This window comes from Phodopus roborovskii, unplaced genomic scaffold (assembly GCF_943737965.1).
Source record: "Phodopus roborovskii unplaced genomic scaffold, PHOROB, whole genome shotgun sequence".
In the NCBI taxonomy this organism is placed as follows: domain Eukaryota; kingdom Metazoa; phylum Chordata; class Mammalia; order Rodentia; family Cricetidae; genus Phodopus; species Phodopus roborovskii.
Window position 1 is genome coordinate 984,069 of NW_026126409.1, and position 120,125 is coordinate 1,104,193.

At 41.0% G+C, this 120,125-nt stretch overlaps 1 protein-coding gene across 1 annotated transcript; it reads left to right on the top strand.

The window, feature by feature from the left end:
- Window positions 1-23,165: 23,165 nt before the first annotated feature.
- Window positions 23,166-112,902, top strand: Csgalnact1 (chondroitin sulfate N-acetylgalactosaminyltransferase 1). Its single transcript, XM_051181927.1, has 7 exons — window positions 23,166-23,897; window positions 72,840-73,056; window positions 83,232-83,333; window positions 97,027-97,205; window positions 97,983-98,077; window positions 108,218-108,299; window positions 111,049-112,902. The coding sequence occupies exons 1-7, from the start codon at window positions 23,264-23,266 to the stop codon at window positions 111,336-111,338; spliced, it is 1,599 nt and encodes a 532-aa protein (XP_051037884.1). The 5' UTR covers window positions 23,166-23,263; the 3' UTR covers window positions 111,339-112,902.
- The last annotated feature ends 7,223 nt before the right edge of the window (window positions 112,903-120,125 follow it).

Genomic DNA, 120,125 nt, shown 5'->3' on the forward strand with positions numbered 1-120,125 from the left:
TAAAATGCATCCTCAGTGTTAGTTTTTAAAACATATATTTTTATTTTAAATTAAGTCTATGAGTATGTAGAGTATGTGCACATGAGTTCAGATGTGTATAGATCCAGAGGCATCAATTTTCCCTGGATCTGGATATACAGATGATTCTGAGTCACTGAACATGGTGAGTCCATAGTGCCAAGACTAAACTCAGGTCCTCTACAAGAGCAGCATGTGCTTTTAACTGCTGGGATACCTCTCCAGCCATTTCAGTGTTCTTTTTATTTTAAGTTTAGACATTTTAAAAGAAGGCCAAATGTTAACATCTGTGCACCTAGCACAATTACATGTCAGTGGTGGCAATAAAGGATATAGAAAACTTGGGAAGAATACATTTTGGTAGAAGGGTTAAGATTTCCCTTTCGTGCCCTCATAGTTTTACATGTCATATATATATATATATATATATATATATATATATATATATAATATTATATTTATTTGCATGTCTTTTGAAGAAGTTTTACCTAAGCTTTACTTGTCATGTATCTAGTTTGTTTCCCCAATTAGAGTGTATCATCTTCCTACAGAACAGTTTCTTTAAGAACTTCTTCCAGAGTCCTAAGGCTGGAAGAGTAATGCTTAGTAAATTGTAGACACTCAACAAATTGAAGCCAAGCATGAGTCGGCTGTGCATGTACCAAATGAAGAGGATCCACTACTCCTTCCCCAAGATGATCTAGTGTATTAGGAGGATAGAAAATGCAGGAAAGTATGTGTTCAGGAGAGTGCTCTCTCAACCTGAGGTGACACTGGGTTCATTTCCCAGAAGCACAAACAGCAGAAACAATAGCAACAAAAATATATGATATGAGCCATGAAGAAGATAATAATAAAGGACTTGATGAAAAATCAGGATATAAATAGAGTAATAGAGTAAATTTTCATAAACAAATTAGTATTTAAGATTTAGAAGCAGGGATGTTAAAAGGCAAAATTTACAACATGATTATAGTATTTGCTATTAAAGTACCATGTATGACTGCCAAGGAGCCCATTTTCGATCAGATATAGTCTATAGAAATGGAGCATCTATGTGAACACTCTCCTGGGGTTCAGATGGTCCTGATGATAGACATGCTAGGTTACACCTTACTCCCTATGTCGTCTTCGTGGGGTCTTAGATGGAGCACATTGCCTCAGGTTCCAGCTAATGCCTGGATATGGTAAGAAATAGGACTAGAAGGTGAGGAGAAGGCCAAGTTGGAAGAATGTTGAGGTCAGCATGTGACTTATTTTGTGAATAATTGAAGTTCTATCATAATAAAACTAATGCAGTTGTGGAGGAGAATCTGAAGGCCAGCTCTTCTGCAGTCCTTGAAACATAAAGGGGAGATGTGTTTAAGGAGATAAGAAAGAGAATGCAAGGCAGATAACAAACTTTTGTAATGCGGGAGGGTATATGTTCTCGTTCGTAGCAATCTTCAATTGTTTTTATTGATTCTCAAGTAGGGTGGATTTGGACAGCGTAAAGCAGACATGATTGGTTCAACAAGAGTGTGTAATAGTAATTCAACTGTAAACATTCTATATTTCTAAAAGCTGGAAAAAAACAGTGAAACAGTATCCCAAATGACCTATGCCTTCTCAGAAGCCTAACATAACAAACACACAGTCTTGATACAGTGTGATGTCTGCACCATCTTTCCCAAAATGGAAAAGAACAACTCAGCAAGATTGGAAAGGTGGGAGATTCAGAGGGATACTGCCTTCTGCCTATGTCCAGAAGCCCGTGCATTCAGAAGGAAGGGAAGAATGAGTAAGAAGAAACCTTGATCGATCATGGAGTTCATGATAGGTCTCTGACTGGCATAACAGTGGGAGGGTCTGTCTGGAGGGAAGGCAGTAGATTGCAGTAAATGCACAGAAAGAATAGGATCAGTGATCTGCTCCATGCATGAGAGGCATAAAGGCCACACTAGATTTGCATGTGGAAAATAAAAGTTCTTTCTTTTTCAAGGAAGCCCTAGCTGACCTACCGTATGATTTTGCCTTGGCTAGACTGTGAAGAGGGGGACAGATAAAGCTGCATTCTCAATGTGCATAAGACCCTACCTTCATTTCCTTTGTACTGAGAGGCAGAGAGCATAAAAAGGTGGTGCTGACCCATGTCATTTATTTGGTAAGTGGTGAGTGACAAGACCACGACATAAGAGTAGATTGGTTTATAGGTTTTGACATTATCTTTCCAAATGACAGAATGTAAGTGCATCCACTCAAAGTGGTCCCAGCTATTGCTGAACTGAGCTTTCCACCTCCTGCCAGGGAGGTTTCTTTACCCATCCACGAGACAGCTGATTAGCATAGAAAAATGCATGTCCTTTCCATTTGGTCCAGATTTGCTTTCTAAATTAGGTACAGAAGGAGTGAAAATTCTAGCAGATGGATTAATTAGCTAATTGTTTTACAATAATCTAGAAGGCATGTGCTTTGGAGTTTAAGTTTTCCCAACTGTAAAATAAAGATGCTAGCTACTTGCCTCCTGTACTGGAATGTCACTGCAAGGTGCTTAAAGCTCTCTGAAATCAGTCCAGGGGCTTTATTCCTTTAATTTATCATTAGAGTTTTCTGCAATAGAACATGGCAGCTTTATCATTACCAATAATTTGGGGTCTTAGGCATTCAGACTCAAGTTTGGGGCTTACAAAATAGCTGGTATCTGTTGTGTGGTTTGGGTTCTTCTGGGGAATGGAAGAAAACATAGCCGAGGCTTCTCAGCCTCCTCTATACCTTTCAGGCTGCAGTGAAATGTTGTTGAGCAGAACTGGCCCCATTGCTCATTGCATGTGACTCCTTTCTTGTCACCAATCCTTTTCTCATTAGAATATCTTTGAAGTGTGATGTGAAGTCTTGCCAACCTTGTGGGTAATTGATTTTTTTCTTCAGCTTTGCTTTTTGGAATTAAGAATTTAGCACCTCAGTTATAGCAGTATTTATTTATCCTCATTTATAATTTATAAATGCAGAGAGCAAATTCTAAGTACAAACACTGCTGCTTATCTACAATAATGAGTGTAAATGCTCATAGACACCATGAAATGAGATGAATCTATAGTTATGGAAGGGTTAGTGAACAGCCATCATTTCCCTTGTGATCTCTTATCCATTCTTATTCTTGATAATTACTAGTAAATGATAAAAGGGTCACAAAAATGATTGATTAGATGTTAAGAGTGCAAACCTTTTGTTTGTGTGTACATGTGCATTTTTCTGTATGAATGCAGATGTGCATGTACAGGTGAAAGGAAATTTGAGAATGATCCTTGCTTTTTGCTTTATTTGAGGTATGGCCCCATGTCCTATACTGCTGTGGGTACCAGCCTAGTTGCCTGCTAGCTTCTGAGCATTTCCCACTTTCCTTCCATTTCTTACCTTAGGAGTATCAGGAACACAGATACCCACTACTTCATCTTGCTTGATGTAGACTCTGGAATCTGAACTCAGGTCTCTAACAGTTGCACAGCAAGTGATTTGCCTACAGAATCTTGTTCCCTGCCTAGACTTTGACTTTAAAGTCAAAAGAAACAGAAGGTGACAGACAGATCACTTTCTGGATTTAGCCTCTATGCAGCTGCCACCAGTTTTGAGCAGGACTTGGGGAGCTCTAGGGAAAGTTGTCCAGCAAGAACCACCTGTACCAGTGTGGCAGAATCCACCAGCTACATAGTTTTCTGCACCTCCATTGCCCCTACCCCCACTTCACACACACATTCCTCTCCTTGGAGCTAAACTACTTTAAAGCACTTCTTAAGTTCACTTTCTCCAGTTCCTTCGCACATTCTTTAGCTTCCTCCAATATCTTCCATGCGCATTCTCAGCCACATTAGACAGTTCTTTCTATTGCATCCATTCTGTAAGTGTATTGTTACAATTTTCATTCTTAATGTTTTTATTAATAAATGCAACACCATAGATTCACCCCTATGCTTATAAAATAAAATCTTAATAACAACTGTTCATTTCCCTGGCCTCCTACTTCTCTCCACACAGAACAAGGGATTATTACCTGTAGCAAAGGTTAGGTTAACACACAAAATGGAGGTTCACAAAGTTCATGGTTAAGGAATCTGTTGCTTAGATTTGGGCTTTGGTGGGGAAAAGCCCAAAGGGGAGATTTTTCTCTAGGTTTAAAATAGGATTATTTCTTTCAATAAATCTTATCTATGAGGGAGCTAGGTGGCTAAGTTAAGAAGTAGCAGGAAAATAGTTTCAGCTGAAAGGTATTTGGTAATTGTCTATGTACAATTGTTTTTGTCTATGTACAAACAAAGTTATAAGATGACCTTATTTTATCCCTTTTAATCATGTCCTCAGAGCAACCTTGCTGAAGGTTTATATTTACGGTGATGGTTTATATCAAATAGTAGGAGAGGGTGTCCCTGTGGTGAATGTCAGGGCAACTTATAAATGACAAGTGTGGCTCCCCCCCCACCAACCCTTCTTTTTAGATTTGAAGAAGCTGAGAGGGTGTGTCTAGGCACAGGGTGTTGAAATACCATCTAATATAGAGAACATGATTCTGGTAAGGGGCAAAGTGGGCTTCCTAATGTGTTTCGTGTTACTGTAACAAAACTACTGCACAGAGAAAGCCGGCTTACTTGATTTTCTATTCTTATTTGAAAGTCCAATGAGTGTGGTGCCATGAGGACTCCCCTTGCTCTATCACAAAGAAGACAGCTTCACCCTGCAGATCTGCATGCAAGAAACAGAAAGGGAAGAGGCAAAAGACAGGGAGAAGGGGACGGAAGGAGAAATTACACAGTGAAAGAAGGAGCAAGGGACCAAAGAGGGTCCAGGCTCATGTTTTATTGCTACCACCCCCACACAGTGTGTGTGTGTGTGTGTGTGTGTGTGTGTGTGTGTGTGTGTGTGTGTGTGTGCGCGCACACACACTTCTTTGTAACTCTATCTCACTCTGTCATCTCTCGCTTTGGAAATAACTAAATTCTAGGGGGACAATGTTAATTTCTTTCTATGGTATGCCCCTGTGACCTTATATAGAAGTTCCCCCTAAATGCTTAGCACAGGAGTCCCAATTAGCACATGAGCCTGTGGGAAGCATACTCAAACCAGCACAGAACACAAGTGCTGACCCCCAAAACTGGCAGAGTTCCCCATCCAGTCATGGATAGCATCACTACCAGTGTTTTGGTAAAACTACTCCAAGTTAAGGCAACATAGAATCACTCTGGAAATTCCTCTTGATTTGCTTTGCCACTTATCTCCTTTCCTTGCCATGGCATTGAAGTTCTACAGCTGAGGAATCTCACTTACCCATCACTTTCTAGCAGCCCGTGGACCCTTCCAACATCATCTTTTGGCTAGTTTCAACATGCCATTGACCCTTGATCCCTCTCCAGCCTTGACTTCTCTGATGTGCTCCTTCTTCTCTGCCTAGATATCTCTAGGTACTTCAGCTTGACTCATCAACTTATCCATATTCTGAATTTAATGTTTCTGGTACCAATTCCCTGATGGCACTGTGCTGGATCAGCGGCACATGTCACTTAGACATGATGTTGCTTCATGTCTCCATAACACCACCATTCATAATCCGGTCATTCTGTCTGTCAGAGAGGTCCCTTTTCCCTTTCTGCTTCTGCATAAAATCTTGCACAGAGCTTTCTCCAAGTCTTCTGGAGAAGATGGACTGTACCTTCTGTGTAACCCCATTAGCCCATTTGTTCCTCTGTTATCACAGCAGCCTCAATTGTTTACTTATCCTTCACTTCTAGCACCAAACTTTAAACTCTCAAGTTCAGCAACCTTATCCCAGTATGCTTCATGTACTGAAACCAGTGTCTCCAGCATAAATACATAACATACATATACCACACACACACACACACACACACACACACACACACACACACACACACACACACACATCTCACCTCTTAATGAGACCTGGCCTTAAGTGGGTCATTAGTCAATGCTAGTTAAACATCTTGATGTCTAAGGATCTCTCTCTTCTCTCTGTGTGTGAGTGTATGTATGCATGTTTGCATGTGCACTATGACATGTGTACAGCGGCCAGAGGACAACTTTTGGGAGTTGGTTGTCTCTTTCTATCACATGGGTCCCAGGATCTAACCCGGGTTGTCAGACATCAGTGACAAGCAAGCACCTTTACCTGGCGAGTCATCTAGCTGGCTTTATCTAAGGATTTCTGCTAGAATTTTCCTAGTCCTAAAATAACCAGGAATTTGATCTTTTAATAAAAATATTAAGCCAAGTATGTTGTATGTTTGCATTTTGCTTTACTAAGAAAATACATTTTTTCAAAAGTATTGAGACTGATGTTAGGTGAGCCGAGCTGTGCTTTTCCTCATAAATTATATATTTTCAGAAAGTTGGTTTTTATTTTGGCCATGACTTTTAATGACTTCAGCAATATCTTTCTCAGTGAAACACACATTTTTTCCATTTTACCTATAAATTTCATCTACAAATCATGGCTTTTCTACCCCTCCTTGAATTTAAGGAAATGTCAGACTCTGAGATGGGAACCAGGACTCCTGCTTTCCAGCCCTGTGCTATTTTCTCTACACCTAGCTGGATTTTGTGAAGGAGATGAGTCTGGATGAAGTATAGTACAAGGTGAGATCTGGCCATGCTTGGTTTACAGAGTAGGGCAGATGTTTCTATCCTGCTCTTCTTCTTTGTATTTATTTATTTTGAGACAGGGTTTCTCTGTGTAGTCCTGGATGTTCTGTAACTCACTATGTAGACTAGTCTGGCCTCTAACTCTGACTTCTAAGTGCTGGGTTTAAAGGTGTGTGCCACCATGCTCAGCTTACACTATACTTTCAAAAGACCTTTATTTAGAAATAATTATATATTAATTGGACACTGGACAGTGAAAAGGTCCTTCCTTTTCATGCCTCATTTGACTTTCCTGTTCCTATGAATATGATAAATGAAATAGAATGATAAAACCACACACTAAATGCCTCCTGTCACCTTCTTAAATTTGACCTTGTAGGTAGCTCTGTTAGATGCAAACACCAGAACTGTTTGATGGGCACTGACAGTGTTCCTCAGCAAGCAAAAGAGGAGGCAGGTAGAGTCAATGTGGACTTCTGGGCAGGGGAACAGCTAGTCAGTCTAAAGAGGAAGCAAGGCATAGGCAGAGAATATATAAGGGTAATTGTCAGGAGTAGGCAGCTGGGAGAGGAAGACAGAGTGTTGATCTGAGAACAGATCATTGTTTGCAATGTATGTAAATAAGGACCCCCTCAGTCCCTCTGATTATCAGCTTTCATGTTTTTCTCAAGCTGGGGGTCCTTTGAAATGTCTGCAGATTTGTGGTGTCAGTCACAGTGAAGACAACAGCTGGGGTGGCACTTGAACTCTGGAAAGCTTTTTGCATGGTTGTTTAAGGAAACCTAGCAAACTTCTCATAGCATTATCACTAAGATTGGGTGCTCAGGAAGAGTCCTTTGCCTGGCAAGTAAGTTAGACAAAGTACATAGTCTCTGTACTGAAGGTGTAACCCTGTTTTATTGAAACACTAGTGTGAAGATACAGAAGTCTGTGAACAGTGTGCAACCCGGAGGCCTAGGAAGTGATCTGCTGTGTTGTTTCTAGATGAACAAGGCCTTGTCATGGCACAGGCTGTGTTTCATGGTGGGGGAAATCTCTTTGTGTTCTTTTACAGAACCTTCCATTTGGTTCCTGACATGGGTTTCTGGGCTGTCTGTCAAAGTCACACTCCCATAGGATGTTACTTATGTTAGTCATATCACTGAGTCAGAACAAAGGAAGTAAACATGTAAGGGACTTCAGTGACACCTTGGTTAGTCCTTTCTGGCTAAGGGAGCATCTAAAACTCTTGATCTCATTGTAAAGCTCTTAATGGAGATTAAATGATGTTCATTAAAATCTGAAGCCTTCTCGGAATCACTACTCTACAGGATAACTGCCCTTATATCAGTCTTGAGACCCATTAAGTTGCTTCTAGGGAGAAAATGTCTCACCTTTTCTTTCTACAGAGAAGAAGCTCATATTAAAAAATAATAAAGTGGAAGGGACTGCACCAAGCCCAGTGTATTTTCAACATTCCCTGAGGGCATATAAAAAAGGTTTGATAGCTAAGAGACAAGTCAAACCAGGAAAAAACAGAGGAAAAAATGATCTGGTCAATAAGATGGTGGATTTTTAGATTTCCCTGTGTTTTATTAAGAATTGAATGACAATGGAAGATAGATGTACAGCACCTTAGGTCCCCATGTCTATCTAATCAAAATGAGCACTTTAATAAAACCCATGGAAACTCCTCTGATCTTTTAGTTCAACATGGCCCTTTTTACACAGTAAGCATTTGGTACGTATTTGGTAGTCAGTTGGACGTGGCTTGTTTACTATCACATAACCTGGATTTGAGAAAAGATACTTCATAGTGACACCGCTGCACTACCTTACATATGCTCTGTATAGGAATCCCACATGCTTGGGCTGGGGGGATAGCTCTTGCCTTGCAAGCATAAGGATCTAAGTTTGATCCCCAAACTTTTATTTTAAAAAAGCCATGCATAGCATCATGCACTTGTAATTCTAGCACAGGGGAGTTGGGGAGGGGTTGATCTTTAGGTCTCTCTGGACTATTTGGTAGATTCTAGGCCAGTGAGAGACTTTGTCTCAGAAAACACCCTAGGAATTATGACCAAGACTGTCTCTACACATGTACAATTGTGTAAACACACACATGCATTTACATTTACATGCATGTGTGTGTGTGCACATGCACTCTCACACACACAATCCTGCATAGAATCTTTCTTGTAAGTGGGGTGGGGGTTACTGAGCATGTGGAGGCTTCAAAGGCCTGTCTCTTGCTTTCCACAGCTTCCTGCTACATGGTTAGTCACTCCAGCATGGGATAGAATGTTTCATTATTTTGTTCCTTGGAGATTATTCCAATGCAGTTCTAATTTCAGCAATCATTGCAGTTTCATGTGTCTAATCAAAGGACCATATTCCAATTTTATTTTTCATATAGAAGCATTTTATGCTCACCCTGAGAAGAAGCTTTTCAGTAAGACCCATTACAAGAGGGTGTCATGCTGTCAAAAGAAGAGGTCAAAGCATCCTTTCCTTTCCTGCACACATCTAAATGCTTAGTGCTTAGTTGGGAATGCTTAAGGTTGTTCTGAACCCTGGGAATATGTGCAGTAGCAGTAGCTGAAGTCAGAACATGGGTGAATCAATCATGCCAGCTGACCAGCTGACAAATTGCAGCACAGAAGTACTCTGGAAACTTTGAGATCTCACCCAAGTATTATGTGTGAGTCTACTGCTCCTGCTGGATAGCGGTCAGTGGACTCATGCCTAGGCTTCTGATGAGTCCTCGGGTACAGAGAAACTTGCCTGATGCTTTGATGCTTACAGCCACATGCCTACAGCCATAACATATATTGTTCTGATGTCCACTGTGCCCACCTCCATGCCAGGCACCTTCATGTCCATGGTTGTTTTCATCTCCCAGGTGCCATTCTGTTCAAATAGGAATATGAGGGGAACTTTTAGATTAACTCTTTACCTTCCCTCTGTCTTTCTCCCTGAAACTCCCTAAGACTCCCTTTGATCTTTAACCAAAAGAAAATTTCCTGCCCTCTCCTTTCCTCTTCCTTTTACTGTTCTCCTTCCCTTCCATTCCTTCCATTTTCTCTTTTAAAAATGAACTAGGGTTGGGGAAGCTAAGGTTATGACTTACACTTCTCCATCAGTAGGATGTTAACTTCAGGGTCCTGGATGATGATAAACTTTGGAGATGCTCATGTCCCTTTTATAAAATGGCATCATATTTTACATCTAATAAATATCTTCCATTATATTTTAAATAATTTCTAGATCATTCATATTCATAATACCTAGTACAATGTGTTATTTAAATAGTTTTTCTAGATTAGGGACTAAGAATAAGTAAAAGTAATATGTACATGTTCAAAACAAGCATAAGTTTTAAAGAATATTTTCAGTCTATTGTTTGAATCCACAGTCAAGGAACCAGTGAATAGAGAAGGTGAAATGTTTAATTTAGATTCTAAGGTGCAATTTAGAGGTCAGGGACAGGGTCTTGAGTTTGGGGTTCCGGTGGCCATTGTGCTTTTACCCAGCTCTGTCACTTTACACAATCTTCATTCTGATGACATGCTGTTCTGATCTCTCTCTTACACTGTTTGACCAAGTTTGTTCCCACTGATGGAAAATCAAATTTGTTTTAATGGCTAGGACAAGTACTTAGCATGCACTATCTTAGTTTTCAACACAAAACCTCTTCTGGGAAGGCCATGTTGTATTGGGAGACAAAGGCTGAAAGAAACCAAATGAGGTAGGTCTCATGAGGCCTGACCCCAGGAAGCCTGCTCAACCACTGAACTGTATCCCAATATAAAGGATATCAAAGATATGCAAGTACTTAGCAAACCACAGATTGACATAGGAAGTTTTGTTTAGAGTCAGGAATTGGAAAAGCAGGTGCTTACCTAGACAGATAGTTTGAAGAATGAGGGCAGAAATCTCTTGCCTAAGCCCTGGTCTCTGTCCAGTACAGGATCAACATTTCTAAAACAACCCTGGTCTCCCTTCTGTGTCTTCAGATTTATGTGCTGTTGTTTTAAATAGAGTCCCATCTCTTAAATCACAAACCAGACCCCAGGTGCCATTCTTGGGGGATACTCCCTCTCTGTCACCTCATGTAACAAGTCTCCTAGTCTTGTGGAAGGTGTCTATGGTGACCTGAAAGAGTATGTACCCCACAAGCTCATGTATTTTAACACTTGCTCCCCAGTTGGTGGTGCTGTTTGGGGAGACATAGGAGGCAAAGCCTCATTGAAGGAAGAACCATGTCACCGGGGCAGGGTTGGAAAGTTTAAGACTCTGCCCTACTCCCACTTTGTTGTTTCTGCTCCATGCTTATAGTAAAGGATGTGAGCCCTCAGCTCCTGTACCAGCCTGCCATGCCTGCTGTGTTTGTTGCCATGTCTTCTTGCCATAACTGATTCTTACCCCTCTGCGACCATAAACCTGAATAAACTCTTTCTCCTATTTATTTATTCATGGCAGAAGTATAAAAGTAACTAATACAGTATTCAAGAAATACCTCCTGAACCTCCATCTCCCCTCTTCTTTGGTCCTATTGCCTTGACTCAAATCTTTACTTATCAGTAATGGTGTAATGATCACAGATACGTTATTCCTAATGCCAGTCTATAATTTATTCTCATACTGTCCACGTGCAAAAAGTCAATTCTAATCCTGTTGAGGTTAAAAATTAAGATGCTAACAAATTGCCTCCTGTGAGGTTAGATTCCCACCACAGTATAAAAGTCCTTTGCTATAAACCTTTCACACTGCATCCCTATTGCCCGTTATACTCCATCTCTTTCTTGATTGGTCATCCTGCCTTCTAGGCCATCTTTCATAGCCAGGAAGGTGAAGCTGGCAATAAGTGCATCCTGTGTCCAAAGGTCAATGCAGAGAGAACACATTTGGGAAATGCTGAATAGTATTGAGTTAGAAAGCAAATATATATTAAATTCATGCTTTATGCAATCTCTTTGGGCATGCAAACAATAACTTCTATTTCTGAAAGCTGTTTACAACCACAATACTCTGAAATGTTTTTAGCTAATATCATAATTATTGCTCTCTGAGGGTTTAGTAACAGGTCTTGAGTGTGAGACACTGAAGGCAGCATAGGCAATACCAGGAAAGACACTTGGGTTGGGTGGGTTGGAACCATGACATTAATAAACATTGTCTACAATATTAAATTTTATGAAAGAAGAGTGTAAGATGCATTTATTTGTTGTTAGGCTTCCAATATTTTCTACTACTTATTTATTTATTTTACTTTTTTTGTTTTTCAAAACAGGGTTTCTCTATGTAGCCCTGGCTGTCCTGGAACTGCTCTGTAGATCAGGCTGACCTCAAACTCAGAAATCTACGAACTTCTGCCTTTCAAATTCTGGGATTAAAGGCATGTACCACCACTGCCCAGCATTATTTTTCTACATTTTGACTCTGTTTCCATTCTCAGCGATATGGTACAAAGAGAGGTGGCTTTGTTGGAATCATTTTATGAGTTTCTAAAATAATTCTGCAAGATGTACACTTTCTCTACTCCTCTTATATAACCACCACCTTCCCAAAAGAAAGTCCCTCCTTTGTGTGCTGATGACTACCTTGTAAAAAGGGAAGGGAGAAGTTGGAGAAGTTAGGTTATTTATTTTGTCTTGACTAACAGTAATGGTTTCATTCTTAACCTTCACTTAGCTAACACAACTTTTCCAAGTCTCCATGTGGGTGGGTATGACCTTCTTCATCTTGGGGTGCTTCCTGTTGGTTTTCTTTGGGGTGTGGAAATAGGGACCAAAGAGCTAACTGATGTCATATGGGGAATGGGATGCTAGATGCTACCCCTAGAAAAGAAACACACATGACTCTTAGGTGGCCACAGAAGAGACCACTTTTTCAGGTTGTCACACCAAGCAGAGTGTCCTTCCCAAGGGCTCCCAAGATGGAGGTTGGAAATGGAAAATGTTCCATATACTCACCTTTAAGCCAAAGCATAAGCCCTACCCAACTCTGATATCAGCTGGTTGTCTGTTCTCTTGGGAGACTGTCCTTTCTCTAGATGTTCTGGATTTTTTTTGTTCTTCTTTCTTTCCCTTCTTTGGAATACAACACACACACACACACACACACACACACACACACACACACACACACACCACACGCACGCACGCACGCACACATGCACACATGCACACACACACAATGTTCCCACATTACTCTTTTTTGTAATTCTGTATATGCTAAGTTGTTCTCTCTGCTCTCTACAGTGTAAACCAACTGCAGAAAGACTTTGTAATATTTTAGACTCAGAAGGCCTTCCATCCTTATGAGGAATGTGGCTGCCAGTTTTGTGTCATTGTAATAGATGCCTGAGATCATCACCTCATTGACTAAGTTGATTTTAGTCAACAGTTTTACACATATCAGTTTATGTGTGATTGTTCCTTTGCTTTGGGGCTGTGCTGAGGCAGCATAGCATGTCAAGACCACATGGTGGAATAAAACCACTAATCTCATGGCTAGGATGCAGAACAAAGAGAAGAACATGTCAGGGCTTCACTATTTCCTTCCAGAATGTGACTTCCTGTCTCTGAAGTCATCCCACTAGGCCCTTCCTCTTAAAGGTTCTATTTCCTCCCAATAGTGCCAAACCAAGATACTAACACCAGCTTTGGTAAGGAATCTGAGAACCGAGATATGAACATACAGGCTTTGTGAAGGAAGTCAAATCCCTTACCTAAATATGTCTCTTGGCCATGGAGAATGATGATCAGTGGCTTGTCATTGAGGGTGTCACAATGTGTAGTGAAGCTCCAGGTAAAGCAAGAGGCTCAACTTTTTACCAACTATCCTATCCAAAGCCTTTTCTGAGATTCCCAAAGAGAGCCCTGGGTAACTTTCTTTGTCTCTGAGCCAGCTTGTTTCTCTTTATCTTTAAAGCAGTGTTTTCTATAGTTTTCTTTGTTCTAGGAGATATGAGGCCCTTGGTCAACACTGGGCCTTCCCTTCTCTCTGCTGACAAGACATTTTTTTTTCTGGAAGGCAAGAGCTCCATTTTGCTTCTTTCTATGTTGTTTTTCACTTAATGAAATAGACAATATTTGCCCAGAGCCTGCAGACCTGTGCAGCACAGCATGGCATGATTCACACTGACCTCACCTTGTAGCTGATACTTAGCACTCAGCAGCTCTACCTGCAATTTGTGTATTGCCATTGTGTTTATTGTGTAGCTTCGAGCATTGCTTAGCCTCTAAGCATTGTTCACTTTTAATTAGTCCCCTCCTTGTTAATTACCAATGTGATTTTCTCTGGATATTGTGTTGCATGATCTCAAGACTGCCTCATATCTCCCCCAGTACCAACCAGGCTTAGGCTGTAAGAAGGATGCTAAAATGCCATTATGGCGCATGACCATGGCCATGGCTTGATTCTTAAGAGGAAAGATAGAATATAGTGCATAGCATATGAACACTCCTATTACTGCCAGCCACCATGCTCACTGATCTAGAGATGTTTACTTTGAAAAGAAGAATCTTCTCAGTTGATTAAAGACTTCACTTGCCAGGGCACCTTTTAATTAAGATGTCTTAAACTTGATATGCATGTATAATCTTCCTTTGCTCAGGAACACTTGAATGCTGCAGACATCATGTCCTGGGTCCAATCATGGAACAACAATAACAAAAAAGGCTCACACTGATATGCCTTAATATACAGTGTTAGGAGTGTGATTTTGATAGCCAGTGACAAAAATGGAAATGTGAGTCACAGCTGACTAGGAAGCAAAGAGTTTAAGCTAGAGAAACATCTCTTCTCTCGTTTGAGTTGCTATCTATGCTTGTAAATGGAAAGTTTCACCACAGTTCAGAAACTAGGAAAATGAAGTGCATTGGGTCTACAGTGAAGGTGTGTCAGCAAGCAGTTTGGATTATTAAGGCTGTTGAACAGTATAGTCTAGTGGGTACAAGCTGAGGCTGAGAGTCAGCTGGAGCTGTGATTGGCTACTGTCCCAGGCTGTGTACCTTGAACAAGTCACTTCATCCCTATAAGCCTCCATTCTCTTATCGTTAATTGGGATAATAAGACTTACCTCATAGGATTAAATGAGATAATGTTTGTAAAGTGCTTAGTCTGACATCTGGCCCAAAGTAAGTGCTCACTAAGTGGTCACAATTATGAGAACTGGGAGGGTGTAGGAAACCTTGCTTTAAGGGTTCTTTATTTCAGTGCCAGGATGGCTCTTCACGGCACTGAGGAGGAAGTAAATGAGGCAGACCCCTCTGCCAGGGTTCACAGCTGACTCAGCATGCAACTCCAACTGAGACATTGCACTGCTGGGAAACAGGTCCTGTTATTCTGCCTTTGCACCTTATTGACTCCATATCTGCAGCCTGCGCCAACTGACTTCATCAAAGCTCCCTGAAGCCAGAGTGAAGGTACAATGGGTAGGAAGGAAGACACTTGCATAGAGAGAACCCCTTCTAGCAAGTTTTCTCTACCAAGATCCACCAGTAAGTGAAAAATCAAAAGCAAAGAGGGAGACAAGTTCAAGGGCTAGAAGTATTTCGTGTCTTTGCAGTGTGTGCCATCATCATGATTAATCTCTATACTTTCATTTTCTGATTAGCCATCCTCAATTTATTTTTCCACATTTCTCTTGTTCTGCAGCTATTAATGAAGAAGTGATATAGGATAATTATTTAATGAAATGGGCTTACAGAGGAGGAACTGGAGGGAACCTCCAAGTTTGGGAGTCTGTGATAGAGAAGTAAGCAGTGAGGCGGTCCCACTGGGCTATGTGTCTGCTGAGAATCAGTTCTCAGGGACTAGGCACAGGGAAATCTCACAGGGCAGACCCTTGAGACATCTTATAGCTGAGTCCTGGTCCTGTCAGTTAGGAGGGAAGATGAATGAGCTCCTGGTGTTGGTCTAGGTGTGTGGCCTAGCCACAGATGTTGGAACTCCTAGAAGGAGATAGTGGAGTCCATAGCAAGAACATCGCCCTGAACCTAAGGTCCCCTGTAGAGAGATGGAGCAAAGCAGAGCCTGTAATTCTATGCATTACCTCTCTATACATAACAAACCTGAAGAGCTTGGGAGTAGTTGCTTAGCTTGGTGATGTGGTTTTGTCTCTCATGGGGTTGTCATGAAGTTGTCATTTCCTAATTTGACTACGGCTTCAGAATCCTTATCTATCCCCACTGGCTGGCCCGTCTCAGTTCCACACTGGGTATTGCCTGGCTTTCAGTTTATCACCTCATACTCTGTTCCAAAGAGTCTCCTGAATAGAAGAAAGGAAGAATAAATGAAGAGAGAGAAAAGAAGGGAGGGAGGGGGAAGAAGGGGGAGAGGGAGGGGGAGAAAGAGAAAGAGAATATGAGAGAGTGAATACAGAAGTAGAAGCTGCAGTCTGTTCACACGTGATAAAACAAATTCCACACCACGTTTTTAACCCCATTTTTCTGGTTGTTCACATCAAAACCCAAGTACACCTGGGACAAACCAGATAGTGGTAGGAATACCAGGGTGCAACATTCTAGAAAGGCCATTTTGGAAGATGTCTGGCACAGTCCACATACATGAATTGAAGTGAGGCTCTGAAGTGAAGGGGACTCATGTCTAAGCACAGCTGACAATGTTAGATTATATCCATTTTGGAGAGCATCTGCAAACTCTGAATAAGGATAGGAACCCTTTCATAGTATCCTTTCCATGCTTTCCCAGGATGTTGTGTTTATCCGTATCCACGAGATGTGATTTGGTGTATAGTCTAATGGAGCCTCATTTGCTTCTTTGTACTCAAAGAGCTTGCTGTGTGCTCCAGAGAGGAGCGATTGGTATGGTGGTGTTAGGGCTTTGGCCCACTATTTCCTGATTCAGCAGACACTGCCTGTTTCTTTCCTCCATGTCTTGGCATGCCTGCACATGGGATGGAGAGGTCTTGTTGAATTTATTGCATCTCCTTGAATAGGTTCTTTTATCACTCACAAGGCCTGTCATTATTCACACTGCCTCACCTGATCTTTCTATGAAGCTACCATCTTTTCTGTGTGCTGTGACAGCATTTTATCCACAGGGTTTGTCCAGCAGTCCTTTGTGATTTGTGAGCTTCTTGTAGACACAAATAGACTTTTACAGGTGTTCTGCATGGTACACGGCCTTCATGACCAAAAAGTCTACTGAGAAGGAAATGTCAGGACCTTTCCTGATAGCAATGCCAGTCCTGAGTACAGAAATTCTAATATTCACTGCATCTCTGGGGCAACTTGTAGGCTCTGGTTGGTTTCATCTCCTGGGAGGTGAATGGTAGCAGTACCCATGGGCACTGGCATATTTTAACAGATAATAATCATTTCTATCATTTTCCTCCCATTTTTATTAATTTTTATTTATCCGCTTAGGACTATTCTCAACCTGATATAATAGCAGATCGGAACGTGGAGCTGATATTTTCCATCTGTTTTAATGACATCTGTCTGTTTGGGGCTCAAATTACAGATCTTTACAAAGACACCAGTTCCTGCAAATGCTTCTAAACTGGCTGAAGATGGAATTTGTATTTAATCACTTGTTCTCTCTTCCTTCCTCTCTCTCTGTCCTGTGTGTGTGTGTGTGTGTGTGTGTGTGTGTGTGTGTGTGTGGGTGGGTGGGTGAGAGAGAGAGAGAGAGAGAGAGAGAAGAGAAGAGAAGAGAGAGAGAGAGAGAGAGAGAGAGAGAGCGCTCATGCACATGCATCTGCATCTGAATCTGTTTAGTCAGAGAACTAGCAACCTTGAATGTCAGGAGCCATCCATCTACTTTTTTGATATAAGGTCCCTTGCTTGGACCAGAGATGCACAAATTAGGTTAGGCTGGTTGGCCAGCAAGTTCCAGAGATCTGCCTGTTTATGCCTCCCCAGTGCTACCTCCAAACGTTTTTACTTTGAGGGCTGGGAATCAGACTCAAGTCTTCATGTCTGTACAGAAGGCACTTTCCCAACTGAACCATCTACCCAGCCTGTCACCTGTTATTTTATTGGGGATGGGCTGTCTGTGTTCATATATAGAGATAATCCTAGTTGAAGGAACTAAAACCAATGTTGTTGGGTCACTGCTGTGCCCACTAGAGAACTAGGAAGTCCCCCAGATATTCCTTGGTCTCGGTGGGTTGTCAGGACTTTTGTCTAACTTCTATTTGGCATCTGAAGAAATTCAATCCATTGCTACATTCCTTGGTATAGGCCCATCATGCCCTTCAGAAAGTCTGTCTTCAAAACTTAGGAAGAGCTGCCAATTCCTTAAGCAGCCCCTAGCCATGAATTGCAGTTATAAATCACTCAGGGTTATTCTAATGGGAGGGGATAGAGTCTCATCCTCACTGAGAATACTGAGTGTGAGAGCTCTGGTCCTACTCAACAGGCTCTCGCACTTCACAGGAGACTATGGAGAAGCCCTCCCTCAAACAGTTCCACTCTCAGAGCTCATAAGAATAGCAATGAAACTCATCAGAGTGCCATTGTGCTCTGTGTCTCCTTCAACCCAGTTGGTAAATACAGTGGCAAGATGTGGCACATCTCAGAGTCATCCATAAAGGCTAGCCAGGAATGGGAAAGCACTGGGTAAAACCATCAGTGAGAATGCGGATATAAAATTGTAAGTGGCAAGAAGCCTGATGAATACAAGGATTTCTGATGATTGTAAAACCCAAGTACCCACTTCTTTTCACCCAAGCATCCCAAGTCAGTTAATGATAGGGTTGTCTTCTTCCTCCACCTCCTCTCCCTGTCCCATTTCATGAGAGATTTAGTGGGACTGAAAATCCGAGTTCCTCGTCTAAGTATTTTAAACAATAGCACAGTATGACTGTGATCTCATAAGGCTATATTTTTACTGTCACCTTGAATGTATAGTAGTCCCTGGTAATTACATGGTACTTTCTATCTGCAAGACAGTAAACACTTTATGCACATTAAATCTAATTCTCCAACTCCTCTGCCAAGACCAGAGATTGTGTTGAATCTCCACAGCTCCACTGGTTCACCCGTGTTTTACTGGTGTGTCTTTTCTGAAGGCAGAAATGCTGGTAAAGTGACCCCCCACTCAAGCATGACACAATGTAGGGTTAAGTAAAATGTCTGGGCTTTCCACAGAAGCAAGAGCATGAAGGATTGGTGTTTCATGACTGCAGCAGTCAAATACCTGTCTATAGGCCTCTGTACCATCACTAGTTACTATGTTTGATTACGGATTAGATTCCTAGGAACATTAGAAAATGTTTTGTCTGTTAAAGGATGCAGAATGTTGTTTCTGATGCATTGTCTGTTCCCAATATTTTACAAAGAAAAAAATAATGCCGACTTTTTGGCAGCAATTTTTGGCATCCTATTTTTTCTTCCTAAATGTCTGCTCTTCATTCTGTAGTCTGTTCATTGCTGAGAATTTCCTTTGCTGTGAAGAAGTTTCTAATTTCATGTAGTAATAGTTGTCAATTCTTGAGGCTATTTTTTTTTTGTGCTTTTGGGATTCTATCCAGAAAGGTTTTGCCCATACCTGTGTTTTGTTTTCTATGTTTATTTCTAGTTATCTCAGAATTTCTGGTTTCAATTTAATTTCATTTAATGTCTACTTTGAATTGATTTGTACAGGGTGAGAGGTACTGTTATAATTTCTTTCTTCCTCATGTCAATATCTGTTTTGCCAGCACCATGTATTAAATAAGATGGCTGCTTCTAGTGATGTTTGTGACAATTTTTGTCAAAAATTTGCAGTCCATAGTTGTGAGTGGTTATTTCTGAGTTCAATTCATGTTCCATGTCCTGCATGACTATGCCTATGCCAGCACCCTGTTGTGTTTATCACATGTTTCAATAACTCAGGCACCATTATTTTTGCATAGGATTGGTCAGGCACCTGTGTTCTCTGTATTCCTGTATGAAGTTTAGGATCCCCTAACTTCCAGGGTTGACAGAAGGAGCCTTTACCCACTGAGTCATCTCACTGCCAACCCCAATCCTTGTAATCAAAGCACTTATGGGTATAATTGATAGCCTATAGTTTTAATTTTCTGCTAACCTTTGTTGTTGTTGTTTGAGACAGGGTCTCTCTACATAGCCCTGGCTGTCCTGGAACTCACTGTAGACAAGGCTGAACTCAAACACAGAGATCTGCCTGCTTCTGCCTACAGAGTGCTAGGATTAAAGGAATTCACCACCACAGCCCTAGTTTTAATTTTCTTAACCATAGTCTTATTGCATTGCCTTGGTTAAAGCAGCATGATGACTTCAATCCATTATGCAAATGTAACATTTATTTCATTAAAATTTGTTAACATGATGGTATCTCTTAAGTTACTACAGCACAATAAATTGTGTTGAATGTTCTGTTTCTTTGTTTTTGATTTTTTATTTTGTCTGTAATGACAACGTATTTAAAATAAAAGTCTTTAAAATGGCAGACTAATATGATAACATGTCCTCATTGACAATTTACTACTTGGCTACAATGAGCTAGTCTGAGAGATTTCATTAAAAACAGCAAGGTGCCTGAGCATCAAAACCAAGATGGTTTTAATCACAGAATTATAGTAATTATACAAATCCTGAGATTTTCATCAGACATAAAAGGCTTCCAAGGGCAAGCATGCACTTTAAACCTTGTACTAATAATTATGTATTGTTCTAAATGATAGTTGAAAGACTCCCTGGGGCCAGAGAAATTCTAGAGAATATATCAGAGACAAAACATTATATATTAAACTTTTACACAAAGTGGAGCAATAAACAATTTTGGTGGTGTGGGGACATTAGTAAGAGGCTTGTCTCCTGGGCAGTGCAAGAGGGCTTTCTCTGTATGAACATCAAATGCACCAAGTGCATGATACATTCAGGATGGGCCAGTGAGCCTGGATCATCACCATATCCTGAGTCAGAGAATGGCAGTGGAATCTCTTTGTACCAGAGGATCTGTAGTTGCAATTTCTTCTCATAAAGACTGGGGCACAATATTAAGAAAAGAAGTAATTATTAGACCAGATTCTAGACTGCTGAGGTTGAGCACAAATATTGTAAAAAGCAATTTCACCATATAGGTATTATTTAAAATGTCATTTTCATAAAATGGCAGAGTGCAGATCCTCCTTGACTTTAAGATACCTTGTATGTAAAAATACCAGGAAGGGTCTATGAAAATATTCCTAAACAAAAATATTTATTTGATCCTTTTTATTGGTTTATTGATTAATTTATGGCTATAATGACTAGGATGGTCTAAATCAAACTATTGTGTCAAGGGTGCTGTCTGTGGTAGAGGAGGGAGGAAGAGTAGCCTTTGGGACATGGAGACTTGAGTCTGGCTTGCTCCTCCTTTATTACAAGGATTGAATGTTGGGGTGTGGTCATTCTAAGATCTACTGATGACTAAGCAAGACACATAAGTCCTCGTATAAGCCAGAAGAGTCAGCATCTCATCTCTTCTCTCCTAACCCATCCCTTTCTGTGGTAGAGTCCTCTTTGCCACTTGCAGGTGTTATTAGAGATTTGGCGAGATCTTTGTCACAGATTCCTTTGACTGTGTTACCATCAGCACTTTGTACTTCTGTATTTAAACTTCTGGATACTTCTTTACTTATTCAGAAAGCTCAGCATCTATTCTGATGGCCCTTAGGCCTGCTCCAGAGGACAGCTAGCATACAGGTATCCACATGTGGCTACTAGCCAGCACTGGTGGAGAAATCTGCTACCAGTGAGTTCAGTGACATCGAAGTTTTGCTTTGGAGCACTCCAGTATGTATCTCCATGAAGAATTACAATATACTGAAAAACAGAGATGAGTCAATACATCAGTCTCCATTCTCAGCAGAAGTACTGTTTGTATTTAGCAATGATTCCTACCCAATCTTTTTAGGTTCCCTTTGATGCACTTTGTGTTATGATTTACAGATACACTTATACTTAAGTATCTGCTGTAAACAATTTCCATAAATCTTGTTGTAGGAGTGGGGAGCCAATTGACTATTGATTGTCATAGTGAATGGGACTTCAGAGTCTTACGCAGTGAATTGCAATTTCATGGAACTGAATGTGGGGTTCATGAGAAATTCAGCAACTGTAAGATTTCTAGACATGCAGAGAGAAAAATGACTTTGAAATCAAATGCCCAGTGAATCTAAGTGTTTCTAGCAGTACTGACCCAAGCTGCACTGGAACACTTCATGGAAGCCTTGATTCTTAAGACAAAACACGTGCACTTTGCACTGCACATACTGTTACACCAAAAAACAACAGTGAATACCCAAAACATCTCAGCCCAGAATTATGTTATGAACTGCAGTGTATTTATTGAATATGCAAAATTTTCCACTCTTGTCGATATATGTTGGCTTGATTGTAGTAAACAAAGTATTTTTCCTTCTGCTGTTCCTCAGAATGTAAGTATGAAATTGGTGTATCTTGGATTTGATTTTGTTGAAATATTTGGATTAAATATATTCTATATGAGTTTTCCACTAGGTTTTCATAAATAAAGGCTAAACAAATGTTGACTTTGGATCAGGACAGCATTTTCAGCAAATTTCTGAAAAAGCTTTAAACAGGCTTCTACTGGTTTTCATTATACATTTATGCAAAGCGCTTTACTTAGCATCAGTGATTATAGAACCAGTTCTACAAAATGATGAACATGAGTCTTCCATCCTGTAGTACCAAATATTCCACCAAGTTGAATTATGTACACTAATCACATGGAACTCATTAATATGCTCATCTGCGATGAAATCTCACTTATGATCTGATACAGCTTGCCAGAAGATCAGAATGCAAAGCCAGCCACAGCCACAGAAGCTAGGCAGTGGTGGCACAAACCTTTAATCCCAGGACTCAGGAGACAAAGGCAGATGGATCTCTGTGAGTTCAAAGCCACCCAGGACAACACGAGAGTGAATCAGTCTAAAAGAGAACTAGAGCTCACACCTTTAACCCCAGCTCTAGAGAGGTATATAAAAATAGTAGTAGGGCATTCAGAATTTACATGGCAATTAGTCTCCAGTCACATTGAGGACAGGATACCCCTTCCAGCCTTGGCAGAGGTAAGAGCTTTCTGGTGGCTTGGATGTTGTGCTTCTCTGATCTTCAGTGTCTTTATTAGATCATAAACAATATATCACCACACACATCTGCTTATTCTTCAATAAATGTGGCAATTATATTTATGTAAAAGAATCACTTTAAAAGAAATGTATGTTTTGTGGTGACTAAATATTTGACTTGTGTGCTCATTTTAAATATTTATGTGCTTTGGATCAAGTGAAACTTTCTCAGAAAGGGATCCTGTATGTAAAATGTTAAAGACTGAATAAAACACTAAGGGTACCTGTCCTTTGTGTCTTCTCAGGTTCCCCCTCATCCTTGGCATGTCAGGAGGACAACGATGGGAACAAATGAGGTTCCATTTGACTGATTGTTTCTGCCTGGAAGATCTTCTCTTGGAAACAGGAGAGTGGTCTTGTGTCATGGTTGACATCTAAAGGCAGGCCACATTCTAGAAGGAAATGGATATAATTGGTCCAGGGAGCTTCAGAGGCACTGTGATCTAACCAGGAAAGCCCTTGTATGGGGCCTTTCTGGCTTCCTGGGATGCTGCACGTGCTGGACACATGGCCTGCACCTGAATGAGAATGGTCCGCCGTGGGCTGCTGGGGTGGATTTCTCGGGTAGTGATTGTGCTGGTACTGCTTTGCTGTGCCATCTCTGTCCTCTACATGTTAGCTTGCACCCCAAAAGGCGACCAGGAGCAAAAGGGACTGCCCTGGGCCAATGGCCCCACAGGCAAAGATGGCTACCAAGCGGTGCTGCAAGAGCGTGAAGAACAGCATCGCAACTACGTGAACAGCCTTAAGCGGCAGATCGCACAGCTCAAGGATGAACTGCAGGCACGCAGTGAACAGCTCCGCAGCGGGCTGGACCAGGCCAGCGATGCCACTGGTCTGCGCTCAGGCTGGGACCCTGCGCCAAAAGCCCAGGCCGATCTGCTGGCCTTCCTGCGTGGGCAGGTGGACAAGGCTGAGGTACATGCGGGTGTCAAACTGGCCACAGAATACGCTGCCGTGCCTTTTGATAGCTTCACCCTGCAAAAAGTGTATCAGCTGGAGACTGGCCTGACTCGCCACCCTGAGGAGAAGCCTGTGAGGAAAGACAAGCGAGATGAGCTGGTGGAAGCCATCGAATTTGCTCTGGAGAGTCTGAACAGCCCTGAGGAAAGCAGCCCACACCAGCGTCCTTACACAGCTGCAGACTTCATAGAAGGTTGGCATGCATGTATTTTGAGGGTGTGGGACAGGGATTGAAGTGTTTTGTGAGGGAGATACCAAAGGTGTGTTGTAGTTTCTTTTATCAGAAGCACTTGCTTCCCCTCACTTTCTCTTGGAAACTACCATAAATACAGTTTAGTTGCTCTGTCTTAGTCAGTAAAGGGCTTGCCTGGAAAGTGTGAAAACTTGGGAGTTCAGATTCTCCACACCAAGATAGGCAGCTCACAGTTTTAGTAAAAGACATTGTAGAAGGAAATCAGTTGGTGAACAACTGAGAAGACACCCATTGTCATCCTCTGGTTTCCACATACAAGCTCATGTGTGCACATCCACTCGCCCCCACAAAAGAAAAGAGTTAAAAGAGACCTAAATAGAATATATAAGTAATTTCATTGTGCCCTTTACCATAGACAATTCTAGTAATTGGATTGGGCTGTAAGACCCAGAAGAAAGCACAGAGCAAGGCATTTACAAGTGCCAGACCCTGTTGGAAGCATGTTTTGTGTACATTTTGTGTTCAGTAGGACCCTGTTATGGGACAAGGAAAAGGAAGTACTTACTTACTAAGGGAAAGGCTGGTACTACAGACATAGCCAGGACTTGCACCCACGACTGAGCCTTGAGTGTACATCCTTAACCAGTGTCACGTATAGATTGCCATCACTAATGGAAGTGAGAGGAGATGTTCACTTCTTTCATGGGCACAAGGCAGTCTGGGCCTGATTGTGTTTGTGTCTGATTCTTTAGGAGACACTCTTCTTGTCTACTTTCTGGGAAGACTCATTGGTATCATCTTAATTGATACATTATTACTGGTTCAGGAACATCTACTAATCTGGAACAAGCTTTTGAAAGATAAAATCTTCAACATGGCCAGAAATACACCTGTGTCTTTTTAGTTGTTACCTTTTCTATTTGGAAACTATGCCATTGCCTCCAGGAAAGACTGTTTCTCTTCAGTCAAAAATTCTCCCAGGCAGGGATGAGAGCTAAAATATTCAAGTGTTTGCACTGAAAGCATAAGGACCTGCCTTCATTTGCCTAGGACTCCACCCTACCACTACATGCAAAGCCAAGTGTGGTGGTGCACACTTGTAATCCCAGTTCTAGGGAGGTGGACACAGACACATCACTGGTGCTCACTAGCCAGCTAGCCAGGAATACCTGGCAAGCTCCAGACCAGTGACAGACCCTGTCCTCTACATGAACACACCTATACATATTAGCCACATATGCACCTACATATGCAAGCTACACACACATGCTTACCTATGCACACATGCATATGTGTGCCCGTGTGTGTGTGTATGCACACACATACAATCCTCTGCTATTTCTTTTGCCCCTTTATGCACTTGACTACCTTGAGATTTTTTTTAACTTTATATCTGAGCCATAAATTCATGAACTTTTAATATAGAATAATTTTTCACACACTTAGAAGCAGGTAAAGAAATCACTTACATGATCAGTCATCTGGTGAGATGATTTTTGTAATTCATGTACTTAGATACAACAAAGACAGCACATCTCTAGCCACTAGCTAGTGTAAAAATAAACACATGATGAGCATTCAGTAAGAGTTCAGGCTAGGATGAGACAGCATCACATTTGATGGTGCTTTGTAGTTTATGAGGTTTATGTATTATTTTACTAGCTGACCCTTGAGGGATATCATTAAACATCATTTTAAAGAAACCACTACTATGCTATGCTCCCGTGAGTATGCTATGGATTGCTGCCCATATACAAAGCAATTTGAAAAGAACTTGATTACAAATCAATGCCTGCAGCTTGGAAAGTTTACCCTTTTGATTTTTAATCTGCCTTCATTTTTGAAATCTCCATCTGCTTGCTTTTCATTATCTGGTCTTGGTATATAAGGCCAGTCCTTCTCAGGCAGCAGAGATACCAACCTGGGTTTGTTTGCTCTGAGATCTGACTGACTGACTGTTAAAGACGCTGTCACCCAAGCTGCCTGGTGTTGGTTCTATGTATAAAACACTGCTGATAGTCCTAGGGAAACCAAGTCACAGGTAGCTTCTGAATTTGGTGTAAGTCTAGACAATTATTCTCATGTGCTGAACACAAAACACTCTTATTTGTGTGTGACTAATAGGTATAAACAGCTCAGGTTATTTGATTTTTAAATTGTTATCCATAGCAAAGCAATATGGGGGCCATCTTCTATGATCATAGAGGCATTTGGGAAGAGTCTAAAGTCAGAAGAAGATGCAGGAAGCAGAATTTAAGTTCAACATAAGAAGCAAATTGAAAACAAGGTTGCCTCAAGATTGAGTGCAATTCTTATTACTATGGAATCAGCTGGAAGACTGTTGCCAATTGTGATTCTTGCTGCAGAGAGTGGTTGGATTGGATTATACTCCATCCTCTCAGTCTTGGCTCACTTGTCTCTCATCTACACCTATTCAAAGTGAAAAAAGCAAATGGAAAAAGTCCATTTGAGATCTGTTTTCTACAATGAGTTTGAGCAGGAATAAAGACTTTGCTAGGAGTAATATATTTTTAAAAAAATATTTGCATTTCTAAACATAATTGGAGAGAAAGTGATTTTGTCTGATGTATGAGATTTTGGTGGTTCAAAGTTGGAGTCATTTTGCAAAAATCCATGGGAAATTAAGTTAAACAGTAGTGTTCTGTGTGCTCAGGAGATTCTAAACGAAGTCAGTAAATCTGCCTGGCACTGAACTAGCAGGCAAGGATGGGTTGCCTGTGGGTTTACTAGTTCCTTCTCCTGTCGCTATTACCAGACACTTTAGGAAGAAGCATGGTGGGAGGCAGGTCCATGATGCAGGTAGATACCCCTCATCTCACATTTTAGTGGAACAGGAAGCAAGAAGCAAACAGAAGTAGGCTGGAGGCGTGACTCCTCAAGGCCCTCCTCCAGTTACCCACTTCTTCCCCCTGGACTAAAGGTTCCACAATCTTCCAGAGACAGCACCACTCAGTGGAGACTAAGTGTTCAGACATTTGAGGCCAGGATACACTTAATATTCATATCAACAAATTATTTAAAGAAATAATAAAATCCTATGTGGTGGAATGCTTCCAGGTAACCATGGTATAAAACTTAAGATGAGGCAGGTGACATGAGCTCTGTGTGACTTACAACAAGATCCTTAGGCTCCTTGAGAAATGTCTTGGCCTCTGTCAATAAGAAACTTGCTGTGCATGTTTGCCTAGGCTCTTCCTAGACTCAGGTGGAAGAGTGCTCCCGCATCCACTTGTTGGGTGACCAAAGGCAAGTCACTAACCCTACAAAGTGAGAAATTGAGAACAAACACTCACGACATCTGGTGTTACTGTGATAACTCTGTCCTTCTACAGAGCTTGCAGAAGGAGACTATCACACATCTGCCTACATATTTAATATCTATAGGATTTTTTATTTGTCTCTAAAATCTAAGAGGAACAATACTTATCTCTGTTTAGGGTTTCTCACAGGCACTGAGTTTTGTGCCTGTTGGATTGTCATTCAATAGCATTAACATTTTGCAGTCATTTGGGAAGAGAAGTGGATATCAGGCTTAATCAAGCTACTGCACTGGAATATCTAACTGTTCATCTCCTCATTTCTTTACATTTTATTACTTATTCCTTCAGAGGAAGATAGACACAATGGCATGCCATTGTCATTTGTCTTTGATTTCATGTTTCTTTAAGAGAGTAGCAAATGTGTTGGCATCATTCCACAAAGCAATTTATCTTTCTAAATCTTCTGCAACCCTAGCTGGGCAGTGATGGCACATACATTTAATCTAGCACTCAGCACTTAGGAGGCAGAGGCAGGGGCAGGGGAATCTCTATGTGTTCAAGGCCAGCCTGTTCTACAGAGTGAGGACAGGGAGAGCTGAGAAACCCTATCTCGAAAAACCAAAAAAAAAAAAAAAAAAAAAAAAAAAAAAAACAAACAAAAACAAAAACAAAAACAAAAACAAAAAACTTCTGCAATTCAAATACATGACAGTGGGACCCTACATGAGCATTTAGTGTCTGTTGTCATGGTAGGGTTATTCTATCACTTGCCTGCTGCTACTGCAGGGTTAGTGGCATGGAGAGAGAGTTCAAATGACTCAAATTGGGGGTGTGACTTAGTCAAACTCTAACCCATCAGAAAGACTTTTAAGGTGCTGTGGTTTGAATTCACCCCTCCAAAAATTTAGGTGTTGACAGTGTGTCAGTCTTGGATGTTTGGGCACTGAAGGACTAAAGGCTCAGGAATGTGATTGAGGTCTTTACAAAAGAGGATTTTTGCATCATTCTGTAGCTGCCCTTCCACCTTCACCATATGGGACACAGCATTCCTCCACAGAGGATGCAGGATCCACAGATAATGAACCTGCAGCAGAGTGGTCCTGAGTTTACAGGAGTCCAACACTGTGAAGACAAATTATCTTGCTTCAGGTTTTTTTTTTTTTTTTTTTTTTTTTTTTTTGTAGCAATGAAACTGACTGTGAGAGTGGTACCCTGGTGTATGTATGTATGTATGTATGTATGTATGTATGTATGTATGTATGTTTGGAGGTTACTATATAACTTTGTAGCAGGTTGTTCAGTCAGTCCTGACCTGCCCATTACAATCAAGACTTCAGGGAGCTATTGAGTTCTAGAGATCCATTGATTGTTTGTCACAATGTGACTTCTAGGGGACACTTTGCTCAAGCTTGCCTTGTCAAATCAAATTTAACTCTAGGTCTGTATTTTAGCAACCTACTGGTAAGTTATATGCCAGGGATGACACTAGGCAGAAAAGAAGCTCCTCCCTCAGCATTCATACCAGAGACATGCTTCTTGTTAACCACTTGGTGTTGAGTCAGAAATACACAACACATTGGAACAAATTGCTCTACATCTGGGGATCCAGCAGCAGAATCAGGAAATAGTGGGGATTCTGCACCCTGGGTGACCTTTGACTCATTTTTATGGTATGGCGGTACATGGGGGGGAACTGTGGTGAACATGAAAGCAAAGTGTATAAGGTCTTGGGGTATACTCCAGAGTCCTAAGCCAGTGTCTACAGGAAATTGAAGGCATAGGCCTTCTGATATTGTTCTGTTGGATCGGCTGCACTGGTCTGTTCTTAAGTCATGAGCCAGCCTATGAGGGATCAGGTTCCTCTCTTCCTCACTTACATACTCCCCTCTACTGCTCTTCAATCTCATTTGTTTGCTGATGCTTTAATTTCCTGTACAAGGGATAAATGACTCTGGAATTAGAGATAAGAGGCTTAAGTGCAGGTAAATGATTCAGAACTACACACGGTGCAACAATTCCTCCTGTGCTGATGTCAAAAGGAAAGTAGCTATGGTTATCTTTCCAGTGGGCAGGAATCCATATACAGGGCTCATGCTAGAATAATACACTGCTGTGGCCCAAGTGTTTGATACCCTACCTTTTTATTTTGTTTTGAGATTTACAACTATGTGGCTGATCCTACCTCTCACATTGGGAAAGTAGGGAGGGATAGTAAAGAAGGAAGGGCACTGGTATCAAGACAATCAACTCTGTGGTTCTAACATGTTGGCAGAGGGTCAGTTCCATTGGCCTTTGGGAAAGTGGAAAGCATGCAACCTGTGTAAGACATGCATTTTGTTATAAGGTTGAGAAACTGGTGAGAATGTGATTTTGTAATTGGCAATTTTATTATCCTTATTTGAGGTAAGTTAGTTCCCGTTGAGACTTTCAAAGTAGTGAGCTTTCACTGTTCTTGACTTACCTTCTACCTTAACAATATGTTTTGAGAGACTGTAGGGTGTGGCTCAGTGCAGGAGCACTTTCTTATTATAGGTTCTAACCCTGTTAAACAGAAAACAAGAAAATAGGAAGAGAAGGGAGAGGGGGGAGGTCATGAGGAAAGTAGAAGAGACTGAGGGAGGAGAAGGGCGGGAAGGAGGAAAGGGAAAGAGAGGGAGGAAAGGAAGGAAAAGAGGAGAAAAAAGAGGGAATGGAAAGGGAATAAAGGCAAATAAAAGAGAGGAAGGGACACAAGGGCAGACAGGAGAAGGCTCAGAAGAGGGAGGGAGGAAAGAAAAGAGAGAGAAGAAGAGAGGGAAAGAGGGAGGAAGAGGAATGAATAATCTAAAAGGGAATTTGTGATACTCCAGGAGAACCAAGATGGAAGAACTAGGCTTTGACAGGAGAACTCCATGGAGGACAAGGGAATGGGGCATGGCACAGGTTGGAAGGACATGTGGGCTATGACAGTTAGGGAACAGACAAAGAGCACCTTCATACACATGTGTAGCTAGAGGTGTTCTAGGCCTGCTGCTCACTCCTCAGCCTTCTAAGCCATGCATGTTGCTTCTGGGAAAAGAGTCATTTTGAACCTGGCTCTGGCTTTTTTTAGTTAGGGAATAGATGGGCCCTCACCCCGAGGCTTCATCAACATACATGTATGGAATGCCCCCTCTGTGTACAGTGTCTCAGCTGTTTGAGAACTAATGAAAGATAAATCCAGTTGTCAAGCTTAAAGCCCTGATAAATTGTTTATGCAGAGAAATAAAACTCTGAATGAGGGAGACTTGAGTGGAAGGAACTGACCCTTAGTGGCTCGAGCTTTAGAGCCAGTAGCAGAAAGCAGATGAGAGGTCAAGGGGGAGGTTGAAGGTGGTGGGGCTTCAAGGACAAGAATGGACACTGGGGGAGGTAGCTGAGAATGGAATGAGATAGTCCTGGAAGACAGATTGCCTTGAACATGGGGTTAAGTCAGTGATAGGAAGGGATGCCATCATCACCAGGGAGTAGGCCCAAAGATCGTAGCTCCGTGAAACTGAGGATGGGGCACAGAGATGCTTTAAATTTGCAAGAGGCTCTTGAGCCCCGCATAGCCTCCTCCTCACTGTTTCTACAGGCTTCTAGTGTTCCAATAACTGCAGCATCCTGAGGTCCCCTATAACCTGTGATGGTGATAGCTGTGGCTTATTCCAGCTGATTGCATGTTTGAGCACATTCTGACATCATGTAAGCACAATCTCATGTAAATTTCTCTTTCCCCATGACTCAAGGCTCTCAATATCTTCATTTAGCCCAGGAGGAATCTGAAATTGGAAATGGTTAAGAGCCCTAAGGTTGCACAGCTGGTGAGCAACACCACCACCATTTCACAGCATGAGAATTCTGCTGGCTCTGCTCGGAAGGTGGCGGGCTAAATATACTAAACAGCCTTGGAATGTCAGGCAATCTTTCTTAAAAACAGGTGCAGGACTTAAAAACATACTGTAACTTATAAAAACATCCTTTGGAGCTCATATTGTTCAAACGCAAAGGAAAAATATATTGGGGAGACAAACAGAAAGAGACAGAATAAAATTATGCTGAAGACAAAGTCTTTAACTTTGTGGTGCTTTTTTATTGTTGCTGTTTTGTTTGTTTGTTTGTTTAATCCAGGTTGGTTTCATGTGGCCCATAGAGTTGAGAATGACCTTTAACTCTTCATCTTGTAGATTCTACTTCCCACTTTCAGGGATAACAATTCATTAATTTATCTGAACGAAGATGTAGAGCCATCATAATCTATTTTCCATGGCTATAACAGAATACCACAGATTGGGTAATTGTAAAAATAGCAGGAAAATGTTAGTATAAACAGTAAAAAGTTGTTAAATTACTAGAGTTCAGGAAGTCCAAATCAAAAGAAAATGTATCCAAACTTATTATATCAGGAATGCACTTGGAAGGTAGGGCTATGAATCCATTCTCTGCTTGATTGTCTCTTAAAGATGTCATCCCCTAATATTGTTACAGTGGGAGATTTCAGGTCATTTTTGGGGGGGACAGTGAAACCACAGAAGGGTTATAGGAGCTGGTGACATGAAGAACCTTATTTGAAATGCTGGGACTCTGTCTCTGTCTCTCTGTCTCTCTGTCTCTCTCTCTCTCTCTCTCTCTCTCTCTCTCTCTCTCTCTCTGACTGCAGAGTGATGGAAAACTGAAGCAGAGAAGATACCAAGTCAGAACACCTCATAGGTGTCTCCTTCAGAGCTATGTGGCTTGCTACTCAGGTCCTCAAGGACATAGTGGCGGTTTACATTGCTGTCATAGTCTCCAAAGCCTACTTTACATCTACTTGACATCTGAGGTGATTTCCAATGTGGACAGCCCTGGGGGGGGTGGTCTCTCCTATTCTCCCTTTGCAGTTTGCATCCTGCAAGGTCTGATAGCCACTTCAGCCCCAAATAAACACATAGATGCTATAGTAACTATAAAACTGTTGGCCGATAGCCAGGGCTTCTTGCTGGCTAGCTCTATCTTAATTATTAACCCATAATTACTAATTTATATATTTCTATATGGCCTTATCTTACCAGAGAATGTTTGGTGCATTCTATCTTCCTGGTCTCTACATGGTCTCTCCTCCTCACAGCCTCTCTCTCTGCCTCTTCCCCCAAGATTCTCCTAATCTCTGTCTCCTAGTCCTGCCTATCTTCCTGCTTCTATTGGCATCATCAACCAGTAAGAGAAACATATTTACAGGACATTCCCCATCAATAAGTCCATGCACCAAGGTACTCTGTCTATCCAACAATTTATACTATTTCCTCTTTGAAATAGTTTCCGAGCCTTCTTGCTGGAAGTATTTCCTCATTCTTTCCAAAGGAGCATCTCAGAAGGGAGGTCATTGCTCAAGTTTCTCCAGCTAGTTTATCAGTCCATTGCTCACATTCAACTGACTGCTGACACTTGCTGACTGCTTTTAGAAACAGTAATTGAAAAGCTAGATTTCTCTGTTCACGGATTGCAAAGTGTCACAACAATCCTTTTATTCTGTATTATCCTTTTTGAAGTTCTGCTAAGTGAGACTTTGAGAAGTGTAATTTCCCAAGGTCCTGTTGCTGGGGAGCAGAGGACCCTTGCCTCCTGGTCCTTTTAGTCTTTAGTGGATGTGATCTATATCTCAATCAGCTTTCATCTCTTCTATTCTATAGAATACACTGCACACAGCCCTTAAAAAAGAAACTCTTTGGAAGACATTCTTACAAAAATCTGAGGTTATACACAATGCTCACATTTGGCAATTTGCTATGCCCTTACAGTTTTACTGTAAGTTAGCAATTTGGATGGGAAGATGTTTTCCATAGTAGTGGCCACTATGAATAGGTTTGAACCACAAATCTGAAAATACAAACTCAAATACTGAGAGCTCAGGATACTTGGGCATGGAAACGTAGCTTTCTTAGTAAATGGATTCATTTTTTCTGTATTAAGCTTTGCTAGTTCTTTCTTGATATAGAATAGAATCTAATAATTGAGGTACTTTTAAAAGACTTTAGTTTGAAACCATTTTAGAACTGTAGAGGAATTGCAAATATAGTATGAGAATCCACCATGGCACAGTCATCCAGACTGAGAAAGTAGCCTTACCCAAGAATTTGATCTCTGTACTTTCAAGAACTCCCAACCAACCAAATCTGAAAATATTTATATGGAAAATTCCAGAAAAACAAGATTCATCAGTTTTAAATTCATTCCATTATAGTATGATATTATAATCGGCTGTGCTATTATCTCTTTCTGTGAGTAATTTAAATATTAATGTTTATCATAAATGAACATGTATATGTAGGGGGAAATCAGTGTGCAGAGTTCTGTAGCTCTCAGGATTCATGGACAATGGGGAGTAGTACAATGCTATTTATCACATTAAAACTTTGTTTTGTTTTCATGTCTCACACTAGATGGCTCTGAACTTCTTCAGTCCACACTTGATGGCTATCACTCATTTTGTGGAAATCTGTACCAGTACTTTGGCAAACAATTCTTTACCTGTCTTCTGTCTTTCAGGAATATTGGTGGTGGATATGTGACACCACTTGATCATTCCTGCATGCTCTGTTTCCATTACCTTCTTACTCTGGGTTTCAGTTTAAGTGTTTTTTATTGACCTATCTCCTTGATGAGTCAGCCTGTGAGAGCATCACTTAATATGTTGATGCATTTTATTTCTGTTATTTATATTTGATTCTTATCATTGCCAACTCTCTGCTGAAGCAGCCTGAGAGGCTATACATGTCCACTATCTCTGGTGGAGCTTTAAACTGGTCAAGCTCATCTTTAAATTCCCTGGTACATGGATCTTCTGTCTGTAGCATGCCTGGGTCCTGTTCTGACTGATGGTTCTTTGTAGAGGGTTGATTAGATTTTTTTCCCTTGATTTTCTGATAACTCAATTTTTGCCCCAAACCAGACATCTTGTATACATAGTAGAAGCTAACATAACTGAAAATGGCTCTCCCCCTCCCCGTGGCCTTTAGTTTACTGTGGGTTGGGGGAGATAAAGTCATCTACATGTTCCTCAACATAGGAAATGTAATATCTAATAAATCCATTTTATTTTTCTTTTTTTAATTTTTTATTATTATTTTACATATTGATCTCAGTTCCCCCTCTCTCCCTCCCTCTTTCCTTCTCTCCCACCCTCCTATGCCCCCCAACCACCCTCCCATCCCATCCCCCCACTCCACATGTAGGGTGATGCCCTCCAGGAGGGGTCATCTAAATCTGTCATTTGGAGTAGGGACTAGGACTTCTCTCCTGTCCCTAGGTTAAGGGAGTATCCCTCCATGGGGGATGTGCCCCCAAAGTCCTTTTGTGCACCAGGAATACATCCTGGCTCCACTGCCTGAGGTCTCTTAGACTGCCCAGGCCTTCTAACTGAGACCCATGTTCAGGGGGTTTAAGTCAGTCCCATGCTGGATTCCCAGCTATCAGTCCGGGGGCCCATTAGCTCCTCCTTGTTCAGGTCAGCTGTCTCTATGTGTTTCTGTCTTGTCCTTCCTCTGTGCATCTGAATTCCAGTTTGGCTCAGAGTTTAGCTGTGGGTGTCTGCTTCTGTTTCCAGCAGCTACTAGGTGAGGGCTCTATGATGGTGGATAAGTTAATCATCAATCTCATTATCAGGGAAGGGCATTTATGGTAGCCTTTCCACTGTTGATCCAATTGTTAGTTGGGGTCAGTCTTGAAGGTCTCTTGACATTTCTCTAGAGTCAGTTTTCTCTTCAAACCTATAATGTCTCCCTCATTTATTATCTCTCTCTCTCTCTCTCTCTCTCTCTCTCTCTCTCTCTCTCTCTTCTCTCTCTCCTATTCCTCCCCAGACTCAATCTTCCTAGTCCCACATACTTTCCTCTCCTCCCCTTCTCTTTCTCCTACTTCCTTCTTCACTCACTGGCCCCCCACTCCCCATGTGCTCTGGAGATCTTGTCCCTTCCCCCTTCTGTGCGAGGCATTATATGAATCTCTTAGAATCCTCCTTGTATCCTAGTTCCTCTGGTGGTGTGAATTATAGGCTGGTGATCCTTTGCTCTATGTCTAAAATCAATATATGAGTGAGTACATACCACGTTCCTCTTTTTGTGACTGGGTTACCTCACTCAGGATGTTTTCTTCAAGTTACATCCATTTGCCTGTGAATTTCAAGATTCCATTGTATTTTTCCTCAGAGTAGTATTCCATTGTGTAGATGTGCCACATCTTCTTTATCCATTCTTCAGTTGAGGGGCATCTAGGTTGCTTCCAGGTTCTTGCTATTACAAATAATGCTGCTCTGAACATAGTTGAGCACATGTCTTTGTTGCATGGATGTGGATAATTTGCTGGGTGCTGTGGTAGACTGATTCCCATTTTCCTGAGGAACCACCATACTGATCCCCAAAATGACTGTACAAGTTTGCACTCCCACCAGCAGTGGAGGAGGGTTCCCCTTTCTCCACATCCTCTCCAGCATTGGTGTTTCTTATTTTCACCATTCTGGCAGGAGTAAGATGTTTTCTCAGAGTTGTTTTGATTTGCATTTCCCTGATGGCTAAGGATGTTGAACACTTTCTTTAGTGTCTTTCAGCCCTTTTTATTTCCTCGATTGAGAGTTCTTTATTCAGTTCTGTACCCCATTTTTAAATAGGGTTATTTGGTGTTTTGTTGACTAGTTTCTTGAGTTCTTTATATATTTTGGAGACAAGCCTTCTGTCAGACGTAGGATTGGTGAAGATCTTTTCTCAGTCTGTGGGCTGCCGTTTGGTCTTGTCAACTATGTCCTTTGCCTTACAGAATCTTCTCAGTTTGAGTTCTCATTTATTAATTGTCGATCTCAGTGTATGTGCTACTGGTGTTATGTTCAGGAAGAAGTCTCCTGTAGCAATTTCTTTAAGGGTACCCTCCACTTTCTTTTCTAAGAGGTTCAGTGTGGCTGGATTTATGTTGAGGTCTTTGATCCATTTGGACTTGAGTTTTGTGCTTGGCTATAGACATGGGTCTATCTGAAGTCTTCTACACACCATCATCCAGCACCATTTGTTGAAATGTGCCAGCACCATTTGTTGAAAATACTTTTAGCTGTTTTGTTGAAAATCAGGTGTTAGTAGGTGTGTGAGTTAATATCAGAATTTTGATCGCATTCCATTGGTCTACCTGTCTATTTTTGTGCCAATACCAGGCTGTTTTCAGACTACAGCTCTGTAGTAGAGCTTAAAGTCAAAATGTTCCAGTGCTATTCTACTGTGACTTGTTTCTTGAAGCTTGTTAGCTTTGCTTTACAGGGCAGTGTAGAGTTATGGAATGGGATGCTAAAGTTTGATTAACTCTCAATCTCAGGCAAGAACCATGATACTGGAATATGTGACATTCTCTGATCTTACCCAAAGAGGAAGACTCCCCAAGGAAAGAGAATATATGGTACAGTTTCCACTCAAGTAAGGCTCCTTCTTTATCTAGGAAAGAGACAAGGATCCAGACTTCCTTGTCTTTCCCACATGGCAGCTTCCCCTCACCATGTCACATGGTGTGGCCTCAGAAGGTTCCTTTTGGTCACTTCTGTGAATAGTCAATGAGAGTCCAGGAGAAAAAGCATTGAAAGGTAGATGTTTCCCCAAGAAACAAACAAAATAAAATACCCCTCCCCCGAAGAGTCCTCACTGGACCATCATCATTTTGCTCTTTCCATTCTGTGGGTGTTTCATGTCCCAACGGCAAACTGAGTGCCAGTTCTTTGTTCTTTGAGGTTAACTTTCCATTAAATACTTCTTTTTTATTTCTTGTGTTTAAAGTTATTCTGGCTGTTTTTACTATAAGAAACACTTCTACTTTATCAAATTTTGCATGGGAACAGAAATGTGAAACTCCCTCTTTAAATAACAATTTAAAGCTTATCAATTACTTTATTGCCCTGTATTGTGCAACAAATCAATCGTCTGATCTCACACCTCACATCTTGGTCTCCACCATTGTACACAGTTCTCCAGTTTATAAGAAATATGTCTCATTTATTTCACCCACAAGTTTTGTTGTTATGATCATTAACTGGGAATCTGGAAGAGTACTAATTGGTGTTAATAATAAAACTGTAGAGTGGGCTATGATGGTGTGAAAGCTGAAGGATCAGAGAAGCACAGTGGCCAGCCACTAGCGATCTTTCCTTCTTTCTTTCTTTCTTTCTTTCTTTCTTTCTTTCTTTCTTTAATATTTTTTCTTATTTTATATATCAACCCCAGTTCCCTCTCCATTCTACCCTCCTATGCCCCCCACCTCCATTCCACCCCCCATCCACTCCCCAGCGAGAGTGAGGCCTTCCATGAGAGATCATCAATATCTGTCAAGACATTTGGGGTAGAGCCTAGGCCCTCCCCTGTTTCTCTAGGCTAAGGGAGTATCCCTCCATTGGGAATGGACTCCCATAGTCCATTTGTGCACTAGGGATACATGCTGGTTCCATTGCCAGAGGTCCTGTAGACTGCCCAGCCCTCCTAGCTGATACCCATGTTCAGGGGCCTGGTTTGGACCTATGTTGGTTCCCAGGCTGTCAGACTGGGGTCCATGTGTTCCCACCTGCTCAGGTCAGCTGTTTCTGTGGGTTTTTCTAGTGTGGTCTTGACCCTTTTGTTAATCACTCCTCCATCTCTGAAACTGGATTCCAGGGTTTTGGCTCAGTGCTTAGATGTGCATCTCTGCTTCTGCCTCCATCAGCTACTGAATAAATGCTCTAGGATGGCATTTAAGTAGTCATCATTTCCATTACAGGGGAAGGATGTTTAAGGTATCCTCTCCACTATTTCTTAGATTCCTATTTGGGGTCATCCTTGTGGATCTCTGTACAGTTCCCTAGTACGAGATTTCTCTCTAAACCTATAATGGCTCTCTCTATTGATGTGTTTCTTTTCTAGTTTTCATCTATTCATCTTCACCATTCAATCTTCCTGATCTCTCATGTTCTCCTTCCTCTCCTTTTCTGCCTTCTTCTTTCTCTTACATCCCTCAGGCCATTCTATTGGAGCAGAGAGGAGATGGGATGGGGTAGAGTTCCCTTTGGAGGAGATGACATGCTCTAAATTTAGGTTGTGATGGCTATAGAACTGTGAATGCACTGAAATAACTGACTTATTTTAATATACTTAAAATGGTAAATTGCTTGGCATTATATCTCAATGAACTGATTAAAATTAAAAAGTATAATCTCTATCCTCAAACAAAAAGTAAAAAGACTGATGTTACACTATTAATTTAAAAGTTTTTAAAATAGTAAGGTGACTAAAGGGCTCCTGAGTAGAGACAATAGGAAGAAGCTAAGCTAAGTAAGTTCTAGACAAGTTTTCTTTAGGTTACATGATGTTCTGGTATTTTTCACAGAACATTTTCAATATGATTTAATGAAGAATCTAATAAACATACTTACGTGAAAAGTTTTTTTTTTAAAAAAAAAAGAGAGAGAACTTAAGGCAACTATAATATCTGTTGATGCCATGTTTTTTTGTCATTTACATATTTTCTAACACAAATCCTTTTATAAGACATTAATGTGATCAGGGGTTGTGGGGCATTGGCTAAAAGAAGGTAAATTCAAATATTATTTTTACTATATATAAGAAAAAAATTCAGTAGAAAAAATTTGAGAAATCTATGCTTACATTGTTGTGATAGTACTCAGTTCACTACCACAAAGATTAATTTCCAACTTGGAAATAATTTTCCTAATATGCTATCACTAGTTGGAGCCTAAATAGTCTGGCATAATAACCAAAATTGCATATACCCCTAGTTGGCTGCTGTCTGTTGGCACTGAGGTTCAAGTGCTGGGCTGGCAAGATGGGCCAGCTATAAGACTCAGCTGAGCCTCTGATGATATTGAAATGTACAATTCCATCACCATGAACACCACTAGAACAAAACTCATGGAGATGAAAGTACTATGCCTCATATAGTCAAGGCTTGACAGCATTTGGTAGGGTATCCCAGCAGGGTAGATGGAACAGATTTTAATACTGAAACAGGGGGAGAGGCTGGAAGCTGAAACTACAGATAGCTGATGTGATGTGATCTACAACAGGAACAGTGTGCTGGAACCTAAAGATAAAAAGGAATTCACTACTCTGGGATGATTATTTATTCAGCAAATATCCACTGAATCCCACAACATACCTGAAATAGCCCAAAGACCTCAAGGGCTGTGTGCCCTTGACCCTGGATAAGCACTCACTTATAAGGAGCCTTCATGGTTCTTATGTAGTTAGTAACTCCCTAACTAAATGCTGTATAGTTCTAGATGTTTTCTGAGAGAGTCCCAGCAGCTATCAATGGTCCTTTAAGGTTAGTATAAGCACGGAATTCAAGTTCAAAGTTTGAGTCTCTTTAAATTTTGAACATTTATGATCAATGAGTAGAGTTTATAAGCAATGCAGAGTGTACTTTAGCTTCCCTTCCATGTTTGATGAAACCATTAATCTCGGTAACCTCCACCCAAAAACTATGATGTATGGAATTCATGATTACTTGGCCTAGTATAAAATATGAGTAACATAAAAGTATGCTTTAGTGCCCTTTAACTACGAGCCAAAAGTTCTTAGAACCAGTCATATCCTTTTCACACTGTTGGACAACACAGAAAGGCTGAGAATAGAATAGAAAAAGACTTTGCTTTTATTAAATATGCACATAAATATGAGTTATTACTTAAGCTCAGACAAATATCAACAAAGATAAATGAGTGAAAATAGGAACTGATAGATGCATTGGCCTTTGGTTTATGAGAGAGAGAGAGAGAGAGAGAGAGAGAGATTTAATTTTTCCTACCAGAGAAGAGAGAAAAATGAAAGAACCAATTCAAATTAGGCATTAAACAGCCACAATATAGAAAGTGAACAAATATAAATAAATAATGATATTGTGAAGATGGATGAATGAAAATGTATATTTAATAATGATAGTATAAATTGGTACAACCATTATGTGAGGTGATTTTTTTAATCAAGAACCTTTAAAATGTTCAAACATTTTACTAGTGTTTCATTCCTAAAAATGTATTCTGAAGAATATACATGAATATTTATGTCAAGACTATTCATCATGAGGCTGGAGAGATGGTTCAACAGTTAATAGCAAACACTCTCAGAAAGATTCAGAATTCAGATCCCAACACCCATGCTGGGCAGTCCCCTACTACCTGTAACTCTAGTTCCAGGGGTATATGATGTCACTGAGTTCCATAGGCACTTGCAGCTATACAAATCCCCCCACACACTCTTACCTATGCATACATACACACACACACACATACACACACACACCACACACGTACACACATGCACATAAGTGTATGTGCACATATGTAGAGTGCTCATCATAATTAGAAACAATCCTGGTATCTAGCAAGAAGAGACTGATGAAGTTATGCAGCAGTAGTAGACAGAAGCATAGTGTAGTTTTAAGTAACATAAAGGAAAGCCTTATTATGAGAAAAACTATCATTTTAATAATGAAAAGTAGAAAACATAACTATTAAGGAGAAAATTAAGAGGACGAAACTACTGTATTTGAATACTTTTTCTTTTAATTTTATATGTGTTAGAATGTTAATACTGTGTTTGCCAGACATTCCATTTTGAGCAACTGTTGTTTTTCCGATTTCTGATAAGCTGTGAAAATGCTCAAATTATATTGGTTGACTCGTAAAATACTTATTTCATATTTAATTATTTTAATTTTATATGTGTGTGTGTGTGTGTGTGTGTGTGTGTGTGTTGCCAAAGGAGGCCAGAGGAGTTCATCAGACATATTGGAACTATAGATCCAAGTGGTTATGAGTCATTACGTGGTACTGGAAACCAAACCTAGGTCCTCTGGAAGAGCAGCAAGTGATCTTAACTGCTGAGCCATCTGTAGTGAGATATCCACCCTGCCCACACTTGTAGTGCTGACCATGCACAAAAGGCCAAAAAGAATATTTGACTCCCTAAACAGGACAAATGGTATAGTTAGAACAGAAAATATCACAAGGAGTTCTGTCCTGGGCTTCCCCATTGTCCACTCCATCTGGAGAAACCAGAGAGCAGAAAACAAAATTACAGGTCACCCGCTTTTACAAGGAGACAGTCTGAAGAAATGAAGTTCTTTACATGAAAGTGACCACCACCTTTGTCCTTGTTGTGCCCAGAACTTCATTTCTGCTAGCCTCTCAAGTGCAAGTCAACCATACAACTCTGACGAGTCAGGTCTACCAGATGTTCCTACAAGTATGGTGGGTTAACTGAAGTAGTAGCTCTGCTTCCCTTGCATCTTACAGTGCTTTCTCACAAACAAAAGACCCATTAAACACCTCTTCTTCCAGCCCTTCAAAAGCAAAAACTAAATAAGCTAAAAGATCCTCTGTCAATAACAATAATTTTTTTTTCTCTGAAGTTTATTTTTCTGTAGTCTCTCTTTTCCTTCCTTCTCAGAAATATGTGTCCCAGTCAGTTTGTGGAAACCAGAGTGAGCTGTGATGCCTGCCTGTCCTGTGCTGACTCCCATCTCCAGTCCATTCTGTACTTTGCAATATATTTAGAATGCCTCAATTCATAGCATGTCCCATGCTGTTTCAAGGGGGCAGGGAAGTCAGATGGATGAGAAGAACCATTGATCAGGACTGCTCTCTGAACATGGTTGGCTCTTATTCTCAGCTCCCAGAATATTTTGAGGACATCAAGAGAACAGCAGCAAGTCCATGTGGTAATTACTTTAAACAGGCAAATTGGTCATTTTATGAACTTGAAGTGGAAATTTTCTTGTTGGTGCCACTCTAGAAAAGACATTTTGGTTAGAACTATGTGTGCAAAAATGACATGATAGTTGATAGATCAGTTGATCAATAATTTACTAAAAATGTCTTTGCAAGGGAGAGGATTTTTGTTTGTTTTAAATTTGAAATTAGCTTATAAATAACCAAAATTGAAATTTGAAAACACTAGCCTATCATTAATAGTACTTGAAAATATGTTATTTTGACTAGAAAAAGAGAAAGAAAAACTTAATAGTACAATAATGTAAAGTGGCACACTCTGTGTTCAATGTATTTGTGCCCTGTCTTTGTGGATTACGTTTTCTGGATATTTTGATGGGCTAAGACAGAGAACCATTTCTCACACTACTGAGTCTAAGGTGAAGCAAAGTGTCTGGTGATACATCAGTTAGTGTTAAATGAATACAGGAACTCACAGATAGGTAAGGCTATTTGATCATGCTCATCCTGCAAAACCTTTTACTTCTGTAGCTCCATGAATTTTGATTTGACTCTTCATAGGGAAATTTATTTGATTGGTGGCTAATGTTTCTATTTATATAGCAATCCCAATTATCTCACTTGGTTCACTATTTTTCCTCTCTTCTATGGATACCTGACAACACTTCCCACTGTAGGTGCACACTGCTCTTTGTTATGAACCCTTCTTAGGTGTTTTGGTGTCCCCTTCTCTATTCCCACTTTCTTCTTGCAGGAGGAACATCTTCAGCAATGGAGGCTCTTGTTTCCTCCTTGACTTCTTTTCACATCATCATAACTGCATATAAATCATCTCTAACAATCTCCAGTCGTCACTTGTGAACTGGAAAATTTTATTAGATGACACTCTCCAGCTGCTGCCTCTTCTTTGAGTGTGATTGAGAGTCAGGCTGCTTAGATTTAAACTCCAGCCGAATGTTTCAACTGTCACATATCCAGGGCAGTTGGCTTACTTTACTTCTCAGTTTATCTACAAAATTGAAATCATTACTATCAAACTCATGAGATTATTGTAAGCAATATATTTTAAGCTACTCATATATATATATATATATATATGCAGTATATACTGCTTTTATAACAATTCACAACAGATACTATCAATTATTGTTACTGTTTTGTAACTCATTGGCTTTGGGAGAAATCATTTTTATAGCATCAGAAATTCTTGATACTCTTTCTTGGGTCTTTAGGAAAGTTCATCCTTTGAAGGAAAAGTATTCACACACTGCAGGATTATTGTTGATTTTTCTCTAAGATACCATTAATTAGCAGTCAGTTCATTTTCCTTTCTAGACTTATCTTCAAAAATACCATTTAATGCAAATAAAACTAAACATTTTCATGGAGAAAGTTAGAATTCTTATTTAACCTATGTTAATGTCAAGGTTACCAACAGCTGTATTGAAAAGTATAGTATATAAAATCACATGTTTTTCTCAGCCATGTTTATTGTGGCTTTATTCATAATAACTAGAAACTGGAAATAGCCTAGATGTCCCTCAAGAGAATGAATTTAAAAAAAGTAGTACATTTACACAATGGGGTATTACTCAGTTGTTAAAAACTGACAACCTAATATGAGCAGGCAAATGAAAATGTTTAACTAGAAAAATATTATCCTGAGTAGGGTAACTTGAACCCATAATGATAAATATATATATTTACTTATAAGCAGATATTAGCTGTTAAGTAAATGATAACCAAGCCATAATCCACAGACCCTGAGAGGTTAAGTAAAGAGGAGCGAGCTGGGGGATGCAGGGATCTCCGTGCAGGGGGAATCAGCATAGACTTATGGGTAGACTTAAGTGAGGGAAGCAGGTGAGGGAAGATGGGGTGTACAAAGAGAGTGAGGGGGAAAGATGGCTGGAATTGAGAACACTTGGAGGTTTTGTATGGAAACCTAGTGCAATGGAAACTTCCTGGAATGTATGAAGGTGATCCTAATAAGGACTCCTAGTAATGGGGGATATGGAGTTCTAAATGACCATCTCTGGTCCCAGGTGAGACTTCTAAATTACACAAAAAAGAATCGTGTTTTTTTTTTTTTTTTTTAATAGCATATGTGTTTAGATGAAAGGCTGTCTCTTGGGAAGGCTATGAATGTACGGTACATGTCGATATTCACTAACATTTATTTGAGCATTTCACAAAATACGTGTTTCTGCTTTCTATGCTCATTAACTGAGCTGCTGATGCCATTCTAGAAAGCTAAAGCTTCCTCCAATAAAGAGCTCAGTGTTGCCATGGTCGCCAGGGTATTTTCTAATTAAAATTCACACTGTGGGGATGGGTGGCTTACAAAGATACTCCACTGCTTGTGAAGAATGCTATTATTCTGAGAAGTATTTTGAAGACCAGAAATGTCCAAAGCCCCTAAACTATAGCACAGGAGATTTATTTAGACTATAGCATCTTACCTGTTGGAATTTATCAACAGCTAGCCTTTCGAATCCTGATCATTTTTCTTTCCTGGAACTTGACTCATTATTCATATTGACTTTCCACTCATCCTGCTAATTGCTATTTCTGTAGCCCAGAGTTCTGTTGTTTTGTTCTTCTAAGTGGGGACTCCACCATGATTCTCCCCTTCCATGGCTTTCCCCTGCTTATGTCTAGGAACCTGTCTGTCGTGGACTGGCTGTCCAGGAACTTCAGATCTGAACAAGACAAGCTGTGAAAGACACTTGTCCTTTGACTTCCAGATACCAGTTACAGCTAGGCAAGGAAATGTTCTCATGTGGGATGCTGGTTAGAATGAAATAGTTTGACTTTTCAAAGCAGTGCTGTGTAGCAGAGTATTAACATGATAGATGAGTCTCTGGCATAGAGTCTGAGCAAATGTTAAAGCAAAAGCTTTTAGGAATAAGATTTAAGCTCTTTAGAGTTGTCAGTAAGAGAAAAAAAGTGAGGTAATTCTTCAAAAAGGAAGCGGTGTATTAAAGTACAGGTTGGCACCTGAATGCTATTTGACTCTCTTCCCCCAAACTAATGGGTAAAGGATTTCTCTTCACCTGTGCCTACTAAGAGGTGTCGTAGTAAATCCTGCTTTCTTCCCATGAGGTTTTGAAGTAGTGGATAGCATTCTTAGTTACCATTTCTTCAACTATTGTACCCAGTGCATGTCAGCTGCCTCTCCTAGCATTGAGGAATCCAGCGTGAACCCCTACAAATCCAGGCTTATGAAGTATTGTAGTGGCAACTTGTTCTGCTAGTGGTCTTGAGGTGGTGACACCTTAGGGTATGTCTTCAGTGTATATAGGCATGACCCCTTATAAGGAAGAGGAGGGGCTGGCTCAAGCTCTGTTGGTTTGTTGTCCATAGCATCCTAAAGGGCAGAGGCTGTATCTCCAGGAACAGAAGACTAAGGCAATTATTCACCATCATTGTGTGAATTCTCCTCTAATAAATCATTTATATGAGTATTGGTGGACTCCTATAAACCCACCTTAATTATGGGAGACTTATTTTTGACTCGTGGACTCAGGAATTTTCCAGTCTATTATGGCAGAGAAGGCATGATGGCAGAAGTAGTTAGATATCCTTAGGAGCAAGAGGGAGCTGGTCACAAGGAAACTGTAGGACCAGAATGGCCCCATGGCAGTTCCATTTCCTGGCACCTGACACAGGAACAAAAAGTGGAACCAGAACCAGAGGCAGGTATAGCCTCTGAAGTCCTATCTTTAATGGCATTCATCAGTTAGGACCCTTACGCCAAAGCCTTCATAACCTCAGATACAGTTAACACCAGCTGGGAGACAACTGCTCCTCCTCCTCCTTCTCCTCCTCCTCTTCCTCCTTCTTCTTCTGTTCATTTCTTTAAAAAAAAATCTAGAATAGAAACAATCTTATTTTACATATAAATCCCAGTTCCTTCTCTTTCCCCTTCTACTCTGCACCCCACCAGCCCCCATCCCATCCCCTTTCTTCTCCCCAGGGAGGGTGAGGCCTTCCATGGGGAATCATCAAAGTCTGAGTCAATCTTAATGCCTTGTGGGTAGTGTTCCAGATTCAAGTCATGAAGTGGAGGAGGGAAATAAATATAAATGAAGAAGACTATTCACATAACCTTAGAAGAGGTGATTCTCTTTGTAGGAAAAATGTAAAGGCATTTGAAGAGACATGGGTTACTGGGAAGGGTATTACATTCTTCAATGAGACAAAGAGGCTTAATGTTATTGAGACACTAATGTCTGAGCAGGAAATTGAAGAGCGTGGGTGTTCATGTGTTCATGTATCAGCAGGAAAAAGATTTCTAGATGGGAGGAATGAGGACTGCACAAGCCTGCTATAATTGATGAAAGCATGATATTCCAGTGTGGTCAAGGAGGGTCTGATGGGGAGAAAAAGAGAAAATGGAGTCAGAGAAGTAGAAACATGTCATGTGGTCCATAAGATCAGAAAAGGAACTACAGCTTCCCCCCCCCCCCAGTAAGATAGAAAGGCACCAGCTGGTGTTAGGAAAAGCACAGTATATTAGTAAGGAGTCTCTACAGAAACAGAACTTATAGAATGAAATACATATATTTTTCTAATATTCATTCATATATGTATCAATCAATATATCAATTCATATATACCTATATATCATTCGTGTGTGTGTGTGTGTGTGTGTGTGTGTGTGTGTGTGTGTGATATTGGAATGGCTTACAGGCTGTGTAAGGTCCAGATAGTGCAACAACAGCTGTCTACCAAGGGAAGGTCCAAGAATCCAGTCATTGTTCAGTCCACTAGGCTGGATGTCTCAGCTGGTCTTCAGGATATGCTGGAATCCCAAAGAAGAAGTCTTTAATGCCAGTGAAGGAATGGACTTGCCAGTGAAACTGAGAGCACGCAGGCAATGAGAGCAAGCTTCCTTCTCCCATGGCCTTTATATAGGTTGCCAGCAGCAGGTCTAGCCCAGATTAAAGGTTGAACTTCCCACCTCAAAGATTCAGATTAGAAGTGAGTCTTCTCACTTCGCATGACTGATCTAAGAAAACATCCCTTACAGGAGTACCCATCCATTTGGGTTTTGGTTTACTCTAGATGTAATCCAGTTGACAACCCAAGAATAGCCATCACAGGTAGCATGACCTGACTTACGGTTTGAAAACATTATTGACTGCTGTACTGAGAATAGATTGTACAGAGGTGAGGCAGCAGCAAGGACACCATTAAGTGACTTGGTGAGTTGCTGGGCAGCAAGAGAGAGTGCTCAAGACCATGCTAACATCAGAAGAGGTAGTTAGAAGTGCTCAGTTTCTGGTCCCATTCTGCAGTGAGAACTAATGTGGTTTGCTAATAGATTGACAGGAAAAAAGGGTGAAATGATAAATACAGTGTTTATGCCAACTAGCACCATGACATGAGTGAACTGCTATTGACAGAGGAAGGAAGAGTGAGTTTGTGCATGTGTCATATGAAAACATGTGCATATTACCTAAACCATGTTCTAGAATAGTAAGTCCTGTGTGACTAAGGTGGTCATTTCTAATTGCATTAGTTTGCCTGAACTACTGTAACAATGCATCATAGATCAATTGGCATAAACAGAAATCTACATCTTCACACTTGCATGCTGCATAAGTCCAAGATCATGATGCCATCGGCCACCTTCTTGCTATGGCCTTCATGGATTCCTTCCTCTGAAAGTGAACACTTTTGAATCTCTCTGTGTTCAGCATATTTTTCTTTTAGAAACAACAACCAGACTAGATTTGAACCCATTTTAGGAAGATCATCAAACCTACCCTTGCAGGATATAGGATGAAATGACACCCAGGGAAAGAGATTCTGAGCTGAGTTATAAAGAGTGAATGGGAACTGACAACTGAAAGGAGAACAGTGGATTGGGAAAGAGTGCACATGTTGATCAGAGCTCTGAGCTTGGGGTTAAGATGTGTTCAGATGAGGTTGTTGGTGTTATTGAAAGAAATCAAGCAGTAAGTGTCTTGTGCTCCTTTCTCTCTCTCACTCACACAAACACACACACACATACATACACACACACACACACTCTCTTCCCTTCCCCCCTCTTTCAGTGTGGTGTGTGTGTGTGTGTGTGTGTGTGTGTGTGCATGCACGCACGCACTCACGCATGCACACTCCACAGGGGGATATACAAGTTTAGAGTCTGCAAACAACTCATATATTGTTGTGTACTTAGGGCTATATATCATGCTATCAAGCTACTATAGAATATAGATGAAAGAAAGACCCATCTGCTCCTGAGATCATTTTGAAACCTCAAAATATATTTCCAAAGTTACTATGAGGTATTGTATTACAACATCTCCACAAATTTTAGCTTCCTGCCTAAAATGGTGAAGACACAGACTTATTTTTCTTTGAATTGCTTTGGGGATGTCAGTGTTTAGGGATGCAATACATTGTATACTTATACCAGCACTCCTCCATACTCTACTAATGTGCTTGCCATTCAAGATACAGAAATAATAATATTAGCTATGAAATTTTAGCTCCCAGAGTGTGTGCTTGTCTCTTTCCTCTTTGTTGTTCTGAGGCTTCCGTATGCATGTCCTGTAATGTGATTTTGGAGTTTTTGATAGAGACGTTGACAAGTATAGTTAACTAGAGCCTTATGACCACCCCTGCCATACACACAATGACATAACCAACCATAATGTCAAAATTGTCTATAAGTATTCTTTTGTGAGCCTGCTAGATTTCTATTCCTTTGCCAAGATGTAAGATATAGAAAAGACTTGAAAATAAGATTCAATCTTTTCTATAGTTGGTAAAACAAAACATACATGAAGAGTTAAAAAAAAAATAGGACAGATATGAACCAAGTTGTTGTTGGTGGGGACAGATACCTAGAGCAGGAGGCCAAATGGTCACCAGGTATTCAGGAGATAAAAGAAGCCCGTTGGGTTGGACACACTAGCCAGTAAAGTTATGCAAGAGTAAAATATGATTGGAAAGAGTGTGCTTTCATTAACCATACAGAGGAACCGATATCCTTATAAGAATATTAGTGTGGTATTGCAGCAATGGGAGCGTTTTAGTAATTTGTGCAGGTAATGTCCTGACACAAATGTCCTAAGGACAAGGTCTACAGCCCTCTTTTATGTAGAAGTGTGAGGGTGGACTGCATGAAAAGTTGCTGTATGAAAATTTTAGAGTGATCATTCATTGGGATTACAGATCCCTGTGTTTCCTCCCATGATGTCTCTGTCAGTCCTAACTGCAAAGAATTCATTACTGAGGTAAGCTTGGTGGGATGTCAAACTGGAAGAGAAAGATACTCCTGTTTTTGTTTTTTGTTATTTTATTTGTTTGCTTGTTTAGAAGGTTGTTGTTTTGTTGCTGTTTTTGAGATAAGGTTTCTCTGTGTGGATTTGGAGCCTCTCCTGGCACTCACTTTGTAGACCAGGCTGGCCTCAAACTCATGGAGAGCCTGCCTCTGCTGGGTGACACTCCTGTTTTTTAAGAACACAATTTATATCTTCAGTTCAAAACATTCCTTATCTCCGAACCTCAGGGAATCTGACTTTCCCAAGATGCCCCAACAGCTGAGCACTGGGCTCTGATTTTTGTAATGCACACTAATATATTCATATTCTGAATTTAGGTATGGAGGCAAATGAAATACTTATGACTGAATTCATTTATAATCTGAACCTAAAAAAATAAGTATACTGTGTTGTGAGAGATGTTCTTTCAGAGCTGTGGCTCTACTAAAGAGTATCTGTCTTCCTGCTGTTTATGGTTTGCTTGGCTCTTTTATTTTTTCAGCATAATATTTGATTTCAACATAATTTTGATTCTTTGGGAATTTTATATCCTGCACTCTGGTCACACTTCCCAGTCCACCTATGCTTGTGACCCCCCTCAAAAGACTAATTTGTGATTATATATGTATGTATGTATGTATGTATGTATGTATGTATGTATGTATGTATACACACACACACACACACTCACTCACTGAATTATGATCAAATTCTCAGTGGCTTGCCCTTTAAATAGAACTGAGTCCTTCTCCTTCTGCACCCCCTCTAGAACCCATCACTTATGGAGAGCTACACTTCAGCATCCTTATCACACTTTTTATTGCCTGTTTTTTTTTTTTTTTTTTTTTTTTTTTTTTTACAGTGAGGGGTGATATTCTTTTCTAAAGACAGGCAATCAATCATGTTCATCACAGAGGAGGTCCTTACCTGACAAGCCTTAATTCTGGATAGTTGCCAGAATAGAGCAATAATTCTTACACACTTTTGGTAGCACTGAAATTTTTTATAAGTCTCCAATATTATCATCAAGACATATTAAATCCCTGAAAGAGACTAAGGTAGAATTAATGAGAACAATGAAGTGCTTTCCTTGGTTTATGGTGTAATAATGGGAGGAAAATGTTACCATGGAAAGCTGAGGAGATGGCTCATCAGTAAGGTCTTTGCCATGTATATACATGGGGACCTGAGTCTATAACACCTACATAAGAAGCCAGCTGCTATGATGTGAGCCTGTAATCCCATTGCTGAGTAGGCAGATGAAGAGGATCCCTGGGACTTGGTGACTGACAATCTAGCTGAATTAATGGGCTCCCATTTCCATGGGAGATTCTACATAAAAAACAAAAAAGAAAAATAAAAGCAATCGAGGAAGACACCAGATGTTGATCTCTGGACCACACACACACACACACACACACACACTTATATGTGGACACATGCACGTTGAGCTATAATAGTATTATTGATGCTTTCAAAGGCATCAGGATCTTGAGATTGGTGATAAACTCCTCCCCCCAAGGGTGGCACATTGAGAAAAGTGGTTTTCATTATTATTAAATATTTATACTTGAAAGACTTCTCCCATGGTCTCCAGAATGCTGGTCTTTGCTTTGAAAGAGTCAACAATTTGATACAGTTCAACATTTGTGTACGTATATATGTATGTGTGTATTTTGGTTTTTTTTTTGTTGTTGTTTGTGTATGTATTTTTGTTTTGTTGTTTGTTTTTGGTTTGTGTATGTATGCTTGTTTTGTTGTTTGTTGTTTTTTGTGTGTGTTTGTTTTATTTTGTTTTTGTTTGTTGTTATTGGTTTGTGTGTGTGTGTTTTGCTTTTGCTTGTTGTTGCTCTTGTTGGTGTGTGTGTTTGTGTGTAGCCCAGAGATCAGTATCTGATATGCTCAATTGTTCTCATCCTGGTTTTTTTAGACATAATCGCTCATGGAAATTGGAGCATACCAGTTCAACTAGACTGTCAGTTTATGCAAGGAAGGAATGGATAGTGAACTGCTTTGTTTGGGCTTATTTTAGTCCTGTGGCTTTTGAAGTGTCTCTGTGTTACAGATAGCTGTAAAGATTTTAAACACCAATCCCTACCCCACAGCTTGCTCGCATTTCCATCTCCTCACATCTTAACAACCTATGTTCTATAACAGCTGTCCTTCATAAGACCATCTACAGGTTTTAACTTTGCATTCTGCCACCTAATCATTCATTCACTAGACAGCTATGATTGCTCACTGTTTCCTATATATGTTTATCTCATAGAAATCTCCACAACCAAACATTAATAATCTAAAATGACGAGGTCTTTATGTACAAGGGAAGCCAGCACTTTGACTACATAGGAGTAGTAGCTGCAAAAGGCACCAGGGGGCCTTTTTAGGAAAACAATGAAGGCAAAATCTGGAAGTGCTTCTAGATATTACTGCTGTTCATGCCTGTTTTGTCTGAACGTTAGCTTTCAAAGGACAAACGCCTCTGTCACATTAAGCCTTGGAAACATTAACACTACTTTACCAATGGAATTTATGGTAATAGAGCAACTCAATGGTAGAGAAAGGGAAATTATTTTTGTCATCGGTTAACTCCTAGATTTGATTTGAAAAGTAACGTGTTTATTGGCCAAGTACACTGAGACTGTCTGGGAATGCCTTTAGCTACATATGGAAGTCACAAAGTGGTGCCTTCCAAACCTGGCTGCACATTACAGTCTCCTGGGGAGCATAAGCCATACTACAAAGTAATAAAATCAGAATCTGTGGGAGAAGGGTCAGGATCTCAGTGTTTTTAAAGCTCCCAGGTGATCATACTAGCCAGCCACAGGTGTGAACTGACATTTGAAAGAAATCACCATATTGAAAGCTGGTTGGATCTTTCAGCTAATCATACCCAAGCCTGTAAGTGTGGGATTCAGCATTCTTTGTTGGATGTCATGAAACATGGTCACCATCTCTGCTAAACAAGCACAAGGTTTCAGTCCATTTTGGGGAGAACTGATTCTTTCTTCCCACAGCCTAAAATAATATCCTGATACTTATTGAGGGCTTGAGATAGTTCATGTGTTGCTGGAGGTGCAACATACGCATCTCAGACCTCACACTGTCCCTACCACAAAGTAGTTATATTAGGAGTAGGTTAATGCCAGAAATGAAATCACAGAGATAAAGAAAGCTTATGTCTTTCCCAAGATTATTTAACTAGAAGTTAAATGCAGCACCATATATTCTCTGAGAGTTCCTGTTTCATGACTTTCCCATGGGGGGAGAGAGAGAGAGAGAGAGAGAGAGAGAGAGAGAGAGAGAGAGAGAGAGAGAGAGAGAGAGAGAGAGAGAGAGGATCGTCTGGACTCTGGATTGAAATGGACAGTTCTCTATGGTGTTCAGGCATGCCTTCAGAGTACTTCAGTACGTAATAGATCTACATGTTGACTGTCAGAAAATGACTTAAAATCAATTGCTTTAAAATAGTAATTCTTTGCAGATGGCCTGTGGTACTCTCTTATGTTAGCCTTGTGTAGTAATTTCATTATTCAATTTTGTATATTAAAAATTTTAAGAGCACTTTTTTGGCCTGGGGATTAAAATATGTTATTTAACTTAATGTTTGTAAAAAAAAAAAAAAAGCCTTATCTTTCTTTCATTGTTTAAAAGATCTGTTTTTATTTTATATATATGGATATTGTGCATGCATGTATGTCTGCATCACATGCATGAGATGCCTGAGGAGGCCAGAAGAGGGTGTCAGATTCCACTGGGACTGGAGTTGCAGAGTTGTGGGTGCTCACGTGGGTGCTAAGAGTAAAACCCAGGTCCTTTGCAAGAGCAGCTGGGGCTCTTAACCACTGAGCCATCTCTCTAGCCCATCTTGGCTTTCTATTTCAGGTTTCTGTTATGATTCCATTACAATCACAAAATACATTGTTTGTACTTTGATTCTTTTAAAACTGTGGTTTGTTCTGTGGCCCCAGTTATGTTTCTAAGAGTGCTCAAAGATGTGTTTTGTGCTTTTGGGGTGGCATATTCTCCAACTGTTGATTAGACCTTGTTTGTTGATTGGGGTGTTCACATCTTCAGTGTTCTTCCTTACATGTCCAATGTGTCTGTCCAGGGTGATTGAAATCAATCCCCAGCTATAATTGTATGTCTCTATATACTTTTGCCTCTTAGTTTTGTGTATTTTGAGTCTTGATTGTAGAATGCATTCATATTTAACATATGTCTTCCTGAAATGATATTTTCTTCATTTTGTAACATGTGTTTTGGCTTTGTCTCTTTGTTCTAAACTTTATAAAAATATTGTTTTCTGGTATTTCTTTCTTCATCACTTTTCCCCCACTAACATGCCTGTGTTACTAAATTTAAAGTAAATTCCTTATGAACATCGTGTTATCACAATGTTTCATCTTTTAATTCACTGTGCTTGTGTGTTTGTGTTTCTGTGTTTGTGTATGCCTGTGCATGTGTAGGCATATATGTTTGTACAGATTTGCATGTCATGTGTGCAGTGGCTGTGGAGGCCACAGCTAACCTTGCTTGCTGTTCTTCAAGTACTGCCCATATTTTGTTTTTGTTTTTTTTTTTTTGTTTGTTTGTTTGTTTGTTTTTTTGAGACAGGATCTCTCACTGGCTTGGAACTTGTCAAGTATGTTAATGTCCAGGCTGGCTCCCAGAAATTCTTTATTTTACCAGTGTTGTGATTACAAGGTCTTCTGACTCCAGCTTATTCATATGGGTTCTGGAGATTTGATTCTGTTCCTCATGATTGCATTGCAAGCCATTAGTAGACTCAGCTCTATCCCTAACCCCTTTCCTTTTAATGGGTATATATGAGTACATCTTGAGATAATTTCTGGTATATTATAATTTGTTTCCTGGCTTAACTAGCTATAGAATGGATGTACATTTTCACTAATAAGCTATGTTCTCTAACAAACTTTTGGCATGTAAGCTTGTTATGCTCAGAACTAATTTCATTCACAAACCAAGGGATTAAAATATATAAATACCTATCACTGACCAAGGAGCTGTCTTTGTTGTTGACAGTGTAGACAAAATACAAGATTACCATCATCTACTTGAAAATGTTTCTAGGGTAAATTAATTGTGGCTATGCATAACTGTCAGGGATTTTGGTGACTCAGCCAAATAGATATTCTTATTTTACATATCAATCACAGTTCCCTCTCCCCGCTCCCTCCCATGCCCCCATCCCCATTCCCATCCCATTCCCACCCAGCCCCACTCCACAGGGAGGGTAATGCCTTTAAAGAGGGATCAACAAAATCTGTCAAGTAATTTGGAGTAGGGACTAGGCCCTTCCTCCAGCCTCTGGGTAGGAGGAATATCCCCCCATGGGGATGTACTCCCAAAGTCCTTTTGTGCGCCAGGGATACATCCTGGTTCCACTGTCAGAGATTCCTTATAGGTCTTCTCTTATAATGGAGATCCATGTTCAGAGGGTCTGAGTTGGTCCAATGCTGGTTTCCCAGCTATCAGTCTGGGTGTCCATGAGCTCCCCCTTGCTCATGAAAGTCAGCAGTCTTTGTGGGTTTCTGTTGCCTGGTCTTCACCCATTTTCTTATTATTCTTCCCTCTATGCAACAGGATTCCAGCAGTTTAGCTCAATGTTTGCTGAGGGGTATCTACTTCTATTGCCATCAGTTACTAGATGAGGGCTCTATGATGGTGGATAAGTTAGTTGTCAATCTCATTACCAGGGAAGGGCATTTAAGGTAGCCTCTCCACTGTTGTTCAGATTGTTAGTTGGGGTCATCCTTGTAAGTCTCTGGACATTTCTCTAGAGTCAGTTTTCTCTTCAAACCTGTAATGGCTTCCTCTATTACGGTATCTCTTCTTTTTGCTCTCCTGTATTCTTCCTCTGACTCACTCTTCCTGATCTCATATGTTCTCCTCTCCTCCCCTTCCCTTTCTCTTAACCCCCCCACCCACTCCCAATATGCTCAGGAGATCTTGTTCCTTTCCCTTCTGTGAGGGACCTTGTATGAATCTCTTAGGTTCCTCCTTATACACTAGTTTCTCTTTCAGTGTGAATTATAGGCTGGTGATACTTTGTTCAATGTCTAAAATCCATGTATGTGTGAGTACATACCATGTTCCTCTTTTTATGACTGGGTTACCTCACTCAGGATGGTTTCTCCAAGTTCCATCCATTTGCCTGTGAATTTCAAGATTCCAATGGTTCCCCCCACCCCGCTGAGTAGTATTTCATTGTGTAGATGTACCACATCTTCTTTATCCATTCTTCAGTTGAGGGGCATCTAGGTTGCTTCCAGGTTCTTGGTATTACAAATACGGCTGTTATGAACGTAGTTGAACAGGTGTATTTGTTGCATGGATGTGGATCATTTGGGTATATGCCTAAGAGGGGATTGCTGGGTCCTGTGGTAGACTGATTCCCATTTTCCTGAGGAACCACCATACTGATCTCCAAAATGGTTGTACAAGTTTGCACTCACACCAGCAGTGGAGGAGTGTTCCCCTTTCTCCACATCCTCTCCAGCAGAAGCTGTCATTGGTGTTTTTAATTTTAGCCATTCTGGCAGGAGTAAGATGGTATCTCAGAGTTGTTTTTGCATTTCCCTGATAGCTACGGATGTTGAACACTTTCTTAAGTGTCTTTTGAACCATTTTGAATTCCTCTATTGAGATTTCTCTATTCAGTACTACACCCCACTTTTTAATAGGGTTATTTGGTATTTTGTTGACTAGTTTCTTGAGTTCTTTGTATATTTTGGAGATCAGCCCTCTGTCAGATGTGGGATCAGTGAAGTTTTTTTCCCAGTCTCTGGGCTGCCATTTGATATTTTCCACTGTGTCCTTTGCTTTACAGAAGCTTCTAAGTTTAAGGAGGTCCCATTTATTAATTGTCGATCTCAGTGTCTGTGCTACGGGTGTTATGTTCAGGATGCAGTCTCCTGTAGCAATTTGTTCAAGGGTATCTTCCACTTTCTCTTCTAAGAGGTTCAGTGTGGCTGGGTTTATGTTGATGTCTTTGATCCATTTGGACTTGAGTTTTGTACATGGACATGGATCTATCTTCAGTCTTCTACTCACCATCATCCAGTTGTGCCAGCACCATTTGTTGAAGATGCTTTCCTCCTTCCATTGTATAATTTTAGCTGTTTTGTCAAAAATCAGGCATTCAGAGGTGTGTGGGTTAATATGAGGATTTTTAATTCGAATCCATTGGTCTACCCGTCTATTTTTGTGTCAATATCAATACGTTCTCAGGACTATAGTTGGGGATGGTGATACCTCCAGAAGTTCCTTTATTGAATAGTGTTGTTTTAGTTATTCTGGATCTTTTGTTTTTCCATATAAAGTTGAGTATTATCCTTTCAAATTAGTGAAGAATTGTACTGGGGTTTTGATGTGGATTCCTTCCAGACTAATGTGGTTTGATTAAGCCAGACCACCTGAAACAGAGTACCAGGTGATCCTACATTCAAAACAGCTGGACAAAGCAGCTTTACAAACTACAGCCAGGATTTCTGAATCTTCGAATCCCCCATGACAGTGCCCCTTACCAGCAGGAAGTAGTTTGGAAAGAACAACACCCAAATTCCCAAATATTGTCTATAAACGTTTGTTTTCAATTAAATGGACTTGGTTATATAAAATAAATAAATAAAATAATAATAATAATAATAATTATATAAATGAGCAGGCTACACAAGTTTCAGTAGACAAGCCAAGAGGCAGCACCCTCCACGGCCTCTGCATCAGCTCCTGCCTCCAAGATCTTGCTCTGTTTGAGTTCCTGTCCTGACTTCCTTCGATAAGGAAAAGTGATGTAAACCAAATAAACTCTTCCCCCTCCCCACAAAAAAATGAAATAGTAGCTAGTCAGTAATTCTTTTAACAAACCTTTAGAAATACTCTATTTTAAAAAAACTATTTTACAACATGGAGATGCTTTTGTGTATATGCCTACATACAAATATTAACACTGATATGGCTTGTAGGGGAAATCACTATTTAGTGGAATTGACTTCATAGGTCACATGGTGGTAATCATTTCCAGACAGCTTTAATTGTCCTGTCTCATTTAGAAAGCCTAATATGCATTGCCAAGGGAAGTGAATGGATTATAATACCACTTAGCTTTCCTACAAAAAAAAAAAAAAATCCTTGTACATTTTGTCACAGAACTTGATTGTTTTACCTATTTTACATTTTACTATAATGGCTTCTGCATTGCTACATTTTGCTTTCAGCTATTTGAATGGCAGAGATTTGGGTATAAATATAATTGTGAGGGATGTATTTTCCCCCAATAACAATGTAGGCTAAAATAACCTCCTACAGAGGAGCAGGGTCCATTAGAGTAGAATGAATCAGAACAAAGAGGTGAGGTTCACATTGACCCAGGAAGGAGAAACAATGCATTTTAACTTTTTGGAATGCTACTCTAACATCTGACCACATTAACAACAGGATAGGCTTTTTGCATTGTTTACCTGACATATAAAATGACTCTATAAACGTGGATGTTCTATGAATATATATCATGGGATGAGTGGAGAGGTTAAAAACTAATTGGTTGATGTCCAGAAGAATATGTATGTTTTAAGTCATAAATGATGGATTTTGACTGAATAATGACTAGTATCCCTGAAGCAAAAGATAGATCTTCAGTCAATGAGTAAGACTGTATGGGAAGAAAAATACAAGCTGTTTAATACTAATATTAATGCTTTAATAAACACTTGTCATCAGCGTTCCATTCCCTTTAGATTTAGAATATTAAAAAAAAAGAGAGAGAGATTTGTTCATGTGTTCATGTCTTACTTTTTTTGTTTTTGTTTTTGTTTTTTGTGCTGGTTTTTTTTTTCTTCCTTAGTCTTTTATTTCTTCCAATTTTTTGTTTTTAATTCCATTTCTTTAAGGGATTTTCTCATATCATCTTTGAGGGCCTCTATCTTTTTTTTTTTTTTTTTTGAAGTTATTTTTAAGTCGTTCTCTTCTGCTTCATCTGCTTCAGCGTGTGCACATCTAGTTGGCATAGAGTCCCTAGATTCTGGTGGTGTCATACTGGTCTTTCTGTTGTTGGGTGTTTTCTTATATTGCTATCTTCCCATCACCTTTTCCAGTGGGTGCAGGTAGAATCTCTGTTCTCTACCATGCTCTCCCTGTGGGTATAAGTGGGTCAGGTGTTTGATGCCTGTAACTCTGGATGATCCATGCTTTCTTGGAGGTCTCTCCTCCAGCAGAGGGCAGGTGATGGGGTCCAAAGATCTGGTGAGTGGGGCCTCAAGGTGGTCCCTCATGGATAGGCAGGTCCAGTGTGCTCAGAACAGACCTAGGAAGGTCCAAAGGATTTACAACATTTTATTCTGAGGAAAGTGAAAGTCCTGCTGAGGCACTCCCACTGTCCAGCTCCTTGTAGAGGGCTAGTGGTCTCATGTTCTGTGTAGTAGATTATGAGTGTCTATCAATAAAATGGAGTGTGCAATGCCTTATGATGCTGGTGTAACATTAGAGCTTCCATTTTCAGGTATAATGATATATGGTAGTTCTGAGCATGTTTACCTGTGGCAAGTTTGCCAGGCAATATAATAAAAGCAAAACTTCTATCCACCAGGCACTCATTCTCTAGCAATAATGGCTACATTGCACACTGTACCAGAATTTAATGTCTTAATATCACCATTCTGTGGGACAAGGAATTCTGAAAAGACAGATGAAGATGGCATGCCTCTGCCTCAGCTTTCTAGAAAGCTGGGACAGGATTTGACACCTGGGCCTAAAATCATCTGAACCATTGTTTACTCCCAAGTCTTGCACCTGGACTGTGGGGACACAAGGATCAGGAGTGTCCTCATATATAGTTTGTCCATGTCTCATGACTTTATGGTATCCTTAAGCTATTGAAACCTGCTCCATAGCATTCTGGGACCCAAGAGAAATCTGTCCAGAAAAGAAGGTGGACATTCATTCTCCTCCCTGCCCAAAACACAGTCAATTCTCAGGAAAGAAAGAAAAAAGAATCTTTTCTGAGATCACATTGTCTGAGAATCTGGAGGTCATGACTCATTGAAGGGAAAAAAATACTAGGAAATATACTTACTACCCAAATATTATCAAAGCTATGGGTTCACTTAAGTTTGAGAAAAAAATCATTTTATTAAATTAGCATCTGAAAACTGAAGCTGTGTTATGCTGGCATCTTGTGGAATTGATTTCATTCTCAGTTCACTGTGTTCTCATGTCATGTGCTGCAGAGATTTGATAGAGGTAATGACAGTCAGACCCCACACTCGCAACAGTCTTCTGGCTTGTGGTCATGTCATGAGTACTGAAAGTTGTTTCATTTCTGTGCTGCACAGATGGGGAAACTTGGGCTTGGGGATAAATTTTGCCCAAAGTCATAGCACAAGGAAATGTTGAAATTTAAAAATCAAGCATCTCTTTGCCCCATGGCAGCATGGCTCTGTAGAACTTTCCCTGGCTTTGTCACCATCTGACTTGCCACCACACAGGTTAACATGTAAAATGTAGCTTGGCATCCTGAGTAGATGTTCAATAAGAATAACCCCTTTGGGGTGAGAAAACTTCCATTTACCAGTATTTAGTATTTTAAATTGTTCCCGGCTATGCTTTTTACTCCAAAGAAAAGATCATTTTTACTTTGTTCTTGTTTTTTTATATTGTTCCATTGAATCAGTGTGTGTGTGTGTGTGTGTGTGTGTGTGTGTGTGTGTAGGGGTAGGGCACAGAGTTCTACATCTGGATCATCAGGCAGCAGGAAGAGAGGTGACACTGTACTTGTCTGAAACCTCAAAGTCCACCCCTAGTGACATACTTCCTGCAATGAGGCCATTATCTCCTAATCTTTCCAACTAGTGCCATTCCCTGTTGGTTAAACATTTAGATATATGAGCCCATGGAGACCATTCTTATTCAAACTACCTCTGTATTTTTAGCAACTTATATTGTTATAGATTATATTTCAGTTATAATAATTATAAAAAATAAATGAGTAAAATACCTAAAGCAATCTCAAATATGATGGGAGATGTCATTCTGTAAATATGTTTCTCTTATTGATTAATGAATAAAGCACTGTTGGCCAATAGGAAAGCAAGATAGGTGGGACTAAGAGACTAGGAGGAAAGAGGAAGTAGTTGGGAGGAGATCCAAGATGGAGGATGGAGAGAGAAGAATGCCAGCTCCTCTCTCTCCAGTAAGAGGAGACCATGTGGAAATACTTAGATTAATAGAAATGGGTTAATATTTAAGACAGAGCTAGCCAATAAGAAACTAGTAACTGGCCTACAGAATTATATCTAATATAATGTCTCTGTGTATTATCTGGGGCTGGCATGGCAGTGGGCCCCAGACCAGCAAGGAAAAAACCTTACTCATAACACAAATAAAGCCTATAATCCTATGGTAGCAAATGGTGAGGCCCCCTCTGTAATCTTCACAAGGTTTTCTGTGACCTGGAATCTCCCAGGTCTTTCAATTCCATATCTTACTGTATAAGAAATACTTATTCTTATACATTCCATTTCTTGTCTTCCTGGACTTCTATGGTTTCCTGAATGTTCAATATGCTTCTTTACTCTCATATTTTCTGGTCATCCCATGTCAAGTTTGTTTTGTTTTGTGTTTTGTTTTTCTTTTAAATTTGGGTTTGTGGTAGTGGTTAGCAAGGGCAGAGGGCAAATATGAGGGGATGGGGAGATGAGTGGGATCAGAATGCATGATGTGAAACCCATAAAGGATCAACTAAAATAAAAAGAAAAGTCAATAAATAACAGGAAGGACAAATAGGTAAACAATGGCAACTTTAAAAAATATCAGCAATTGGGTTCTGCCTTCAAGACCGTTTCATACCAGTGCAGCAAGCTGACATGCTTTTTTCTGAAGTCTCAGACTATGTGACTAAAAGCAATTACATGTTCAATGACTAATGGCACAAATCGGAATAACACAGTAATAATAGCAATGACACCCTGCCAGTGCTAATACTGCTGAGTTCTGCTTACTCATCAGATATGCATATTTTACATATATCCATTTGATCTTCACAGTGTCTCTTAGAAAAACGAAACACTACTATTAACCACATTTGAAAGACAAGTAAATACTGCTGTCAAGGAACCAATTTTCAAGGGTCAGTTTTAGAACTGGCTTTGTGATACATGTTACAGAGTTGGTTAGCTTTTCAAAGCATCATAATTTTCTGTTTTCTCAAAAGCCAGTATCAATGAGAAAAAAATAGATATTAAAAATCATCATTTTTATGATAAAGTTGATCTACTTGGAAGAGCTGAGCCATATCATCGCTCTTAAATTCACGATGGTATATCCATCCATCTGTGAACACATCGTGGATAACCGTGATTAAGTTAGGTATTTAAATGCTTCAAAGATCTCTATTTACCTACCTATAACAAGGAAGGATCATAAGGGGGAAAGGGGAGGGTGAAGACCAGCATCCAGGGACAGGAACAGCAGGAAAGAAGAAACAGAGAGGGGGGAAGAATAAGAGAGGGATGGGAGAGGGATGGGAGGTAGGCAGGGCCCTTTTAAAAGGGAACATATTGAATAGGTGCAGGTAGTGCTCGTAGTGGTGTATCCTGTCAGAACAACAAGGGCAGGTCAGTAAAATGCATAAATACTAACAACATGCATCTGCTATTTGGTAGCAAATTGGACAGAAATGAATAGACAAAGTCAGTGGTGGGCCACAGACAACAGCTTGGCCACACACACATCTCTTGGGCTCTGACCCTTGAATTCCTGCTCCTGCCAGCTCCCATCTGAACTTTTCTGCTTTTTCATAGCATTCTGAGTAGATGGTTGTGCTTCCTGTTTTGAGACAAAGTCTTGGCAGCTGTTCAGAAGCAAACCTTGCGAACGGCAGCTCTGGCTTCCCTTCCATGCTCGTTTGGTCTGGAATCTCTAAAGAGCTCTCCACTAGCTTCACTGGCCTCTCACAACCAGATTACTCCAACTTCTTTAGTCTAGGTGCACCTCCATAATTTCTGTTCACTGATTTCTTAAAATGAGGTCAGAGAAAGAACTGCCATTTCTTCCTAAAAAACTGAAATTCTCAAAAAATGAGAATTGAAGGAAAACAACAACAACAAAAAAGTGTTCTTAGACCTTGGGCAGCTTGTTTTGTTGTCTGGGCCTAGAAAACTTAATCATTGAGGTAGAAATGTTCAGTTCCCGGTGTGGCTACATCTCCCACCCTTGTCTCTCCTGGAACGGGTTAAATTTAAACTCTCAGCCATCTTAACATCTTCAAACTGATTCTCCCTCCATTCCTTCCTTTAATATGTCTGACTGTGGTCAGTTTCCTACTGCCTGTCCTTCCTGCAGGTACACTTAGAGCCTTTCTTGGGCCTCCCTGCTCCCTCTGCAGCCCAGGCTCCACTCTGTTCCGTAACCACTTGCTCTACTGACTGTGTATGACTGTGCCTCCATCCCTGCCTCATGCAACCCTAAGCACTATATGGGTGCTTTCTCTGCCAGCTGGTTTTCTGCTACTGGAAAATAATCCCCAATGGAGCTGGGGAGGTGTCTCAATGGATAAGAGCATATATACTTCAAGCAAAAAGACCAGAGTTTGAATGCCAAGTACCCACATAAAAAGCTTGGCAAGGCTCTTATGCATGTAATCCCAGCATTTGAAGGCATAAACAGGTGGATCTTGGGAGCTTGATAGATAGCCAGACTGTACAAAATTGTGATTTTCTGGTACAGTAAGAGATACAGTCTCCAGGAAACAAGGCAGAGAGTCACACACACACACCTGGCATCCTGCTCTGGCCTTTGCATTGGGTACTTGAATGTCACATGTGTGTGTTAGGAGAGCAAAAAGAAGGAAGAGGAGGAAAAGTGAAAGAAGGAGAGGAAGGAGGGAGGGGGTAAAGGATGGAGACAGGGAGGCAGAATGGTGGAAGGACCCCTGAACTCCCACACTGACATCATTGGAGTCTTCTGATCTCCAACCCTGGTATACCAATGTGATATTTTGGAATGCCTTCCCTGCATGCTTCCTCAGCTTCATCTCCCATCCACACTGTCACCATCACAACGCACTAGCAGGAGTCCTCTATAGCCCATTGTTCCACCTTTAATTCCTCACTCTGTGCTTCAAATGCTGAACCCCTGTTCTCCCATTTCTGTCCTGTTTAGGGATCTATAAATTCTATGGTTTTTTTTTTTTTTTTTTTACCAAATCCTTACATGGGCTGTGGATCTATCCACTTCTCAGTTCCTCATCCCATCCATGTGTTCTCATTACCTACTCTTTGTTCCTTTCCTTCAGCATAAGACGTTTCTCCATCTATCTTTTTGTAAGTGCCTCTACCTTCTGTCCAAATGTATATATTCCCTTTCTAGTCAAGGATAATCACTGTCTTCTCTGTCCCATCTGTGCAATAAATCTTTATTATGTTGGAAACACAGCTCTGCTTTTTAAAGTGCTGGCCTTCTGTAGGAGAGCAGTGAGAGCAGGAGGGTAGAGAGGCTTACAGTCAAGGGGCGAGGGGCTGGAAAGGGGACCTGAAGGATACAGAGTGAAATAGATGCCCATCTGGGGAAGCAGCCACTGAGTCAAGGCCTATATTATTGGGGGAATCTAGCCAGGCTGGCACCTGGGAAGATCTCAGGCCCTGAAGATTGAGGACAAGGGTTTCGAGGCAAGAATAAACTTGACAGTTGCAAATGAAAGAAAAGCCCTCATCTCCCTGCTGCTATGTTAATGCCCATGAGCTTTCAGATGGACCCCAGTCTGGCTCTCATCCCTGCCACCTCTCTGAAGCCACTACTGGAGTGACCACTAATGAGATAGATACCTGCCCCATTCCCTGGGCTTTTGATCCTCCTTTTACCAGCCAGACCCTGAAGCAGTATTTTGTACTTGACACTGGTTACCTGACATTACTGTCTTCTATGAGTCCTTTGGTCACTGAGACTTCTCAGTCCTTTGTGCTGACCCATGCACACAGAGTCTGGAGGTGTGTATATCCCATGTCAACATCATGGGCTTTCTATCTGTCTTCCATGTATCTATTTTAAGTGAGTAACAATAATTGTGTATCTTTATGGCATATAATGTATGCCATACATCATAGATAATATGATGATTAGTGTCCAAATACCTTACTTGTGTGTATTATAAGAATAAAGAAAATAAACCTATTTTAAATAATTTGAAATATATAGTATTGTTGATCATGATCACCAGGCAAAACAATTGGTCACTAAAAAACTTCTCCAGTCTGACACTTGGTACTTTTAAACCTACATCTTCTTTTTTCTCGTCCCTTCCTCCCCGTTCCACATCATGATAACCACTACTCCCCCTCGTTCCTTTTGTTTGTTTGTTTGCTTTAAACTCCACATATATGTGAAAATTCAAAATTTGTCTTTTACTACTCACCTGATTTTCCTCAATAAAATTTTCTTGACTCCATTCACATCACCACAAATTGCATGGTATCTTTCTTTTTAAGACCAAAGAATGCTGATGTTGCTTCCATATCGTGGATGTTAAAAATAGTTCTCTAGACATACTAAGCTCCTACTTCAACATCTAATAGCTCTTTCTAGGTTATCACACCCATACACAAACCTTTAATTTATAAAGTGAGAATGTGCAAATCCATATCTCTATAAAAGTCTCTCTAGTGAATTCAACCCTACTTACTCAGCTGCTAAAGTGGGTATGTACAATGCATAACTGTGTTCTCACCCATAACTACATTTAGGATACATGTCTCCTCCACTCTCCCCCAGGATCCAAGTAACCAGCCACGTTCTTTCCAGTACCTTCCTTCTCTTATCTGTGGTCACCAAATTTGAGTAGGGCCTTCACCACTTCCTGTTGTTCCGAGTAGTTACTTCCTGATGATTCCTGATCTCATTTCCTGTCATCCGCCTGTTTGTTACACTGTTGGGAGGTGATCGTCCTAAGACTGTTATCTCTCCCCTGTTGAAACAATAAAAGGGCTTCTCTGTGGCCCAAGATAAAGCCGTGCCTGTGAGGATGACCAAAGGTGCATATGTGACATGGCTTTCAGTGAGTCCCCAGCCTCTCCCACTTCTCTAGCATACCTATTTACTTCTGCGCTCCTTCCTTGCTCAACTCTGTCAAGCTTGCCTTCCCTGAGGACCTGGTTTGTTTTTGCTGTTTTCTTCCTGTATGCTGCTATCTTTCTTCAGCATTCCCTCTGATGGAAGTCTCAGGAAACACACACCCCGTCTTCAATTCTGGCAAAACACCTATCAAATGGCCCATGATTTTCATTAGGGGGAGATACATTTCTTTCTCCTCTCCAATTGTTCAGGCTCATTATGTGATATGCCCATCATATAGTTTACCTATTTTGTTTACCCATGTACTTTCTTCTCTAGTATGTAAATTCAGAATCATGGTTCTTTTATCAGAAAAGTTTTACTCTCTCTCTCTCTCTCTCTCTCTCTCTCTCTCTCTCTGTGTGTGTGTGTGTGTGTGTGTGGGTATTACAGATAGTTGTGGCTATCTGATGTGGATACTGCAAACTGAACTCTGAATTCAGATCTTTTGGAAGATCAGCCTTTTTAATTTTGACCTTGTCCTTGATTAGTTGCCATCTCTTAATGTGGGTCACTGTCAGTGAACCCCAGCTTTCACTCAGACTGGCAATCAGAAGGGAAACATGATGTCTTCCATGGAAAACACTGGAATCTTACATGCACCTTTTTTGTCTCCTTATTGTCTAATCCCAGCAGGCTTACTGTGATAGAAGAAAGACAGTTGCTAGTGATTCTGAGGAAGCAAGAAGCAACTTTAGCTAAGTGAGATTCCCAGAAAGTCTGGGTAGAGTAAAAACTAGATATCAGACTTGCCTACTTCAATCTGTGACTCAACCAGATGCACTATGGAGAAATTTACAAAGGTGATCTTTATGAGGTCTAGGAATGACATGTCATGTAAGTGGAATTGTTTAGAAAGCTGAAGTAGCAAGTAGCAAAGGAGAATGTTATCATTTTAAGAGTGAAATGTTTCTCTGCACTTGGCTGATTTTCTCCCTGAGCAGAATACGCAGCATGTGTCCCTCTAGAGTTGGAGAGAGGCAGCTGTAGTCTGTAGAGGCAGTTCACATCAGTGGATTTGTAACATGGGAAGTTACCATGCACATGTAATCTTTAAAATGTAGTATTCTGTCTTGACCTCTATTGGCAGTTCATCTGTCTCTGTTTTCTCCTGACGTCAGCCCTCTGTAGCTACAACCTCAGCACCTGTGCATTGAACCAACCTTGGATTGAAGCTACTCAAAAATAATCACAGTAGTACTGAGCATGTGCAGACCTTTTCATGGCATTAGTCCCTAAAAAATAGAAGGAAATAATTATTTACATAAAATCTACTCTTTGAGGGATTATGAGTAACCAAAATTATTTAAAGCATACAGGTTTTATGTAAATTTTGTGCTATTAAATATAAGGTATTTGAGCATTCTCCTCTTATTTTGGTACCCTAATAGGGTTCCAGAATGCCTTGGCAGATACCAAGGGATGCTATAGTCTTCTTTCTTATTGGAAAATCTTTCCCCCACAAAAAGCATGCTTTTCACCATTCCCTCCCTCAGTGTTTCACAGGCTGGATGGAGTACAACTTATTTAGTAACTGTCAAAATTACTTGTATACTAAAGGAAAGCTGCACTTGTGAGTGTGCAATGGCCACCTGTGAGTGTGCAGGCAACACCTGTGAGTGTGCAGGCACCACCTGTGAGTGTGTAGGGATCACCTGTGAGTATGAAAGGCAAGTACAGCATGTTCCTCTCCCTGTGGTCTGTTTATTCTGACTTCCAGGCAGCAATTTCCCCTGCTCCTGACTTCCATACTCCAGTTGTCCAGTTATGTGTGAGCAGTGACTCCAGTAAGTCAGGCCTATCAGACAGGTAGCCAGTAACAAGTAGGTCCTTAGGACAAATGATGGCTTCTCTAGGTCTCAGGTTGCTCATATGTCTGGACCAGATGAATTCCACACCTTTTTCATTCTCAGATATCAAGAAAGTAGTTTAGTAAAGGAATGTTTAAGGGCTGTGAGAAAAAAAATCTGGAAGATGAGAGATCGCTTTACATCGAGAATATGACAGACTCTTTCCCACAGGGAGGAAGGTGAGATTAGAAAGTCGAGGAGGTAGATGTGATGCAGCTGAAATTCGTGTGCCTGGGAGAAAGTATAAGATCTTTTCAGAACAGAATGGTATGCTGGAAAACTCACATACCATTAAATAGATCAGGAGCAACTTTTAATTACTTAGTTCAGTAATGCAAAGAATATTCACATAACTTGATGGCCATCACTGCCATCTGTCTCCAGAATAATTTTATCTTCCCTAATAGAAAACTTGAGATTATGGATGTAGCTTGCTATTATATTGCTTTCCTGTTATATACAAGGCCCGGAGTTCAATCCCTAGCAGTACAACAGACAAAACAAAGAAACCCCACAACTGGAATTGTGAAGCAGTGACCCCTCATTTCTCACCCTCCTGTCTCCGGGCCACCCCAATTCTACTTTCTCTTCCTTATTTTGACTGTCTGGGTATCTTATAAACGTGACTTTACACAGTATTTCTCACTGTGTGGCTAACGTACTTCTCTTAACACAGTATTCCCAAAATCTACCCTAGTAGGACATATCAAATTATATTCCTGTTTTATATTGAATAATATTGCCTTGTATGCATATACTATGTTTTCCTTGTCCATCTCTGAATGGACACTTGTGTTGACTCTCTTAGCTGTTGTAAATCATATGGCTGTGAACATGCATTTAACTCATTTGAGGGATTTCCGAACGTTTTCTCACAGTATATGTACCATTTTATATTCCCACTGAGAATTACCTGGTTCCTTCTAGATTCACCATAAGGACAAGTGGCTACATGTCTTCTATCTAAATCAGCTTGACTGTAGCCCAGACTGCACCTGAGGCAATGACAAAATGTTCAATTATGACAGCATATTGGTGACAGTATGGAGAGTCTTGAATCTAGGATATGGTTCTGGTGCCTATTCTGCAGGGTATAGGAAGCTGGTGAGGCAAGGGCAAAATTATATGGTCCTATAGGCAGCTTAAGAACCAAATTATGCATTTAATGTGAGTTGAGACCTGGAGGCTGGGACACTGGTCAGCATTTGATTACATCTAGCTATCTAGGCTAGACATCTGGTTCTAAGTGAAAGTCCTAGGTTCTGGACTCCAGGTAGGGGGGATGGAAAGGTAGGAATGAACAAGGAGAAATTGAATAAGATTCTTGAGAATGAGGAAAGTGTTTTGCTGGTGAGGGGTTTGAAGAATTGTGCATGGGTTCAGTCAGCCATTCAACATTGGTCATCTTAAGTATACTTATATGGAGTGATAGCAAGATTTACATCCCTTATCGTTTGTCATTTTGATTTTCAAGGTAACTATAGCACACAGAGATGGGAGAGAACCAGTTAGTCAGGTGGTTCCTGGCCTAGGAAGGAATATCTTTGCAGTAGGGCTGAGAGTATGGGTGGATGATAAAATGTTGCTGTAGGTTCTTGTCCCACCAGGTCCTGTTGCCATTTCAGCCCAAATAAGCAAGCAAAGACTTATATTAATTATAAAACTGTTGGCCAATGACTAGAGCTTCATATTGGATAGCTGTCTTAATTATTAACCCATATCTGTTAATCTATGCTTTTCCACATGGTCTTGGCTTACCAGAGAAGGATCCAGATCCTCTACTCCTCTTGGCAACTACATGGTGTCTCTGTCTGTACTGCACTCTCTCCGCCTATCTTTCCCAGAATTCTCTTCATCCCCTACTCCCTCCACAGTGCTTTATTCATCAAACAATAAGAGATACATATACACAGAAGGGCATCCCCCATCATCAGGATGTTACTTACTCTGCATCAGTGAGTTGTGGGTTTCATTCCCATGATGGAGGAAGGGGAAAGAGGGGGAAGAGGGAGAGCACAGGCAGCAGTGATGGAGCTGTTTCATAGGGAGCACCCTCTTAGCTGAGGGCTACAGATCTGGGTCCTGAGTAAGAATAAAAGTTCCTTAGGGTGTTTGCACAGCGAACTGAAACACCAGACTCAAAGTAAGGAATGGACTGCAGGCACCAGAGGTGTATTTACACAAGATCTGAGCTGGAGCTACAAAGGTCTTTTTTATGCATAATTTACATAATAATAAGTTACTATGTTATGACAGCCTATAAGTGGTATATCTTTTGTCTAGAACACTGTCAACAGACATGGTTCAGATTTGGGGGGACTTTTTTCATTGTTAAAATATTTTTATTTAATTGACATTTTAAAATTTATTTTACATAGTGACTACAGTTTCCACTCACTCCTCTCCTCCAGTTCCCTCCCCCCCACCACCACCATCTACCTCCTTTGGAGGATTTTAGATCTTGGAATATTTGCTGACATTTTACCAACTTAATCAGAAAATATTAAATCTAAAATGGTTTAAAGAACAAAATTTATGAGCATTGTTTGTACCTAAGTTTCACATTTTCAGTTTTCCAATTAAGAATGCCTGGCCTGTCTGTGTAAGAAAGGTGTTTGTGTGGCCCTTTGTTCTGTGTTAGCTATGTGTCATGCCAAAACCATTCATGCCTCTGGGTGTTCATGTCCTCTTTCTCTATGATTCTTTGTGCTTTGATTACTGAAGTTTCCACAGAAGAAATACTCCTTAGCTGTTGTCCTCTGGGTTGACACAAGGCAGGCTGTAGTACCTTTATTGCAGCTGTGCAATGGTCTTGGTGACAGTTCCTGGGTGGCAAGTGTAAATCTCAGTTTTGTGGATCTAAGTTTGAGGAGGATTTTAAAGAATTTATATTTAAGATAAATGTAGTTGGGGGGGTTTCTAAGGTCAGGTTTATCATATGTAAGTGGGGTGATCTAAGCTGGGCAGCCACCTGTCTTTTTTATATGATTTCTGGTGATCAAACTTAATTCTTCTTGCAAGCAATATACTAGCTTCCAGGACCTCTACTCCCCTGTATGCTTTTATTTGCAAGTTAAAATGAAAACAGATTTCCCCAGATTTACAACTGACTGATGAATCTATACTGCTGACACCAATAACAAAAGCATTTGTCAAGGCTCAGCAACCAACCTCAAGGTCCACTGAAGTGTGTAGATATACCTCTGTGACAACTGGACTGTTGTGTGATTCTGCTGGGCTTCATTTAGTCTGTATAAAGAGGTTGTATCTAGCCAACTGCTTAGACATCATTAGAGGCCATTTCCTCACTTGGGACTGATTACCTAAAGGGATTAACAGACTTTGAAGGCATTATTTGATATTTCCAAAGATGTCCTTTGTGCCTTAAAAGGAATAAATCTATTCCTCCCTTCTTTGACTGGCTGCAGAAGTTCTTTCCTAGCAGGAGCTCGGCTATTCTGCTGGATTCCCTGACATTGTGGGTCGCAGAGCAGGATGTCCCATTGTGATACCCCAGGAAGCGGCCAAGGTTTCAGAAGAGAACTGATTCCTCCAGTCACCCTTGCTCACTGCCAATGCCCTGTGCTTTTGGAATCTTAATCAGGCTCATTGGATGACTGTGAGAAATGAGGCCACACTGAAAATTCACAGACTCTTTGCTACACCTCAGAGAGACCTCTAAACTTTGGGTGAAATCAAAGAGGCTACAAGACCAGATCTCTAGGATGAAAAAGCCCCCCCAAAGTCAAAACACAGACAAGAGATTGTGTATAAAGAAGATGTGCATTAACCACAAAAGTAACAAGGCAGGAGAGTGAGGAAGAAAAGAGAAATGGCTTGTGAGATGCTCTCAAGAGTCCTCACCATCAGCTGGAACATTCCCTCAGAGATTTATTTCTGTAGCTAATCAGAGACAAGGAGGTACATTTTCAGCTAATGTAGGCATTAAGAATAAGATGAAGATGTGGAATGGGAACTATGGCATAAATCAAAGATAAAGGCTTCTCTCCTAATTTGGTGGATGTTACTAACTTTTGCCTACCTTTAAGAAAAAAACACCCACACTGTTGGTGATCCCAGGGAAAAAAAGTGGGCTTAGAGAGTTGTTTGGTTTTTACATGTGGCTGTTCAATCAGGTAGACCTTAATGAGTATCCTCCTAAGAATGAAGTGAGATGGCAAAGCTGCACCTTCAGCCTGACAGTTGACACTCAGTGGCGTGTGACTCAACACAGATTGAAGGCAATATGAATAAACTTCTCCCTGTTCTGCTTCCTTCCTAATGTAACATGTTTCACAAGAACTGACAGGAACAGGGAAGATAAAAATGAGGGGGCATGGCATGTATGCTTTACTATATGCCAAGCACTGTGGGGATTTATTGGTAAACACTCCAGCTTTCTGGTGGTGGTAGTGGTGCTGGAGGTTGAACACAGGGCCTGGCATATGTGAAGCATGCACTCTATCACTAAGCCACATGAGTGATTCTCTAAGTAATGAATGCTGGCCTTGAACTCTGAGGCCTGGGCAAGCCTTCAGCTTGTCATCTTCTTGTATTAGTCTGTGGATTATGCCACTAAGAAATTGTTAATTCTGTGAGGTAAATGATGTATGGAAAGATGTAGGCAACATTTGTAGCTGGAATTTCTTTCCCACCTGGTCCTTCAGCCATTTGACCCCAAATGGATACACAGAGGCATCTATTAATTATAACCTTTGGCTGATGGCTCAGACGTCTTACTGACTAGCTCTCTCTCTTAATTATTAACCCATAACTACTAATCTATGTATTTATATATGGCCTTGTCTTACCAGAGAATGCCCAGCATGTCTGATCTTTCCAGTGTCTACATGGCATCCCCTCTGGACATTTCTTTCTTTCCTCTACCCAGCATTCTCCTCATCTGGTAGCCCTGCCTATACTTTCTGCCTGGCTACTACTACACACACACACACACACACACACACACACACACACACACACACACATATGAACATCCCCCATCAAAGATAAAACAGTTTTCCAAGTACAACCATGGGGCCAGAACTTTAACATAGACTTTTGATCTTAAACAAAACATATTCTGAGGTTTTTAATCACAATGATTAGAGGCAGGAAGATGTGAGACTAAATATGATGTATGCCTGCCATCACACTGGATATTTGAATATTGTCTTAATGCTTCTGGGAGCTTTGGGGTAGGAGGGGCACATGTTTCTATCCCTGCTTTCTTCAAAGATGCCCCTATAAATCACTATAGCTGCTTCATCAGAAATGAATATAATTGCAAAGAAATAATTTTAACATAGTTTTAAGTTAAGTAAACAAGAATGCCCATATTATAATGCTATTATAAAATGTATACAATAGCAGTAAAGAACATATCCTAATCTATATTATATCAGACTTATTCTACATTCCAAATAGTCTTTTTCCAATGATTCTAAACATGTAACTTTGTATCTAATATTACAAGAATTTCTTATTGCTTTATGAGGGTATCATAACTGACTTTTAAACTGATTGGGTTTTTTGAATATTAATTATATTTTGAGGTTTTTAAATCTTGGTATATGGAGCTCTAATATTAATTTCAAAAGCATTTGTGGTAGATCTTGGTTATAGAAGGATACTAAACAGTCAAAGCTCAGTTTGCTGAAATCACCTTTCCTTGTTTTGTTTTGTAGGGATCTACCGAACAGAAAGGGATAAAGGCACTTTGTATGAGCTCACCTTCAAAGGGGACTACAAACATGAATTCCAACGGCTTGTCCTATTTCGACCCTTTGGCCCCATTATGAAAGTGAAAAAGGAAAAACTCAGTATGGCCAACACGCTTATCAATGTTATTGTGCCCCTAGCGAGGAGGGTGGACAAGTTCCGGCACTTCATGCAGAACTTCAGGTTTGTTTGTTTGCAGGGAACCCTGCTTATTTGTTGTCAGTGTCTTCATTTCCCCTACCATGCACAAAGGCTCCTTTTCCTGCACTCCACTCAGTTTTATTCATACAAAGTTTGCCATTTGTATCTGCCTTTCCCTAAAGCAATTAGAAAATCTTTGTTTAAATGTGTTTTCCTTAGAAGATAAGTCTAGGAAGGATAGGCTATCCACAGCACTGCACATGTCACCTTCATTCTGATTTGATAAAACAGTGCAGCATGTCACCTTCAGTTCTGACTTGATCCTAGGCTCCGAAGCCAAACGTTAAATTCTCAGAAGCAAGCAAATGAGGTTCAAAATCATCAGGAACAAGTAGGAGCTGGCTGGTGGTGACAAAACCCACTTCACTGATGACTCTGGACAAGAAAGAGGCTCTGGCTCAGCAGAAGACTAGCTTCATTTGCTGTCCTATTCCAACTGCTTCTGGAGGGTATTGAATCACAGCCTATTTCTTATTCTAAGCTACATACCCTAAGAGACTGAATTAAAACTATTGCAGGAAGGCTTTAGGTACTCAATGTTATAGGCACTCAGTAAGTAGACCTTTATTCCAGGGTGCATTGGTGAAGCTGATGCACCTGTGACTGGAAACCATCTACTGAGCAACAGTGGGTCTCATTAAGTTTTATGTATGGAATCCGCATATAGGCTGAGATTAACCAGCTAAATAATTTACTTACCTTGTTTTAAGGAAGCCAGCTTATTTTATTGAGTTATAAATCCTGAAAGATTTGGCTACTTTTTGGGAGTTTTTATTATTAAGTTCAGATTATTAAAAAGTCAATGGTGTTCAGTAGAAGAATCTCTGTGGCAGCTTTCAATATTCTAGCTTAAGAGCACAAGAGGCATCCTTTTGTAATTAAGTTATTTGTATCAGGATCAAATCATCTTTGAAGAGACCATTAAAGTCATCTGGGAATGGAAGATGGAGGCCATATCTGAAAGCCAGGGGCTGCAAAGGATAGTGCACACAAAGAAAAATTCCCAGAGGAGTGGGCATTGTAGCCGAGACTGAGTCTACACACATATAGTATTGAATAAAATGGTTTGAAACGATGAAAGACCATTTTGGGGTTTCTAATTTAAAATGAACATTTCACTTACAGAATAGATTATTTGGCTACTACAAGATGTTTGATCATTGTGAACAAAACAAGGAATAAGTTATTTTAAAGCAATCCACAACTGAACACTATTTACATTAATTCGATCCATTTCACATGACTTTCCTTAACATATATGTGATAAAAAGGATAGTTTACTAGATATGAATAATTTAATAGGCATGAGATATCTTACATATTCCATTTTTAATGCATTAAATTTTACCTCCTTAAATCTGTATTTAAACTTTTTTTAGTATGCTGGGTTTCTAGCAAATTTCTCTTCATGCTGTAAAGATATTAATTCATAAAAGGTCTTTCTCATGTTTAAAAGTTACTCACAGAACAAGCTATGATTGGAATTATAATGTCCTTTAATCATATTCAAGTATCCCACTGAGCAGACTAAGGAGTTGCAGTAGGGAAAGAACATCCGTACATTCCATATGTACTCCTTCCTCTGTGATTCATCCACATTCCAAATTTAGTCACCTGTGTTGTTACCTAGTTGTGGGATGCAACCCTTAGTTTCTATTTTGAAAAAGGCAAATCTATATTCAGATTTATTACATTTCTTAAAATAGCATCCCCATCCCTCAGTTCTTGGTTGTGTTTAATGGGTAAGAAACACAGGACAGCCATAAATGCTTTAACATGAACTGTCTATAGTTACCTTTGTAATGTTAACAGGACAGGCTGTCTAGGCTTAAGGACTTGGGACTTACTCGGGACTTCATAGACTTTCTTTTAACATTGAATGATGTCATGAAAATGTATTAAGAATTGTTCATTTATCTCTTCTAAAAGTGACTTTTGCCTAAAGGCCAGAAGCATTCCTTTTTAGTCTTGAATTGTAGTAACTTAACCAGGATATGTCTCCTCTTGGCATTGATTGATTTGCCTGGGGTGATGATGGTTTGAATGAAAATGGCCACCATAGGTGGTCCCTAATTGGTAGAACAGTTTGGGAAGGTTTGGGTGGTGTGGCTTTATTAGAGGTGGTAAGTCAGAGGAGGATTCACAGCTCTTTGCTCCCTCAATTTCTCCCTCTCCCTCCCTGCTTTCCTTCCCTCATCCCTCTGCCTCATGCTGGGGATCAGGATATGCTTTCAGCTACTGCTCCATGCCTGCCTGATGGCATGTTGCCCACCATGATGATCAAGGACTCTAACTTTCTAGAACCATGAGCCCCAATAAACTCTCTCTTTTATAAGCTACCTTGATCATGGTGTCTCTTCATAGCAATAGAAAAATATTTACTATAGGGGTTTTATGGTTTCTGCATGATGTGTTCAGTTCTGTGCCACCTGACCACAAACTGTCTACTTCTTAAATTGCTTCCATTTATTAACATCTCCATTTTTCTTGTATTTATGTGCTGTGTGTATATAGCATATATGTATATGGCATGTTTGTATGAGGTATGCTTGTGGCTGTATTGTATGATGTTTATGAATATGGTGTGTATATTATGTGCATATGATATGTGTGATATATGTGTGGTGCATTAATCTGAACACAGACCCCTGTGTGTACAGAGGCCAGAGTACATGTCTTCCTCTATTGCTCTCCACTTTCTTGTCTTGAGACAGTGTCTCTCATAGAACCTAAACCTTCCCTTCTGGCTGGATAGCAGCTACTGTGATATACCTGTCTTTGCCCACAATTCTGGCCTCATAGCCATGTGCAGAGATGCCCATGTTTTTATGGAGATGCTTGGATTCAAACCCAGATTCTCATGCTTTCAGAGCAAAACCACTTACTTGGTCACCTACCCAATTCCTCTCTCTCTGTGTTTTTAATGCCTTTACCTACATGCATGTGAGCCTTGTATCTTTCTAAGATACTTGTTTGTCTTGACTTTACGTTGATTTATTTCCTGAGTATACACTGTGTCTGATGCTCTTATTTTGTTTTGTTTAAAATGAACTTTTTAAAATTGATCTCATATTTTGTGAAAGTGGAACAATCATATAGGAAAGTTTCTTTTAGTTGATCCCCATTTCTTTTGAGACTATATCTTGTTTATACTTTGAATGCCACTTTAAAAAAAAACCTATCTCTGCTCCCCCTTTGCCCATCTTCCCACACCCTCTTTCTTTCTCTTCTTGCCCCCAGGGTGTGCTTGCTATGTTGTTTCACAATCAAAGGCCTGCCTGAGCTTCTACCTCACTGAGAGCCACTGTGCCCACCCCTCCTGAATTGTTCTCTTGACTTTAGTGATGGAAAAGAACAGATGGAGGAAAGCTTAGGTAGCAGTATGCAGCCTCGGTTGGATGTCTGGGTAGCTGGGAACCTTCTCAGTTGTAGGATGGCATGGAGCTTTACCAGACCACCTTCCAGTAAATGTCTCAGTACCACTCCTGTGAGCCATCTCACTGCTCACAAACCAGAGCTACACATAGCTGATGAGCTTGAGAAATGTTAAACTTTCTCACCCATGGTGTTGTTTTAACAAAGAATTCTTTGGGGCTTGATAGAAAGTGCTTAGAAGCTCTAGGGATGGAAGCAAAGGCAAAGCCCGGGCAGAGCTTTGGCTGAGAAACAATACAAACTCATCCATGTGCTTGTCTTCTGAAATTCCCAGCAGACAAGAGAAAAGGGGGAAATGAGGGCCAGTTTATATTAGCCTTCATATTTAGTGAGGGAAAACCATTGTTGGGTGAGGCAAGCTTATTTCCAGCAGTAGATCCTCAGGGCTCCACTTAAGAGGTAAAGGATGCCAGGTGATATTCCCAGCATGCACAACAATTACAACAGCAAGGATTGAGTATTTCCATCTCCTGACAAAGAACCCAAACCCATTTTGCTCTTTAGGACAAATATAGATGGCTCTGGTCTTGGTAGTGCAGGGTTTCTAGGTGTGAACTCATCTTGGATCCTGGAGGTCATATGGCTGGCACTTATGAAGACTTCTTTGTTGTTGCTATCAGGTTGGCCTGCAAGTGAATACTCACTTGCCATTTCATCACTCAGGAATATCCTCCCATGCCTTGGGATCCTAGGGTGTCTGGGGCTCTCAGGGGAACTCTGCTGAAGTCAGATCATGTTTGTACGTGCACTCTTGGCCCAGGAGCTACCACCTTAAACTGCCTCCTCTGCTTTGCTTTGGTTAACCACCTCATTTTTGTCTTTGAAGCTATCTCCCATTTGGCTGTGACTGCTCAGTTTCTCCCATCTGTGTTATGGATTTTCGACTCATCTGTTATTTCATCCTGTGCTTTGTTTGATATCAGAAACACTCTCACAATAACAATAGATCTTGAGATCATTACCTCTGCCTCTCCCAGCAGGGGGTGGGGGTTTAATGGGAAATATTCTTCATGATTTTTTAAACCCCCCCCCTTTTTTTTTTCTGTTTCTTCCAAGTTTGTTTGGTTTTATTTTGACTGCTTCCAGCTGGTCTAAACCCATTTTCTTGTCAGGTTCCTCTTCAGACTAAGTGGGTTATATTTGTTTGAATGTCCTTTGTTTGCTCCTTTTGGATTTTCTCACCACTCTCAGGGCATTCCTGAAGCTCTAATGCACTATCAGAGTCATTTTCTACTTGACATTTTAGAAATGTTCTCTTTCATCCTGTTTTGGCCTAGAACTTTTAAGAAAACTCTGATAATCTCTGGGGGAGAATTTAAAGTAGGGATTATGTATTTCAAATGGAAACAATCCTTAAACATTTGGCTAAGCTAATACAGGTGGCTGGAAGTCCTCCAGCCACCTGGATTGTGATGGAGATAGACTTCTATATCCTCTGTATTCCTTGAGGAAAGTATGCTGTTTTGCATAATACAGTGTTCTTTCTAATCTATGTCCCAACATCAGTCCTGTGATTCATTGCACTATGCAAACCAGAACTACATCAAGAAGCTGTAATAGCTGATGAACTTGGAAATGGTAAAACTTCATCAGTCATGTTACTTCAATAGTTGTACTTAACAACCTAATAGAAGATGGGGTTAGGTTTGACTTATGGGTCATATAGAGATGTCTATTCAAGAGAGTGAACTGGAAGAGTGGTTGTGTTCTCTGTATTGCAATGAGAATTAGAAAAGTTGCTTGTTTGCAGGTTGGAATCCATCATCACTTCTCAACAATGATCAGAACACCCAAATAATGGAATAGTAGGATTACCTGTTAATTCATGTTGGCAAAGGGTAAGGGAAAGAATGCACCAAGCCTGAAACAGAATGCTGTGATATAAGCAGATGCAGAATCCACCAATAACCCTGTGCTTCCTCTTTAGGATGGAACCTGTCCCTTACAGTACCCATAGTTCCTTCATGGCAGAGCAATTTTCCTCCTGTTGACTGGGGCAAACTGGGAGCTGGTGGGTTGTTGTTGCATGAAGCATGCAAATTCTTGATCCATTTTCCCATTCCTGGTATAGTTGAATAGAAACTGACTTGGGAAAGAGTAGCAGTGAGATTCCTTGGAGGTGAGCATTTTCTTGGCTGTGAAAGGTCCTTCTGCTCCTCCTCACCTGTGTAGAGCTCACTCAGCTATGCTGCTGCCCTGAAACTAGTTCTCCTCCACAGAGCCCATCAGTCTTCTGAAGTTAACTGTGTTCTTGTTGTCCTTCCAAATCATCAGGCTCTGTAATTGTGGCTATTCTGTACCAGACTACATGATAGCTCTTCAGTTATCCCAGTTTTCCTGGAACTTGAGCATCTCCTTGCATGTGGAGTTTTCCTTAGGAAAACATGGAGAGTCTGAAGTAAACCTGGACTGTTATCCTTCTGGAGGGAATCATACATGATGGCCCTTTGTTAATCCCTCTCCAAGGGATTAACAAATGCATAACCCAGACGCTCACCAAATATGGATTCTTGAGTTTGTGTGTTGAGCTTGTCTGTGTTGCTACAATATAGTATTTACAGATAATATGACAAAGTTGATCAAGGTGGAATTGGTGTCTAATGACTATCACCTCAGCCTTTGGGAGACAGAATCTTGCTTGGAACTCATTTTATTTCCCAAATGCTGAAAAGATAGGTATGTATGACCATGTCCAGATAACTACACCAGAGCACTGAGCTCTCACAAAACCTAAACTAACTACTTCCAATGACTGTGGCCCACCTTACACTAAACTCTACCTCCTAATATTATAACTCAGAAAGCCAATCTAACACCACATGTATTCTTTCTTCATGAAAACCACAGGTCACAGGCCACTCAGCATGGGGCATAAAAGCCAACATCCCCAACATTATGACATATAGTTTCCTGCCTTCTCTCTCATCCGATACAAGATCACTAATCACTCTACCAGTCTTTCTTGGTGTTCTTAATGTGCAAGGACATGTATTTGACATGCATTGCTGGCCCAAGTGCCATAGAAGAAGACAACCTCCCTGCTTCTGATGACAACTGAAGCTGCTGCCACAGAGGCTGCTGCTGTCACTGTACTCACCATCAGTGACTAACCCCCACTGTGCTTACAATGCTACTTTAATTCCCTTCAAGTCCTGCATAGACTGCCAGTGCCCCTTCCAGGCTTTCTATTCTGTAAAGAAAGCTTTTATTTAGTGTTGCTTCCACTCTGTCTCCCTGGGTCTCCCATGGGATTTTCCAAGGAACCCAGGGGTGCTTTCTTCTTGGAGCCAGTACTGAACTCTCACAGATCAGGTGTTATTACCAAACTGGATTCTTCAGATAGGGATTCAGAACTAAAGATATTTTTTAATCCCACTCCTCCTAGCCCTGAGTACATTTGGCAAAGTATGGGGATACTTTTGGTTATGACAGTTGGATAAGGGGGATGCCATTATCACACAGTTGGTGGAGGCCTGGAATGATGCAAACACCCATTGGCACACAGGACACTCTTCCCATAGATCCAAACTCAGTTCTGTGGTGAGTTTGAGAAGCCATGCCTAACATGAGTTCTCTGCCTAAGGATTCAACACCTCCTACAGACAGGCCTAGGGAAGCCTTCTCCAAACCACAAGATGGAGAGGTATCTGGAGAAGGCTTCCCTGGGCCCTGTGTCTGAACCATGTCTGACCAGCTTCCATATCAGGAACCTAAGATGACCTGTCTTTTCCCACAACAATTTCCATGTAGAGTTTTGTTGAGGTTTTCTCTAGCCCATATCTTTTTAAAACACAGCACTGTGCTTAGCAGTGAATCCTATACAGTAATACCAAGCTATTATAACTGATGGACTCACCCCTCCTTTTGCTAAGGTGGCTTGGGAGACATATGCTATCAGTCCTTATGGAACAAGGTGTGTGTGCTGCTCCCTGCACATCTTTCAGAGGTTATTGGAACACATTTTCTTACTTCTAAGACTTTGAGCAATGGTTTCCACACTTCTGTAAATGGTTCAGTCCTACAGACTAATGACCACGACATTGTAACTTTGACCACTCAGGAAAAAAAAATATAGATATGCATGAAAGACTGTAACCCATGTTTTCTGCCTAAAATATGCATCCTAACTTGTCTCTATGCTCTGCACAATAATAACTTGAGGAAGAATGAACTGTTTTGTAGAAAAAGCATTCTAAAAAGATACGGTATTTGTGATGTAGAAACAGAATTTTCTGTTTCCAGTTTGAGGTAAAAAAATTGGGGCTGCTGAAATAATGGGATGCATTTGTGAGTATCATGTACTCCCTGAGAGGGGTTGATGAGGCCTGATTTCCCTGTAATCACTTTAGTTTCACTTACACCCAATCACAATGTCCCTGGGGACATGCTAACAGAAGTGGGCGTATCACCTTAGTAATATAGACAGTTCTGTCCAAATACAAGTAATTAACATTATAAAGCTAGAAATCTATATGCCGCATGAGTCAGTCACTTCAGAGTTCTTTTCAACTTTATCTCTGAAACAAAGACACATCTGCATCTGGTCATCTAACCACACATATTTCCATACGCTCTCAAGGGTGGGGTAGTCAAACGGGAAAGGCTTTGGAAAATACAAAGACCATTCAGACAGCAGTAGAGGTGTCTGCACAATTCCATATTCTCAAGGAGTGTTGAGTGGTTTCTTTGTGAGTAGGTTGAGTCCTGCCTGGGAGGTAGGAAACTTCTTCAAGCGCAAACATGTCAGTCCTACTTGTTTAAGATCCCCTAGTAGAGTGTCTAGCATATGGTGTATTGTCAGCAAATGCTTGTTGAGTGAATGAAGAGAAGAATTCACAAACACCTAAACTGGAGAGCCATGCACAGACATCAGAGTAAGCTTAGGTTTGCCTTTCTGAGACCCCTAACTTGGCCAATGTGAGAGTTGAACCTGACCCATCTCCCTTGATTGAAACACCAAAGAGAGAGGGACAGCAAACATATCACTGGAAAACACAGGAGGCATTAATTCAGACCCAGCAGGTGACTCATTCTTGATTCTGCGATGGATCCCCCTACATCCCTATACACACACACACACACACACACACACACACACACACACACTTTTAAAGCACAGTTTCTGTAGCACTTGGCCTATGTGATGGTTTCCTTCCACTTATCTGGCAGGTTTGGCAAGTGGACCTATGAGTGTAGAGAATTTGTCAGAAGCACACTGGCAACCGGGCTGAATGTCATGTGCCCATTGCTCTGTGGTGTCAGGGTGACCTTCCCTCCCAGTCTCTTCCCACCTTCCTGACCTCTTCCCATCCTCCAAGCCCAAGGCCAGCCTGAGAACTTGGCATGCTTTCAAAGTTCTACTTCTCTGATGACTTTATTTGAGCTCATTTTACCTGCTAAGTCCATTTTTCTAGGGCAGGAACCTTGCCTTCTGTTGTTTCTGATACTTTCTAATAACCCCAGGAATCTGGCTCTCCCCCTTTTTGATGTTATAGCAAAAAACAACCAGTACTTTGACCTCTGTAAGTAGGGTCAAGGTATTTCTGGAATCTATGAATCTATGACAACAACAGAAGGAGGGACCAGGAAATACCCAAGTATCTCAAAATATCATTCCACCAACAGAATCTCTCTCCAGTTGGCTCCCAAGAATCACCAGTTCACGTTATCTATACTCTTATATACACATGTATAAATGCATACCTGTACGCTTAAATATTTATGTGTGGGTATATATTTACATGTACATGTATGTGCACATACAGTTATACACACATTTGAAGAACTTAACAGCTCAGCTAGAAATTGTGTTTGAAAGAATAGGGCATAGGAAGCAAACACAAACACCTTGGTGAGGATTAAGTCTCTACATCAGTAAAGACCCCAACACCTGGCCCTGGGAGAGCTGAGCCAAAAGGCTATTTAGTCAGGCCCCTGCCACGAAGCAATGGGGCAGTGGTGGCGTCAGTAGGGAAAGACTCTCTGCAGGGACTATGGCTATGAGGGAACTCTCAGTTTTATGTCATACTGTTATATGTTAGGCTCCTCTTCCCAGGCCTTCACTCCCTCCAACTGAAAATCAATATTTTGATCAAAATTTTGGGTCCCGGGTTGTATATATCTACTTCATTAGTTCATGAGGAGTGAGGTTTCTTCCCACCTGATCAGATGGGTAGGATGCACACACAGTCTTAGAATTCCTCCACAGTACTGATAACAGTGGGTATTTCCAAGACATCCCACAGTCCTTAACCAAGAGGGATGGTTTGCTGTGGGTCATTGGGAATGAAGACTCTGTCCTTTGTCCCACACCAGGGAAACATGCACAGACAAAGCTTCTTGTTTTACCTTCTCTGGACATTAGATTTCTCATTTGTAACACAAAACTAATGTCTTATACCCCAGAGACTTCCCAGAACCCTTTTCAGGACAACCTGAGGTCCCCAAGGGAACCATTCCAGTGACAAGTTGACTCTAAGGTGTCTTGCATCTGATGTTTGATTTATCACATCTTCATATTTAAATATATTGGTTTTCCTGATAAGATAAACAAAAATTGAGTGGCCAATCAGAGTGCCCCTCACTTCTTTCTTGAGTTTACTTTAAGCCTCTTTGCACTTCACAAAAATTAAGGGAAAAGGAGGAGGAGGGAGGGGTAGTTGATTTGTGTCTTCCTGTAAATGTGCAGACAGGACCAGACATACATGTGTTTTGTTTTCCAGGGAGATGTGTATCCAACAGGATGGGAGAGTTCATCTCACTGTTGTTTACTTTGGGAAAGAAGAAATGAACGAAGTCAAAGGAATACTTGAAAACACTTCCAAGTAAGTGCCGTCCCAGACCCATAGTTGTGCTTAGTTTTCCTTTCTTTAACAATGGGATAACCAGGAAGGTTAATTGTTGGCTATGCATAGGAAAACTCAGAACCCTCCCTCCCTAGGAGACTACCCTGTCTGACAGTGGTTGTCTCAATGTGATGAGTTTGACAGTAGGCATAATCTGCCCTGTTTGGCAAATGTGTGGGAAATGGGTTTCTGGGAGCTCATGCATAACTGAAGGCAATCTTTCAGCAACACACAGCTCAGGACTTTCATGTTTGCAGAGTAGATTTAGGGAGAACACATTCTATGCTGTGAACTCCAATTGAGCTACTGCTTGACAGTCTATGAATAATACTCAGGCTCAAATCCCATCCATGGAGCAAATGCTCTCAACATTTCATCCATTATTCAGTTAAAGACATTAGGGGACACCCAGAAGGGGTAGCTGAGTCAGGATCCTTGATTAAACCCACCCAGTTAAACAGAAATGACTTTCAAATCCTTTAGGCCTGGGGTTCCATGTTTGTAACTCATTGATCAACTGTAGCGTGTAAAGGGGTATTCAGAAGCAGCAAAGAGGGATTCTTCTTTTTTTTTTTCTTCTTCTTCCAAGATAAATAACCCATGGCATCCTGTGAAAAAGAGGAGGCTAACACAGTACTGCTATGCTTCCCTTTAGCTTGCCACAGAGGTGTGCAGACTCAGCTCAGAAGGCAGGTGGATCACTCTGATCTGTGTGTAGCTGGAGGCTTTAATAGTTCTCAGTGGCAGAACTAGTCTGAACAGGTCCATATGGTTTAGATATAAACAGGACTGTCTGTTCTGAGTTTCTGGTTTATGGTAATTGGATGTCAGTTGAAGGATAAACTTCTAAGAAGGAGAACACTTCCCATGTTACTCCATGCTGTTACCAGATTTGTGTTAATGGACACAATTAAAGTTTCAAACACCCTGAAAGCAGAGGTCATCACCTGTGGTACCTTACCACATCTGCTTTTGTAAATAAAGTTTAATTGGATGCAAGAAGGTCTGTTGACTTATGTGTTACTTCTGGCTGTCAGGCTCACAAAGCCTAACCAACTTACTATCTGGTTCTTTATAGAAAAAGAAAATTTTTCGTCCTTATCCTAAATGAATAAGAGTTGAAAGTAGTAAAGGCCTGTGTGTAAGGATCATCAAATGGAAAAAAATAAGTGGTTATCCTAAACGTAATTGAAATAGAAACCTCTCGGGTCCAATGCATGACCATATCCTCCCATCCCACTCAGCAGTGGAGAACACAGGTGGTTAGGACTCGTGTTCTCTGCCCAGTGGGTTGCTGTAAGCATCTTTGCCAATATCCCTTCCTGGACAAAATTGTTTTTAAAGTTCTCCAGGTGCCTCACACCTGCAATCGGGATAAGAAAATATTGTAAGAAAAGTGGTGGCCACTTCTATGGGCTGCACCCTGACTACAGGTAACTGCATCTTTCCAATGTATTATAAGTATCTGTCCAGGAGGAGGACTCTAGTGTACAGACAGAATTAGCAAGTCCTATCCTGTTAGTACTGAGACTTTTTTCATATCTCAATAGATGTTGGGACATTTCCTGATAGTTACACAGAACCAGATTTACAGTACAAGTGGAGGCTAGTTTAAACATGCTATAGGAAGTAGTCTTTCTAAGGACTAGAAGGTCTACAGGTATTTTTATTGAATAAGTCTTCCCTATGTTAGGTTTTCCTGGTTACTGAATGTTGTAAGAATGTGATGCAACAGACACTGACTAACACATTTGTGTCTTTCCACAATGTTCAAATGTGTCAATAGCAATAAATTCTGATATAATGATTTCAAGATTTATTTTTATAATCTATGTGTGCATGCTTTGCCTGCATGTATTTATGTACACTTTGTGCACTTCTTGGAGGTCAAAGGAGGGTATCAAAATCCATGGGACTTGAGTTACAGCAGGTGTAAAGTGCCACATGGGTGTTATAAGTCAAACCTGGGTACAGAAAGTACTCTTAATCATTCAGAGCCATCTATCCACCCCAGGCTATCATTTAGTCATCTTGTCTACCCTGAAAATCTGACTGAAGCAAATATATGTTCTCTCATTTTAATCTTAATTTCTAATATGAACTCTCAACATCACAAAGTTCATAGCATGCAGTACATCCAGTTATATATATATATATTATATATATAGTGGTTACAGAATGGATAAGAAACCAAAGCAGACATTAAGAGGTTATAGAAATGGGCTGAGAAACATGTAAGTAGAATCTGTATTCACAAGACACAAGAACACAGTACTGTAAAGACGCTGATATTTTAGGGGTCAAGATGTGGGAGAGTTGAGTTTGGAAGTGAAGATGTAGTCAGTGAAGTGAAGTGAAGAAGGTGGAAACTGGTCTGAGCAAGAAATGTCAGATTCGCATCCAGACAGGAAGGAAGTGGATGGGTAGGCAGCCAAGTAGGCCACATTAACAGCCATAGACAGAGCCGAAACAAAGACCTGGGAATGAGTTTGTTCATCAAAGGAAAGATAATATACCAATTAAGTATTGGATTTGTATGTATGAACACACACACACACACACACACACACACGTACATTCACATGTCTGCCTGAGGCTTTACTTAAATATCTCCACTGTTCTTTTAAGGTGGTAATAATATTTGTCCAGTTGCACTTTATTTTTAATTACTATTATTTTTATGCTATGAATATTCATAGCAACTTTTGTTGTATGCATGTATGTATGATATGTATATGTGTGTGTTCCCATGTGTATGTATGGATATATACACACATGTGTGTACTTGCATGTGGATGCCTGAGGTTGATATTGGGAATCTTTTTCAATTATTCTTCACCGTATACATAGATGCAGATTTCTCACTGAACTTAGAGCTACAAGTTTCCAATAGAGAATTCCTATCTCTGCCTCCCACTTGCAAGGACTACAGATGGGCTACTGGGAATCTGCACTTGGGTCCACATGCTTGTACCACAAGTGTTTTACCTGCTAAGCCATCTCCCCAGGCCCTTTGACCCTCTATGTCTAGCTTTTGACATATTGTTATCAGCCCTGCTTCATAGATGAAGAAATTGGGGCTTAGGGAGTTTGTCTCAGGCCTTCACTCTAGTCACATGAGTCAAGTGTCCCTTGTGCCTTCCTAAGACCCATAATTGTTAGTTGAAGGCAATGAGATTTGTAATCAGACTAAATGGCATTCACTTCATTTGGAGATCAGTATTGTAATTAAAGTGTTCTAAATCCAGCTAAATGCAAACATTTTAAGAATATCTAAAAATACAGTCTTGTTTAATGACTAGTTTGCAATGTTTTATGTTCTCTTTCTCTGAGTTTATGCTTCCTCAATTGAGCTTTGTATTTCAGTTGATTGCTACAGATTGGTGTTTTGCAAAGTCTGGTTGTGATTCATTAGAGGATTTCAAAATCGATTCAGTTGGCTTAGCCCAATGTTTCTGAAAATGGAATAGAGTAGGGTGCAAATTTGCAGAATGAATCATGGGTAATAAGGATGCATATTGATTCATGAAACAATAATTTCATTGCACATCCTATGTGCATGCCCATGTACTTGTCCTGTGAAATGAAGACAGTACGTTCCTTTGTAAAGATTGTGATTAAAATGTTTACAAGCCACTGCAACAGAAAACAGCACAAATTCCTTCCCAGTACCTGACCTTTAATCCACAGATTTTCCTAGGATTCATCTGTTCTCAAATAAAAGCTTAACTCAGGAGCCCTCAAATACACATAAGCTTTGGTGTTACCTTGGATGATTTTTAACATGCAGAATACTTGGACCCAGCCCCACATACTGAGTCAGCAGGCTTGAGTTGCAGCCTAAGAAACAGGGTTTCACAGTATCATGTGTACTGCTGTGTCTGGTCATGGCTCACTCTGAGTAGCAGGAGTCTAAGGGGCCATTTGATTGGAACTGCATAAGAGTATATTTAAAAGATCATAACTTGTAGTTGAATTATAATTTATTAACAAGTTCATATTTGTCTGATCATGAGACATGAGTGCATCTTTCAGAAGAATCATCTCATTAACAGCGAGACACTAGGATGGGAAAGTAGCTCCTTGGGTAAGGTACCTGCTACACAAACATAAGGACCTGGGTTTGGATTTCCAGTATTCATGTAAACTCTGGGTGTGGTCATGTATCAATAACCCTGGAACTGGAAGTGGGGGTGGAGACAGGAAGATCTTCCCAGCTTGTCAGACAACTTATTTAGCCAATCATGAGCTTTAATGAAAACCTTAATGTAAGATTCTGTTTCAAATGATAAGATGGTCATCAATTGTGAAAAACACCAGATGTTAATTTCTGGCTTCCAAAAACACATTCACACAAATGTACATGTAATCAAATACATCTGTATACACAGAATGCATATACATAATATGATTCATGTACACACGCGCACACGCTCACACACACACACACACACACACACACACACGCACGCACGCGCTCACACACACACACACACAGATTGCTCTGCCCCATGTGGATGAGGAGAAGTGAGGCTTGTGGTGTTGTCATGTCCTGCCTTACCACTGTGTGTTAGCATATCATGCCTCTTTGAAGTAACTTTATGATTATTTCATCCAGATAATTGGGGAGAGTGTGTGCGAGAGAGAGGGAGGAGAGAGAGAGAGGGGGGACCACAAGTTAATTCTTGCCCTCTACTGAGGTTAACATCCCAAAGATGGACAATCATACATGTAAACAGGGATGAGAAAAAAAACTTGGAGCTCTTGCCCACTGATGGCGGAATGGAAAATGGTGCTAGTGGATAAGAATTCAATGGTTCTTCAAATGGTTTAGAATAGAATTGTCTTCTAAACTAGAAATTTCATTTCCAGGTAAAATAGCTGAAAATTGGCATTTTAGCAACTGTGCACAAACATTCAGTGATATTATGATCAATTTGCAAATGAAGACAACCCAAATGTCCATTTAGTCTTTTATCCAGCACTTTACTAAAGGTGTTTATTAGCTGTAGGAGTTCCCTGATAGAATTTTTGGGATCACTTATATATACTGTCATATCATCTGCAAATAGCAAAAGTTTGACTTCTTCCTTTCCAATTTGTATTCTTTTGATCTCTTTTAGTTGTCTGATTTCTCTAATTAGAACTTCAAGTACTATATTAAATAGATACATAGAGCATGGACAGCCTTATCTTGTTCCTGATTTTAGTAGCATTGCTTTGAGTTTCTCTGCATTTAATTTAGTGTTTCCTATTGGCTTGCTGTAAACTACTTTTATTATATGTAGGTATGCCCCTTGTATCTGTGATGTGTTCAAGACTTTTATCATGAAGTAGTGGTGTTGGATTTTGTCAAAGGCTTTTTTCAGCGTCTAATGGGATGATCATGTGGGGTTTTTTCTTTCATGTTCTTTATATTGAAGGTTACATTGACAGATTTTTGTGTGTTGAACCATCCATGATCTTCTGGGATAAAGCCTACTTGATCATGGTGAATGATCTTTTTGACGTGTTCTTGGATTAAACTTTCGAGTATCTTATTATTTTGGCATCAATGTTCATGAAGAAAATTGGTCTGTAATCTTCCTTTTTTGTTGAGTCTTTGTGTGGTTTGGGTATCAGGGTGACTGTGGCCTCATAAAAAGAATTTGGCAGTGTTCCTTCTGTTTCTATTTTGTGAAATATTTTGAGGCATATTGGTATATTAGCTCTTCTTTGAGAGTCTGGTGGAATTCTGCACTAAATCCATCTGGCTCTGGGTTTGTTGTTGTTTCATTGATTCTTTGTATTGTTTTCTTTGTCTCTAGTTTATTGGTTTCAGATCCTCAGTTTGATTATCTTCTGCCTTCTACTCCTCCCGGGAGCTTTCAGGTGTGCTGTTAAGCTGTTAACATGAGATGTCTCTAAATTGTTTTATGCATTTAACTTTCTTCTTAGCATTATTTTCAGTGTTCCATAAGTCCGAGTATATTTCACATTTGTTTTCATTGAATTTTAGGAAGTCTTTAATTTCTTTATTTCTTCCTTGACCCAGTCGAAATTCAGTAGAGTTGTTCAGTTTCCATGAATTTGTGGGCTTTCTGTTGTTTTTGTTGTTGTTGAAATTCAGCTTTAATTCATGGTGGTTTGTTAAGACATAAGGGTTATTTCAATTTTCTTACATCTGTTCAGACTTGCTTTGTAACAGAGTATGTGGTCAACTTTGGAGAATGATCTGTGAGGTACTGAAAAGAAGGTGCATTCTTTTGTCTTTGGATGAAATGTTCCATAGATAACTGGTGGGTCATTTGAGTAGTTCTGTTGCTTCCCTGTTTAGTTTCTTTTTGGATGAAGAGAGTAGGGTGTTGAAGTCTCCCACTACCAATGTGGTAGTTTTGATTTATGATTTAAACTTTAATAATGCTTCTCTTACTAATCTATGTGCCCTTGCAATTGGGGCATATATGTACACAATTGAGACATCATCTTGGTGGATTTTTCCTTTAGTGAGTATGAAATTTCCTTCATCTCTTTTGAACAATTTTGGTTAGACATTAGCATAACTTACACCAGCTTACTTCTTGCGGCTATTTACTTGGAAAATCTTTTTCCAACACTTTAGTCTGAGGAAATGTCTATCTTCGATGTTGAGATGTGTTTCTTCTATGCAGCAGAAGGCTAAATCCTGTTTCAAATCTGTTCTGATAGCCTGTGTCTATTTATTGGTGAATCGAGTCCATTGATATTGAAAGTAATGACCAATGATTATTTATTCCTACTATATTTTAGTGGTTGTTGTTATAGTAGCAGCAGTAGTAGTTGTTGTGTGTGTGTGTGTGTGTGTGTGTGTGTGTGTGTTCCTTATTTGGGTTTTTCTGGTGTGAGATTAACGATTGCCTGTGCTTTTTGTGGTATACTTAACTTTCTTGGGTTGGAGTTTTCTTCTAGTACCTTTTGTAGGGCTGTGTTTGTGTATAGATATTGTTCAAATTGAATTTGTCATGAAAAATCTTGTTTTCTCCATCTATAGTGATTGAAAGTTTTCCTGGGCACAGTAGTCTGGGCTGGCATCTGTGGTCTCTTAGGCTATGCAAGACAACAATCCAGGCCCTTCTGGCTTTTAGTCTCCATTGAAAACTAGGTTGTGATTCTAATAGGTCTGCCTTTATATGCTACTTGACCTTTTTCCCTTGCAGCTTTTAATATTTTCCTTTATTCTGTATGTTTATTGTTTTGATTATTATGTGGCATGGAGATTTTCTTTTCTGATCCAATCTACTTGATGTTCTATAAGGTTCTTGTATATTTATAGGTATATCCTCTTTTAAGTTAGGAAAAATCCTCTATGATTTTGTTAAATATAATTCTCCCATTTTTTGTTTAGTTTTATTTTGTTTTTTGAGCTTGGATTCTGCTCCTTCTATTCCTGTTATTCTTAGTTTTGATCTCTTTCATACTGTCCCATACTTCCTGGATGTTTTGTGTTAGGAATTTTTAGATTTAACCATTTCTTTGACTGATTAATCTATTTCTTCTATCATATCTTCAACACGAGATTCTCTGTTCCATCTCTTATAATCTGCTGGTGATGCTTGTGTCTGTAGTTCCTGTTCATTTATCCAGATTTGAACAGTTTCCTTCCCCTATTTTTTTTTCTTGGTTTTCTTGGCATTCGTTAAGGGATTTATTGACCTCCTGCAATTTTTGATTGTCTTCTTAATTTCTTTAAAGGAGTTTTTTAGTTCCTTAGCGACCTCTATCATCTTCATAAAGTTGTTTTCTTCTGCTTTAGCTGCCTTGGAATATGCAGATCTTGCTGTTGCAGAACAGCTTGGGTCTGTTTGTGCAATATTGCCCTGGCTATTGTTGATTGGATTATTATACTGGTGTCTAGGTATCTGGTAAGGGGATACTTATAGGTCTAGGTCCTGATTTCTGAGTTTGTCTGTGTTGGATGGGTGTTTTGATCCTTAGATTCTTTTTCCATTTTGCTCTTCTAGTCTTTGTGGTTTGGATTTCTAGTGGCTGCCTGATCAAGTAGGGAGCCTCTGTTGAAGTTTGAACTAGTGTTCTGTTGTCTAGCTTGCTCTTTAGTGTAGCCGTGGGTTTCTGTTCTTCTGACAAGAATGACTGTTGTAATCTGCAACTGTTCTTCTGACTGGTGTGGTCTGTACCTGAGCAGTGGGATCCTGCAGAAGTGTTGAGGGGCAGGACCCAGCAGAGGTACTCGTGATGAGGTAGGAGGGGGAAAACCACAGGGTGGGCCCTGGAGATCAGAATCTGGGGAGTGGGCAGGTTGGCTGGCAGGCAGGTCCCTCACCTGTGGGCTGTACCTGAGATAATGAAGTTTGAAGGAGTTAGGGGTAAGGGCTGGCCACAGGGAAGATGAAGAAGTGGGAGGGCTTGGGAAACGGAATGGGTCTTGGGGAAGGAGAATCCAGGGAGTGGGTCAGTCCAGCTGGCAGGCAGGTTACTCACCTGTTCCTCTTACTGGTGTGGCCTGAACCTGAGCAGTGGAATTCTGCCAGAGTTTGGGGCTAAAGCATTTTTTTTTTTTTAAATAAAAGGCTGCTTCATGGGAAGTGTCACATTAAGATAATTTTTTTGCAATTGTGAAAAAAAGTCTGTATTAGAACTATCCATACTAGAAAGCAAGATCTTTTACCACTTTTAATCCTCTTATTTGGAGAAATGCAAGGCAATTAGGGGAACTAAACACAGCAGAAGCAATAGCTATCTCAGGTCATCATAACCTCCACAAAATGACTACTTGTAACTGAGAGGTCCCCATGCAGCAGATTTATCATATCAAAGAAAGAGACTGAGTGCGGAATTCAAGACTTTTGATAATTATTAATATAATTCAAGAAGTAATTAGGAATAAATCATGCATCCTTTTGTGTGTCCATAATAGGAATTCACGTAATAGTGAGATGGGAAGCCCCCAGTCTACCATCATCAGTGCCTGTTTCTTGTTATGCCACAGCTATAGGCATGTCACCAAATATGGCTTTTCATTGTAAAAGTATTAAATATTTCAAAATAAGGTACATGCTACTTTTCTCAGCTCTGTTTTCTGTTACTCTGCATGTACCTCATCATAAATGCTAAGGTTTAGATTTGTCCTTCCAAATCCACTGGTGCCAGCCTCTTTCAGATGTGGGAAATGGGCTTAAACAAAGTGTAAGTGATAACAGCAAGGGCTTCATTGTTACTGCTGCAGAGGGCTGCACTCTCCTTGTGGGAGACACTCTCTCCAGATAGCAAGTTCTTCGGGAAGTACCTGAAGAGCTTTGGTCACTTCTGTTATTCATCTCTAGCTGTGTCAAGTGTTTTTAATCTCCCCTTTGTCCCCATGTGTACCTCTTACTACCTACACAGTACTGCATCATTTCTGAAGGGGCTTGTGTGGAGCTGCTGCCTTAGAAAATTCACACATGTAAAAGTCTCTTGTGCACTGGTACATTTGATACAATAGGTTGTCAAGACACAAAAGGGACAGGGGCAAAACTCGATAAAATGCTCAGAAAGAGTTCCTTAGTTTGCCAGGTGGCAATCTAAGGGTGATATTCAAGGTGTGATGTTTGAAGAATGATAGCCCTTTTCACAGAAATAGTTGAAGATAGTGTGTAATAGGAAAAGATCACCAAGGAGACAGAAGAGGTTCCAGTTAATATGCACCCCTTTTGATTCATCTATCATGAACATCTATGGCTTGTCACCAGAGTTGGGCCAGTAGTCAGCAGAATAGACAGGGTGCCTGCATGTTGCCTCAATAGTCTGTACTCAGGGCCATAGGGTTTTCCCAGAACCCAGGTGGAGAAATTGTGCTATCATTCCACAGTGGTCTTTGATGCTTTGCTATCCTGGCAACCAAGGGGGAACCTTGTCATAGATTCATAACAGAGGTAGTACTGTTCTTCCCAGGCCATTGATGATGACTCTGGCCATACCCTGTTCTCTTTGTGCATAAGTGACCCACCAATCAGAGCCTGGTGAGCTGTTAGGACTTTAGAGGTACCAGAAGAAACTTGCCCCTGGTTACCATGCCCAAGGTAAATGAAGGAGGCAGAAGGATTGCAGAGGACAGAGTGTTGTGAGGCATGACCACAGGCTTCTGGAGCTTCATGTGTTCTTCCCCAGTAGTGTCTTTTTGGGTCAACAATGCATGCCCAGAGGAGATGCCCTCCTGGGGCCATCACCTTTCACAGCTTGAATGCTGCAACCTTAGGGGAAAATGCTCTGGAAGTAGCAGGGAATACCTTATCTCCCTAGGAAGCCTAGATGAAAAGAGAAAGGCAAATTGCCACTACATGAGGGCAGACAAAGGGTTTCTCAGGAATAGTTCCCAGAATAATCTTTCTTTCGGAGCAACACATTTGTGCATACAGTTTGATGGTCAAATACTTTTTCTAAAGGTCTTTCAAATTAAGGTCATCTCAGGTACCACTACCATGAATGTCCCTCCTCTCTTTCCAAAAACTGTCATGCAAGGCTGGGTCCCTCCCCTTCTTTGGCTGTGGAGCAGATGATGATGGTGTTTATTAGAGAAACCAGCTTGAGCCAGGATGTTCTCAAGGTAGATTTAATTGCGTGTTGGGCAGTCAGATGGGTCAGATTTTTGGTCTCCTTTTATACTCCATAGCATCCATTCTTTGCTGTCTCCTTGCTATTTGTTTGCCATTATATTTCCTGTATTTTTTTTTTTTTTTTATCTTCCACACTAGTAGCTTAGGCATTCCTGCCATGCACCTTCTATTCTGCTGGAGGTGAGCTGACTTCTGGAGGTCTCCTTTTATACTCCGTAGCATCCATTCTTTGCTGTCTCCTTGCTATTTGTTTGCCATTATATTTCCTGTATTTTTTTTTTTATCTTCCACACTAGTAGCTTAGGCGTTCCTGCCATGCACCTTCTATTCTGCTGGAGGTGAGCTGGAGGTGACCTTTGTAAGTGGACTGCAGGCTGTCCCAGGCAGAGGTAGCGCTGTCATTGATCTCCAAATGTAACCTTAAAGAAAGTGTACCTATTGCCTAAGGAAATGTTGCTTGCTGTCATGCATGTGGAAGTCATGTTTAAGCCAAATGTTGTGATGCAGTCCTATAACCCCCAAACTTTGAAGACAGGCAGATTCTCAGTTTGAACCTAGCCTGGTCCTATCTCATTAAAGCTAATAAACAAACAGATAAAAATAAATAAATAAGCCTTTATTTCTTTCATGATAGATTTTGGAAATTCTCATAGGAGAGTTACTTTCGAAATTAACAGTTAGATACAACCTCAGTGAGTACTATACTTTGAAATGGTAACCTTCCTACTCTGCAAACCAGATAACAAATACACCTGTGGTCCAGGAGGTGGGTTCAGAAGGTATAATAACTAGAGCAATTGAACAAGACAAACCCTGAATGAAGCATCTGGGAGAACTGGCTGGAAAGCCCATTAGATGAGCAGATGAAATCCAGGCCTCCCCCTCAGGTAGTTTCCCTTGGGCAGAAGGGCATGGGCTGTGCTGACTTAGAACAGCTGGAGCTGTAGAAATCTCTAGAAGCTGGAGGCTGCCTGCCAGGTCCTCACAGTGCTTGTGTATCTGCACAGACAAAGAGCTGCACTGTCCTCAGCCAGGGCCAGGTGTGATTGTGAAAAGGATTGAAACACGGCATCAATGCTAATTGTAGAATCCGTGGGCTAGAGCAAAGGACCAAAGATAATGCTTGGAAGGTGGACAGGAACCAAAGTCCTGGAGTAAATGGAGACTCACAGTCCAGGGGGATGTCCAAGCTAAAGGGCCCTTGAACTCTATGAACAGGGCTTTGGAGAAAGGCATCAGAAGCAAGAGAACTGACTCCAAATAAATCAGAAGCACAGCGAGGACTAGAACCACTCTAACTTCTATTCATAAATCTATATTCACAAATATTCAGAGACATCCAGTGTGTACCTGGTAGGAACCAGGCATGTTTGTTGGCCCTGGATCTGGGTCTGCTGACTCATAGAGCAGGGCTTTTCACATACTGATGTCTTCCATTCAGATCTCAGTCTGGTGTCAGAGTGAAGCTAGGCTGTGCCCATAGATTCCTGAGATAAAACACCAAGCTTTCTCCCAGATCTGGAAGAAGATAGAATGTCACAGAAGAGTAGCCAAACAGGTTTCTGTGATTAAATCCCCAGATAGCAGCAGCACTTAGCATGCCAACAGCTTAGGACTTTGGTAATTTGTGTTGACCTTCAGCCAAGAGAGTTGCAAGGAATATAAACTATTAATAATAGAAATAGTTTTCTTCCTGTATCTGTTGAATATATCAACACAGGGAGAGTTGGGGAGTGGTGGGGCTTGGTCAAGGTAGGAAGGGCAGGGAGTGAGGGTAGAGCAAGCCATGATCAAAGACAGATGGGATCAACAAGAAGGAGACTTGCCAGATGCCAGCCCCTGGGCACACAGATGCTGAAACAGGGCTGAATGAGGCCTTTCATTCTACCTGATGGAAGGCTGTCCAGGACCATTTGCACCAAATGAGTTACGTTTTGCCCAGAAGAGTCCGATTTCAGAAGGTGCTGCTATTTCTGGAGAAGTTCAGCAAACTATAGTCTCCTTGACTTCAGCAGCCTGGGCTAAGGAGTCCTTCCTGTGCTGGTGATGGCAGGAGCTGGCGCTGATGGTGCCAGATCCCCTTCCCACCACATATATGGTCACTTTAAGAAGCTAAGGAGGCTGTTACTATTCCCTTTATGTAAATGAAGCAATTAAAGAACAAGCTTGTCCTCCTCACAAAGCTAGTCAACAGTGCAGCCAAGTCTGATGCATCATTGCCTTCCAACTGCAAGATAGTCAGTCCTCTTTCTTACTGTGCAATGCTGTTCTTCCTATGCTGGGAAGGAAGGAAGAAAGGAAGGAACGAAGGAAGGAAGGAAGGAATGAAGGAAGAAAGGAAGGGAGGAAGGATTCAGTCTGTCTGGGACAACGCACATCAAGAACATTCTGCCTATCTCCTGGACTTGAAATAGATAAAATGCTGGGAAGCCATACTCTACAGCAGTGACCGAGTTTTATGAACTAGGTTTATCTGAGTGACCTAGACAGCATGGTGATGGCTTCAAGTTGTGGTTTCTATTTAACTAATTCCAAATTCCATCATAAACAATGTGCATTAATGATAACAATAGCTGTCTCAATATAGAAGAATTAGCAGAAAAAGAAGAAATAAATTCATATCACAAGTTCATTTGGTGGCAGGAGAGATAGCTAGCTAACTTGTTAAGAGTACATATACTATTCTATTCTTATAGAGACACTTTTTTTTCCCCAACACACATGTTGGGTGACTTACCTGTAGCTCCAGCTCCAGGGGATCAGATACCCTCTTCTGGCACACAATACACATAATTAGATTTTTAATTAGGTTCAATAGAAACTAGGTATGGTAGCATATACCTGTCAGCTAAGGTAGAACAATCATGAAATCAAGGTCAACCCAGGCTAGGCAGCAACACCCTGTCACAAAACCAGCAACAACAAAAGTTTTCTAGGTGTTCTCTTGTCCCTTGGACCCAGTGGTGTCTATTCTGTCCTTGCCTGGGGGTTACAGAATGCAGAGGGGATAGACCCCAGCTGTGCATTTCTCAGGGGATTATGTCCTCCTGGGCAGTGTGGTGCTGAGTGGTGATCCCTGACCTTCTGCTTCCCATATCTTCTAGAGCTGCCAACTTCAGGAACTTCACCTTCATCCAGCTGAATGGAGAATTTTCACGCGGAAAGGGACTGGATGTTGGAGCCCGCTTCTGGAAGGGAAGCAATGTCCTGCTCTTTTTCTGTGATGTGGACATCTACTTCACCTCTGAGTTCCTCAACACATGTAGGCTGAACACACAGCCAGGTTTGCATTGTCTCTTTCTTACCTCTTTCAGGCACTCGGCTCTCTTTCTCTCAATTGTTGTGTGCAAAGTCCACTCTAGTGTCCTGCTGAGGAATCAGACTCACTTTCTTCTGGTCACAAAGACAAGGAAGGTGACCTTGTTCAATTCAGGCACATTAATCCTGGGACTCGGCCTTATGTCCCTGTTCATAATCCCTTTCTGTCTCCCACTGGGAGATCAGATGAGTGGGACATCTCCAGGAGACAGTGGGCCAGAGGACATGGGCCTGGAAAAGCCTCTCAGAGGCTATGGCAAAAGAAAAACAAAACAAAAAACAAATACAGATGTGATAGATAGCTGATAGTCTAAGTATGATCATTTGCTGTTAAAACATGGCAATTCTTTCATGTAGAGGGTAGCTGCTCTGAGCCCTATGCTGCCCAGTGTCTTCCAGACCTTCACTAATCTTTAAGGTTATGCTAGAAACCAATGTTTAATGGCTTTTGCACATGCAGAACAGGGACACCAGAAATCTCATCCATACTCATCACTTTGGAGACTGCCACTGACTGTCAACAACTTGCATATTGTTCTCATCCTTAGGAGGACAGGAAGTTTCGAGAATCAGACTGACTGGTCTAGCTGGTGCAGTATTTCTATGAGCCAGTATAGAGTTGAGTAAAGGAAAAAAAAGGAGTGGGTGAAAACACATGGACTATTTCCACTGGCTGACTGCCTGTGTACAAGCCCAACAGAATGAGTCCATCTTAAGCAGACATTTGCCTTCTGATTTGCAGGCAAGAAGGTATTTTATCCGGTCCTTTTCAGTCAGTATAACCCTGGCATAATCTACGGCCATCATGATGCAGTCCCACCCCTAGAGCAGCAGCTGGTAAGTAATTACATTGCAGATGTCTGTGTGTGACTGTTTCACATTGCTTATTACTAGAGCACCTGCCCATGAGGAAAGGTGAGTGGGATCCAAGGGCCAATCCCTTTAGTGGTTTTTAAGTTTGGCAGAAGTTCTGGCCTTTGCTCCAAGTGCCATGTTGATTAAAAGTGCTTGCAATATTTAAAAGTGGAAAATAAATAGGAACTGCACTTTATAAGAGTAATTTCACACCTTCATAGTTTTCGTCTATGGTTTTAGGAAAGGCTATTATTGGACTATGGCCAGAGCATGCTTTCCCTTTATCATTACAGAATCTAGCAAGAAAAATGAGGCTGATGTTCGCATTAAAAAATGGGAACATCTAAATGATGGGAGACCATTGGCTTGCCCCAAGGTTACAATGAGCCAGTGGAGAGCAAAGACCCAATCCTATGCCCTGGCCCTTCACCCATCCCATTGCATCCCATTCTATCTCCACTGCTACACATCCCTGTATTGGGGCAGATGTTGGCATCAATGGTGTCACCAGAGAGGAATCTTTCAAAAATGGTAAAGGGACTTCTCTGCCAAGATCTTAGCCGTGGGTCATGGAACCACAGAGTCCCCAGGGCCTATCCAATCTCAGACAGCTGAAGCATAACAGAAAACGGGAACTTAGACAAACCAGGAGAGTATTCCCATGCCTCTTCAAGACTGTTGTAATTGTACCCTTTTCCCATATGGGGTATGCTCCAAGACCCTCACTGGATGCCTGAGATAATGAATAGTTCCAAGCCATAAATAACATCAAACCCTATTCATAGAGTGGTTTTCTCTATACTTATAACCATGGTGACATTTAAATTATAAATTAGCAGTGAGAGAGTAACAACAGGAACTAATGATAATATAGAATATAACGGGATCATAAAATAAGCATCATTTAAAACATAATTTACTAATTTCTGGAATTATCCATTTAATTTTTTCAGACTTCAGCTGATATAACTAAAACCATGCAGTATATGGGGGTATACTGTGCTGTTGATGCCTGGGCATAGACCCGACCCTCCTCTTACCCCACTTAGGGCAATCTTTCCAGCCAGGCAATTATTTTGGATGCCTCTCCCTCCTGATCGCAAGCCTGGACATGCCATGCTTTTCCTACTAAGTGCCCTTATGGGCAGGAAGGAAATGGAATGTCGTAGTTGTGATGGGGCTAAGTCACCTTTGTGCCCCATGTCATAGAAGAACATTGTTCTGCAAAGTTCATTTGGATAGCTGAGTCTGTAATTAGTTTTTGGAAGTAACAAAATCTGATCCCTCCAGGCTTGACCCATGCCCTTCCCCTTCTCCAGGATGATCTTCTACAGAACACTGAAGCTTTGGTATTTTCAGAATGGAGAAGGGTCCTGTCTCCTGCTTGTCCTAGTGTGATTTTGGTGGGCTCAAGCTAGAAAGTGCATAAACAGATTGTGTATGGTCTACATCTCTATCTGGGCTTTATAGATGAAAACAATACAGTTTCACAGCCAAAGAACCAGTTTTCTACTCATGACAGTTAAGTCTCCTGTGAGGACAGGGGCTTCTGGCTTCCCACCCCAGGAGTCCTAAGCTTCTTATGGGGCCTAAAGGAAAACGGAAGAAAGTGTTTGTTTTTCTTTCAACCTGTGAGAATAAAAATTTCCTTGGTTTTAAACAAAGCTCTGTTTTACATTTGACATTGGAAATGATTAATGTTTCTAGTTAAAATCCATAAAGGCCATATTTGCTTGCAAGAGCTTCTTTTCATGTTGTAACCTAAAAGTTTTGTCCTTTCTAGTTCATCCTGAGGAGAACAGGTAGGATGGAAGGCAGAAAAACAGACAGTGCAGAAGCAGACCCACAGAAAAACAGTCCCAGTGGAAATAGCTTATATCACTCAATTCCCCAAGGCCACAGCTAGAAGCCTCAATCACCCTACAGCCTTTAACATTTACTTCTTTGGGCATCATTGACCTCTCCTCCAGTACATAAAGCTGCTGTGAAGAGTTCAGTACTTACAATTATTTAGTTCGGTGAAATGCAGCAATTTCAAGGTTCTTTAGCCCCCAGAGAAATACGTGATTGTGTCCTTCATTAGACAAGTCATTTATTTTATTTTAGTTTTACTGGTGTGTGTAAGGTCAGGTGAGGGTATAAGATATCTTGGAGCTGGAGTTACAGCTGGTGCAGGTGCTGGTAACCAAGGCCAGGTCCTCCACAAGTACAGAAAGACCTTTTAGCCACGAAGCCATCTGTATAATCCCAAAACAAATTGTATCTTGATCACTTGCCACCCACAAAGGTCTGCTCCACGTCCTGGTAATGGAGTCAGAAGAACTGTGGTTGTTTCATACACTTAGACATTATTGATCAGAGACCTCTCTACCAACTACCCTTCATAGAGGCTGAATTAATGGTCCAGGGCTGCAGATAGGAGCTAGGAAGATAGAGTGCTCACTGTGAAAGCATCAGAATCTGAATTCAGGTCCCCACCCCAGCACCAGGAGTGTGATGGAGACAGGGAGATCCCAGCAGGGAGGTGGGGCAGTCACTAGCCAGAAATTCCAGCCAAACTGCCAGCTGCAGGTTCACTGGAGAACTTCTCTCAAAAAGTAATGGGAGGGGTGACAAAGGAAGACACCAAAGCTAACCTCAGGCCTCTATACATGTACAAGTGAGCACCCACACACAAGTGTGCAAGCAGAGTCACACCAGCATGTGTACACGCACGCACACACATGTGCATGTGCACAAGCGTGCACACATGAACGCACACTTCTGACCCCAAAATTAAGATTGCAAGGTGTCTGAATGACAGAGTTTAGCCCATGCCAAGGTGCCCTTCCTCTTGAGCAGAGGGACTAGATCTGCCAAGCATCCCCAAGGGAGCCGAGGCATACAGAAAATGGCCTGACAAGAATTCTAGAGGCAGACATCAAACTACAGAAACAAATACAGTGGAGGAACAGAATGTGTAGGTGACAAGACACCATAAAAAACAAAGTAATGGCTGGAGATGAGTAAGTTAGGAGAGATTTCCTCCTGAAGTTGCAGTTTGGCTCAGTCTAGACTATGTGTACGTTAACAAATCCCTCATAGCCTTCCCTGGGACACAGAAGTACCTCAATGGGGTAGTGAAAGTGAGCTCAGAATGGGGCTGTAATAAATGCCATCTATGCAAACAAGGGTGCCTTTTCCCAGCAGCCTCACAAATATAGCCTCCTGTTCAATGGGGCTGTAATAAATGCCATCTATGCAAACAAGGGTGCCTTTTCCCAGCAGCCTCACAAATATAGCCTCCTGTTCAATGGTCCAGGGATGCATTTTTGTGTCCTGGATTTTTGTATATGTCCAGATGACTTTTTCTCTTTCTAACCTCTGCCTACAAATCATTAGTAACAAGCAACACTGTGGGGGATTTCGTGCTAATATTTAACTATTGAGATAACTTGAGATGAAATTTGCTGGTACCTTAATGCAGAAACAGCATACTGAGAAGGGAATGGCTGTACTTTAAGTCAATGTTCACTTTAAACATTCTACCTTGCTGGCTCAGCCTGTCAATCCCTGCTTAGATCCCTGCAGAAGCCTCCTACTTCTCCTATCTTTAGATTTCGACCCTCCCCACACTCCAGTCTTTCCTCGCCCTCTGCCAGAGACTGGTTTTGAATAAACAAATTAATTCCACTTTTTTTTTTTAAAGCATTTATGGCATAAAGCCAGTGGTAAGCTTGCAAATATTTAGCAACCCACTCTTGGAAAGAAGAAGAAGAAGAAGGAAAAAAAAAAAAAAAGCCTGGTGATGGTATTTGCCAATTTCCATGGTGTAAATAATCCCACTGTGGCTTATTTTGGGTTTACCACAGGGCATGCAGCTGGGAAGAGATGAGCACAAATCTGGTACACCAGTGTGGGCTGTCCCAAGCACAGGACTGCTAATTCTGATTTCTTGCTGAGACTAATTGTCCTCCATAAACCAACTCAACCTGGTTGCAAAGAAAATATAAGCTAATCCCACCACCTGGCAGATGATACCAACTCCAAGGACATCCAAGCCAGCCTGCCATCTTGTAACACTGCCTGCTCGGTCTCTGAGCTGTCCTTATTCCCCTGGGGCACCATTTTAACAATTTTAGTCTCTTGGTGTTTGATGTCTACTGTGGTGGCTGCTGTGCAATAACACCTGTCACTTAAGCCTGCTCACTATGGAACACTGTTGAGTGTTTGTGGAGCCTCCTCATTTGTCCTCATCCTTTCCTCATTACACCTGCAATGCTTTACCTGCCTCAAATATTTTGTGTGAACCCAGAGGCTGATATTATCTCTCTCAATCACTGTCCTCCTTAATTCTTTGTTTTATAATTTCATGCATGCATTAATAGATTTGTTTCTATTTTCTCTCCTATTACCCCCTCTTATGTCACTCCTATTGCCTATGGGTCCATGCTTTTTTCCTCCCACCTTGTTTTTTGAGACAGTCTCTCTCTCTCTCTCTCTCTCTCTCTCTCTCTCTCTCTCTCTCTCTCTCTCTCTCTCTCTCTCCCTCCCTCCTTTCCTCCCCTTCTCTCCTCCTTCTTTTCTCCTCCTCCTTATTCCTCTTCTCCACCTTACCCCAAATATGTAGTTCATTGATCTATCTAAGCTGCCTGGACAATGAACAGAGGGTTAGGGACACACCTCACTACATCTAGGTTTTTATGTGAATTCTAGGGACCCAAACTCTGAACTTCACAGTTGTGAAGCAATCACTTTAGCAAGAAGCCATTTCTTAGCTCCTCTGTTAGTTGATCTTTTTTTTTTTTTTTTTTTTTTTTTTTTTTTAATCTGGGGGCTTGGATTATTTGACTATTTAACCACTGGCCTGCGCTTCATTTTCTAGCATTGTCTATTGAGCATGGTATATGCAGTGTACCCTTGCAATGTTTATTCAGAAAGCATGCACTTACTAAATAGCAAAAGTAATTTGAGAATCCCTTACTGTGACCATATAATCTCCCATAATTCTCAACAAGGGTGACATAAGTACACTAGCTCAAAATTCCTGAAGCTGCTGAATAGGAGAGGGACAGATGTGAGTGCCACACTGTGAGGCTACGCTTGACTGAGGATGAGGAGCTGAAGGAACTGCATCCTTTGGCTCCAATGTACTTCAAGGAGGACCAAGAGTCTAGATCCCAGAAATTAGAGACCTAGTGGTCTGTGTCCAGCCTGAACCCCTTAGAAGTCACTGTCATCCTTTATTCAGAAACCAATGAGACTTTTGCAAAAGTGACACTCTGTAGAGATCAGATTTGAGCCTATTATTAAATAAATTCTGGGGAACCTATGGCTCCAGAATGCATTATTTCTCAAGAAATTAAACCAGGATCTTCATGGAAATCCTACTTGTGAGCTCTGTTTCAGCAGAACGAACCTGAGCAAATGATTCCGCCTCCATTTGAAGAGATTTCAAAATGAGGAACACATAACCTTCATCCCCAGAACCCTCTGTAGGGTGATCACTGGCCCTTCCCTTCCCAGATAATAAAGAGTGTACAAGGTATAGTCAGACCTAGAAATGGCTGCAATTCAGTATTCAGAGGCAGGGCCTGCACTATCAGTAGAATATCTCAGAACAAAACCAAAATGCAGAACCCATTCCAAAAGTGTTCAGAACTGAAAGACAATTGCAACAAGCATGGGACCTTGTGCAATTTTGTGAGCCACGTGCCTGCAAACATGCCCAGCTCCTGGGCATTCCTAGGACAAAGAAGGCTGGTCAGATCTAGCTTCAGTTCTAGAGAAACACTCTTTGGTTTAGAGAGAATTCTCTCCCCGAAGTTTACTTAATTTTAAAATTCAAATCGCTTCATAGGCAGCTGCCCAGCCCAACACCATTAAATCAGACAGGCAACTGGCTATGCTCCAGGATGCCTGTGCAGCTGTGTGGTGGCTGTGTTCCCCTCAACTCTACAGGGAGTTGATGGTTTGTGTTTTGTGTTTTGTTCCTAATTAAACAAAAAAAAAAAAAAAAAATACCCCTGTCATGTGACTTGCCTACAAAGCTGTAATTCTAGAAACCTTTATGGAATACTTGGTCCCACAGACTTTTGCAAACTTTTGTGGAGTAGAAAGGTGCTATAGAAAGAGTGGACAAGAGGACCAGCACCAGACAGAGGACATCTTTAAAGTGACTATGGCACCTGTAGGTAAATCAATGGAAGTTAGAACAAGAGGAAGAGATGAGTAAGTTTGAAGGCTTACTTTTGATCCTGTGGTAGAACCATTGGGGTGTGTGTGTGTGTGTGTGTAAATAATTAAATATATTTAAATAAATATATATTTATATATATTTAAATATATATAAATATTTATTATATATAATATATATTTATATATAAAGTATATAATATTATATATATTTATATATATTTAAATAATTTATTTAAATTATTCTGGGGACCTGGGCAGAATGATGGGACTGCTTGTGTCTTACTCAAAGTGTATAAGTCAGGCTTGGTGCCTTAGGCCTCAAGAACATGAGGAAAATTTTGCCTATTGGTTTGGATCCATACAATCCTGACAGTTCTCACCACTGGAAGTTCTTGCTGACAAGTGTTTCTTGCTTGAAGCATGTTGGTTTCCACAGACTAGGAGCCATCATTACCTTAGAACTCTTCCTCCTTCAACCACTAAAGAGTGTCTATTAATGTATCTATTAATTGCACAGCTGTGTGGTGCTGGCAACACAGGGGACTAAGACTCTGGATGATATTCCCTAAGGGTGTGGGTGAAGATAGCAAACCAAGAAACAAATGCACCCATGGGATCATTTCACTACTGATGTTATAAGGAAGTTAAGCCAGGATCACAGTATAGAGGGGAAATGGGGCATTGGCCAGGAGAGTCAGGGTGATCACTCTGAGCAATATTGAGCAAGGGAAAGGTGACCATGTAGGGACTGTAGAAACCCCTTAGATGCCTGTGAGCCTGGGGAGTTTGGAGGTCAGGAAATGTGCCAGTATAAAGCAACAATTCTCAGTCTGTGGGTCATGATCCCTTTGGGGGGATCAAATGACTTTTTCATGGGGGTTGCCTAAGGCTATCAGAAAGTATAGATATTTACATTGTGATTCATAACAGTAGCAAAATTACAGTAGCAATGAAAATAATTTTATGATTAGGGTCACCACAACATGAGGGACTGAGTTAAAGGATTGTAGCATTAGGAAGATTGAGAACTACTGGTGTGGAGGCTCAAAGGGGATAAAGAGGAGAGGAGGAGGCAGGCAGGCCTGGGTGGAAGATTGAAAATCCTTTGTGGCTCTTGTAAGGTCTTCAGCAGTAACCTGATGCCATCCCACGAGGAGAGAATAAGAGCATTCATTTCTGCCAGGCTGCTCTCCAAAGGCAACACTGGAAAGCAACAGTTAGTAACTTGGCCCAGCTATGGTGGTAGAACCTCCAATAAGTGAAATCCATCTTATCCTGAAATTACATGCTGTGACACAGCCATGTCAGTTTCCACAAAAGACTACATTTCGATGACTTCTCCCCAGAGTGGCTTTCTGTGGCTTACTGGCTTAAAAACCAACTCAATAACTGTTTCTATACCTCGACCCATGGCCATAAATCAGTGTGTTGCTGGCATGCCTCTTCATGGCAGGATAGCCCTTCCTTATGTCCTTCAACACAACACAACACAACAGAATCTTGAGACGGTGGCTTCTTGGGAGCACACTTATGCTTCCTCCTCAGGTCTCCTGATTGTTCTTCCAGGAAGGAGCTGTCTCTTTAAATCCTGTGTAGAGTACTGTCAAATATTTGAAGTTTAGATACTGGTACTTCTCTTCCTTTCCATGTAACACAAATAATAAAATCCCAGAGACAGATATCAGAGTTCAAGCTGAAAGATCAGAGAATCAAAGCAGCCAGCCACTAGATCTCTCCTCTACTTCAGACTAAAAGGTGATCTGGCTAGCTCCACAAATACTCAGAGAGAATTGTTCTTCCTGTCTGGAACTTGTTCAAAATGCAAAGCTAGCCTCAAGCCATAGAGATCAGGCAGTGGTGATACATACCTTTAATCCCAGCAACCACACTAGTTAGTTATAGAAGCTAGGTGGTGGTTGTACACACTTTAATCCCAGAACTCAGGAGACAGAGTAGACAGATCTCTCTTAATTGAAGGCTACACTGAGCTACACGAAATTGATTCAGTATAAAAGAGAAACAGCTCACACAAAGGAGATCTCAGCACTTGTGACCTGATGCCTTTTATTCCAGGATTTGAGAGGTATAAAAGGAAAAGCAAAGGGTCTCATGAGGGAACTAGTCTGCAGCCACCCTGGGGACAGGACAACCCTTTCAGGCTGAGGTAGAGGAAAGAACGAAGTGGCTGGCTTCTTTGCTTGTCTGACCCTCAGCTTCAACCCCAATGTCCACCTCTGGGTATATACTATTCATGTTACAACTCCATGTCTGGGAGATATCTAGAACCATGGACAGTAGAAGGGATATTAAGCCATTAGTGCAACATAAAAAAGTTTACGTGAATGATGGAGAAGGAACAGAATCCATTGGCAATTTATTCAGTGGAAGTTCTGCAGACTTTCCTGCATTACCCAGTCCTTCTAAAGTTTTCTGTCTCCTATTTTTACATACGTCATTGTTTGGTGACCTGATGAGTTTCACCAGGCTTGCTTGCAGGGGCACAGGTGGGCACAATTTACAGGAGTGTGGGCACCTTACAAGTGGCTACACCACTGGCAAAGATCTCTTTTCCTCCCCCAGCAACCATGAACTTCATGGTTGGAGAAGGGTCAGAGGGATTTCCTGAGCCTCTTCCACTACTTGACAGGTTGTTAAAGTGCCTCATCATGAGCAAGGTCTGGTGCCCATAGCATGACATAGCCTCTGCACTATTGCATTCTGGGGTAAAAGAATATGTTAAGATTCATTAACTATTTTGCAAGGCATTTATCAAATATAATTTAGGTCGTGGGAAAGTTCTGGAACATAGAATAACAGTGATGCAATAAATGAGCTGGAAGACAATTTAGCTGTGATTTAGCTTAATTGTATAGGAAGAAAAACAGGGGCTTGAAATCAAAGTGAGGAGTGGTCAGCCAGTAGTGGAGCTGGACAGGACTGCCTTTCCTTTCTTATGAGCTGTTACAAATGAGCAGCAAACAGATGTAGGCTTTAGTCAGAGGGACTCTCTTCGGTCCTCTGTTTTCCTCTCCCAAGGGAGGGGACTTCCTATATTCAATGGGATTACAAAGGTCATGGGGGAAACTAGCTATAAAGATTTCAAACCCATTTCCAGAATTCCTTCTGACAAATTTGTATGTACACACCTGTATGCATGTGACTCTCTGTGAGCCTATGTGTAGTTGTCTGAATACATGTATGTGCATGTGTGTGTGTGCACATGTCGAGCTCTATTCTTTTTTAAGTTTTGTTGCTTCAGCAAATTTGCTGGAAATTTTCTCCCAAGGAAGAAACCGAGCAGAAATGTGTTGCTCTGATTTTTTCAGTCACTGCTTGGATGGCCTCTTGGCCACCCTGCAGTCTGGCGCTTCCAGCAGGAGCTCTCTGGAGCAGTGTCATCCATTAGAGCTACCTTCTCCTCAGCCAGTCAGAGATAGTGGGGCCAGTGAGCCAGGGACAACAGGAGTCACTCGGGTTCCTCTTCTCATTCCCCGTAGTTGAGCTATGAATTCTCAGTGGTTCCGAGGCCTTGTCTCAACTTCCTGAGCCCTCTGTTGGCTCTGTGCCCAGGCCTGTGTAAGGGGCCCCACCTCACTTTTCCTTAGCACCAGGACCAGGCGCCAGATATGTAGGTGGCTTTTCCATGGCTCCACTCAAAGCTCTCTGAGATTGATTTTGGTTGTGTGTGAGAGTGTGTGCATATTTTCATGCCTACACATGAACATCCTGTCCAGAGGTGCCAAACATCACAAGGCCCCAATTTGGCCTTGACTTATTGTAGTTCTTTTTGGTAAACACACACACACACACACACATACACACACACACACACACACACTTCCATCTTGCCTATTTGTTGGCAGAGGGGCTCAATATTGAGCACTGCTCGCCTCAGTGTGTGAGCATCAGTTTTATATACTCCCTCTGATGGTTTTTTCCTTGCAGGTCATAAAGAAGGAAACTGGATTTTGGAGGGACTTTGGATTTGGGATGACTTGTCAGTACCGGTCGGACTTCATCAACATAGGTAAGCTAAAACTTCGAGTCTACTGCCACCTGGAGGCCACTGTCCTGCTGGCCTTGAGCGAATTCCCCTGCCATTTCCCCAAACAGTGCCGCCCTTCAGGTCAGTGGCAGCATTTGGGACCCTGTCACACACACTATCCTCTCTCAGGTGTACTCAGTAACACCCAGGGTTTTACAGTGGCAGCATTCAAGCAAGTACTGTGGTGTCTCCTCCTCTGTGGGTTCCTACTGTAGAGCCCCCAACAGGGACATTGTGAGCTTCCAGGAATGAGGAAAAAGAGGGGAATCTGGGAAAAACATATGCAAAGAAGACCTGTTTCACTCTGGAGTTCCATCTGTCACTTTAAGCTCTTAGGATGCAGTTGTTGTCAACATGAACACTTATGTGTGAACATCTCTATACATACAGACACTCAGAGATGCATGGACACAGAGATGATACAGACATGTATATACACATGTGCTCAATGACATATGTTTGAACACAGACACACATGCACACAGAGAGACATACCTGGATACATATCTACATAGTTATAAAATGACACATATTTGAACACAGACATTTATACATACATATATATATATATGTATATGTATATATAAGTATATATAGGCACACATGAAAATGTACACAGACATGTATAGAGATGTTATATACATAAAAGGTTAAATGAACATATTTACAAATACATATGAGAATTCCTGCAGAGTTCCAGAACTTAGCAGAACAGACCAAAGTGGTCAGAGGCCAAGGAGCCTGCTAAAGCCTTGCAGTAAGTGGAAGGAGAGGAGTATTATACATGGCTAGGGCAAGAAGGAGCAGGTCCAAGCCTTGACTTGGGCTCTGGGGAAGCCCTTCTCCCTAGGAAGTGATGAAGAGACTCCGCTCCAGACCCATCGCGTACCTTGTCCTTCTCTCTCCCATAACCCTCCCCACTTCTCTCTCCCATACCCCTCCCCCAGGTCTGAGCCTAAAGTTTCCCATTTAAAAGCAGGCAGTAGAAGCAGGCTGAGGCATGTTTTGTTCCACAGAAATCATCAGATTAAAATGAAAATAATGCCACACAACTGGATTTGTGTCCCTAGGGAGGCATCAGAATGCCACAGTGCCAAGTCTTGAGTGGCAGCCACTCTGAAGAGACAGCAGGTGTTCTTTTATATCTCTAGGGAAATATTCCTAGGGACTGTATGCATATCAGATTCCCAAAAATAATATTCAGTTTTTTAAAAATAATCCCCATTTGAAGAAACGATTGTTCCTTTGCTTTGTGTGCAGAAGGAGATGATGTTATGATGTGAGGACTCTTATGTTTATCACACTTGGATTCATATTGCATTGGGTTCTCTGAAGAGAGATGTTACTGTGCTTTCAACAAATGGGGACACAGTGAGTTGGGGAGGGGATTCTTTGTCTGGGGACCTCTGTCATGACCTCAGAGCTTCTCAGTCCCCTTGGATGCTATTCTTTGCAACTATGTCCTTATTTACAAGTTTCCTTCTTGTAACCTTGGTATTTAATAAGAGATGCTAGAGACAATAATAAATTTTATTTGACCAAGCCAACCCCTTACTAAATTCTAGCTTGTTTGGTTGGTTATAACATCTACTTCATTGAAGGATTAAAAAAAAAAAAACAAAAAAAACTTTAGACTGGCACCATCATGTAGGCCCATCCCAGTAGTCTCTGTGTTTAAGAGGTAAAGACAGTAGAAATTAAAAATTAAAAATTTAAGTCCAGCCTGGGCTATCTATACAGCAAGCTGCTGTCTCAGAAAAATAAAACAACTTGATAAGTTCAGTAGCAACTTTGCTAGGAAAAATGGCTCTAAACTCTGCCTGCCTGGCCTATGATCTCAGCCTTCTTGCTGTTCCCCTACTGCCAGGCCATAGTCACTCATAAACCAACACCACTCAGTGTTGGTTTGTTGGGATTTCTGGTCCTGAGTTTTCCTGGTTTGAACTGGCACTGATCAGAGCAGTGTAGCTGGGGCTTGGAGGCAGGGATAAAGAGGTCACATGAGAATGTTTGGGACAGGGTGTAGGGACAGAAGGAGCCACACCCAGAAGAAGAAATACAGGGTTTGCATTGCAAGGTGAAAAGTTCAATAGGAAGGATGCTCTTAAGCCCTTAACCCTGGTCCAGAGCTACTCATTAGTACTGATGATGGCTCTTTCAAACAGCCCAATCCTTAAATCCTTCTAATATCCTGTTAATGATGAAGTTTACATGGTGTGCCATGAAGATCATTCCTGTTGGCATGTCCATCCAAAGTCTTTTACACAGATGGGTGCTCAGAACGTGAATGGATGGTGCTTCAGAAGTCACCTTCCCTGAACATTTCTTTATTGGGTATATGGGGGAATGAAGGACAGAGAACAGAAGACAACCTCAAATAGCATTCCTCATGTGTCATCCACATTTTTAATTTGGAGACCGAGTCTCCCATTGGCCTGGAACTTGTCAATCAGACAAGGTTGGTTGACCAGCAAGCCCCAGTCATCTACCTGTCTCTGCCTTCCTGTTGCTGCAATTGCAAGTGCATGCCACCATTTTGGGTATCTACTCTTGGGTTTTAAATTGTTTTCATGTATGTTCTGTGGGGTTGAACTCAGTTTCTCATGCTTACAAAGCAAGTACTCCACACATGGAGTTATATCCCTACCCACCCCCAACAAGCCTCTGGATGAAAAGTCCATGGGAGATGGGTGTATGCCACACAATTCAATAGCATGTTCTGTTCCCACAGGTGGATTTGACCTGGACATCAAAGGCTGGGGTGGTGAAGATGTGCACCTGTACCGGAAGTATCTCCACAGCAATCTCATAGTTGTACGCACGCCTGTACGGGGACTTTTCCACCTTTGGCATGAGAAGCACTGTATGGACGAACTGACCCCTGAGCAGTACAAGATGTGCATGCAATCCAAGGCCATGAATGAGGCATCCCATGGGCAGCTGGGGATGCTTGTCTTCCGGCATGAAATAGAGGCTCACCTTCGCAAACAGAAGCAGAAGGCGGGCAGTAAAAAGACATGACCTCATAGGCACAGATTAGCAGAGACATTGAAGTTGTTTGCCTTAGGCACTTACTGAACAAGTAGATGCAACAAGGTATAGACTTCTACAGAGGGCAACAAAGAATCTGTCCGGATGAGTAAAAGAGATGAAAGCAGAGTCCGGTTCCTGTAGGCTGTGTGTATGGTGACAGTGACTGTGCTTACAGCAAAATGATCTCTCTGTCCCTGCTCACTGAAATATTCATGACCTCAGACTAGTTTTGCAAAAAGTTCACTAGAAGAGATGCAAGCACACTGGCTTCTCTTCTTAAGAATGGTTACATCATAAAGCTTTGGTATCCAGGATTATCAGAGCTTCAGAAGAAGCAGAGAACCTATGAGAAATGTGGAGATAGAACATGAACACCCTCCAGGGGACAGTGAGCAAAATAAAGGGACCTGGAAACAAACTGTCAGTACTGTGATGCCCCCAATATTAACCAAAAAAAAAACCCTCTTTTCAGTTATCTTTTAGTCAATATTCTAAAAATGCATTTTTTCTTGTATTATGTTTATTTAATTACCTGTTTGCAAGCCTTAGGAGGAGCACATTGAAGTATATAACTTTCACGATTTTTAAGATTTGTTTTTATTTTGTGTTGATTTGTTGGTTTGTTTATTTGAGACTTCTTGACACAGAGTCCAAGCTAACTTTGAAATCAAGATCCTTCTGCCTCAGCAGCCTGGGTTCTGAAATTACAGATATGCACCACCAATATTACCTATAGAGATGTGTGACAAGAACCTTCAGTTTCAAACATCTGATAGCAAATCTGAGGACTTGCCAAACTCAGATGAAGATAAGGCTGTATGGGGCAGCAGAGAGAAAGGTATATAGAAACTAAGACTGTCCAAAGAGGAACAATCAAACACTGGAGAAAGGAAAAGACACTTTTGTCTTCACTAACACCTTGGTATTGTTACTGGAGAACATACATTCCCCTCTGGAGAAATGGGGACCACTTTCTTAACTGTTTGAATAAACCAAAGTCATGAACCAAACAATCGCTTTTCAAAGCAGGGTGCTCTTTCTGGTCTCTGGCTTCCATAAGAAGAAAATGCAGGAAAAATATACATATATTTTGTGAAAGACCAGTCCATTAATCCAGTGAGATGGAAGATTTTGCTACATTTTCACTCATCCCTGGCTACGTGGAAGCAAATTATTTTTAAAATAAGCAATGTTACTCGGTTGCCAAGATGCTTCTGAAGCTTGCATTTTCTTACAACTTCAAACTCTTTTTTAAAAAAATAAATATGGGTAACATTGAGTGGGTTCTACATCCATGTGCAAATTATTTATTTATTAGCCAGCACCAGATGCATGAGCTATTTACCTCCTCTGTCTCTGTGCCTTCTGTTTGCCCACAATGAATTCATTGTTTAAATGCTTAAAGAACACTCAAGCTGTGTGTGTCTGGGGAGGGGGAGAGGAGCATTGTATTGATTTGGACTGGTCATTTATAAAGTTTATAAAGTTTAATTAAAACACGAGACAAGAATGAAAAGTGGCATTGCACAGCTAATAAAATTTGTGAATTTGATTTCCTCCTGGAATAATAAATATACAGTCTTGAGTTTGGGAAAATTCTTTTGTGCATAGACCAAAGCTTTCCAGTGTTAGCAATGTTGACATTTGGGGCTTGGGCACTCAGTGAGGGAGGAGACTGTCCTGTGCAATATCCCTACAGCCCCTCTGCACACATAATGCCTGGGTCATCTCCCACTCGGTTTTTGACAACCAGAATGTCTCTATTCATTGTCAAACACTCAAGGAATGGGAGCAAGACCCCTGGCTGAGAACTACAGGGATAGAAGGAAAGTTTTGACATTTCATGCTAATTTTTAGGTAGGTGAAATTGAAAAATGATTTCTGGAATCCCTTTCCATGCTGCCTTTTCCACATACTCTGATCATAGAGCCTTTGGGCCCGTAGCTATTGTTCCTTATGGATTTGTGACTGACTTGCTGATGTTCTCACAAGGTAGACACACAAGGTAGACAGCCATCAAATGTTCAGCTGTCTCTTGGTGTTGCAGTCCCTGGATGACTCCAGGATAGTCAGCATTTGAACTTGTTCACACTATATACATTACATGTCCATCACATCGAAAAGATTTTTGTCTTTTGAGATAATGTCTCATTTTGTCAACCAAAATGGCCTGAAACTCACCCTGCTTCTTTGGGCTCAGACTCTCACATGCCTGAGTTACAGTTGTGTACAAGCATACCTGGCTAAGAATTGATTTTAAAGGTTGCTGAGAGGACTGGAAAAAAGCTTCAGTAGGTAAAGTGAACTTGGGGCCCCTCTAGCTCGAACACTGTGTGGAAGGAAAGCAAAGCAGGGAGCATCCTGGGGCCTCTATCCAGCCAGTCTGGCTGATCAGCAAGCCCCAGGTTCAGCGAAAAACCTTCTCTCAAAAAATAAAGTGGGAAGCAATAGAGGAAAGCGCCCAGTGTGTGCATATATGTTTAGGGCCCATAATGAAGCCCATTATTTTGTATGATAACTTGAAAATAAATCTAATTTTAAAAGTCACTGGGGAGTAACTGAAGAGGACAGGAAACAATTTTCTTCCTCTTAAAGCTTAGCTCGGCTGCAGTTTCAGATTGAAATATTTCCTGAAGGCTCATCTGTTAAAGATTTTGTTTCCATGGATGGGATCTTGGGAGTGATAGGATCTCTGACTTCATTAATGGATCTACCCTTCCAGGCATTCATACTTTTATGACATTCAGAATTTGATGATGGTAGAAAGTCAGGCAGTGAGGGCTTTGGAGGAGAAAGATGAGGATGGCTGGTCTTCAAGACTCTTCCTAGCTCTTTACTTCCTGTCCACGTATAGGGAGCTCTGACCCCAGGCTTATGTGAATGAAGGATGGGGAGGCTTCACTAAATGTAAACAAGGGGCTGAAATTCCACCTCACACAGCAAAGGAAAGCAGAAATAAACCTGGACTGAAGGACTCAGGCACACTACCTCTTGCAAAGGAAGGACAGTGCTAGATGCCTGACGTGTCAAAGGCCCCTCCTAGCTTCATGAATACTTACTCTGTTCCTCGTCCCTGTAAGTGGCTTAGTAAGCAGTCCAGTTTCCTTCTAATATACATGAGGCTCCGACCAAGTACTATGATTGATGCTCTTGTGTGAGAGCTGTTACCAGTTTGTAACTCTCTCTCTCTCTCTGTCTCTGTCTCTCTCTCTCATGATGACAGATTGAATCTTGGCACTCAATGTTATAGATCAGGCCACCCAATCTCTAACCACCACACCAATAACCTTTTGTTAAATATTTGTCAACAAAGAGTGATTCCAAGTGGCATACCTCTTGTCCTTGTGCTGGAACTCTCCAATCTTGTGCTTTCTAGCGCATCTCTCTCTCTCTCTCTCTCTCTCTCTCTCTCTCTCTCTCTCTCTCTCTCTCTCTCTCTCTCTCACACACACACACACACACACACACACACAGAGCCCCTGGGTTCATAAGTGTGGGTGCTTTGCCTTCTTCCACACTGAAAGTAGCTCCCAGAATTTCAACTCTTTGTTTCAGGAAAATCCTTCTATTATTTCATTGAATCATACCAGGGCTTGGGCCTGTATGGTAGCTGTTATGGCTTATGTATCAAGACCACCATGACCTAAGTTCTCATCCCTAAACTCAGAACATACACCATTTAAGATGAGCTACTCCATGTCTCTGTGGATCCCAGTTTCTTCCTTTAGGGTGATGAATACAATCATTTCTATAGCCTACAGTTGTTTCAGGGTTAGATGAGTACTTACGACCTGGTCAGCACATAGGATTTGTTTACACACTGTTTCTGGACAGTGTCAAGATTCTCAGTATGCCTCGAAGTCTTGAAGATAATCAGGGGGCCACTGTGGGCCATCCATTTGAGATTATGAAACCACCATGCATTTCTTTTTTGTCCTTTGTATTGCTGTTCAGAAAAGTCTGTGAAAGGAAAGTTGTAGTAGGAATGTAAGATATAATATGTAGCTACCACCTTCAATTCCAATTCAATGCTTAGCAATCTAGGGTTGATGAGACAGTAGGGCAAAATCTCTTACATTCAGAATAACTTCTAAGGTGATTAGTGTAGGAATTCCATTTTCCGGGTACAGACAGTTGAGGTCAAGAACTGTTAAGAGATTGGCTCATAAACTAACTCCAGGCCTTCATGTCAACATTCCATCCTGGAGCAGGCTCCAGGTGCTAAGGGAAAGAAGTTTGCATCAGGCAAGTCTAGACCTCAGCCCTCTTCGTATTTGCTCCCACTTCTTCTCTACACATATAAGAAACCCAGAGGAGTGAAACTTTTTGTCACAGCCGACCTGGAAGAGCCACACAACCCAGCCACCTGCATCTCTCCAGCTGCAGAGAGATGAGCTGGGCTGGGTGTTTGAGTGTGAAGCCTTAGGACCAGGCTCATAATCAGAGCCCCAAAAGGTGAGGTTTCAAGATGCTCACATAGAAGGTCAGATGGGGGCTTCTCATATGCCTGGGTGTTGCTGATGAGACAATGACCTTTGGCAGTTTCTTAGGAAGGCAGGTGTGCTTTGCTCCCCTGCCCACTGATGCTTGAGCTCCCTGTGGTTACATTCTGACTGGCTATGTATTATCATTCAAAGCTGTTTCTCTTGGCAAGACTCAGACTTTGTTGTTGCTGCCAAAAAGTGGTGGGGTCCATGCCAGTTGATTTTGGGGGATTAGGTTTTTTTCCCCAACACACAGAATATGTTATTTCCTGTCCACAGAGATACCTTTTTAAATGGCTCTGCCTTACTCAGCCTCTTATGGTACCCTCTGCAGAAGCCCTGGGGCTTATCCCTTGGCAATGCTAGTAAAAAAGAGGACAGAGACCATGGGTGAGGTGATAGGAAGGGAGGCCATGGTGAATATCACAGCCTGGTAGGACAGGACACTATTGGAGAGAGAAGCCAGGCCATGCTCCTTCGTCCACTATTTCCTCCACATTCATCAAGGGCCAGAATATGCGTGTGTGTCAGAGGGGCGTGGGAGTAGGGAAGAGATGCTCTACTAGAAAGAACCAAATGTTTATGAATCTGGTGTGGATGGTTAGGAGAATTGGATTTATTCCTTCTTCCACAGCCACACTTCAGGTGGGAATGAAGTACTCACAGATCTTCTGGTAGCTGCCTCTACTCAGATCTTAGTCCACGAAGCTCTCAAATCTATCACCAGTCTCAGCCTCCAACCCAGGCTGAAAACCTATTATAAGCATCTTCATCCATCAAGGTCTTAAAGAAGCCATTTTAAATGCATTTAAATGTTTGAAATAAAGACAAAACAAACAATAGAATATCATCCAAATTAAATTTAAAGCAAACCTCTTGCCAGGCATTGGTGGAACACGCCTTTATTCCCAGCACTGGGGAGGCAGAGGCAAGCAGATTTCTGTGAATTCAAGTCCAGCCTGGGCTACAGAGCTTGTTCCAGGAAAGGCTCCAAAACGATACAGAGAAACCCTATCTCAAAAAAAAAAAAAAAAAAAAAAAAAAAAAAAAAAATTTAAAGCAAAACCTGAAGGAAGTTTTTTTCAATTTCTCTTTTTTATCTCCTGTAACTGCTCTCATATAACATTGAGCCATATAAAGATGATGTCCACTGTGTGGGGGCTGTTAGGGATAGTCAGAGTGGCCTGGGTGGGAAGCTTGGTAACACTCTTTCACATCATTGAGAAATATCCCCAAGGAGAAGATGCCATTGCCACTTTGGTTTTGATTCAATGTTGGGATGGGGATCTTACTAGGATTTTGATTTACTGGGAAGACTTGCAAATGAAGCAACTTTTCAACTGAGGAAACCATACAACTGACTCAGATGGACTTGTGCAATGAATCTAATCTGCACCAGGAGCATAGTGTGCAGTCTTGACACCACCTGGCCTAACAAGGACATAGGCGGAGTATGATGCAAATTCACAAGTCTTCTCTTCCAAAAGGAGGTATTAACTTGGAGATTGTGGTTAGGAACATCCAGGCCACTGTGTCAATTTGACAACTGCCAATTTAGGGATACTTTGGGTTTTCAAAATCACTAGGAAATATCCCTCCCTTCCCTTGCCACTTGAAATCCCAAGCTAACTGACCCATTTCTCTTTAGCTCAACTAGCTAGTGTTCTGTATAGATCATTATATCCTCAAAAGTTTCCTCCAGATTCCAGGAAAGTGGCCAATAGGATGCAGGGCCCATTGGTCATATTAGCTAGGTTAATAAAGGAAAACTCAGGGGGAGTGATTATACTTATAAGAGCTTTCGCTATGCTGGACAATTAACATAACTCTTTTCTAATCTCCAAAACTCAGGTGATTTCACTCATTCATTTTAGAAGCTGAAACTCCTGCAGGTTCAGCAATTTATTTCCTATGATTCCACAAGGCTAATTGATGACATGGGCAGGACACAAACCCAAGCCTGCTGGGTTTTCTTTCCACTATGTCAAGCTACTTTATTATCCAATAATATATTTTTATCATACATTAAAGGGAGAAAAATTTCATTACCTAAGTGCCTTAATAGTTTTCAATCTAGAGGAACATTAAGTAAGCCTTTGCATAGAGAAACTAGTTATTCACCACTCTACAGATAAATTTGAAATTTAACTGTAGTGTCAATTGCAGCAGAGCATAAAACTAACTTGACAGTGTTACTGTGGAGTAGTCACAGTAGAACATAGAATTAACATGTCAGGAAATCCAGTCTCTCCTTCCACAGGGCCAGAGATGAGAAGCAGCAGAAAAAAACAAAATAAATAAGAAGCAAAGAAGAAAAACCTAAAGGATAGGAAAGCATGATTTAAACAAAAATATTAAAGATGTAATTATAGAAAAGCTGTGACTATTGGCGGGGGGGGGCTGCATTCTAACAAAGACAAATATAGTACATCCTGACATAAAGTCATTTGCCCAACTCGAGTCCTATTTTGTCCCATAGGGCCAATCTATTATGCATTAGCCCAAATTGGAGGTTCTGGGAGAGCAGGTCTAAGCAGGGCTGGGGCTGAAGGGGAATCTTGAGTATTGGCAAGTACAATGGGAAAGAATACTACTCATGAGACTCTGTGAAAACAAGCTTCTTTATTGGGAGCGGGCAGGAGACAGTTATACTGCAGGAAGAATGGCCAGTAGGATCCACGTGGTGGTATGTTATTGGTTGAGGCAAGAACAGGAGGGTGCTTCATTTGCCACAGGGCCTAGGGGAAGGAGCCTTATAAGGTCTTATAGAAAAGAAAGAAGTCCAGCCCCAACCCAGGATGTTTCAGTGGTCAGATAAGCAGCAACCAGTCCTCTCAGCCATGGAGCTACATGAGCCTATCAGTTGCTACCTGCACCAGGGCATGTCCCTGCCAAGGGATGCCTATCTCCTGTGGTCTGCTGGTATCCACAGAAGATGTGGGAGCAGCCAAACTCCTGTTGCTCTCAGGATTTTAGGCATGTTTCCAATCCATCTTAGCTTCAGGCCTTCCCCGTAATCATTTATCATGTTCTCAACAAGAACCAAAGCAAATAAGCTCCATGGATATATATCTCTCATTCTATAAATATTCCATACTCAAAACAGTGGAATCCCCAAACTACCATATGCACAAGGGCCACCAATACACCTTAATTAAGAAGCTTCCACTTGATTGGTCTGTAGGTAAGTCTATGGGTTGTTTTTGTTGTTGGTGGTGGTTTTTTGTTTTGTTTTTGTTTTTTTCTTGATTGATGATTGAAGTGGGAGAACTCAACTCACTGTGGTTCTGATAAGGTCTGGGAAAGTGATCCTCAGAGGTGTAAGAAAGGTAGCAGAATGCAAGCCTGAGAACAACCCAAGCTGTCTGCTTCAGTTCCTGCTTTGACTTCCTTCAGTAATTGACTATGATTGGGATGTGTAAGCCAAGTAAATCTTTTTCTCCTCAAGGTTGCTTCTGGTCATGGTGTTTATCACAACATTAGAAGACAGACTAATGCTAGCCCATCAAAAAAATAACCAGTGGCAAAGCCTTGGCTCAAGTAGATAATTCAGGGTATAGATGCCCTGAGATATTTTGAGAGACATATTCATGGTATGCCTCTTTGGTTCTTTTTGGTCTTAATTGTTCCTGTATTCTTCCTTTACTTGCTATGTTTGGTCTGGCTTGACATGGCAGTATAAAGGGTAGAAAATTTGAGATGACTATAGCAGGGAGTTCCCAGAATCTTAATGATGGAAAGAAGAACCAAGGTGGACAGGGGCTGACACTTGGCTCTAGCCCAAGACACAAGTGACCATGGGCCTGAGCCTCTGAAATTAGAAACCTCTAAAGGCAACACCCCAGATGAGAAACCTTGAGCAGAAAGGGCAAGAATCTAGGCTTATTGACTGACACACAGAAGAGGAGACCAGGGCCAGGGTTGAACTACCTCAGACCATACCTAGTATCAGATACCACCGTGACAGTGAGAATAAGTATTCAGGCTCCCTCTCAGCCCATTTAGTTGAAATTTCCAATTCTGAAAACCATTTTCCTGCCCTCATAATTTCAGTATTCCTTCTGGCCACTGTCTCATCAAACACTAGAACATTTATTCCTCTGTGTGTCAATAAGAAAAAAATAGTACAGAACTCAAATCTACTCCTCCTGCAATTATACTGGGTTAACTGGGTTGTTCTTTCTTAATCTTCTTTCAGTCACTTTAACACAGACACATATATTTGGACCCAGCCACTCTTATTGCCTCCCTGAGTATTTCAGCACAACCTCATGAGCTGAGATCCCAATGG

What these genes read in the sequence shown, in the direction of transcription:
- Csgalnact1 (XM_051181927.1), top strand. Translation starts at nt 23,264, where the DNA reads ATGAGAATGGTCCGCCGTGGGCTGCTGGGGTGGATTTCTCGGGTAGTG. An exon ending in AGCTGCAGACTTCATAGAAG is followed by an intron (nt 23,898 to 72,839) that starts GTTGGCATGCAT and finishes TTTGTTTTGTAG; the next exon opens with GGATCTACCGAACAGAAAGG. An exon ending in CACCCCTAGAGCAGCAGCTG is followed by an intron (nt 98,078 to 108,217) that starts GTAAGTAATTAC and finishes TTTTCCTTGCAG; the next exon opens with GTCATAAAGAAGGAAACTGG.